At 24.8% G+C, this 144,179-nt stretch overlaps 6 protein-coding genes and 1 long non-coding RNA gene across 7 annotated transcripts; 4 read left to right on the top strand and 3 right to left on the bottom strand.

Annotated features, from left to right (window-relative positions):
• The first annotated feature begins 27,528 nt into the window (after positions 1–27,528).
• On the top strand, positions 27,529–43,736 carry centrocortin (cerebellar degeneration-related protein 2-like). The gene is given in 8 exon segments (XM_015331582.2): positions 27,529–27,687; positions 30,060–30,172; positions 30,415–30,563; positions 32,445–32,628; positions 32,732–32,752; positions 32,754–33,025; positions 34,185–34,335; positions 40,912–43,736. Coding segments are annotated over 8 exon segments (2,532 nt in total). The 5' UTR covers positions 27,529–27,578; the 3' UTR covers positions 42,445–43,736.
• On the bottom strand, positions 43,296–47,281 carry LOC107072022 (uncharacterized). The gene is made up of 6 exons (XM_015331588.2): positions 47,128–47,281; positions 46,301–46,761; positions 45,999–46,222; positions 45,704–45,759; positions 45,189–45,617; positions 43,296–44,899 (listed from the first exon to the last, which is right to left on the bottom strand). The coding sequence occupies exons 1-6, from the start codon at positions 47,199–47,201 to the stop codon at positions 44,821–44,823; spliced, it is 1,323 nt and encodes a 440-aa protein (XP_015187074.1). The 5' UTR covers positions 47,202–47,281; the 3' UTR covers positions 43,296–44,820.
• Positions 47,282–47,795: 514 nt separating this feature from the next.
• On the top strand, positions 47,796–49,025 carry Snapin (SNAP associated protein). The gene is made up of 4 exons (XM_015331591.2): positions 47,796–48,015; positions 48,135–48,241; positions 48,326–48,520; positions 48,697–49,025. Exons 3-4 carry the CDS (start codon positions 48,339–48,341, stop codon positions 49,004–49,006), a joined length of 492 nt encoding a protein of 163 aa, XP_015187077.1. The 5' UTR covers positions 47,796–48,015; positions 48,135–48,241; positions 48,326–48,338; the 3' UTR covers positions 49,007–49,025.
• A 102-nt stretch (positions 49,026–49,127) lies between these two features.
• Positions 49,128–49,838, top strand: HemK2 (HemK methyltransferase 2). The gene has a single exon (XM_015331589.2). The coding sequence runs from the start codon at positions 49,128–49,130 to the stop codon at positions 49,821–49,823; it is 696 nt and encodes a 231-aa protein (XP_015187075.2). The 3' UTR covers positions 49,824–49,838.
• Positions 49,839–49,942: 104 nt separating this feature from the next.
• On the bottom strand, positions 49,943–142,900 carry LOC107072021 (uncharacterized). Its single transcript, XM_015331586.2, has 10 exons — positions 142,886–142,900; positions 54,689–54,834; positions 54,355–54,459; positions 53,211–53,745; positions 52,545–52,951; positions 52,336–52,475; positions 52,110–52,268; positions 51,739–52,008; positions 51,250–51,501; positions 49,943–50,675 (listed from the first exon to the last, which is right to left on the bottom strand). The coding sequence occupies exons 2-10, from the start codon at positions 54,807–54,809 to the stop codon at positions 50,325–50,327; spliced, it is 2,340 nt and encodes a 779-aa protein (XP_015187072.2). The 5' UTR covers positions 54,810–54,834; positions 142,886–142,900; the 3' UTR covers positions 49,943–50,324.
• Positions 81,685–90,500, top strand: LOC149032584 (uncharacterized). Its single transcript, XR_016176567.1, has 2 exons — positions 81,685–81,941; positions 90,009–90,500. It is a non-coding gene; the product is annotated as an uncharacterized LOC149032584 (long non-coding RNA).
• LOC107072024 (frequenin-2) lies at positions 91,070–143,001 on the bottom strand. The gene is made up of 8 exons (XM_015331590.2): positions 142,886–143,001; positions 135,933–137,301; positions 97,872–97,896; positions 97,422–97,470; positions 97,258–97,347; positions 96,550–96,628; positions 95,000–95,088; positions 91,070–93,366 (listed from the first exon to the last, which is right to left on the bottom strand). Exons 2-8 carry the CDS (start codon positions 135,994–135,996, stop codon positions 93,199–93,201), a joined length of 564 nt encoding a protein of 187 aa, XP_015187076.1. The 5' UTR covers positions 135,997–137,301; positions 142,886–143,001; the 3' UTR covers positions 91,070–93,198.
• Positions 143,002–144,179: the final 1,178 nt, after the last annotated feature.

Genomic DNA, 144,179 nt, shown 5'->3' with positions numbered 1-144,179 from the left:
CGATTTTAATCAAATTTTCATCGAAGTTAATATCAGTAGTTTCAGTATTTCATATTTAAATAATAATTAAAATAGAATAAATAATTATATTATTAATAATTCAATTAAAATATACTAATGTTAAAAACACAACAACATAGTTCAAACACACTACGATTATCTTACATTATTTTATGTATTATTTAATTTTGTTTGTTTGTTTTTTCTTTATTATTATTAGAAATGAGAACGTGGTAGAGACACCATACACACGTGTATATTACATACATCTTTGATTTGAGTTTTGATAAAGATTTATGTAAAGATAACGGGTTAACGCTTCATCGAAGGTGAATATATTCGATGTTTAATCGATAAGTTTTCATAGTTGTCATTAATCGTTACAATCGAGATGTTAGAAACATGTGTTTTATTCAGTAAATAGGATATATTTATAACCCCCTTCCCCCTCCTCATATGTATAGATATATATTAACGTGTTGATTAGTATAGTCATAGTATGAAGATAAGGAAGCTGGAAAACGATAGATCATCATTTCACGGTTATCTACACACGTACGTTTAGAATTTCTAATAGCACACGATTCGCCATTCTCTTTCCTTATACTATCATGAAAAATAATAATGATAATAAAAAAATTGAAAAACAACATCAAAGAAATAAATTATACACAAGATAGATAGATAGATATATAGATAGATAGATAGGTAGATTGATACCTTAAACATCTGTTGATAAATTCCATAAATGTTTGGGGTTATTATGATAATGAAAAATGTTCAATACTTAGTTTTTAAATAATTTATTTTTATAATCTGATTAAAATCAAATTGAAATATATTTTTGAAAAATTATAAAATCAACCACATTGAACCATCTGTAATTAAATTCCATAAATGTTTTAATTATGATAATGAATTTCTTTTTAAATGGACAATTATAATAATAAAATGTTAAACATTTATTTGGAAATAATTCTTTTTTATAATCTTGTTAAAATCAAATTGAAATATATTTTTGAAAATATTATAAAATCAACCACATTGAACCATCTGTAATTAAATTCCATAAATGTTTTAATTACGATAATGAATTTCTTTTTAAATGGGCAATTATAATAATAAAATGTTAAACATTTGTTTTGAAATAATTCTTTTTTATAATCTTATTAAAATCTAATTGAAATATATTTTTGAAAATATTATAAAATCAACCATATTGAACCATCTGTAATTAAATTCCATAAATGTTTTAATTATGATAATGAATTTCTTTTTAAATGGGCAATTATAATAATAAAATGTTAAATATTTGTTTTGAAATAATTCTTTTTTATAATCTTATTAAAATCTAATTGAAATATATTTTTGAAAATATTATAAAATCAATCACATTGAACCATCTGTAATTAAATTCCATAAATGTTTTAATTATGATAATGAATTTCTTTTTAAATGGACAATTATAATAATAAAATGTTAAATATTTATTTTGAAATAATTCTTTTTTATAATCTTATTAAAATCAAATTGAAATATATTTTTTAAAATATTATAAAATCAACCACATTGAACCATCTGTAATTAAATTCCATAAATGTTTTAATTATGATAATGAATTTCTTTTTAAATGGGCAATTATAATAATCAAATGTTAAACATTTATTTTGAAATAATTCTTTTTTATAATCTTATTAAAATCAAACTTAACTATAATTTTGAAAATATTATAAAATCAACCACATTGAACCATCTGTAATTAAATTCCATAAATGTTTTAATTATGATAATGAATTTCTTTTTAAATGGACAATTATAATAATCAAATGTTAAACATTTGTTTTGAAATAATTCTTGTTTATAATCTTATTAAAATCAAATTGAAATATATTTTTGAAAATATTATAAAATCAACCACATTGAACCATCTGTAATTAAATTCCATAAATGTTTTAATTATGATAATGAATTTCTTTTTAAATGGACAATTATAATAATAAAATGTTAAACATTTATTTTGAAATAATTCCTTTTTATAATCTTATTAAAATCTAATTGAAATATATTTTTGAAAATATTATAAAATCAACCACATTGAACCATCTGTAATTAAATTCCATAAATGTTTTAATTATGACAATTAATTTCTTTTTAAATGGGTAATTATGATAATAAAATAAAATGGTACAAATGTATTTTTTAAATGATTCATTTTATTAATTATAATTATCTACATAATTGTAATTTATACTTATATATATTTTTGAAAAATTATAAAATCAACTACTTTAACCATCTGTATAATTAAATTTCATTAAATGTTTAGGGTAATTATAATAATAAAATGTTCCAAACTTACTTTTTAAATAATTCATTTATTAAAATCTTATTATAAAATCTCATTTGAAATATAATTTGTAAATATTATAATATAAAATCAACCACACACATTGAACCATCTGTAGAAAAATCCCATAAATGTTAAGAATAATTCTGACAATAAAAAAAAAAATAAAAAAAAAAAAAAATGACAAAACGTTATCTTTTAAACAATTTATTTAATTAATTATAATCAACATATAATTGTAATAATAATTTCAAAAATCATTCAATCAAAAATTACAAAAATCAATTGTTTTACAAATATTTGATTTTTAACTTAATTCAAATCGTAATTATAAATGTTCGTTAGTAAATTCTTGTTTTTTTTTTTTTTTTTTTATATGGGGGAAGGAAGGAAGGAGTTGAAAAAGAAAGTAAGACAATATAATACCCTTTGAAGGTAATCGAAGAAAAGAAAAGAAAAGAAAAAAAAAAATTACAGTCTTTAAACGTCGGATATGAGAAAGCAAAATGTATAGGAGGTGGATTCTTCTCGATACTTTCACAGTTTCGAGAGGTCGATTGTTGTTCGTTTCAAAAGATTCACGAGATAAAAAGAAACGTGACTGTTTTAGGTGAAACAACAAGAAGAAGAAGACGAAGAAGAAGAAGACTTTGTTAAATCGTTTTATGGAACGTTTTATTATTACTTGTTTTTTTATTTCATAGAAAAATGTTTCTTATTATACTTTATACACCTGTATACTTTGATCTCTCTGTCCAGGTGTGTGTGTGTTCCTTTTGAAGTGATAACTTCTTTAGAATGGGTGTGATTTGAAAAAATGTAACGGAGCGGTAGGCGGCAATGTAACGGAGCGGTAGGCGGTGGTGTAACAGAGCAAATGGCGTCTATAAAACGGCCAAGATATTAAATAAAAAGAGGAAAAAAAATAAGACAAACATGTAGGATTGAGCTTGCGAGTGAATTTAATTCAAAATTCAATGAAATATAAATAAAAAATATCATGTGGGCAGATGACACGTGTTCGAAGTGAAACCTTCGATAAACTAAGTTTAGAGAGAAAGAGACGACTGCAGAATATCAGGAGTAGGATAATTGTTGGGTTTATTTGTTATAATATTATTATTATATTATTGTTATCATATTCAAAAATTATTAGAAGTTTTATTGAAAAAACAAATATAAATAGATAACATATGACACAGCAAACAAGTTCTCAATTCAAAGAAATGAGACGAGTTGCTTCTAGTAACTAAAAAATGCATGGTAACTAAACACCTCTATAGTAAGGGTTTTTTCCGAAAACTAGTGAGGTTTTTTTCCGAAAAGTAGTGAGGTTTGGTGTGTGCGTGTGTGAGAGTAAATGTGTGTTTCTTCTTGCTATTCGCCAAGCTAGCAATAAGATAGACGAGTGAGAGATTGCTATCTATGATTCTACTTATTATAGCGTTTTCTTCGATGAAACGATGAAACGATGAAACGATGAAACGATGAAACGATGAAATCAAAGGCGATCGTATATCGATTTGGTCTCTGATATTATTATGTCTTTGTATCTTTTCTATCTTTTCTATCTTTTTTTTTTTTGTTTTGTAAAAGAACGTAAAGGGGTAACGTGCTCGTTAGTGCAAATGTATCGGCACGACAGGAAAACTTTATTTAATGGAACCATACTTGGTTTATAATAAATTAACTAAATTAACTTTACTTATGTACTGTTCAGGATATATTTTTTGTTCTTTTTAAAAATAGATATTCAATAGAATAGAATAGAAAATAGTAATTTTTTAAATAAAATTGAACTTCTAATTTTCATATATATATATATATATATATATATATATATATATATATATATAATGTAATACATGCATATAATGTTTTTTTTTTGTGTAATTTTCTTTTTACATTTAATTTTTATTGGTAACCAAAATAAAATATATATATATATTATATTTTTATATTATATTTTATATTATATAATCTACCTATAGAAGAGATATATTTTGATAATATAAATTTATAATAGATTATAATAAATTATAATCTACCTATAGAAAGTATATTTTTTATAATCTAACTATTTGTATAATAATAGAAGTTATAATTAATATATGTAAAACATATCCATTTATATAATATTTTCTTTTTATATTTTATTTGTATTGGTAACCAAAATAAAATATTTATATATATATATATATATATATATATATATATATATATATATATATATATATATTAGAATTATTAAACGGAAGGGAAATAGGAAGTTATCAAAGTACGGAAGCACATATCGAGAATCTTACCGATCTTACTACCGTTAAACTGGGGTTAACCGAGGCGAATTCGATCGTTCGTTTTGTTCGTTCTGTTCGTTCATTCGTTCGTTCGTTCGTTCGTTGGTCGTCTTTGTCAGATAAAAAGAAAAAATCTTTGCCGGTTTGTTCAAAGCAACAACACAACATAGCATAACACAACACACAACACGTTCGTTCGTTCGTTCGTTCGTAGTACTTTTCATCTATTCCTTGTCTAGTTTGAAACTAGTAGTAAATGCAGAACGGTCAACGAGTACGATTATACCTGTCTAACGGTACACAGAGTGGTGCACATATAACGCCGATCTATACTTAACCATAACCGACCAAACCAAAGAAATAGAAACAAAAAAAAGGTTCATGAGAAAAAGGAAGAGGGTTAAGACTAGTTTGATGGGAATTGAAAGAAAAGAGAGGAAAAAGGGGAAGGTTAACAGATAGAAAGAGAAACCATATCGGTAATATTCTAAACCAGTGTCAATTCAACTTCAAAGAAAGTTCAAAATGCATATATATATTTATGTATTTATACAGTCCGATACATACGTCTTTAAGAAAACGAATTACTTTATATCGAACTAACAGAGATAATCATGACTCTTTGTTAATAAACAAAATAATATTGCGATTATAAATTGAGATATAAACTATCCTATCTTTCAAGTTGGATAAAATTGCACACAGTGTGCAAAATTTGATTAAAATCGGTTCTGTAGTTTAGGAGTCCATTGCGGACAAACAACGTGACACGTAATTTATATAAATTGAGATATAAACTATCCTATCTTTCAAGTTGGATAAAATTGCACACAATGTGTAAAATTTGATTAAAATCGGTTCAGTAGTTTAGGAGTCCATTGCGGACAAACAACGTGACACGTAATTTATATAAATTGAGATATAAACTATCCTATCTTTCAAGTTGGATAAAATTGCACACAGTGTGCAAAATTTGATTAAAATCGGTTCAGTAGTTTAGGAGTCCATTGCGGACAAACAACGTGACAGGTAATTTATATATATATATATATATTAAGAAGATAAAATATTTCATTGAAATGTTTCTTCATATTTTTAATAAAAAAATTGTAAATGAATTTCTTTCATAGTTTAAATCAAATATTTTCTAAAGATGCATAGGTATACATTTATATAAAATAATTTATTGAAATGTTTCTTTGTATTTTTAGTGCAAAATTTACATGAATTTGTTTTCATAATTTTGATCGAATTGAAATTTATTATAACTTGTTTTTTATTTATTTGTTATTTGTTTGTTTTTTTTTTTTTTATTTAAATTATTGCATGATACGTCAGTTTTAAAATATACTCAAGTATTAATTGTTTATCGTGTCCACCAAATAATAATAATAATAATAAATTATATAAAAGCTTTGTATCGTAGGAAAATTGGACAAGTAAAAAATTTCGAAAAATCTAAAAATCCTGTTGAGTTTGATTGACAGGATTTGATTATTTTTTTTTTTTAAATTTAATTATTATTATTTTTCTTTGATCAATTCGTTGATGTTCACAAACGTCTTTGTTTCTGTATGATTGTACGCATAATATGTTATAATATTATTATTATAATAATAATAATTTGTGATTGCATAATGAAAAATCGACGAGTTATGCATGCGTTACGATATATGATTATCGTGTGCAATGCGCATTTCCGTTGATGCGTATGAGATAATAATTACGTGAATAGATTTGATAAAGTTTTATAGTATTATTCATTGTTCAGTTATCATTTAAATGATGAATGTATATAAAATAGAGGAAACAAAAAAATATGTACAATTATTTCTGATCGGTTCTCTTTTGTTAGAAAAGTCATTGAACCTAAAATTAAATTAAAAATTTTTTAAATCATTTAATTTAAATAAAAAAAAAAAATAGATAAATGATACAATTACAATAAACAAAAATTGTAATTGTATGCAAACTCAATTCAATTTATTTTCATTTTATTTTCATTTTTTTATTTCATTTTCCATTTCATTTTATTTTCATTTAGTTTTCATTTAATTTTCATTTTATTTTCATTTTCCATATCATTTTTAAATATTTTACAAAATTGTTAAGAATATTTGCTCGTATTTTTAAATAGGTTTAATCTGAGACTAAAAGTAAATAAAATAAAATAAAATAAAAATAATAAATGTAACCCTTATTTTTTTTTTTTTTTTTTTTTAATAAAATACACGTGGGTGTAAAATTTATTTACTCTCATTTTACAATAAGTTTAGTTTGAGTGTAAAAATAAATAAAATATTATATATCAAATAAAATAAAAATAATACGAATGTAAAACCCTTTGTATTTTTCTAATAAAATACACGTGAATTCAAAAATTATTTAACTTATTTTTAAATGGGTGTTTAGTCCGTTGTGAGACTAAAAAGAAATAAAATAAAATAAAATAAAATAAAACTAACAAATGTATTATTATTATTTTTTTTTTTTTTTTTTTTTTAAATAAAATACACGTGGGTGTGAAATTTATGTACTGTCATTTTAAAATAAGTTTAATTTGAGTCTAAAAATAAATAAAATAAAATAAAAATAATATGAATATAACCCCTTTTTTTTTTTTTGTTACATTATTTGTAGTAAAATAGACGTGTGGGTGCGAAAGTTTCCGTGTGAACCTTCGTAAAATGAGCTCGCGTGTTAGGCACGTTTATATGCAGTATACATGCAGTATTATCATGCTCATAACGCATTCCTCTCGTTCGCTAACCGGCGCATTGCCCTGCCACACGATTCCTTGTTCACTTGGGTGTGGTGTTGTTCTTGACTTGTGTTGTCTTGTTGCTTCTTCGACGTGTATATCCGCATACAGATGCGTGACAATGTGCGTGTCATATATAGTCAACTTAGTCAACTCAATTTCAATCCTTTTTTTTCTTATCTTTTTTTATTTATTTTATTTTATTTTTTTTTTATTATTTTTTGATCCTCTTTTTAAATGACACACACATACATATATATATACATACACAAATCCTATCATCGTTTAATTTCAACGAAATTCATTTCGTTTTGTTCTAAAACGAAAATATTTTTGTTCTTTTTATTTTTTTCGTTTTCTCCTTTAAACAACCCACACACACGCACACACACACACATACATACACACAGATTTTTGTTATTATTTGTATTTCTTTTATTTTATTAATTTTATTTTTTTTTATTTTTTATTTTCCCTCATTTTTTCAAATGACTACTTTTTGAAATGACTTTTTTCAGAACTATTCAAAACTACTATTCAAAATTACTATTCAAAATTACTATTATAAATTAGGATTAGAGGGGGGAGTAGAATGGAATATAAAAAAAGGTTTAGAAGAAATATTGTATTTAAAATTAAAAAATAGTTGAAACAATTTAACAGGTGTTATACATTGTTTTCTTGTTCTATGAGATACACTTTGTTCCTTTGTTAACCACACCTATCTTTCTATTTCTTATTTTATCTTTCATTTACATCAAGATTGTTAAACCTTCACCAAAGTTCACTTTTGACGTAGCAGATTATCTATCCTACTTATACTTATACTACTACTACTACTAATAATAATAATAATAATAATAATAAGGATAAGACTAATCTGATTTTTTGTAAAGATTTGCATCTTTCATAAACTGTGTGACGTGTGCTTTGAATACGAAAATAGTTTGCAATCTTGAGAATATATACACTTGCATTATAGTGTTTAGAATTTCTATTACTTTAAGTTAAACTAAGTTAAGAATACTTGACCCCGATGTAAACGTTAAAATGTTTATTTAACATAGTATCGACAATTTTCACGAACTATCACTACTTCGCATGACGATCATTAGGTTAACAACTTGATACAACCTGAATAGATATTAGTATCGGATATTGAGAACTTCAAGTATATGTTTATTTATTTAGAAAATTGTCTAATGTTGTACACGTACACATGTACACATACGTAACACATACGCATACATATATATTTATTATAAAGAATTTTGTTATTCAATGTTTTATCGGATCTAACGTCAAATCAATTGACGAACGCGTGAATTGCAAAATAATTTTTTATCTACAATAATTAATTGTATTATCTTTAAAAGTGTATTTTTTTAAATTAATTTTTATAATATTGTTAATTAAAATAATTAATTTGGGAATTTTTTTTTTTTAATGTTTTAAAATGTTTTCATAGTAGTAGATAAAATTATTTTAAAATTAGTTAAATAGTATAAAACTAATTAATTAGTTTTAAAAAAATGTATACTAAATTATTACATAAATAATTTGTTACACGTTTTTTCAATAATTTTCTAAATTTATTAAGTTTGCTAAATCTAATTTTTCTTTAATTCTTCTTATGTTAGAAATATGAAGATTGGACGACTATAGTCGTCATTTGCGGCAACGTGTTAAAATTATTATTATTTGTTGTTTGTTTTTTTTTGTTTATTAGAAAAATTGTTCTCTTTTTTATGTTTTAGTATTAGGCATGTGTAGATAAAATATAATCACGTAATAAGGATTACTTAGGATTCTGATTGAACGAATCTTTTGAAGAATTTTACGTAACGGTTCACTGAAAAGACGTTTTTCATTCATGGCACGATGTTGTTGTAGGTGGAAATTATCGTTGAAAGATCAAAGTGAAAGAAATTACTCGTCCGTATGGCTCACACGTTCCCTGCTCGAGACATTAGTTCTCACGTTTCTAATACTATAATATAATACTCCAAAAGTATAACAGAGGTTCTCGTAACACATACATGTACTCTCGTATCTTTTAACATATTGTTCAATCATATATATATATATATACTTTTTTTAAACTCAACTAAATTTATTAATGCCAATTACAAATATAAATTTAATTTAACGCGTACCACCGGTGGCCCGCAGTAGACTGTCCCATCGGGCGGCGTGTACCACCAGTGGCCCGCACTAGATTGTCCCATCGGGCGGCTCGTACCACCGGTGGCCCGCACTAGATTGTCCCATCGGGCGGCGCGTACCACCGGTGGCCCGCACTAGATTGTCCCATCGGGCGGCGCGTACCACCGGTGGCCCGCACTAGATTGTCCCATCGGGCGGCGCGTACCACCGGTGGTCCACCTTGCGTTCAGGTTTTTGAACAAGCAAAAATCACGCGCCGCCAGATGAAGCGCATCTTAGATTCGAATGCCGTCCCACAGCGCAGACACTGAAAATCGGCGCCGGCGTCAACGTGTTAATTTAACGTCACGAGTTATTATCCCACATTTATTAAATTATCCAATTAATTAATTCATCAAAATGCAATGAAAAATAATAAATTATTTTTTAATATAATCTTTTACGAGACTCTTTTTAAAATGGGGAATGTGGAATGCGGAATGCGGGATTTGATATGCAGATTGTGGTGCGGTGCATTGCGGTGCTGTTTTTGTTTGTGTACATTAAAGCAAAGTATCCATTCATTTTGTAGTTATCATAATCAACTCATGAGTTGCAATTACAATCATATGCAACTCAAGTTTCATTCTCTCGATACTTAATTTTGTTGAAGTTTTCACTTCTAACACGTATAATCTGCACTTATGTTGTTTTTTTTATTTTTTTGGTTTTTTCTTTTTTTTTTTTTGCATATTAGATGATTGAGAACTGAATCGTAATTTTAGTTCGTGTATTTTCTTCAAGGACGCAACAAGAGCATGATATCCAAAGTACGATGCCCTCTCTTCTTCCTTTACCGGAAGGGACATCCGGTAATTCGCGATTCGAAAAGCAGCAGAGTTTGCGAACGACCTAATTAAAATACATCGTAAAGACTATTATTATTAATTCATGGGAATTCTTACTTTTTATTTCAACTGATCACATAAGTATTTTTATTTTGATTAAAATCATTCTTATTCGTATGATTCTTTAGGCGAGAAATTTTCAAATTAAATCAAATCAAATCAAATGAAATGAAGAAATGAAAGAAGAATCTTATTGCATTGTTTTTCGATCACACATAATAATACATTGTTTTATTTTAACTACGTGCACATTTTAACAAATAAAGTATATACTTTCAAATACCATACAGTATACGTACTTCTTTCTTGTAACGGTAATTGTTTCTTTTTTTTTTATTTCAGATTTTTCTTTTCTTTTTTTTTTTTTTAACTTAGTTTCATTTTATTTCCATTTAAACGTGTGTAGTTCGATACCATAAAAGTTAGTCATTTTAATTAATTATTATGACTACTATTGTCATTTAATAATGTCAATTATTATGTTCATTAGGGTGGGTCAAAAAAATGACTTTCTTTTTTTTTTTTTACAAGTGCCACGGAAAAATGGGTTGCTAGAAACCTTAAACAAATTCTCACCAAATATGAGCTCTTCATTTTAATAGGAAAAGATCCTCCGCATCACAGTTTTTTATTTATTTTTTTTTTTTTTTTTTTTCAGTCTAATAGATTAAAATTCATACCTCATTATTGATTGATTGTACAGAAAAATGTTGTAAATGAATTTTGTAGGAAATTTAATGCTCTACAAAAAAGGTATCTTATATTTTTTTCGTAAACCTAACCATTTGAATGATATTGAAGATTTAAGTTTGATTATTTTACGACAAATTTGATTTTTGTTTATGAATTTTACAACTTTTTTTTCCAGTCTAATAGTTTAAAATTCATACCTCATTATTTATTGATTGTACAGAAAAATGTTGTAGACGAATTTTGTAGGAAATTTAATGCTCTACAAAAATGGTATCTTATATTTTTTTCGTAAACCTAACCATTTGAATGATATTGAAGATTTAAGTTTGATTATTTTACGACAAATTTCATTGTTGTTTATGAATTTTATAACTCAACAATAAATGATTATTCAAAAGTGCACAATACAAATTTTTGTAGGAAATTAATTGCTCTATAAAAATGGTGTCTTATGTTTTGGCGATTAAATTAAACGTTCAAAAGATATTCATCATCAAACTTTCATGTGTATTCATTTTTATCTCTGAAAAATAAGTCAATTTTTTTGACCCACCCTAATATATATATACTTTATATATTAATATTTTTATTTATTAGAGAATTAAAAAGAACCAAATTATTTATTATACACTTTAATAAATGATATAAGAATAATAATAATAATATATTAGACTAATGGAAAATATATTTTGTAGAATATAAAATAGAAAAAAAAAAAAAAAACAGAGAACAGTTATGGGTATATATGGTATTTATATACATAGGTGTGACCCTAACGGTTTATGTTAACATATTAAAATGACATAGAGAAAGAGAAAGATTGGAAAGGTGTTGTTATTCTTATCTTTCGATTTCACTATATGTATACGGGAAGTTAATTAGCCATTTCTTGTTGCACATCTGTCTGATTTGTTTTTTCTTTTTCTTTTTTTTTTCAATAGATTTCATACTTTTTCCATGCTTGACAAATAATATTTATTTTATTCAGTAAATGTTAAATTAATATTTATATATATATATAGAATTTTATCTTACGATTTTATTTATGATTTTCTTTTTTTACGAGTTTCTTTTCTTTTTCTGATCTGAGTGCGTTTAAATCTCCACACTTTTTTTTCTATACCAGCATTGAAGTCTCCTCTTAGAATCAAATATTTCTCATTTAATTCTTTTATCAATTCTTTTATAAATTGTTTAATTAATAATTCGTGGATAATTAATAAAAATAATATATATATAAACTATATTTCTCTCTCATTAATTATAATATAATATATAAATATTTTATATTATATAATATATTTATAATTTATATATATGTAATTATTATATAAATTAAATTTAAAAAAAAAAATATATATATATATAAATTAATTAAATTTTTATAAATTTATTTATTTTTTTATTACTAATAAATTAAATAAATAAATATATAATTAATAATAATAATAACAATAATAATTAATGTATGCAATAAATAATAAATATATAAGAAATAGTATATAATAACATATACAATTAATATATATATATATAGATATACATATATTGTTTATAAAATTAAGATTAACAAATAATTTTCAATTTAATGAAGCCATTGAGGGGTGGGTGGAGGGGGGTGTACTAATGAAATAGAATTGTGTCAAAGTTTACATTAGTTTAAAGTTAGACTTTATTCATGTGGTTGAGTCTGATTCTTCCAAGCTGAAATTTAAGTAGCGGGAGGAATGAGGGGGTAAGAGGTGGAGGAGGAGGAGGAGGAGGAGGAGGAGAGGGCTGGAAAGTGTTGTGGTTAAAAACCAAGCGGCGGATAAACTCTCGCCGATAGAATTTCCTTCTTGAATCCTTTAAGATGATGATGATGATGATAATGATGATGATGGTGATGGTGAACACAACTAACCTTCCCTCCCTAAATCCCCCTATCCCGTCTTTTCCATTCAGCCGCCCTAAGGTTATCTCGTAACTTCCGTTTCTTGCTTAGGAATTACACCGCTTGTCTCGGAAGTTGATCAACGTGGTCAGGTTCAAGCTTAACTTACAATTAAAACACTCATAAGTACCATTACTAATAATAAATATTATTATTATTATTATTGTTAGATATTCATGTTGTAATTCAACGAATTGTTATCATTCTATCCTTTTATTTTTTGTTATTGTTTTGTTTTCTTTTTTATTTGTTTGTTTACATTCTCTTCCACGTGCTGCTTCGGTTTACATTATATTATTATTATTTATTTGGTGTATATTTTATTTATTTTATTATTATTGTCTTTTTTGGTTGTAAATTAGATTTATTTATTTTATATATATATACAAAATTGTTTTAAATTAATTTTTGTATTATAGGAAAATTATTTTACCATAGAGGGAGAGAGAGTTTATGTGTTTAGATTTTATTTAACACACAAATAAAATATTTATTATAATTTGTATAAATAAATCATCATAGTATTTTATTAATTAATTATATTAAATAATATAAAATAAATACGTTGAAGGGGGATGAAATATTTATACGTTTGTGTTATTTGTATTTGTTTTTATTTAAAAAAAAAAATAAATAAATAAGTAAATTAGTGAAGGGAAAAAATAATTGGGATAAATTTCGTGTACGTGATCCTACACACTTCGTTAAGTTACAAAAGATCGTTTGAATTTATCTTATGTTAGGTCGAATTCATGTGTAGGTGTATTCTCTCTCTCTCTCTCTCTCTCTCTCTCTCTCTCTCTCTCTCTCTCTCTCTCTCTCTCTGTCTGTCTCTTTCTCTCGTTAGATTTCGAAATACTTTTATATCAAATCTCACGGTATATGATGTAATAAATCAATGTGACGGAAATGCGAGTACACACAGTACTTTACTCCCTTAGACTACTCAACGAGACTTTTAGTGAGTCACACGTTGTATGTTAAATAAAAATTATTGAATAGTGTATGCGTGTGTGTATGTGTGTGTGTGTAGGTAGACATTGCAAACCACCCGCCTTCATTAAATCCAATGCAATATTTTATGTGTTTTAAAAAAAAAACATGTCAACTTCAAAAAAGGTGCATAAATTAATAAACAAAATAAAATAAATTGATTTATACGTAAACACCATAATATATTGTTATTTTCGAAAAAATAGAATATCAAAGATTATGATAATAAATTTTGATGAAATATTTCGTAAGAGTAAACATTGTTTTTATTTAAGGGGACCTTCTACTCTGAGCACCTAAAAAAAGGCTATTTTCGCGAATTTTTTCCAAGAAAACTATAAAAGATATCGATCTAAAAGTTGTTGGGTTTGTTAAATTGAGTCTTAAACTATATAAATGAATTTTTATTTTTTCATTTTAATTAATTTTTTATTGCAAAAACAGTAGTATAAAAAAACACCTTAAAACTTTAGTGCTTTGGTAGCTCCATCAGAACTTGAGAATGGCTTACCTGAAACATACAAGTAAAATGGTTTTATATTCTGTATGACTTCAGCTACAAAGTGTTATTATATATATATTTATTATCGGCCCATTAATAAAATTTATTATCGGCCCATTAATAAAATTTATTATCGGCACATTACCGGCATTTATTATCGGCCCATTACCGGCATTTATTATCGGCCCATTACCGGCATTTATTATCGGCCCATTACCGGCATTTATTACTGGCCCATTACCGGCATTTATTATCGGCCCATTACCGGCATTTATTACTGGCCCATTACCGGCATTTATTACTGGCCCATTACCGGCATTTATTACTGGCCCATTACCGGCATTTATTATCGGCCCATTACCGGCATTTATTATCGGCCCATTACCGGCATTTATTACTGGCCCATTACCGGCATTTATTACTGGCCCATTACCGGCATTTATTACTGGCCCATTACCGGCAGTTATTACTGGCCCATTACCGGCATTTATTACTGGCCCATTACCGGCATTTATTACTGGCCCATTACCGGCATTTATTACTGGCCCATTACCGGCATTTATTACTGGCCCATTACCGGCATTTATTACTGGCCCATTACCGGCATTTATTACTGGCCCATTACCGGCATTTATTACTGGCCCATTACCGGCATTTATTACTGGCCCATTACCGGCATTTATTACTGGCCCATTACCGGCATTTATTATCGGCCCATTACCGGCATTTATTACTGGCCCATTACCGGCATTTATTACTGGCCCATTACCGGCATTTATTACTGGCCCATTACCGGCATTTATTATCGGCCCATTACCGGCATTTATTACTGGCCCATTACCGGCATTTATTACTGGCCCATTACCGGCATTTATTACTGGCCCATTACCGGCATTTATTACTGGCCCATTACCGGCATTTATTACTGGCCCATTACCGGCATTTATTACTGGCCCATTACCGGCATTTATTACTGGCCCATTACCGGCATTTATTACTGGCCCATTACCGGCATTTATTATCGGCCCATTACCGACATTTATTACTGGCCCATTACCGGCATTTATTACTGGCCCATTACCGGCATTTATTATCGGCCCATTACCGGCATTTATTACTGGCCCATTACCGGCATTTATTACTGGCCCATTACCGGCATTTATTACTGGCCCATTACCGGCATTTATTACTGGCCCATTACCGGCATTTATTACTGGCCCATTACCGGCATTTATTACTGGCCCATTACCGGCATTTATTATCGGCCCATTACCGGCTTTTATTATCGGCCCATTACCGGCATTTATTACTGGCCCATTACCGGCATTTATTACTGGCCCATTACCGGCAGTTATTATCGGCCCATTACCGGCAGTTATTATCGGCCCATTACCGGCTTTTATTATCGGCCCATTACCGGCAGTTATTATCGGCCCATTACCGGCAGTTATTATCGGCCTATTAATGGTAGTTGATCATTGGCCGATTAATGGGCCCAGCAATGGGCCACGTTTTATTCAAATTATTAGGCTATTAACATCATCATAATTTAATAATCTATATATCATCATCTTCAGACAGTTATATATTTCTCTATGTCTGATCCCCCGAAAAATATACCTGACAATACGAAGGATTATACAGATTACAATAAAAAAAACTGCTTGAATAAACAATGAAAGAGAAAGGGATTGAACAAGATAAGAGTCGTCCGTGCGCGCCGAACGCTCAGGAAAGCGGTCCGAGGTAGTTACGTTCAGGCACCAAAAATGTAGTTAGAGACATCGGATCTTTTTGAAATTTTAACACAATATTTCTACATATATATACATTCAAATAATGTAAAAAAAAAAAAAAAATTTTTTTAAATTGCAGAGTAGAAGGTCCCCTTAATACTTTGTAGAAAAAAGTTGATTGCAATATTTTAGGTGTTACAAAAAATATTATTCTGAAAAAAGTATCAAATTATTAATAATTAAAAAATTGATTTATGTTACACACACCTTAGTATTTTCTTATTTACAAAAAAATATATTATAGAATATCAAAGATTATGATAATAAATATTTTCATAAATATTTCATAACTTAATTTTCGAAAGAAAACAAAACAAAAAATACAATGCAATATTTTAGGTGTTTAAAAAGATGTATCAACTTCAAATAAGTGCTAAATTATTAATAAATATAAAATTGATTTATGGTACAAACACCTTAGTATTTTCTTATTTACAAAAAAAAAAAAAATAGAATATCAAAGATTATGATAATAAATTTGAAGTAAATATTTCGTAACTTGCTTTTAGGGAAAAAAATCCAATGCAATACTTTAGGTTTTTAAAAAGATGTGTCAACTTCAAATAAGTGCTAAATGATTAATAAATATAAAATTAATTTATACATAAACACCATAGTGTATATTATATTCTTATTTACGAAGAATATTAGGGTATGTACTTTAAAGATTATGGCAATCAATTTATGGCAATAGAGTCATAAATAACGGTAGAGAAGGAGATAACTGTCCGCGCATTCTTCATTCTTTTTCTTTTTACTTTATGTTTGTTGTCATTGTCTAACATCTGCAAAATCAGGTGGGAAAAACAACCTTCTATATACATCTATATATATATATCTTTATGGTAGGATTGTAACATACAAGCATATTATTATATTACCGATAGTGGTCGTTACCCACGGCTAAACTTCGTCGATATGCATCCTCGACGACGAAATATTTTTCTAAGGTCATTCTCCTATGCATTAGACCGATTAGAATATCTGTAATTGTACACACATACACACACACACACATACAATTACAATGAAAATTAACAAAAAGTATCTCAATTTAATCGAATACTATTAATTATTATTTATTTATTTTGTTATTCATTCTATCGATGTATAAATTTGTTGTTCATTTCATTTCATTTGTTTTTATTATTTCTATCATAAAATTTCAAAATTATGTGTAACAATTATTTATTTATTTATTATTTTTTACATAACTTGAAATAAACGGATATTTTATAATATTGAATGATGAAAGTTGATTTGTAATTCAGTCATTCGTTTTGACTTCATCGTAAGGAGGCATATGAGAGATAGAGAGAGAGAGAAAGAGAGAGAGAGAGAGCAAAATTCCTCGAAATCGAAAGACTTCGTGATCGATTTAACAAATGACCGATCAATCGATCGATCGTTGATCAAGTATTGACTCGTAGTAAAAGGAATTTCTTTGAGGAAGTCTTTTATAAAGACGAGTAGCTTCTTTGCGTGTCTCGTTTAACTGAAATTCAATCGTGAATTATCTCTATTGATCACTTTCTAAGGAAATTTATTTTATTTCTTCAACATCAATAAATACACAAATACATACACACATGTGTAAGTGAATGTGTAACATCATATATGTGAGTAACTGAAGAGTATGTGAATTTTGTGTACAGTGTGTGTACAGTGTGTGTACATGTGTTGATTATAAATATAACATAAATGCAATATCATTTGTCTAATAAAATATCAATTAAATAATTGAGTATATAAAATTTCGTGTGTGTGTGTGTGTGTGTGTTACATTTAATAATTATTAAATTATATATTAATTAAATTATATATTAATATAAATTTGATTATATACATTCCCATTTCTATAACCATAAATTTAACCTAAATTAATCCCATGCACTAACATACTTTAATTACAGTCTCATATAAGGTGCACTAATACTAATACATACACTGACACACACTTTGACTACACTCTCATATAAGATGCACTAAAACACACACATATACTGAGACACACAATTTGATTACACTCTCATCTAACGTGCACTAAACATACATAAACTGAGACACACACTTTGATTACACTCTCATATAAGGTGCACTAATACTAATACATACACTGAGCACACATTTTGATTACACTCTCATCTAACGTGCACTAAAACACACATAAACTGAGACACACACTTTGATTACACTCTCATCTAACGTGCACTAAACATACATAAACTGAGACACACACTTTGATTACACTCTCATATACCTTAAACTAAAATACACACATACACATACAAATACATAAACATACACAATAATAAAAGATTTGTAAAAAGGATTAACTAACATGCAATTGCAATTGGAATAAAATAAACGTTCTAAGTATAAAATAAGCAACATTAAATAATAATAACAATAATAGTAGTAATAATAATAATAATAAATGTATAAACCAAAAGAGAAAGAGAGAGAGAGGAATAGATAAAAAGGATAGTTTTGATAAAGATGCAATAATTCCTTTTGAAAACGTCCACTTAAACATCGTTTCTATCCCCTTTCCTCACTCCACCCCATCCCCCATATTATTTTCACGGTGCAGTTATTCAGCACAATGGTGGAACTCTTAGAAAAGGACTCCTCCTTCTTCTTCTTCTTCTTCTTCTTTTTTTTCTTACACCCTCCTCCAATCCCCTCCTGTTTTCCTTTTTATCCTTCACCTTCTAATCATCATTCACCACCTCCTTCACCATCTTCTTCATCTTCTCATTCACCTCCTCCTCATTCAACTCCTTCAGAAAGATACAAAGCTGTAATTACACAACCCTCTCCTACTTTCCCCCCCCTACCCCCCTCCCCCCTCCCCATCCTCCTCCTCCTCCTCCTCCTCCTCAGCCTATGGAATACGTCATTCCATTCGTTTTCATTGCATGCATGCATGCATGCTCGTTTCTTCTTCTCTTTTTAAATTAACATGTGTGAGATATTATACCATAAGGATTGTAAGTTCCTTCATAATGATCTATAGATTGAAGGACAATGATTAGTAATTTTTTTTTATTTTTTTTTATTTATGTCAGACAGAAGTAGACATCATTTTAACGAGGAGTAGTAGTTGTAGGATAATTGACTACTTTTGTCTTTCATTTTGCATAATTTCTTTCTTACTTTCGACGTGTTCACAATGATCCATCATCACATCCCATCATCAATCGTTGGAATGATTATTGTTTTTTATTTTTTATTTTTTTTATTTTATTGTTGTTGTTGTTGGTTTTTTTATTTTTTTTTTTTTTTTTATTTTAAAATATATGAAGAAGAAGATGCTGATGATGATGTATGATTTTAATGAGGTGTAATTTTTGGAACTTTGTTTAACAGTTATTTATTTATTTTTTTTTAATCAGTTCACAATGATTTATCATTAATTATAGAATGATCATTTTATTTTATTTTGTTGTTGTTTTTATTATTTTTTTTATTTTAAAATATAAGAAGAAGATGATGTATGATTTTAATGAGAAGTAATTTTTGGAACTTTGTTTAGTATTTATTTATTCATTTATTTTTTTAATTAATTCACAATGATCTATCATCAATTATAGAATGATCATTTTCTTTTATGTTGTTGTTGTTGTTGTTATTTTTATTTTTGTTATTTTTATTTATATTTATTTATTTATTTCAAATATAGGATGATGAAGATACATGATTTTAATGAGGTGTAATTTTTGGAATTTCATTTAGTATTTGTTTACTTATTTTTTAAATCAATTCACAATGATCTATCATCAATTATAGAATGATCATTTTCTTTTATGTTGTTGTTGTTGTTATTTTTATTTTTGTTATTTTTATTTATATTTATTTATTTATTTATTTCAAACATAGGATGATGAAGATACATGATTTTAATGAGGTATAATTTTTGGAACTTCATTTAGTATTTGTTTACTTATTTTTTAAATCAATTCACAATGATCCATCACATCAGTCGTAGGAAAAATCATTTTCTATTTTATCGTTGTTGTTGTTTTTATTTTTTTATTTAATTATTTGAAATATTAGATGATGAAGATGTATGATTTTAATGAGGAATAATATTTGAAACATTTTTCTAGCATTTATTTGCTTATTTTGAATTATTATTTTCTTAAACGTCATTTAATTTATTAATTGTTCGTGATCTATCGATCCAATGATGATAATAATTTTTTTTTATATTTTCATGGGAAAAATTAGAAATAAAAAATATACAATTTCAATGAGGTGTAATCAATTTGTTCATTGTATCATTTATTTGATTTTTAATTAATTATTTTTCTATATCTCATTTAAAGTATTGTTTTTCAAGTATTATTCATTATGGATCCATGGATCAAAGTATTTTACAATTTTCATTACTCTTTGTATTTTAATTTTTAATTCAAACAAAATTAGAAATCATTTTTAACAAGAACCAGTCAAACCTAAATCTTTCATTTTCATATTTTTAATAATTACTGTTCATGATTATTCATAGATTTCAAAATAATGATTCATTATTTTTTCATTATTTTCTGATTTTCATTCAAGTATTATAAAATAAGACATAAACAATACAAAATCAAACTTAAATCTTTCATTATCAACTTTGAATAATAATTACTGTTTCAATTCCCATGAATTTAACTTTATTGTTCATAACTATTCATAGATTTCAAAATAATGATTCATTATTTTTTCATTATTTTCTGATTTTCATTTAAGTATTATAAAATAAGACATAAACAATACAAAATCAAATTTAAATCTTTCATTATCAACTTTGAATAATAATTACTGTTTCAATTCCCATGAATTTAACTTAACTATTCATGATTATTCATAAATGATAAAATAAGAAATAATTTAAAGTAGAATCAATAGAAAACTTAATTTGAAATTGTTGAATAACCCCCCCCCCCGTTTTGTGATTCAACCATAATACACACAATACTGTGTTGATAAAATAGAAGAATCGTAATCTCTCACGGTGTTTGTTAACTTTCTCTTGAGAATGCAAGTTGATACTCCATAAAATGTTATTAATCTTTTATCGATCGTAATAAAAAGAAAGAAAGAAAGAAAGAAAGAAAGAAAGAAAGAAAGGTGCATTGTTAGGATGGTGTGGATTCAATGTGGTTTTAACAGGTGAATGTGTATCCGATTTGACCTTTTCATGGGGATCACGAGAAGTGCACCGTTCAAAGTATTGTACGGTGTGAAAAACAACTTACATTAGAAAATAAAATCAAACGATCAGGAACTAATCTTGCTCGTTCTAAATTCGTCCATTATTTCCATATCACTTTTTAAAACCTTTAACTTTAAATACATATATATATATATATAAATGTGCATGTGTATGTGTATGTATATCTTGAACAAGTTGAAAAGATAAATAGGGGTGATAAATATATTATATTGATAGGAAAAGATAAAATAAGATAATGCAAATGGGTTAAATGTATAGTATCATGGTATAATAAGTGGATAATAGAACAATTTAGCTGTAAATCATACTGATTTTATTTCCTGTTTGAATGAGAACTAAATAATAACAGATAAAATTGTTATCAATGATATTGATAATGTATTGATGTATATATATATATATATAAATATTTTTTTTAATTTTATATATAAAAGAAAAATTGATATCTCGTGTAATTATAATTTGCAACAATTTTATTTTTATATATTTTACATTAAAAAAAAAAAAAAAAAAACATTGAAATCTCGAATATTATAATTTGCAATAAATTTATTTTTTTACATATTTTATATATTTATTATTTTTATTTTTATATATTTTATATATTTATTATTTGTATTTTTATTTTTACATATTTTATATATTTTATATATTTATTCTTTTTATTTTTATATATTTTATATATTTATTATTTGTATTTTTATTTTTACATATTTTATATATTTATTATTTTTGTTTTTATTTTTATATATTTTATATACTATATATAGTATATTTATTATATGTATTTTTATTTTTACATATTTTATATATTTATTATTTTTGTTTTTATTTTTATATATTTTATATACTATATATAGTATATTTATTATATGTAGTACTATATATAAAATATTTATTATATATTTACTATATATAGTATATTTTATTTCTATATATTTTATATACTATATGTAGTATATTTATTATATGTAATACTATATATAGTATATTTTATGTACTATATATTTTATATACTATATAGTATGTGTGTGTGTGTGTGTGTATTAATTTTATATATTAATTATTTTTATTTTTTTTATACATTTTATATATTATGTTATTTATGTATATAAAACTGATTTTTTTCTTTTATCTTTTTGTAAATTTAGACCTAAACCATTTTAATAATTATGGATACATTTAGATATTCAAAAATAGAATTATATTATTATATATTACATTAATAATACATTAAACGTAAAAGTTCATTTGCAATTACGTTATCTAACTCTCCTATCAAGATAACTGTATATTCTTGATTATCTTAGAAGAAACGTGAGTTAAAAAATGGAAGTTTCGTATGTAAACCCCATATCTGTGTCATTGTAAAACGGATGTAATCTTGCATAACATTAAACACGCACATCTTTCAATCTTCTTTTCTTTTCTTTTTATTCTATTATCACGAAAGAACCTAAATTACCTGGTTTTCAATCAAATCCACAACGAGAAAAACATAAATCTATATTTAAATGTATAACAAAAGTATAAACAAAAAATCTATGATTGTGAGCACAAATTATTATTTTTATTAATTAATTATTAATATTGTAATATTAAATTAATTATATTTATATAAAATTAAATTAATTATTACATATTCTTATTATGTTAATTAATTATTATATAAATAACCAAACTAAGTAAAAAAAATCTTAAGTATATTATAATAAAATAATTATCTTATTTATGAATTATGATAATTACGTAAATTAATTATAATTAATCGAACTATAAATAAAAATTTCAAAATATTATAATAATATAATTATCTTATTTATAAATTATGATATTTACGTAAATTAATTATAATTAATCAAACTATATATTAAAATCTTAAGAATAATCTAATAAAATAATTATCTTATTTATAAATTATGTTACATACTTAAATTAATTATTATTAATCAAATCACACATAAAAATCATACAATAATATAATAATATTAGTTATTTTATTTATAAATTATGTTAAATACTTAAATTCTTTATTATTAATCGAATTACATATAAAAATCATTTAATAGTATAATAATATTAGATATTTTATTTATTAATTATGTTAAATACTTAAATTAATTATTATTAATCAAATCACACATAAAAATCATACAATAATATAATGATATTAGTCATCTTATTTATAAATTATGTTAAATACTGAAATTAATTATTAATAATCGAATTACATAGAAAAATCATACAAGAATTTAATAATATTAGTCATTTTATTTATAAATTATGTTAAATACTTAAATTAATTATTATTAATCAAATCACACATAAAAATCATACAATAGTATAATAATATTAGATAGTTTATTTATAAATTATGTTAAATACTTAAATTAATTATTATTAATCAAATCACACATAAAAATCATACAATAGTATAATAATATTACATATTTTATTTATAAATTATGTTAAATACTTAAATTCTTTATTATTAATCGAATTACATATAAAAATCATTTAATAGTATAATAATATTAGATATTTTATTTATAAATTATGTTAAATACTTAAATTAATTATTATTAATCGAATTACATATAAAAATCATTTAATAGTATAATAATATTAGATATTTTATTTATAAATTATGTTAAATACTTAAATTAATTATTATTAATCGAATTACATATAAAAATCATACAATAGTATAATAATATTAGATATTTTATTTATAAATTATGTTAAATACTTAAATTAATTATTATTAATCAAATCACACATAAAAATCATACAATAATATAAAGATATTAGTCATCTTATTTATAAATTATGTTAAATACTGAAATTAATTATTAATAATCGAATTACACAGAAATATCATACAAGAATTTAATAATATTAGTCATTTTATTTATAAATTATGATAATTAATTAATCGATTAATAAAATGAATCGATTATTACAATAATCGTATTACAAATGATCGAAAATATTTGCAAAAATTATCAAAAAATAATTCTCACGATACAAGTAACGATACAGGTGAGATACAGGTAACGATACTCCAACTCCTCCTCCTCTTCCTCCTTCTTTTACATAGGTGCAAATTAACAAAAAAAAAAAAAAAAAAGAAAAAAAAAAGGTTTTACTTTGAGGTTGGTTTGTGATTGAATCTAAAGAGAAAGTCGAAAAATAGGATAAAGCGGGTAAAACGGAACCAGGAATGGAAAGTAAAAGCGGAAGACCACGATCGTGGCTTAAAAAGACACACACATACATTGTTTTCAATTGCCACCATGTGACACACAAACACACACACACATATACATATCATATACGAGTCTCCATACAACGTTTAATTGTTTCACTGATTCGCGTGTTAATTCTAATTAATTTAATTGTTTTTTTGTTTTTTTTTTTATAAACAATAAGATATTACTTTCATAATTTTATTGTTTGAATAATTGTTCCAAAATTGATGTGCACTTGTAACATAAAATACGTGTTAATTTATTCTCATGGGTTTTTCATATTTTTGTTGTTGTTCATATGTAGTTATATGTGTGTGCTTGTGTGTACAGATGTGTGTATATAAAAACTGATATATTTTGGAAGGATAATAATTTATTTAAAAAAAAAAAACTAGGATCTGTTACGTTCATTTACTTGATCATTAATCATATGAAAAAAAAAACACACACACACCAAAAAAAAAAGGAAGATAATAAAAACACCATAAAACACTATTATCTTTTACTTGCAACTTGAACACACACGTAATTACGTGTGAAGATGATGGAATTTAACACGGTGGGAATTTTTTTGAGAAAAAGAAACAAAATGAAGGAACATCGATTAAAAGTGGGCCAGTTTCCCCTTACCTCAACCCCTGTCCCCATAAGTATGATCACATAATAGATTGAAACAACTCACGATTATAATTAAGATAATGAGGAGAATAAGAAGATGATGAAGAAGAGAATAAAAAAAGGGGAAATATATAAAGTTCTCATCTAAATTTGAAACAATAAGATGATTATTAAGAGATGTGTTTAAAAAATTTACTATTCATAAAATTTCATTCACCAAACACAGACAGACAGACAGACAGACAGACGGAGACAGGCAGACAGACTCACACGATTATGATTAAAAAAACAAATTATTACAAATTATTATCGAAATTATTTTTATCAGAACTCGACACCCCCACTCTACCCCACTCTGAGATATGTAAAACTGCAATTACCCTGAAAGAAATTTACGATGGAAAACGATACAAAAACCAAAAAAAAAAGAAAGAAGAAATCGATAAAAATTGGGACCACTTTCCTCATATCAAAAATACCGAAATACAACATCATGAACTATATACTTTAAGTTGAAGATGAAAATGACGATGAAGATGAGGATGAGGATAAGGATGAGGATGAGGAAGAAGAAGAGGAAGAAGATAAACAAGAACAAAAAAAGAAACCAATAAAAAATGGTACAACTTCCTCATACAACAAAAAATACCAAAAAACAACTTCACGAACTATATACTTTAAGTTGCAGATGAAAATGAAGATGAAGATGAAGATGAAGATGAAGATGAAGATGAAGATGAAGATGAAGATGAGAATGAGGAAGAAGAAGAAGAGGAAGAAGATAAGCAAGAAGAAAAAACTAAAAAGAAGTTATAACGAAGCGAGAGTGCCCTAGAGCATGCAGTTTGCAACGAAGGAACTGCAATGTGAGGTGGGAGCAGAAATGTTGGGTGGGGATGGGAGGAGAGAGGGGAACCTTTCCCCCCTGGGGAAGGGTTCATCGTCGGCACGAGGAAGAGGAAAAGGTTTAAGAAGAAGAAGCAGAAGCAGAAGAAGACGAGGAAGAAGAAGAAGAAGAAGGAATACCTAAAAGAGTGGTGGGGGGTGGGGGAAAGGGAAAAGAAGCATAAAGTAGGGGGAAAGGGAACACAAGGAAGGAGTATAAGTATAGTAAGTTAAAAAGAGAGAAGAAGGTTCTTAAGTATAGTGGGTTATGTGTGCAGGACAGGGCAGGGGAGTAGGGAAAGGGGGTGGTCGGCAGGAGCCAGAAAAGAAGATCAGAGAGGAGGGGATGAGGGAGGAATGGGGAGAGGGGGAAAGGGGGAAGAGGGGAGGGAATTGAAAGAAGAGATAGGTAGGATTAGAGGTGCGTGAACGGGGAACGTTTCTCAGTCGTACAAGATACTCGCTTACCTGACGGATTCACAGAAGATCGGGTGCCTTCGTTGGAACCGGTCGTGTTTCTGACGTTGCTCTGTTGCTCAGAGTTGCTTTTCGTTTCTTTTACTGTTGGTTGATTGGTTGGTTGCTGTTACTACTGCAGTTTTGCAGTTACAGTTTGCAGTTGTACATTGCAGTTGTAGTTTACAGTTTTGTAGTTTGGCAGTTTTGCAGTTTTTGCTGTTGCTACTTGTCAGTGGTCGATAACCTGAACGGAAGGACGCTCACGCGAAACACGCATTTACACACACATGCATTTATACATACACACGCATAAGTGATTTTTTTTTTTTCTAGTATTTATATTTTGTCATTTTCTTTTTTTTTTTGTATTTTATTTTATTGCTGAATTTGAAAGAGAAAACATGTTGAATTTTGATTATCACTTTAGTGAATTTTTGATCAGAGTATTAGAAAAATATAAAAATTTGTTTATTGTTATTCAGTTATTGGGTTAATTGTTTATTATTTTATTAATTTATTATTCGACGATATTTCTGTTACGAGAAAGGATTTTATAGTTTTGATCAGTGATTTGAAATTGTGATACCAAGGATTTGTTAATTGTGTGATTTGTTAATTGTATTTTTTGTTGTTGTTGGTGTTCTTCTTGTTTTTTTTTTTTTTTTTTTTTTTTAATTTTATGGGAAAAAAGGAATAATAATAATAATAATAAAAAGACAAGAGTGATTAAATAAAAAGTAGTTTAAATATCAGTGTTATTAACATGAACGGCGGACCCAATGTGGATGTTGTTTGGGATCCCCAAACTCAAATGAATTCTTTGGATTGTTGGGATTATTCCATAGAATTGGCCTGTCTTCAAGGACCCCAAGGTATACTTTCCCAAAAAAAAAACAAAAAAAAAAAAAAACAATTAAAAGATGAAAACAATTTTATGGGATTTTTCTCTTTAAAATTTTGTGAATGAAAATGGGATAAATAATTTTGAAATAAAAGAAACTATAATAATAACAGAAAGAGAGAGAAGATGAAAATTTGTGTTACGTTGGTTCCTTCTTCTTTTTCTTTATTTTATTTTTTTTTTTTTGCATTGCTTCTTATTCGTGCAAAGGAGAAAGAGAATGAGTGAGTTAGTGAGTGAGTTAGTGAGTGAAAGAGAGAGGGAAAATCTTGTGAGCTTGTTAACGAGGGAACGATGTCAATGCTCGTACAGACGAGAAAGGGCTTCGTTCAGTTAAAAAGGGATTATGAAATTCTTAGACATGTCAAACAAATGTTTCTCTATTTTTTTTATTTTTTTTTCTAACTCTTAATTTTTCATTTTTTATCGTCTCTTAATATTTGTTGTTGTTTTTTTTTTCGAAATTTCATTAGAAAATCGTTGTTTATTATTTTATATTATTTTTGGTTATAATTATTTATTTTTTTTTATAATTTTTAAAATTGGTTTCTTGCATTTAAATTTAAACCAGTACGAAGTAGACTATGGTTCTGATTCCATTCTCATATATTCGAATATTAATTATTTAATTTATTCAAATTTATGTGCGATTTTCTATTCTTAATTGTTAAATATAATTTAATTAATATTATCAATAACATTGATGTTAAATCTAATCTAATAAAATAATCTAATAAATAATCTAATAAATTATTTTATCTATTATTAGGGGTGCCCTGCCACGCGTAACTGTGGCTCACAATCAATCCGATACACACGTTTTTAAGTCAACGAATTACCTTATATCGAACTAATAGAGATAATCATGACACTTTGTTAATAAACAAATAATATTACGATTATAAATTGAGATATATCCTATCTTTCAAGTTGGATAAAACTGCACACAGTGTGCAAAATTTGATTAAAATCGATTCAGTAGTTTAGGAGTCCATTGCGGACAAACAACGTGACACATAATTTATATAGATTAATATAAACTATCTTATCTTTCAAGTTGAATAAAACTGCACACAGTGTGCAAAATTTAATTAAAATCGGTTCAGTAGTTTAGGAGTCCATTGCGGACAAACAACGTGACACATAATTTATATAGATTAATATAAACTATCTTATCTTTCAAGTTGGATAAAACTGCACACATTGTGCAAAATTTGATTAAAATCGATTCAGTAGTTTAGGAGTCCATTGCGGACAAACAACATGACACGTAATTTATATTTTTTTTAGATGTAAAGTAATATATTTTTGTATGTTTTATTTAATATACACTTATATATAATTATTCCTTTTATCATTATGATTATAATCAATTTTTGATTAAATGTACATTTCGTGTGAACGATCTTTGTATTGATTATCATCAAATCGATTAGAATACCAAAATAGTTTTGATAACGATCAAACATGATCGTTCAAAAATAATATTTTCATTTCAGTAGCAAATAATTATACACACGTATAGAAAATTATTTTTCTTTTTTTCAATGGGATCATTAATTCAATAAGAAGAAAATGAAAATGAAAAAAAAAAAAAAAGAACTAGGATACACTTTGAACTTGATAATAATTAAATGAAACATAATACTTGAGACTTCATTTTACGATGCATATATGCACGTCATATGCAATTCTATTTCCCTCGCAAGGTCATTGTTTAATACATCCCATCTATTTTTAATGAATACAAATTATATTTAACTTAAGTATAATGATAAGTATTTTAAAATATGCATATACTTTGTTCGAATAAATTCGTCAAAATATATATTTTCCCAAGCTTACGTTATTTACATTTATATGTAATATGTATAATAAAGATGTAAATGCACAAGTGTAATTGTTATTATTAAAAATATTCTCAAGAAAAAAAAAACAGGATGTAACTATCTTTAATGAGATGTAAAGGGAAATAATTTAGTATAAAAATTGTTTGTTTATTAGTTGCATATTAACATATTTATATATAGAATATTATAATATTAATAATTAATATTTTATATTATATATATATATGTGTGTGTGTTATATATGTTAATATATAAATAAAATATATAAAATAAAAAATATAATATATAAATATATATATTAGTTTATAAATCAATTTATAAAATTAAATTAAAATTAAATTAAATTACAAAAAAAATTAAATTATAAAATATAAAAAATATATATTATAGATATATATATAAATGTCGATGATTTACGTTAAATAAATATTAAATTAATAACAAACAAAATTATATATATATATATATATACATATTGAAATATTTGTTACAGATCTTCAGTTAGCAGCGGAACTTGGCAAAACTTTGTTAGAACGAAACAAAGAACTCGAAAATATTATTAAAATTCATCAATCAACGATCGAGGAACAAGCACAAGAAATAGAAGTAAGTTTTATTCTATAAAAAAAAAAAAAACATAAAAAATAATAATTAAATAAACTTTAATTGTTTATTTATTTATCTTTTCTCATCTACTTCTTTTCATTTTTTTTTTTTTTTACTAACAATAAGCATCGTTTTGTATCTTTAAGATTAAATTAATGATCGTAATAATTATTGAATTATTTGATGCAATTTATTCTAATTTATTCTAATTTATTCTAATTAATTATTATTATTATCCGTAGTATATGAAGAAGCAAACTGCCGCATTGAGGGAAGTCAATGATTCGCGTCTTAAGATTTATGAACAATTAGAAGTCAGTATACAAGATTTGGAGCGTGCCAATCATCGTTTGGTCGTCGAGAATACTGGCGATAAAAAGCTTATAAAAAAGTACGTTTATTTTTTTATATTTACCATTCTTTCAAATTACTTCCCTTCCCACCCACCCCCTAACTCTCCCTCTCCCACTCCCTTCCCCATTAATTAAAAATACAAAATAATTTATCATCATATTATTATTCATTCAATTAACACGTGTTTGTTGAATATACATATATAATATTTTTATTATTAATATTATTATTATTATTATAATAGGGTGAGTTTGAAAGTTGTCAACTTTAATAATCAACTTTTAATTTATTAGAAATATAAAAATTAATTGGGTAAATAACAAAATTGTTTTTACAATACGTTGAAGTACAAATTTTTCAATCCACCCTATTTACCATTCTTTCAAATTACTTAATTAATTAAAAATATAAATAATTTATCATCTTATTATTATTCATTCAATTAACACGTGTTTGAATATACATATACAATATTTTTATTAATTATATTATTATTATTATAATAGGATGAGTTTACAAGTTGTCAACTTTAATAATCAACTTTTAATTTATTTGAAATATAAAAATTAAATTATGGTAAACAACAAAATTGTTTTTACAATACGTTGAAGTACAAATTTTTCAATCCACCCTATTTACCATTCTTTCAAATTACTTAATTAATTAAAAATATAAATAATTTATCATCTTATTATTATTCATTCAATTAACACGTGTTTGAATATACATATACAATATTTTTATTAATTATATTATTATTATTATAATAGGGTGAGTTTGAAAGTTGTCAACTTTAATAATCAACTTTTAATTTATTAGAAATATAAAAATTAATTTGGTAAACAACAAAATTGTTTTTACAATACGTTGAAGTACAAATTTTTCAATCCACCCTATTTACCATTCTTTCAAATTACTTAATTAATTAAAAATATAAATAATTTATCATCTTATTATTATTCATTCAATTAACACGTGTTTGAATATACATATATAATATTTTTATAATTTATATTATTATTATTATAATAGGGTGAGTTTGAAAGTTGTCAACTTTAATAATAAACTTTAAATTTATTAGAAATATAAAAATTAATTGGGTAAATAACAAAATTGTTTTTACAATACGTTGAAGTACAAATTTGTCAATGCACCCTATTTACAATTCTTTCAAATTACTTAATTAATTAAAAATATAAATAATTTATCATCTTATTATTATTCATTCAATTAACACGTGTTTGTTGAATATACATATATAATATTTTTATTATTAATATTATTATTATTATTATAATAGGGTGAGTTTGAAAGTTGTCAACTTTAATAATCAACTTTTAATTTATTAGAAATATAAAAATTAATTTGGTAAATAACAAAATTGTTTTTACAATACGTTGAAGTACAAATTTACGTATTATATTATTGTAGTATTGTATTTTATTTGAATAATTTTTATAATTGCAATATTTTTGGTATTTTAAATATTTTTATGAAAAAAAAAAGTTAGAAATTTGTATAATTATGAAAATATATTTGACAAATTTTTATAATAATTTATCGCTATATTTTATTTATACAAAATTAATATACATATCTATTATATTTAAATATACATTATTATATTAACAATAGTAAAGCAATACTTATTATTTTATATAAATATTAAATATATCATTTATTATAATTGTAATATTATTTATTATATAAATATTATATCAAGATTTATTTTATTCCACTTGAAAAAAAAAGAAATATATATATATATTATTTAATATTACAATTTTAATAATTACTGTCAAATATTTCTAACCATTTTTTAACTCAGAAAGTCTATTATATATTTAAATAATATTATATACACTCGAATTCATATATAAATTGGTAATAATATTATTTGTTAATTATATTTATACAGTCAATGCTTAACTATCGAAAATCTCGAGACAAGGTGTGAGGAACTTCAAAAGAAAATCGACGATCTTACATCACAGAGAGAAGTTTTGCTACGTCAGCAAACAAATAATTTAAATCCTGATGTCGTTCAAACACAATCAGTTTCTTGGAAAGCATCGGTAACGCCTGGTGGCAGCATAAAACAGGTAAATAAATAAATAAATAAATAAATGATGAAAGTTATTCAAATATTTCTTAATCAATTTTTCGTTTTTGTTTGTTTTTTTTGTTTTTTATAAATAAATGTAGTGCGCTGCCCCAAGTTCACCAAAAAGTTTTTCAAGAAACCATCAACGATACTAACTCGCAACAACCATTAACGTTAAACTCAAATGAGGAAGAATTGACGGATTTATTAATTCAATTACAAGAAGCACGTAGTCAAAGAGTTAGAGAACAAAAGAAGGTTAATGAACTTGGTCAACAATTGACTACTTTGTTACAAGAAAATAGTTCTTTGGAAGAACAATTAACATTTTGGCGTAGTAAAGCACAGGACGTGAAAAATTTACAAGATGAAATTAATACCCTCGAGGAAGTTAGGTAAGATTTTATTTTATTTATTTAATTACACAAATACTTGTGTGTGTGTGTGTGTGTGTGTGTGTCATTTAAATAATAGTAATAATTTATTTTCAAAAACTGAAATCAATAATTGTTCCCATAATTATGAAATTGATTTAATTGTAAGTCATATTGTTTAAATAATTTTATTTGAACACTAAATGAATTCTACTGGGATCTCTGACAGAGGCGTGGCGTTGCAAAATTCCACCCATCTACTGTAATTTTGAATTTAGCCACCAGATAGCGTATTCAAGTGCTACAGATCCCACCACGTGGTTTAGCAATTCAACCTATCTATTCTAATTTTGAATTTAGCCACCAGATAGTGTATTCAAGTGCTAGAGATCCCACCACGTGGTTCAGCAATTCGACCTATCTATTCTAATTTTGAATTTAGCCACCAGATAGCGTATTCAAGTGCTAGACACTTAATTTAATTTTAACTTAGACCACTTTCTATAATTATGGGCACAATTTAATAATACAAATATTTATTTATGTATTTTATAATTAAGATGAAATTAATACCTTTAAAAAAGTAAGGTTTGAATTTATTTATTTATTTATTTATTTTTTTTTTTTAACTAAATGGGTGCATTTAAATAGTATTAATATAATTTGTTTTATTCTAAAACCCATAATTATGTTTTTTTATATGTAAAGATTATTATTTTTTAAATTACAACAATAATAAATGAATTCTATATATAATATTGAAAAAAGAAATATTATATTAAATTAATTTAATTGAAAATAATGTGAGTGTGTAAAATAACTGATAGATCAATTTATTTTGTTATTAATTTTAACTTACAATTAGACCAATCAATTTCCATAATTATGAGTACAATTGAATACTAAAAATATTTATTTAAATAATTTCTAATTTATCCTGTACCATTTTTATTTTTTTTTAATTTTAACTTACAAAACCCACTTGCCATAATTTATGAGCACAATTAATATAATATAAAAATATTTATTTAAATATTTTATAATTAATCATACACACATACATTCTTTGCGCATAATGCATAATCTTATGAAACAATATAAAAATTGTAAAAAAAAAAATATAATTTTAAAAATCAAAAAATCAAATTGAATATAAAATAAAATTGAATGAAATTTGAAGACGGGGCCAATTATGTGGACGTTGTCTACGTGGAATGGATACAAGAAATCATGATGAATTATCCGTATTGGATGGAGAAGAATATGATGACATTAGTATCGCAGGTTCGTTAATTAACGAACAACAACCTGATCCTGAACCAACTGTACAGGTAAAAAAAAAAAAAAAAAAAAAAAACATTAACATAGTATTACGTTATAGTTACTTTGCAAGAAGCCTTTCGTTTTCGCTCCGTGTAAGCATGAAATGCATTTTACTCATTTATTATAATTTTAAGGTGTTGCTGTTGGCTGCTCTACTCCATATACACACATAAAACACACATATATATAATTTATGTATACTTCCCTTTTTATTTTTTTTTTCTTTTATATCGTTACATAAATCTCATTCTCGTTTCTAACGTTGAATTTCCGTTCTAATCAGAAAATCAAAAAGGAAACTAAACTATACGCGTAATATATTACAAAGTATATATACATACATATGTAAATGTATTTTGTATGTTTTTTTTTTTTAATTTTTATTTTTAAAAAAAGATGAATATTTACTTCCTTGTTCGTGGAGATTTATTATTATTATTATTATTATTAATCTTTGGTTGTTATGTTTGATAGGATATAATAATAAACTCGTCGTGTTGTATGTAATTTCATTGCAATTTCTTTATTCAGGTTTTATATTTATTAATTTATTTATTTTTTGGCTTGCAATTTCTAATTTAGGTTCTATATTTATTTTTATAATATATATATTTATTATATTAAATATAATAAAAATTATATTATATAATATTTATTTATTAGGTTTTATATTTATATTTAGATTTTATATTTATTAATTTATTTATTTATTTTTTTTTTTAGCAATTTCTAATTTAGGTTCTATATTTATTTTTATAATATATATTATAATATAATATTTAATATATATTATATTAAATATATATTAAAAATTATATTATATAATTTAAATATTTATATGTTAAAAATATTATTTAAAATATATTATATTATAATATTAAATATATATATATTATAATATAATATATTTTATATAATATTTATTTATTAGGTTTTATATTTATATTTAGATTTTATATTTATTAATTTATTTATTTATTTTTTTTAGCAATTTCTAATTTAGGTTCTATATTTATTTTTATAATATTTATTATATATATTATATTTTAAATATATTAAAAATTATATTATATAATTTATATATATATATATATATACATATTGAAAATATTATTTAAAATATATTTTATAATATATTATATTATTAATATATTAAATTATATATAATAATATATTATATATTATATTATATAATAATATATTATATATATTATTATAATATATTATTATAATAAATAATATTAAATATATATATTTAATATTAATTATAATAATATTTAATATATAATTATATATTCCCCGTGAGGGAGGCGGGGAAGAATACCCCCCTCAGTAATCCCTGCTTGTCGTAAAAGGCGACTAAAAGGGTAACATAATATATAAATAATATAATATATATATATATATATATATATATATATATATATATATATTAGGTTTTATATTTTTAATTTTAGATTTTATATTTATTAATTAATTAATTTTATTTTGTTTAACATTCAAACTTAAACTAAATACAAAAAAAAATGATTTTATATATAATCATCGACGAGTTTAATTTTATATTGCAAAAATTTAAATAATCAATTCATCGTCTTATGTATTTACTCAATCAATTTATTTATTGTTAATTTTTATAATTTTTTTTAATTTTTTTTTTTTTATAGATTTGTCAGATTCATATATTTTTTTAAATCTCCCGTTTTGTCTTTTTTTTGGATTTGTTCTTAAATGATCGTCGTATGTAATATCTATTGATTGATATTTAAATGAAGTAATTATTCACATTTTGATTATTTTGCTTTAGGAAACTATACCAAGAATGTTAACGAAATGCAGCGCGAAAAAAGAACGTAAAGAATTTGTTTGCCTGTTGTGGAGGATTTTCACTCATATATGGGACGCACCGTCACTGATGCATATCGTACACGACACGATAACATACATCAAAGACGAATGCGTGATACCGTTGCTACTGAAACCATTTACGATACCGATATTTATATTAAGACAATTATTGCCTTTGTATATTCGGAAAAGAATTTTTTAGTCATATATATATATACATATATATATATATATATATATATATTAATTTCCTAGGTTTTTTTCTTTTTTTTTTTTTTTTGATACGTTTCGGGAATATTTTGTTAAAATCAAAGAGTTGAATTTTAATCGAATTTTTAGAATTTATTTTTTTTTTTTTTAGATTTTTCTTTTTGGTTTGACGAATTAGTTTTTTTTTTCTCTCTTTTTTTTTTTCTTCTTCTTGGTTTTTGGTTTTATTTTATTCATTGTTTTATTATTATATTCATTGTTTTATAAACAATTTAAGGGTGATAGATCAAAGTTAACGAAAATTATTTTAATTTAGAATTTTGTTTGTTTGTTTAATTAGAGGTGTATTTCAATTTTGAAGAAACAAAACAAAACTCTCGACACACGTGTTTCTCTTGGAAAATTTTGCAAAAAGTTATTTAAATTATTTATAATTTAATTATTTAAAAACGTATTTGAATTTTGAAGAAACAAAACAAAACTCTCGACACACGTGTTTCTCTTAGAAAATTTAGCAAAAAGTTATTTGAATTATTTATAATTTAATTATTTACAAACGTATTTGAATTTTGAAGAAACGAAACAAAACTCTCGACACACGTGTTTCTCTTAGAAAATTTTGCAAAAAGTTATGTAAATTATTTATAATTTAATTATTTAAAAACGTATTTGAATTTTGAAGAAACAAAACAAAACTCTCGACACACGTGTTTCTCTTGGAAAATTTTGCAAAAAGTTATTTAAATTATTTATAATTTAATTATTTAAAAACGTATTTCAATTTTGAAGAAACAAAACAAAACTTACGACACACGTGTTTTTCTTGGAAAATTTTGCAAAAAGTTATTTAAATTATTTATAATTTAATTATTTAAAAGGGTATTTCAATTTTGAAGAAACAAAACAAAACTCTCGACACACGTGTTTCTCTTGGAAAATTTAGCAAAAAGTTATGTAAATTATTTAAAATATTTACAATTTAATTATTTGAAAAATTGAACGTCTCTCTTGTGTCATTTAAATCAATATTACTATTAATTTATTTATTAAATTTAAACATTGAATATTAAATAACAATTTATTTGAATGACAATGTAAACGAGACAAAAATTGATTAATTGTAAAACTACGATTAATTCATTATTTAAAAATTAATTTTTGTCAAAGTGTCTTTACGTGTCTTGTTCAAGGACATTTTTACAAGACAATTTTAAAACGCAGTACTACGAAAAAAAAAAAAAAAAAAAAAGAATTAAAAATTTCAATCCAGGATAATCCTACCTGGACGTGTTTCCGGTCATTTTAATAACTTAGGATGAAACATAATACAGAAAATCAAGGAACTATAATCGAGTTTAGTATTTTTTTTCTTCGTTTAATTCTTTCGTAATCTCTTTTCTAATATTTTTTTTTCTTTTTTTTTTTTTTAATATAAAAAATGATTTTTATTTGACAAAAAAAAAAAAAAAAGAAAAGAATACTTGCAATAAGAACAAAAATTAATTCATAGAAATTCGTAATGAATATTTTCACGTTCATCGTCGTTCATATTGAATTCAATTAACACACGTTGTAATTCAATCATTGATAGTAAATGCATCTGAGAGAGAGAGAGAGAGAAGAGAGAGAGAGAAGAGAGAGAGAGAAGAGAGAGAGAGAGAGAAGAAGCTTTTAAAATTTTTAATTGAATTGCTATTTTTACGACTTTGCATCAACGTTTCATCTTGTGCTTATCTTTGTTTTTTGTTTTATTTTGTTTTTTAGTCATTGTTTTTTTTTTTTTTTTAAATTAATTGCTATGTAGTGGCATGCCTGTGTTTTATGCTTACAAAGAAAATTATACGTTTAATTTATTTATTAATTTTTTGTTTAATTTTAATTTTACTTTCAATTGTAACGTTCATTTCTTTTTTTTTTTTTTTTTTTTTTTTTATTTGTCTTCTTTTATCTTCAGGAAATAATGGCCACGAATTTTAATAATTAAATCATTTATAATATACATAGAGAATTTTAAACAATTTATAAAATATATTTAATTTAAATATAAAATAATAAATTCTGAAGAATAACATATATATATATATATATTTTTTTTTTTATTTAATTAAATAATTAAAAAGTAATGAAAGAGATTACGTAAAAATTTATGAAGAAAAATATTCTTATTAAACTGTTTTCATTTTACGTTTTATAATTGTTCTTTTTTTTTTCGTGGTACAAATTTTTAATCGAATTATCGATTGCAAACATTTGTTAATTTATTTCTTTTTATTTATATATATATATATATTTTTTTTTATTTAATTTAAACACTATCGTTACTTATGCCAAAGCGTAAATATTTGTTTTCAAAAATGAATATTTAAGATTATTTTTGATAATTAACATTCGGTTAAATGATATAATTATAATAATTAATTAATATCATAAATAATAATTAAGATTTTTATTATATAACGGTAATATAAAGTGACAAATTTAATTGACATACACATAATTACAAAGACACAAACACGTACACGTATTTGTATATACATATATATATATATATAGAAATTTGTATTTTTGTAAATAATTTATAAATCAATTTCCATTGAATTGAAATTGGATATCGTGGAGAGAGAGAGAGAGAGGGAGAGAGAGAGAGAGAGAGAGAGAGAAAAGAAAGATTTTTATAAAAAAAAAAAAAAACTAATACATATAAATATATATATATATATACGTATAAGTAAATAATTTATTGTGTAAATAATATTTATATTGATTGCGTTGCAAGAGATTATTTTTTTTAACGAAGAGGGGAATTTTAAATTCTTTATGTTTGCTTTTATTTCAAATTAATTTTTCTAATTCTTTGTTTTTGTCTTTTGTTTTTTATTTTCTTTTCTTTTTATTAACACACATATAATTATTTATAAATTATTATTTCCAAAGAGAATGAAAAGACTGCTATGCATCTGATAATATTAAATATTAACCAAATAAGTTTTAATTTATTAAGTTTCAAATATGAATTATTTCAAACTATTATTATTATTATTATTATTATTATTATTAATTAATTTAATTAATATTTTTATGATTTTAATTAATATTTAATTAATTTTAACACGCGTGCACAAGAAATTATTTTTAAAAAAACACACACACACAAAAGATTTTTAATTATTTGGGGATTTTACGTTTAGATTTAAACGTTGCTTTTTAAATTAGGATTTAAAAAAAAATATATATATATATTTAATTTGTTATAAGCGCTTTTTCTTTAGTAATTTTGTTTAGTAAATTGATTTCTTTAGCATGATATTTAAATGTAAAAAGTAATTTTGATTGGTACGCCTGTCTAGTCGACTTCGTGTGTGGTTTTTAAGAAAGAAAGATAGAAAGAACAAAAAAAAAAAAAATTAGATAGATAGTAAACAAACAAAAACATATCTTGTACAATGTATGAGTGCCAGATTTATATGATCTTAAATAAAATATATATTTTTGGAAAAGATGCATATTGTATTTTTTTAATATCCTATAAATCTGGCCGGTATCCTAAGCCTTTCCAATTCTCGTTCATTTCCGTTGATAATTTTTATTATTCATTTGTTTTTTAACTAAACAATAAAAACAATTAACACATTAAATTAATTCAATATTGGAAAACAAATTAAAAAAAAAAAAAAAAAAAACAAAAAAAAATATTTAATTATTTTTTTTTTTTTTATATACATATAAATATTTTTATATATATATATTTTTTTAATATTTTTATATTTTAAAATATAATTTTTAAATATATTTTAAATTATATTTTAATATTTTATTTATTAAATATTATTAAATACTACATTTATTATTATATTTATTAAATATATTTTTAAATATAAATTTTAATATTTTAAATATAGTTTTTTTTTTTTTAAGTATATTTTAAATATAAATTTTAATATTATTTTTAATTTTAATTTAATTATTATTATTAAATTATTTTTAAATATATTTTAAATATAAATTTTAATATCTTAAATATAGTTTTTTTAAATGTATTTTAAATATAGTTTTTTTTTTTTAATATATTTTAAATATAATAAATATATTTTAAGTATATTTTAAAAAAAATAATTACATATTTTTACAAATATTTAATTGTTATAAATTACAAATTTTTAATTCAATAATGAATATTTGTCAATACAATATAAATCATAAATAGTACATAATATATATAAAAATAAAAAAATAAAAAAAAAAGGAATAATCAACGAGAGGAATATAAATAACAATAATATTAAAAATATTCTACTTTATATTCTCTTTTATTTTTTTATATATAAAACACAAAAAAAAAAGTAACACTTCTTCATTTATTACTCCCAAACTGTTATTTAATATTCATAATTATTTTGTAATATTTATTTCATATTTTTTTCTCTCCTTTTTTTTTTTTTTGTTAATTCTTATCATATTTATTTTTATTTTTTAAATCATCTCACGCGTACATACGAAGAAAAAAAAACCCCATTTTGTTTCCGCAGGAGACATGCGACAAGAAGACAGAGGTGATGAACGAGGCGGTGGTGGTGGTAAACAACAGCAACAGCAACAACAACAACCCTTACAGAGAATTGGTGGAAAAGTATCAAGCATTGTTAGAAGTCCAGAGATTATCAGCACCACGTAGGAAGAACAGTCTACCACCACCAATGATGGGAGGTGGTGTCATGTCATTGCAAGAAGAACTGGAGATGTCTGGTGAATACAATTGTTTCCAAAATCCATCAGTTGTCGATGACAACGACTTACAACAGCAAGAAGTTGTTGAAATGAAATCATCATTGATCGGTAACAGCAACAACACCATCAACAACGGTATTAGCAATGGTAGTATTGTTGGTAGTAGTACTAGTAATGGTGGTAACACTAACAGTAGTAATGGTAAACCTGGAAAGGGTGATAACAATAATAAAAAAACATTTTCCGCAACACCAACAGACTTTTCCGAAGCCGAAACTTCGTCGTCAGGTTTTGCAGATGAAACTAGTAACAAAGCAACTCAAACTGATGGTAGACCAGGTTCATTTCTATGTTCAATTGCTGACGGGGAGGATTGCAAATTTAGCATTTACGATGACAACAGTCCATTTGAAAGTAGATTTAGAAAGACACCTGAATACAGGCAAATATTTAGCGAGATATTTGGTGTATTGAAACGTGCAGCTGAAGCTAAGGATGAAGGTGAAAAGTTACCCTTGTTGGATGATCAAACTAATAACACCAGCAGCAGCAATAACGGTAGTAACAACGTTGGTAACAATGGTCAAATTATTTACAACGTTAATAAAGATAATCTTAATGATAGTATAATAAGTATTGGACAGGATGATCAACCTAGTGAAACAACGGACGATAATCAAAGTGTCATGTCATCTGTCATTTCTTCCGTAGTATCAGAACCACCTTACAAAATGCAACAAACACCATTGTCATCGAAAGAATCAACTTTGAAAAAAGAAACACCTAAAAATGATCATTCGCAAACAGATATTGTTAAGGTTAACGATAAAGTATCATTAGAAACAACTAGACACGCAACTAAACTCGATTACATCAGCGTTAACGTCCATGTTAAAAAGAGCAGATCATCGTCAGCTAAGAAAAATGCTGCTAGAAAATTAACATTTAACAATCATGAACGTCCTACAACACCAAACGTAGTGTCAACGACCAATCCAACATTCGTACAAACCAAATCAAACAGCGGTGGTAGAAGAAGGTTCAGAGCACTGAAACCAGCTGAACAGGATGGTGGTACTACTAATGTTTGGAATAATACATCAACTTATAATCATCATTCGAAAACGCGAGAATCACCAAATCCAATTAGGAAATCTCAAATTTTCGTTAATCGTAATATTACTGAACAACATAGTCATCATTCCTATGAATATAGCGAATATAAACCTAGTACAGCATCAGAAGAGGTTGCTAAATTGAAACGTCTCGAATTATCTTACGCTGAAGTTCTTAGAATGCCAAACAAGTCCAAAGGGAATCATCATAGAAGTTAAATAAATTATTATTATTATTATTATTATTATTATTATTATTATTATTATTATTATAATCTTTCGCCAAACACACAAACACACAAAAAGTAAATTAAATAATATAATTAATTAATTAAGAGAAAATAATGGTTTAAAGAAGTGATTTAAAAAAAGTGACATTTCTTTTTCCATATATTATATAATAATAATAATAATAATATTAATAATAATAATAATAATAATAATAATAATAATAAACCAAGTGAGATTATGTTCAAAGGTTCATTAAGTTTAGATATAATTAAATGGAGCGTATTCAAAGAGAATTTTAATTTATTTTCCACATTGTGTAATGGTAACAGTATTGAAAGAAAAGAAAAAACAAACAAACAAACAAAACTCTCTTTTTTAATAATTATTATATTATATTATATTAAATATAGGTACCATTTTGTAAATATATATATTTCGATTGAGATTAAGTAATATAATATATAGTTCTGTCCAATTTAGATTTAAACAAGAAAAAATATAAGAAAACACAAGCGGTTTGTATTAATTTTAAGTATATTTTGTATTTATATTGCCTAATTTTTTTTGTAAAGGTTTCGTATTTTTTTGTTTGGAAAGTTCTCACCAAAATCTCCCCTGCCGACATTAACGCACACATACATGGACTTACAGAATACACACACACACATACACACAAGAGTTACACTTTTGAAATAATTTATTAATGAACTTTTGTTGGTGGGGGATGAAAACGTGGTGTGAAATGAAAAGGAAGATGAAATTTTTTTTTACGCTCGAATTATTATTATTATTATTTCTAATGAAATTAATTAATTAACAAAAACAATCCTGTGTCTTTAAAAAAAAAAAAAAAAAAAAACACAATGCAGAAGTGCTAAAAAAATTACTAACGTGCCATTCGTAACATCAAATTGTATAATCGTAAAAATTATTAAACAAACAAATAGACACATACACACATATATATATATATATACAATAATATTTCGACGATAAAGTTTATAGATGTGTGAGGATTAGATTATCTTCGAGATAATCTTTTCGTGCATGAAAGAAAAAAGAGAGAGAGAGAGAGAGAGAGAGAGAGACTTGCATGTATAAGTGCGGTATGTTTAGCTTTTATATTCAAATAATTCAATAATTAATAAACGGTCTACGATATTATGATCTTCATCAATAATAATAATAATAACATTCACAGTCATCAACGTCATCATCGTCCATCGTCTTGTAATAGAATCTAATAAATTCTTTCTCTGTGCAATTCAATTATACTCTAATTGTCACTGTATTTATTTTTTTGTACAAGAACACCACCAACCCCATTTTGTTATTTTTTTTTTGTAAGAGATTATGATATTAATTTGCTATCAAAAAAAAAAAATAATAATAATAATGAAAGCATTATTTATTTTTTATTTAAATTAAAATTAAAAAAAAAAGAAACATTAAGTGTGAAATATTAGGGGGACCAAAAAGTAAGGTCGTTAATACGCGTGTCAAATTATGTCTACGATATTATTAATTTGATATATCAGATAGAAAATGATTTTTGATAACGTGATTAATTAATTTAATTATTGATTAATATAATAAAAAATTTGTTTGAATTTTGAGGTTAAAAAGGTGACATTACTTTTTGGTCCACTTAATATAAAATAAAATGGCCAACCACACAACACAACAACAACGAACAACGAACAACGATAATAATAAAAAGAAGATCAGATAAGATTGTACGTACAATACATATGTTTTTATTTAATTAATTCTTTTTGTTTAGTTTTTTTTTCTTTTCTCTTTTTTTTTCTTGTTTTTTATTATACAATTAAATAGCGCATAATAACTAATATAATATAATATATATTTTGTCTTTCCAAACAAATACCATTTCAAATTTTTAATACACAATTTTATAAGAAATTAATGATCATTGGACTACAATTTAATGATAATTATGAATTTATAAAATAATGAAATATTCTGAATTGATTTGAGTCAAAAACCATGATTTATGATTCTTTTTTTTTTTTTTTTGATTCACCATGTCTATAAGAAAATTCCAATCAACAACGTATGATTCATTTTGAAATTTCTATTTTTGTTCCTATTATTATTATTATTATTATTAATATTATTAATATTATTAATATTATTATTTTTCTTTTCCTTGGATTGATTCTTTACTTTTTTTTTTTTTTGTAATTTTCATTTCTTTCCTTTTTTCCATTTTTTTTTTTTTTTTTTTTACTAATTATTATGCTATTATGCTTCATAGCATATTCATTGAAATTGTTTTAAAATGAATTTATTTTTATTTTTATTTCCATGATTTAAGATATATCCTTCTTCTGTTCAATTTAATTAGGAATCGTCGAATAACGCACGATGAACGGCTCCTAAACTTGGTTGAACATAACTTGAACTAACACTTCGTCTCGAACTGTAAAACACAACAAAAACAATATGGCGATAATAAAGTATTTTCCTTTTTCTTTCTTATTATTATTAGGTGGACAGGAAAGTAATGTCACCTTTTTAATCTCAAAATTCAAACGAATCAACAACCGTAACGATAAAACTCATCAATCAGTTTTTTCTTTTTTTTATTTAAAACATTAGAAATAATTTGACATGCGTAGTAACATTACTTTTAAGTCCTCTTAATATTAATATTGATTTGTATTATTATTTTATTATCCAATTACAAATAATTACAAATAAAAACTTACTCCGACAATGATCTGACAGCTGGACCAGTTGGATTATTTTTCGGTCTTGGATTGACAAGTAGACATTTCATTGGATGACCATCCAATTGTCTATTGTGATAAGTTTCTACAGCTTTGGTAGCATCCTTTAATGTTTTGTAAATGACTTCGGCAGTACCTGGACGTACCAATCTAGAAACAAGTAATTCCCCGACATCCTCAAACAATTCTTTAATATCCTCTTGTGTCACATTAGCTTGCAAGTTGGATACTACGATTCTATATCCAGTTGATTGGCTTGGTGAATTGGAACCAGTTTTGGGACGTGACAAATGATCCATAGTTTTGGATTTACTTGGCATTGAATCAAGACGCGACTTTATTCCAACATCTCTTTGACATCTTGAATCGTAATATTTCGTATTCATAAAATCTTCAGATATTATAGTCCTAAAATAATAAAATGATCAATGTGAAACATTTAAACAAGAAAATTATGAAAGACACACGCACACAACACATTTTATAATAATTACCTTGATTTTGTACCAAAGGACCAATCTTCCTTGTAAGGAGGAGATACAGTTTTACCCTATAATAATAACAAAAATATTCAATTATTATTTTACAAATGTACAGAAGGGATATTTTAACCTTTTCAATTCGAACGCCGTATATATCCGGCATCCGTGCAATGACTTGTACGTACGAGCGCCGTATATATCCGGCATCTGTGACAACATTTCAGCGGACTGGACTACCGAAGTGAAAGGATTAAATATATGTTTGAATTATAGATTCATTTATAAAGATTATTTTAGATTAACTTACCATAAATGGACGTGACATAATTTTGTATTCTCTCATTCTTTCTCTTTCTCTATCGATATCAGATTTACGTGATGGTACAATCCTAGTTACACTGTTACCAGCTGGTTTAACCCACGTATATGGAGATGAAGGTTTAATATTGAACACTGGAGGTGGTGGTGGTGGTGTTGGAGCATAATCGTTGTTGACAGTTCTTCTCAATGGCATAATATCTACAGCATAATCTATAAATTAATAAATAATATATAAACACATATGATTAAGAATTATTATAAACTTGTTAATGAATTAGTTAATAATACCATCACTATAATCCATGGGCATTTCTCCAGGATAATGAGATTCGGATAACGAAGGAGTCCTATAACCTATTGGTCTTGATGGTGATGGCATGTAATTATTTGGTGGCATTACATGTGGCATCATTGGTGGAATTTTATTAGTTGACAATGAAAGTCTTCCATTTCTACCAGTTTTCCTCGATATTCCAGATACTTGAGTTTCTATCCTTTTTAACTGTGATGCTCTTAGTTTGTCTAATTTTAATCTTGCATCACTTTGTTTAGCAATTTCAGCTAATTTGTCTCTAGCATCGGTAAGCTTTTCACGATTCTTTTGTATTATCTTAAATCGTGCATCTGTTAACGTATGTCCTCCTCCTCCACCACCACCATTTCCACCAGCACCACCTCCACCACGACCTCCTCCTCCTCCTCTTATGGAACCGTTTGCTCTAGCTCCTCTGTTGAAGCCTCTACGAGCTCTGTAATGAATTATTTTCATTAACATTAGGTTTTGTTTTTTCAAATTTAAATTGATTGATCAAACTTAAAATGAAACATTTTGATTAACATGATATCTGTCATATTTAATAAATAATGTGAACAAAATAATTGTTTATTTAATTCTGAAATAAACATAGCATTTGTATTAATCATCTAAATGTTTAAGATATGTCATAATCAATTAGAATTTTTAATATGATATATTACTGATGGTACAGACAGGAAAACGATTTTTTTCTCATTCAAAGATATCATTAATCATTATTTAAGGTTAGAAAGTTAATTGATTATTAATACAATAGAAAAACTGAAGTTTAATTAATGATTTTGGATGAATTTATTACCCAGTACGATTTCTCATGCCTGATGGTTTAGTTTTTTTAATTATGTCATCTAAACTTAAGCCCATGTCAGCCATACCGCAACAACTGCACTGTACAGATTCAATTTAATCATTAAGCCTACAATTTTATTGATGCGTATCCTCCTTGCGCATTTTCAACAGAAATTTATTCAACAAGGTTAAGCGTCCTTTATGAAATTCCAAAAATTTCCACTAGGTGATCAAACGCTAATTTACTATTGGTCGGAATATAGTTTGATAATTTTTTCTCTTTTGTAGTTACAAAATCTGCCACCAGATGTCAAGTGCTTTTAAAGGAGTGTAACTATCGGGTATCTTAATAACTACAAATAATATAAACGAGTTAAACTTAACAAATATATATTTATTATATAACATATATAACGTGACTTTTCCATAGAGATATTGTGTAAGTGGAAATGTTTTTGCATAAATATAGCAGCAAAAAACGAAAGGTTGATGTTGTCTCTCTCTAACTCATGCGGTACCGGCGCATGCGCATTAGCTTGTGCTTACGTACACGTATGTATACGATACTAGCTCCCCTTACCTGACTAGCAGACTAATGCGCATGCGCCGCTCAGCGCAAGTTAGAGAGAGAGACAACATCAACCTCCCATGTTCTATCTCATTTTATTTCGCCGACAGGTTTTATGATGGCTTGTCTGCTCTATGTGTAGTATCTCTATGATACAACGTGGTATCTAGCCGACAAGTGAAGTAGAAATTTTGTACAGTCGTGCCAATCATATTTTTCTTAAGTTGGCAGAACTTGCTATGTTGGAAGAACGCGTCACCAGAGTCACTAAGTGTGAAGTCTGCCACAGGAGCAGAGAAAATCGTTAAATTATCTCATACTCATTTAAAAGTAATTTTTATTAAAATGTTCCTATCATTAGTATAATTATTAATATTAATATTATATTAGATAATAAAAATTGATAAATTATTCATGTTTCTTAATGTTTAATATATGCGCGTTTGTAGTTACCAAATCTGCCACCAAATATCTCCAATGGCTGGCAAGTCATCTAAAGGAGCAGAAGAATTAAACTTTGATTAAAATTTTCTTCTATGAAATATTAATATCATTGGTATAATAATTATTAATAATATTATATTAGATAATAAAAATTATTGATAAAAATTTAAATAATTTATTATTTATACATTTTCAGTAAAAATAAAGTTATGTCAACAGAGGAATCAACGCCCCCAGCTATGGACATAGATACGACCAGCGATAATACTTCGATAGATGACAAAATTGAAGACTTTTGTGAAAATCCGACTCGAGACGCACTAACGGAAGGTTTAATGAGTTTATTAAAACCTACGGTTGATCAACTGGACGAAAGAATTCGTGCTACTAGGTATTATTAATTTGATTTATAATTAATATATATATATATTTTTTAATTTTTATAACCTATAAAAATTTTTGGTTAAACACTTGAAATAATATTTTAGGATAATTTGTTATAAGAGTAAAAAATATTATCTATTAACTTATCTATTATCTTAAGAGTAATATTTAACTCTTTTGTAGAATCTGCCAAATAGAATTGAAGCAACGTATTGAATCATTGTCAGACGTATTAAATAAAATTAACGAAGCACTTCAATGTCCATTCGAGACTGATTCTTACGTTAAGAAGTTAATTAATGCTAAACAAAAGATAACCGTAGTAAGTAACATTTTGCAAGTTACACAAGAACGAATAAATAAGCTTCATCAAGCTGTAGAAAAAAATACCTCAAAGAGGAAAGCTTTATTGGATCATAGTTCAATATATAGTAGTAGTAGTAGTAGTACAACTCATGTGGTGGAAGAGAAAGAAGTGGGAACGGAAAATTAAACATATTCTACTCACATAGTTTTTTTATCATATTTTTTTCTTTTTTTTTTTATTTATTCGTGTTAATAAGTAATAATTTGTATATTATAAATTTGTAAGTGTAATTTCTTTGAATTTAACAATGGGACCGAACAATATTGAAACTACCGATGATGATACCACAGATATGCAAATGGTCATATATAACATTACCTATGAAGAACGTAATCATATTTATGAACCTCGGGAAGATACTTTTACTTTGATAAATACTTTAGAACAAGACTTAAAAAGAATCAGATTAATGAATGTAGGCATGATTTTAGAAATTGGTAGTGGTAGCGGTGTTGTTATTGCTACATTAGCTAAACAATTAAAGAAAGATAACATTCCATGTTATTACTTAGCTACTGATATAAATCCAGAAGCGTGTAAATTTACGGAAAAAACTGGTCGTAGTAATGCTGTTGATATTAATGTTGTGCAAATGGATTTATTGAATAATATACGTTACAATGAAATGTTTGATATTATTATTTTCAATCCACCATATGTAGTAACCCCTACCGAAGAAACTACATCTTCAGAATTAATTTATAGAACATGGGCTGGAGGACAAAATGGTAGAGAAGTTATGGAAAAAGCATTTCCATACATTCCTAGATTATTATCAAATATTGGAGTATTTTATTTACTTGTTATCAAAGACAATAATCCAAATTATATCATAGAATCTTTCAGACATTTAGGTATGACTGGTACCATTGTTAAAAAACGAAAAATTATGGGTGAACGTTTGTATGTAATACGTTTTACCAAAGATTCAAATGTTCAATAATAATTTATATATATATATTTATAATTATAAACAAATATTTCTTTTTAACACGTTAGAAAAAATGTTATAAATATTTCTTTATAATTATTATTATTATTATTATTTATCTTATGTTAATCTAAGATCTAATTTTTTATTTTATTGTATTATTATTTTTAGATAATAATTATCATAAAGAAACATTCGTTTATACTTAAAAATTATAATACAATTTACTATGTTTATTATTAGAATATTTATTGGGTATATGCATAGATTTAATCATAAGTTACCATATAAAATGGCGTTGAGTCATTTGTGATATGTATGGCTGTTCTAATATATGCTTCTTGTCACGAATAACAACACTAATTTAATGACGTTAGTCAAATCTCTTGCTCTTGTCTTGAATTATAAATTAATACAAAATGTGAACAAAAATTTAATTGATGCTTTTTAATGATCTAATCATTAAAATCATATCATATAATCATTTGCATAATGATATTTCAAAATTTTTAACTACGTATCAATTGATTTCGACCTATAAATTCTTTGTAATTTAATGTGCAATGTTGCTGCACTAACGGTCATTAAAATAAGTGTACCTAACATAAGAGAAAATGCAGCATAAAAGCCATTATTACTCATACAAATGTTCTCCTCCTCTTTCGTAACTTCTTTTGCAAATGGTGCTGATGATAAATCAATATTATTATCCAATATTTGATTACTAACCGCACTCAAATCGTCAAGCATAATCACTTTAAAACCACGTCCAACTCTAACTGGATCTGTTAATAAAGGTGCCATTGACATATTTGAAGGTGCATAAGTTGTTACCGAACGACGCCTTCTGCCCGGTTCAATTTGCTACAAAAAGAAAAAAACACAAAATATTAATGTATGAAATGTATGTGTGTTGTGTAGTTAAAATTAGGATAAACATATATCAATAAAAGATATTGTTTGTCATATTATTAGGTGGACTGAAAAGTAATGACGCCCTTTTAACATTAAAATTCAAACAAACTTTAATGGCCGCACGTGCACGCAGTCAAACGTCGTCAGGGGCCCGGTAATATTTTTCATAAATTAATTTGAAAAAAAAACTTTATTGTCATTCACACAAAAAATTAACATAAAATAAAAAACAACAGATTTAATTTTATATATAAAATTATGAATAAAATAATGGCTAATCTTCCTGCTAGGAAAACAGACATGTTGTGTGAGCGGCCATTAAAGTGTTAATTAATTACGTTATCAACAATCTTTTTCTATCTGTTATGCAAAATTTTTTAATTATCTTAACGATAAAAATCATCAATCGATTTTTTAATTTAAAATATAAATAATTTGACATGCGTAGTACTTTTCGGTCCCCCTAATAAAACAATTTTAATGTTTTTATTAATTGTATATTAAATGTCATTTTGATACGTACTTGATTTGATTCCGGACAAGCTTGACAATCCGTTTTACAAAGTTCAACGTTACATTCGATGAATAAATCCATCACGTCGGGAAATTTAAAAGCTTGGAAAAATGCGTAGGCTATAATCGAGGCACCTGTGTTACCAGTGTCATTTGTTTTTTGAAATGCACCAAATAATTTTGGTTTTAGTATACAACCACGTTCATCAGTTAGTTGTAAGACATTCGTTGAACTTTCGTCACGTGCTACGCAATCGCGTACCTAAAAAAACACACACACATCATAATATATTAAATAATTAAAATAAAAACATTAAAATTGTTTTATGTATCTGCGAAACACTTCATTAATAATTTATATATAAATTATTATTGATGATATATTATTTGTGCTATCTATTGGGCAATGTATTAAAACCATATTTAACAATTTTGATTATTAATTTTAGAAAATTAAGATTAAAAATAATATACATTATTATAAATGTAAAAAATTCACCTGAAGATCGAAAGCTGGATCACCTTCCAATGTTACAACCAACGTCATAGTTTCTCCAATTTTGACCAAACCATCAGCTATAGGAGCAAACGGACCTTTACCAATTTGTATATCTAATTTGGCAACAGCAGTATCACCACTGAACGTAACGATTTCCTGATTGAGCATGTCCACGGATAAATTTACCGAAAGAGCCTTATTGATGTTACCTTCCCAAAGGCAACGTACTCTTCTCACAGTATCCCAAACTTCTTGTATACCTGGCTCGTTCTGTAAAGATTTCATTTTGAATGTCTGATAATGGAAGAATGAATATATTCATCACTATTTAAACTATTATCAATATTATTTAAGATAATAAGAAAACAAACCTGCAAGACCAAGACATTTTCAAGATATGCTTGTCCAGCTTCACCCTCGAAATCATTGATGAATTGAGTACCACAAGAATCTAAGCTAACTGTGAAAGAGTATTCGGTTTTTCCGGAATTTTGTTCGACGTATCTACAATCAGGATTCATGAAGAAACCCTGGAAGAGAAAACAAACAAATCATCAAAAACAGATCATTCATTTCATCGTTATTTAATAAACGTACCTTGGAATAAATGACGCCATCGAAAGCACGATTAAATTCAATATTAATCGTCATCATGGTCTTTCCACATTCAACCGATATATTATGAATATGCGGTGGATGTTTGAGGTCATCGTCAGCCTCGGTGCCCATCGTTACGCCTGCACAATTGCGAAAGATAAACAAAATGATGAAAATTGTTAAGAAAAATCAAAAGAAGAATCTCTTACCAGTACCACCACTAGTCGACCCATCTATATTGGATGTTGGATTTGGTGTGGAATAAGTGTACCCAGAAGTACCACCAACGGTACCTGTTGTACCTATTGTGCCTGGTGTTGGGAAACTTGGTCTAGGGGATGGTTGAGAAGCATAACCACCTTGAGAACTGTAAATATTACCAGCACCAGTACCAGTCGATGAGAATCCAGGTCTTTGAGTAGTGTATCCATAAGGTGTTGTCAATCCTGAAGAAGAGGGGTATCCACCCGATGGAGAACCACTTGGAGTACTCGAAGGAAATGCACTGGTTTTAGGTGGTAAATAAGTGGTCGAAAAACCACCAGGTTGAGAAGGATAACCACCAACTGGTTGTGATACTTTGGGTGGCAATGGTGTAGACGTTGGTCTTGGTGTGCTGTTAAAACAAAAGAAAGAAGAAAATTACAAAACATTTGTCTTGTAAGTCTTACATCAGACACAAGAGAATAATTGCATTGTCGATTTAACTCTGAATATCTATTAATACTCTTTCAGAGTCAGTTTACGCAACACTTTGGTTATATTTTCTTCATTCGTATCGCGTGCACCAGGACAATAAAACTTAGAAGAGATAAAATAAGCAAGGTATTGCTCAAGTTTATTAAAAACAATGATTTTCTTGATCTATATAATACCTTGGATTGCTTGATGGAAATCCAGTATACTGTGGTGGTAAATAGGTCGACGAGTATGCTGTTGATGGTGTTGAAGAAGGAAAAGTTCCAGGTCTTGCACTCGTAGAACTAGGATAATTAGAACTGGAACCACCAGTTGTACTTCCAAAAGGAGGGAAAGTTGAGGATCCTGGACCATAGGACGGTTGTGGTCGTGGATTAAATGTGGGAGAACTGCCATAACTGTTTTGTGGTATGTAAGTGGATGATGGACGTAAACTGCTTGGTGAGCCATAAAGTGTATTAGGAGTTGATAAACTATGTGAAGAAGTGTCACTCTCAGAAGATACAGAAAATGAAGAAGGTTCATTAGATGGCGTGTATAGGGATGATGGTCCTTGATAAGGATAATTGGTCACTTCGTTTTGACTCAATGAAAAAGATGATTGTTGTTGTTGTACGTGGTTGTTGGTTGACGGTTGGAAAGGTCGAGGCTTTTCCGGAGGTCTTTGTGTACTATATGGTGGCAGGTACCCATTGTCCGATTGTTGACGAACTGAAAAAACGAGAAGGAAACTCATCGAGAACTAAAATACTTTATTTTATTATTACTTCGATAGTATATACATTGGATTGTCTGAAATTGTACTAATTTAAAAAAAATAAAAAAATAAAATAAAATAAAGAATAATGCAATGAAATATAAACGAAAGGAAACATTATAGTTGAATCAACATAATCGTTGATTTGGATGTTCCATCGTCTTTGTAGAGAGCACCGATTAGTCATGTAGATCGGCACGATGAAATCATTTTCACTAAGATCCAATAATAATATTATTCAATGTTAATTAATACCAAGCAATCGATCATTTCATTTTTTTTTATAATATGTGCATATGTGTACGTGTGTTGAAATGCTTGCGTGCGTTTTTGTACGTGATATTATGAAAATGTGAAATGTATATAAAATAATATGACAAATATATATATATATATATCTACATTGATAGATAAAGAATAGATATAAAAGTGATGTGGATGTGAGAGTGTAGATGAAATAAGTTAGAAAGATAGAAATAGGTAGGAGGCATAAATGATGATGTGTGAAATTTAGAGAACTCGAACCGAAACTTTTCCTCTCGTTCATCGAAAGGAGAACCTACTTTTACGTGCGCCCTGTCGGTAGATCCCTTGAATCCACTCTAGGATATTTTGTGCCATCACATCTGCAGCCGACGTTGGTGCGGCTCGCTGGACTCTCGACCGTGCTAATGGATTTCAAAGGAATTGTTTTTGTTGGTCAACTTGATTTCTTATTTCTCACACAATTTTCTCCTTCATTTTTTATTTGATTTGATTTTGATTTTGATTTTTTCTTTTGTCGGTTTATGGATTTTATTTATTTATTTTTATTTTTTTTTTATTTTTTTTTTATTGAATGTCATGAGACACTTGAGTGAACTCTCAAAATAGAGTTCCTCCTGTTAACTTTCTTACCAGCATCGTCGACGTCGTCCGAGGTTCTCACGAACAGGGCATGTCCTATGTATTCTTGACCCATCGTTGTTCCTAGAACACCTACGACGAGAATAATCGTCGTCGTACTACTCCACCACATCTCGTTGTGTTTTCCCTGTTTATATCTAAAAAAAAAAAAAAAAAAGAAAAAAAATTAGAAAAGAAAATGATTCAATGTATTTTCAATTGAATTTTATTATTCTTCTTCTTCTTCTGCAAATTGAATTATTCAATTGAATATAATTGAATTATTCAATATGAAGAATAATTCAATTCAATTCAATTCAATTTGATGATAGAATATAATTGAATGATTTAATATGCAAATTAATTCACACAATTGAAAATACATTGAATAATTTTGTTTGTCTTTATATTCTAAAGATAAATTTCTTATTAGATAATTTATCTATTATTGTGATCTATAAAATGTTATTAAACACGTTCCCTGCCAAAGCCAATTTTGTCCAACTTGTCGTACAGGCCATTTGATTTTCAGCACATTTAATGAATATGTCTACGTGTACCATTTATGATACACATGGCCTGATGGTACCATAAATGTTACACGTAGACATGGAACGTGTTAATTAATCACATATCGTATAGATCAAGATTATTCATTTAATTAGACAATTAATAGTTTGATATAATCCTTAGGACAATTATGTTTTTCTTTTTTTTTGTATTTTAATATAACACATTTTAATGTTTTATTAATTACAAATTAATTATAAATTTCAATAAGAATATATTTTTCTTATTTTGGCTTTTTTCTTTTACGAATATATATATATATATATATATATATAAAACATTTATTTTGTATCTATTATTATAATTATGTAATAATAAATATGTGTGTTTGTAATCTGACGAATTTGATTTACTTTTTTATTTTAATTTTTTTTTTTATAGGTTCAATTGATTTTCATAAATGAATGATTCGTATGTAAATTGAATGACACATACAGACAGATAAGTTTGTAAATGAAAATTAATATTTGATCTACTTTCTGTAAATTGATATTAGGTGCTAATTGTAAAATTAATTAGAAAACTTGTTGATTTAATAGTCTCTTCAATATTTTTTAAGTCTCATTTATTGAATAATAATAATAATAATAATATTATTAACAACCAATCACGTAAGGAGCTAATAATCGATACGATAATAATTGATTAGTATTGGTTTCACTTATACATAAACAAAGGATCATCAATTGGAAATGTGAAATGCAAATCTGTATAATCCTTTAATGAGAGCATGCCTAATTGACGTTTCAATATTTCGTGAGGGTTCATTTAACATTAACACTTCAACCTTATTAACAATTTTAAGTTTATTTAGATCATTTGTATATATTATATGAACTAAATAATATAATTGAATATATTAATTGAATAAATTAATTGACTATATTAATATCTAAATTGAATATAAGAATAATAGTTTATATTTTGTAGTTTGTTTTAAATAATAAAAGAATAGAATAATATTTTATAATTAACAATTGTAAATTAAAATAAGGTAAAAAGTGACTCTACATTGAATGTAAAATTGTTGCCCATATTTTGTTTTAAATAATTAAAGAATAGAATAATATTTTATATTTTACAATTGTAAAATCATATATTAAGTGATGTAAATTTGAATATAAAAATAATAGTTTTATATTTTGTAGTTTGTTTTAAATAATAAAAGAATAATATTTTATGTTTTACAATTTTAAATTAATATTAGGTACAAAATGACTGACTCTACATTGAATGTAGAATTGTTGCTTATATTTTGTAGTTTATTTTAAATCATAAATAATAAAATAATATTTTTTATATTTTACAATTGTAAAATCACATATTAAATAATCTAAATTTGAATATAAATAATAGTTTATATTTTGAGCTTTGTTTTAAATAATAAAAGAATAATATTTTATATTTTACAATTTTAAATTAAAATTAAGTAAAAAGTGATTCTACATTAAATGTAGAATTGTTGTTCCATGTTTTGTACTTTGTTTGAAATAATAAATAATAGAATAATATTTTATAATTTACAATTGTCAATTAAAATTAGGTAAAGAATGATTCTACATTGAATTGTTGCTCATATTTTGTATTTTAATATTGTAAAATAAAATTAGGTAAAGAATGATTTTACATTGAATGTAGAATTGTTGTTCCATGTTTTGTACTTTGTTTGAAATAATAAATAATAGAATAATATTTTATAATTTACAATTGTTAATTAAAATTAGGTAAAAAATGATTCTACATTGAATTGTTGCTCATATTTTGTATTTTACAATTGTCAAATAAAATTAGGTAAATAATTATTTTACATTAAACGTAGAATTGTTGTTCCATGTTTTGTACTTTGTTTGAAATAATAAATAATAGAATAATATTTTATAATTTACAATTGTAAATTAAAATTAGGTAAAGAATAATTCTACATTGAATTGTTTCCCATATTTTGTATTTTACAATTGTAAAATAAAATTAGGTAAAGAATGATTTTACATTGAATGTAGAATTGTTGTTCCATGTTTTGTACTTTGTTTGAAATAATAAATAATAGAATAATATTTTATAATTTACAATTGTCAATTAAAATTAGGTAAAGAATGATTCTACATTGAATTGTTGCTCATATTTTGTATTTTACAATTGTAAAATAAAATTAGGTATAGAATTATTTTACATTGAATGTAGAATTGTCCATATTTTGTAGTTTATTTTAAATAATAAATAATAGAATAATATTTTATAATTTACAACTGTCAATTAAAATTAGGTAAAGAATGATTCTACATTGAATTGTTGCTCATATTTTGTATTTTACAATAGTAAAATAAAATTAGGTAAAGAATGATTTTACATTAAATGTAGAATTGTCGTCCATATTCTGAACTTTGTTTTAAATAATAGAATAATATTTTATAATTTACAATTGTAAATTAAAATTAGGTAAAGAATAATTCTACATAGAATTGTTTCCCATATTTTGTATTTTACAATTGTTAATTAAAATGAGTTAAAGAATGATTCTACATTCAATGTATAATTGTTGCTCATATTTTATAATTTACAATTATAAATTAAAATTACGTAGTAAAAAATGATTCTACATAGAATAGTTGTCCATATTTTATACTTTGTTTTAAATAATAATAAAATAATATTTTATAATTATAAATTAAAATAAAGTAAATAATGAGATTTAACATCGAATAGAATTGTTTTACAATGAAAATTTAATATCGATCATTTGTGGTATACTTTAACGTCAATTAGGTCATGTTACACAGAAAACTATCAATCTTTAATGATCCTAAATTAATTAACTTTGTTTCTATTCAAGCATTTAATTAAATTTAATTGCTTTATTAACTCGTAATATATTTTCATAGTTTATTAAATAAATATAATATTATTAAAAATGTTTCAATGAAATTATTAACGAGTTAATTAAATGAAACTCATTTTTAAGAGACACACACACACACACTTCTTACTAAATTATAAACAAACAAAAAAAAATATGAAATAAATGTTGAAGATTTAGGACAAATGATTTTCAAGGACCCTGAGGGTAAGACAACCAACAACACAACAATCGTGACTTTTACAAAGTTCGAAAGTAGAAAGCTACAGTTATGAAATCTTAGCTTAGGATCCTTCTCAAGGTTGACGTCAGCATTTCAATTCAACACAAGAAGAAAGGTAAAGAATCAATTTACTTATACACGAAATAATTTCTTCTCAATCTTCAAAAATACTTTTAATCAAAATTAAAAAAAAAAAAAAAAAAGGAATCAAATTGTAGAGAAAAATATATTCGATTATGTGAGAGAGAGAGAGAGAGAGAGAGAGAGAGAGAGAGAGAGAAAATTAAACGAGGTGTTACTTTGAAAGAGAATCAAGTTAGGATAACCTGTTTTTAATGAGCATCTATCTTGCGAACGAATAAGAGACGAGAATGAACATGAAAATGATGATAATGATGATGATGATGATGATGATGATGATGATGGTAATGATGATGATGATGTGAAATAAAGAGAAAGAGTAGTAGAACTGTAATAAAAATGAGATTGTAAGATTTTATACTTCAAAAGGTGTACTTTGATCTCGAAAGACGAATTGTATGTTAGCAAATTTAGCAAAGTTACATTTTGCATGATAATTCGTTGCAAGGATTTATTTCGTAATCATTTTAAATGAAAATTATGGGGATGATGTGATGGGTTTGTGCAAGTTTATGAAATTATAAATGTTATTTTCAAAGTTTATATTCAAATACAAAATGTTCTCAAATTTATTCAAACGTTTCAACTCTCTAATAATTCTTATATTATACAATATTATAATAATATTTTTTAATTTAATTAATTATATTTGTTATATATTTTTATATTATAAAATATAAAATTATTATTTTATTATATATATATATATATAGAATTGTTATATATTATATTTAACAATTATTACTTACAACTTTATATTTTTATATATATATTTATTTTTATTATTTAAATTATACTTTATAATTTTAATATTATATAAAAATTATAAAATATAATTTTTATTTTATATAAAAATTATTATATAATAAAAATAAAATTTATATATAAAATAAAATATGTATAATAACATGTAATAATTATATATAATAAATAAAAATATATAATATAAAGAATAGAATATATATATATATTATAATAAATACCCCCATATAAATATATAGTATAACACATATGGGGGTATATATTATAACACAGATAAATAATAGTAAAATTTGTTTAAACGTTTGAATTTATATATAACACTATACTTGATATATATATAATATATAACCCAATATATATATATTAAAACACATATGGGGGTATAGGAGTATATATTATAATACAGATAAATAATAGTAAAATTTATTTAAACACTTGAAGTTATATACTTGCACTATATATTTGTTATATATAATATATACCACCATATATATATATATATTATAACACATATGGGGATATATATTATACTATAAGATACATAATGCACGTTTTCTTTTTTATTTTTTGTATGAGTTGCATCTTTAATATAGTTTCATGATTACTGATGGTGAATATCAAATGATTTGAAACGAGCTTTTACGTATCTCTCGAAATACCTGTTAAATGATTATTATCACCCACCAAGCAAGAGAATTCACGGTAATAATTCGCTTAAATGTTCGTTTGGAACATTCTTCGCAATTGTTACGTAGAAACGTGACTCGTAATTTTTGCGGTTTACCCGACCTGAAACATTTTTTTTAATGAATCACAAGGTGGAGAATAATAATCTTAGTTATTGCATTAGTAGTTTTCCATTTTTTCTTTTTCCTTTTTTTTCCTTTTTTTTTTTATGTGGATTTGCATAGTCAATTTTTATTTTTATATTATTTTAATTTTTTTTATAGTTGAAAATTTAATTTTAATTTTATTAAAATTGATTTCAATGTGTTATTTATCTAATTAATTATATTTAAATTTATCTTATATATTTTATATTATATATTATATAATATTAAATATTATAAAATTTATAAGATTCTTTATTAAAATGAAATTTGTTTATAACTTTCTACATAATTTAGTCAATTTTATTATATAATATTATATAACTAAACCAAATTCTACAAATATTAATTAAATTAATTATAATTTAAAAGAATTATCTTCTAAATAGTGATCAATTTGTTATAAAAATTATAATAATAAATATAACTGCATGAATTTGGCTTTCACATTTTGATAAAATTAAATAACAAAACAATATTTTTAAATAAAAATATTTAAAGAATTATTTTCTAAATTTCAATTAATTAAAAAAAAAAAACACCTTTAAAATAATCATTGAAACAAAAAAAAATTAATAACTGCATGAATTTGGCTTGCACATTTTGATAAAATTAAATAACAAAACAATATTTTTAAATACAAATATTTAAAGAATTATTTTCTAAATTTCAATTAATTATAAAAAAAAGAACCTTTAAAATAATTATTGAAACAAAATATACAAATTTTCTAATTATTCTATTGAAATAAAAAATATTAATTAAACTCATCTTACTTTTATAACACAAATTGTTATTAATTCTGTACCTTCGTACCATTGTATTTCGTTATCGATGAATTATCTATGGAATGTACCATGATAAAAAAGAAAAAAGAAGAATAAGAAGAAGAAGAAGAAAAAAGTAATGATGGGGCAATAAGAGTTCGATAAGTCGATAAGAAAAAGAATCGAATAAGAGGAATCGTGCTCGTGTAAGGTGAAAGGTGAAAGTATCTTCAGACGTAGTCTCCAAAGGGAAAAGATTTTCTGTTCATGGTAAAACTTGTAACTTGCAAAAGTGTGCACAAATCGTAGACGTATCACATGCTGGAGACATCCGAGATGTTCTCGTAACAGAAAATAGAAATAGAAATAGAAATAGAGAAAGAGAAAGAGTAAGAGTTTAAATTCAAATAGGGAAGAAAAGATAATAAGAAGATACAACTACTGGATCAGATTCATTCATCAATTCTAAAACTACTTTAGTAGCTTTCTAATTTAATCTTAATTCCATTCTAGTTACTTCCAAGAGATCATCCAATTTCATTTGAAATATTTTCCTTTTTAAGGACATCACTTTTGAATAAGATTGTATACAATACAATTAAAGTTATTTTAATTAGTTTAACAAATCTTACTTAATTTACATTTAACTTGTTACATTGTCACTAATTGTAATTACTTTTGTCGAGTTAAATTAAGTCATTTGTTAATTAATTCGTTTATTATGTTCAAAATGTTTCTTGATTATTAATTGTTTCCCTTTTTTATTTATAGTTTTTTTCATTAACAATTTTTATGATTTTGTGTTACTTATAAAATATTGCATAACAATATTTGTAATAATATGTAATGCATGTATCTTTCTTTATAATATAATAAAATTTATATATAAAAAATTAATTTAAAAATTAAAATAAAAATTAAGAAACTATAATTAAAAAAAAAATTATAATAAAAATTATTAAAAAAAATATATATATATATAAAAATAAATATTTAATTTAATATTATATTTATATATTTAATTTATATATTATATAATAATTTATATATTTAATTATATATTAATTCATAAATTAATTTATATTAGGGATAAAAAAATATAAATATTTCTAATAATTTTGTATTAATTAATTAAATATTGTAACAATATTTGTATAATATATAATACATATATTTTTCTTTATAATATAATAAAATTTGTATATATAAAAAATTAATTTAAAAATTAAAATATAAAAATTTATGATAAAAATTATGTTAAATATTAAAAAATTATATTTTTTAAATATTTATATATTTATTAGGGAAAAAAATATAATTATATTTATATGTATTTTAATAATTATAATTATATATTTTAATTATTTTGTTCCTTTCATATTTTACAAGAGTGTTAATAAAATATATAACATATAACTTTCTTTACAATATAACATTTATATATATAAAATTAAAAAAAAATTACATACTTATAAATTAAATATATTGTTCATTTTTAATTTTATTAATATAAAATTAAAATGAAACCATTATGATATTAAATTATTAATTTAATATATATATATATAGATAAATATTTTGTAGAATTTCAAGGATGGATCCAAATGAAGAAAATTAGAAACAAAAAATAGGTTAAATTTGATTGTATTTAATAAAAAAAAAAAAAAAAAAAAACGAATGATCGATTCGTATAAGAAGTCGTTGGTTTGTTAGCAAAGAAACGTTTCCCGCGAATGAAATTAATGGTAGCACGTTAATTAAGTTGAACCGGGTGTTAATTAGCGAAACGATAGAACTAGTGCGATAGAAAGAGAACGAAATACTGCTAAAGTGTTGAGTGAGGGGTGGGGGTACAGGAAGAGAAGTGGGGGAGGAGTGAACGGTGAAGAGTGGGGATAAAGAGAGCAAGGAACGCCAATTGGTTGTTTTAATGTTAGGATTTTACGAAATAAGTGTTTTTAAGAGTATCCAAGCGATATCTCGTAACTGTGAGTTGAAAATAAAAAGGAAAAGAAAAGAAAGAAAAAAAAATAGTCGAGGGAATCGTATCGAGGGACTTTTCAACAGCAATATGGCTTGTAATTATCGTGCGAAATCTTCTTGAGGACTTGATGCGTCCTAACGCGCGAATTTTCTGCGGTTAATTTCGTGCTATTTCCAAACGATTAAGCAACAACGCACTTGAGAATATTTCTTCCCCCAGTTATTGCGACTTTTTCTTACTTTCTTTTATTCCTTTTTTTATTTTCTTTTTTTTTCTTTTGTTTTAATTTAGGGGAGGGTTAGGAAAAATTTGCTTCGTTTTAAAGGGAAAATTTAAAAGATGGGTTTTAATTTTAATTCAAGCAGAAATAATTAAATTTATATTATACTTAAAATTTATATTTCATTATTATTAATATTTATTTATATTCTATTGTTTTGTTTGTTTGTATTTTTTTTTTTTTTTTTTTAATCATTTTAATGGCTTAAATATTAATATATTAATACACATTGTATAAATGAGATGTTTTTCTCTTATAATATTTTCTATATTATGATATTTGTTCATCAATTATTTCCAGAATATAACCTCGAGATATTAACTTTCCATTTTCTTATATAATTAATAGTATTTCTATGTGTACCCATAATAAGTTCGAATAGATGAATCTTTAAATGATTATTAATATAAATAATTAATTTATTATGAATTATTAAAAAGAAAATTTGTTTGAAATATAAAAATATTCACACAAAAATAATTACTTTACATGACATTTCTAAATTGAAATTAATTATTATTATTTTTAATCAACATTAGTTTAAACTAATAAAATACAATTTTTTAAATAAACATTTTATATATTTATTTATATATATTTCTTTTTAAATGAATAAAATATAAAATGTGAATATAAATTTGAGTTTGAATGGTTCATATAAATTTTCCCTTTTTAACGATTGTAAACATAATTAGTTTGAATTCAATGAAAATAATGTGAATGAGTAAGAGGGAAAGAGAGGGAAAGAGAGAGAGAGAGAGAGAGAGAAATAAGATGACAAGATTTGTAGATTTCATTTGAAGAATAATAATCTAATGTAAAGTCTTCTTGTAGAAAAGACGACGATTTGAAATGTACCATCTTGGAAGGCACGCGCTCATTATGAAACCACGCTCGTAATTCTGATAATAAAAGAGGCTCGTAGGCTTACTCGTTATTAAAATTCTTCTAAAACGAAACCATACGACAAACTTAACAAAGAAATTAAATATAATATTTAATAAATGACAAATAAATGATCACAACAAAAGAGAACATTAAAAAAAAAAGGTAGCAATAAACAACATTTTTTAATTTAAAAAATTAACAAAAAAATATAAAAATGTAGATTTGATTAAAGTAATTTTTGTGTGTGTATTGTTTTGATAATTTTAAAGGCATAAAATTTGTGATGAACTTTAAAAAAGAATATAAAATAAAATAGAAATATAATCGTGAATTTTTATTTTTAAATTTGATTTGAAAATAAATAAAATGGAAAGTGTTACTTGAGGAAGTTTACTGTTTAATATTTCCAATATTGCAGTATTTGTTTATTAATTATTTCTATAAATATTAGAAACGTTTCAATGTTATAAAAAAAATTGAGGAACTTCAAAAAACAATGCTACATAAAATAAAAATATCATAATCGTGAATTTATATTTTAATATTTGATTTAAAAAATAAATAATGTAATGGAAAGTGTTAGTTAAGAAAGTTAATTTTTTCAATATTGCAGCATTTGTTTATTAATTATTTCTATAAATATTAGAAACGTTTGAATGTTACAAAAAAATTTGAGGAACTTCAAAAAACAATGCTTCATAAAATAAAAATATCATAATCCTGAATTTTCATTTTAATATTTGATTTAAAAAATAAATAATAAAATGAAAAGTGTTACTTAAAGAAATTTGCTGTTTAATGTTTCCAATATTGCAGCATTTGTTTATTAATTATTTCTATAAATATTAGAAATGTTTTAATGTTATAAAAAAATTTGAGGAACCTCAAAAAACAAGGCTACATAAAATAAAAATATCATAATCGTAAATTTTCATTTTAATATTTGATTTAAAAAATAAATAATAAAATGAAAAGTGTTACTTAAAGAAATTTGCTGTTTAATGTTTCCAATATTGCAGCATTTGTTTATTAATTATTTCTATCATTGTTAGAAACGTTTGAATGTTATAAAAAAATTTGAGGAACTTCAAAAAACAATGCTACATAAAATAAAAATATCATAATCGTGAATTTTCATTTTAATATTTGATTTAAAAAATAAATAATAAAATGAAAAGTGTTACTTAAAGAAATTTGCTGTTTAATGTTTCCAATATTGCAGCATTTGTTTATTAATTATTTCTATAAATATTAGAAACGTTTCAATGTTATAAAAAAAATTGAGGAACTTTAAAAAACAATGCTACATAAAATAAAAATATCATAATCGTAAATATTCATTTTAATATTTGATTTAAAAAATAAATTCTAAAATACGAAAAATGTTACTTAAGAAATTTGCTGTTTAATGTTTCCAATATTGCAGCATTTGTTTATTAATTATTTCTATAAACATTAGAAACGTTTCAATGTTATAAAAAAATTTGAGGAACTTCAAAAAACAATGCTACATAAAATAAAAATATCATAATCGTAAATATTCATTTTAATATTTGATTTAAAAAATAAATTCTAAAATACGAAAAATGTTACTTAAGAAATTTGCTGTTGAATATTTCCAATGTTAACAGCATTTATTTAATAATTATTTCTATCATTATTAGAAACATTTGAATGTTATAAAAAAAAAATTGAACACAAATTCTTTTTGATATTTGATTTAAAATTATATAATAAAATGGAAAGTGTTAGGAAGTTCATTGTTAATGGAAATAATCGATGAGTAGTTCGTGATATTACAGAATGATTGTTGATCGTGAACGTTTCGAATTAGGTATAGTATAGTATAGTTAGTGTCTACCTATCTTAAGAGTGCTCTTTGATCTCTCTCTTTCTCTCTCTCTCTTTCTCTCTCTCTCTCTCTCTCTCTCTTTTTGTCTCTCTCTGAGAAAACTGTTACGTTCGATAGGTCTGGGTCACGAGGACATTGATTTCCTTTTGCGCTGACACACAAGAACACTAAGAAAGATTCATTGCTTTACAAAAACTGAAAGAACATATATACATATATAAAAGTATATAAATATACATACTTATATATATATATATATATAGATGGTTTAGAACATAGATGTGATTTCTATCCTGAAAAGGTAAAATACCTAATAAGTAAACTGATTAACTTGAAGTATCAACTTTATCGTTAAATTTCATCAAACGTTTGTCGCGATCTATCGAATAAATTAATGACAAAAAAAAAAATTCAATGTGGAAAGTTCAAATGGAGTTAGTTAGGACACTTTCAAAATAAATGTCTCATATATATATATATATTTTTTGGTTGTTTTTTGTAAACATTGAATTCTATTCGAAACGATTTACTAGTAGGTGAAACTGAAATCTCGATATTATCCTCTTAGTTTCACTTCTTCATTTTCTTTTATTTACTTTTATTTATTTTTTTTTTTTAATTGTATATCGATACTTTTAGTATCGATATTCTGTAATATGTGATACAATTCGTCTATTTCTTTTTTGTACAGAATTTGTTTATTTTGTGTATTTCATCATTCGTGGTTCAATTGTGTAGTTCGATTAATATTAAATTTTGTTATTTTATGAAAATAATTTATTTATTCGATTGTTAGTAAGAAAATGAATTTTAATTGTAAAAATAAAATTTAATTATAATTAATTTTTATATTTTTAAGAATTATTATTTTTATACAATTTCTTATTTTGTGTATTTCATTCGCTGTTTTTATTGTGTAGTTTAATTAATATTAAACTAATATTTATTTTGTTATTTTGTAAAAATAATTTATTTATTCGATTGTTAGTAAGAAAGTGAATTTTAATTGTAAAAACAAAATTTAATTATATATTAATTTTTATATTTTTAAGAATTATTCTTTTTATACAATTTCTTATTTTGTGTATTTCATTCGCTGTTTTTATTGTGTAGTTCAATTAATATTAAACAAATATTTATTTTGTTATTTTATGAAAATAATTTATTTATTCGATTGTAGTAAGAAAATGAATTTTAATTTTAAAAACAAAATTTAATTATAATTAATTTTTATATTTTTAAGAATTATTATTTTTACACAATTTTTTTTATATTGTGTATTTTGTGCATTTGCAGTTTTTATTGTGTAGTACAATTAATTTGAATTAATTTTATATTTCGTAGAAATATTTTTCAATCTTATTTTACATATTCAACATTATTTTACATTATATAATATACAGATATATATATATTTCATATAAGATTTTCAGAATCTTCTTTTTGTGTTTCAATCTGTCTGTTTTGTGTTCAATCATTTTTTGTTAGTTTGAATTATTATTTTGAAGTATCATAAACTTGTAATTTATTATTATATTAGTGTACTAATGTAAGATGTTTAAATAGTTTCGTTATTAGTTTCGAAATTGTGTGTGTGTGTGTGTGTTGGTATTATTAAAAAACATTTATTATATACACTGACTTTCAATGTTTCTGTTAATGCAGAACCTAAATACGACAAAACTCATGTTAATACTCGTTTCTAAATGCCAACTATCGATTCATGCGAAATAGGTATGCTATTTTGAAACTCTTCTTTTAAATAGCATAAATGTGTATGTGTATGTGTATGTGTATGTTTCTTTTTAACTATTTATCTTTTATTATTCTTCCCGATTTTTCTTTTTATTTTTATTTAATTTTTTTTTTTTTTTTAGTACATCTTCATGTTGAAAGATAGTTAATTTATTCTTAAATGATGTTAAAACAAATGTTTGTGTAATAATTATGAAATAATGACATCTTTTATTAGTCATGTGTATGTACTATTTATTATATATATATATATATATATATACATGGTATAATTATATGAAATAATTTATTATATTTATTATTGATTGATTTATTTATTTTTATTTTGTATTTTCTATTTAAACACTTAAAAAAAATTGAAACACAATAGGAAGATATTGAAAACCTTTACTGAAATATCTGTTGTTATAACGTAAAATGATTTTGAATAATTATATAAAATAGTTTATTATATTTATTATTTATTTATTTATTTATTTTGTATTTTCTATATGAACAACCCCCAAAAAATTATATTTAACAAATCGGAACATAATAAGAAGATTTTGAAAACCTTATTTGAAATATCTGTTGTTATAACGTAAAATGATTTTGAATAATTATATAAAATAGTTTATTATATTTATTATTATTTATTTATTTATTTATTTATTTATTTATTTTGTATGTTCTATATGAACAACCCCTAAAAAATTATATTTGACAAATCGGAACACAATAAGAAGATTTTGAAAACCTTATTTGAAATAGCTGTTGTTATAACGTAATATAATTTTGAATAATTATATAAAATAGTTTATTATATTTATTATTATTTATTTATCTATTTATTTATTTATTTATTTTGTATTTTCTATTTAAACACTCAAAAAAATTGAAACACAATAAGATTGTGTAATTTAACCTTTGTTTACCATACTTCCTGGAGTAACACGCTTACCACACCCGGGTCCTTTGAACCCGGACGAGAAAAATTGTTATAAAAAAAAAACTATTGCATAGATTTACTTCAGCATACTTTTGAGACTTCTTGAATACTTACTTAAAAAGACTATATAGGTTTTATAGCTTTAAATTAAATTTAAATATGTTTAAAAAAATTACTTAAACATGATGTACAATTGAGAAAAATGACTGAAGTTGCAGAAAAGGTGTGGGTCCTTTGGACCCGGGTGTAGCACTAAGCAAAGGTTAAATTAAATTTATTTGTTTATTTTTCTATTTTTAATTGAAAATATATATTTTTTGTATCATTTCTAATAGTTAGTAACAAATGATTCTATTAATTTTCAATTTAAAGTTATCGTATCGAAAATCTCGAATAGTATATAGAATAGGAAATACTCCACGATTAAACTTGTGTTTCTGAATTTAACTTTAGGAACAGTTTCAATGGTAGTTAAATTACTGGACTTTCTACGATAAAGATTAAAATTGAATTTTCTAGAAATACATTTTGTATTTTGTATTTTTTGTTGTTCTAGATAAATTCTGTCAATAAGTTTTGATTATATATTTATTTTTTATTATATGTGTCAAAATTCTAATTTACAACAAGATAAAGTTTATCATAGATTCACATGAGTGAACTATGTTTAAGTAGAACAATTCTATTTACAATAAGTTTAATAATTATTATTTAATCATTATTTGTTTTATATAAACTTATTTTTCTTTTTATTTATAATAAATTATTTCCCCCCCCCTACTAATTTCATTTATGTATATAAAATAATATATTAAGTAATTATTTAATAAATGTTGTTCAATTTGTAGTAATATAATAAATTATTATATATATTATTTATATTATATTAATTTACATTAAATACATATATATATGTAAAATAATATATATATATATATATATATATATATATATAATAAATAATTGTATAATATCATATATATTGTAATATAATAAATAGTACATAAATTCATTCTTTTCTATAATAATAATAATAATAATAATAATAATATATGTCAAAATTAAATAGTAAAATAGTGCAACATTTTATAGAATTTTTTTTTTTACTATATATATATATATATATATATATATATATATATATATATATTTACTCTGTACTGTATATATATTTATAAAAATAAAATAATATAGAAAATAATTAAAAAAAAAAAAAAACAAAGAAGAACATGGAATATAATAAATAAAAAAAAAAAATAATTTAACAAATAAAATATATTAGAAAAAAATTACAAAAAAAAAAAAAGAAATAATATATATATAAGTGTAAAAATAGTAGTACAACACACGTATCAATATCTAATATCTCGCAACACATGTATTTCATAAGAACTTGTTCATCGTTAAATGAAACTAGGTACACCATTTTCTTTTTCTTTCTATTTTTCTATTTTTCTTTTTTTTTTTTCTTTTTTTTTACGAAATCCAACTCACGTCTTGTTCATCGTTTAACAAAAGAAAGAAAATAATATATTTTACAGTAAACCGTGTTGGTACTGTTCTTCTACGTGTAATAAAAGAAGTAGCATATATATATATATATATATATATATATATATAGAGATATATAAAATACGTTAGGTGAATCTTTTGTCTTTGTCTCTGGCAAAGTACATACATACAATATTTATGTTCCTCATGAATACATACATCACGAATCGTAAATTCTATCATTTTTATTTATTTACAAATTTCACAATAACGAAATTGAAGAAGAAGAAGAAAAAGAAGAATATAAAAGAAGAAAAAGAAGAAGAAGAAGAAGACGAAAAAATATCTGATAATTTACAACGATTTCAATCGTTTATTCGTCATGTTATAAAATATTTCATGAAACACGTCACAAATTTACCAAATTTTTGTTTTATACTGTTATATATATATATACGATATATAATTGCATACAATTTTTTATACTTTTCATGAATATATACAGTGTGAATCTTAAATGTTTCATTATTTTAATTTTAAATTTGACTTTAAAAAAATTCAAAATTGTAAATAATAAGAAGAACACATAATTTGTTTTTGTTATGAAAGTATGTTTTTGTTGAATTTGTTTTGTTATTATATTAAAGTATTGTATTTAATTATATATCTTACGAACATATAATAAAAGGAAAATAAAATAGAAAATATATAAGAATAATAATAATAATAATACTATTATAGGTTATTAACTATGAAATGTCTGATTACTTGGATTATTTTCATCTCGAAATCAGACATTTCATATTTAATGACCTAATAATAATGAAAATATAATATCAAATTTAAATGAAAGTTAATCTAATAAAAATATAAAAGAAATACAATATTATTATAATATTAATATGTTTCAAAAAAAAATCCAATTGAAATATAATCCAAAAAAAAGAAATAAAATAGAATACTCTACAAAATAATAATATTAATAATTAAAATATCAAATCAAATTCGCGAATAAGAGTTAATATATAAATAAAAATTAAATAAAAATATTAAAGAAATACTATATTATTATATTATTATGTTTTATTAAAAATCAAATTGAAATATAATCCAAAAAATATATATATATATATAAAATAGAATATACAACAAAATAATAATATTAATAATTAAAATAGAATATCAAATTCGAATGAAAATGAATATAAAAATCTAATAAGAATTTAATCAAAATTCTAATAAAAAAAATATAAAAAGAAAAAAAACACTATAATAATAATACATAATATATTTTTTATTAACATATAATTAAAAACAATATTATTAATATTATTATTATTTTATCAAGAATCAAATTGTAATATAATTAAAAAAAAAATATATATATATATGAAAAATATAACAAAACAATATTATTAATTATTATTAATATTCTTATGTTTCATTAAAAAAATCGAATCAAATTATGAAATTAATAAAAATAATAATAATAATAATAATAATATAGAAAACGATAGTGAAATTTATTCTACATGAATACTCTTGTTTATCATTTTATACGAGATTCATAATTCATATACACATATACACATTAAACGTATGGTGTATGATGTACTCACTTTCTTCAAGACGTGACTAAACGAACGATCATCATCATCATCGTCTCTTCTCCTTCTTCTTTTTCTTTTTTTTTCCCCTTTTCTTTCTTTTTTTATGGTTTCTCTCACTCTCGCTTGATCACGTTTACACACAACGTTAACACAAAGTAAGTAAAGATATAATATACACATACATATATACATCATGTTTTTTTTTTACTTCAGAAGCCATTTCTTCTAAAAAAAAAAAAAAAAAAAAAAAAAACCATTTCTGTGGTTTGAGTTCAACGTACTTAACATTGAATGATTGACCAAACATAATTTAAATTTTACTAACAAAAAAGATAAGTAATTTATACGAGTGTAACACTTTTTCTTTTTTTTTTTTTTTCTTTTGACGAATTCGTTTCTTGCGGTTATTATGAATTAAATGGCATGAAAAAACTTATTAGTTACTTTTTTTTTTTTGTATAAAAAAGAAAAAGAAAAACATGTATCTTTGATGGTTGGCTTTTTTTTTTATTACCTGAATGCATAAGAGATTTGTGAAAGAGATAAATTCTAAGTAACTTTATGTGGGTCAAACTTAGTCAATGGGAGAAAGTGAATGAATTTTAATTTTTCACGATTCAATTTAACCCTTTAATTTATATAATTAATTAATTAATTAATTGTATTAATGTATTTTATTATGTTTTATGTGATTAATTATTTAATACAATTATATATGTTTTTGTTTTTTTTTTTTTTGATAAAAATGAAATATTTTCTATCAGAAGTCAAATTTTTTGTGTAGAAATGTCAGAATTTATGAAAGGTAAGAAAATATGAATTTATATTTATGTTACGAAATTTAATTGCAGAAAAAAAGCACTCCCAAAAAATTAGCACAAAATGTGAATTAAATTTTAAATAAAAATAAAAATAAATTTATATATTAAATGTAATATAAATAAATTTCAATTTTATTTTTAAATTAAATATAATTCATTTATTAATATTATATTTTTATATCAACTTATAAATGCAATATAATTCATATATTATAATTTTATATATTTTAAATTTAATTTTTATATTAAATATAATAAATTTTGCTAGTTATATTTTGAAAATATAAATTTATACATTTATATTTATATTTATATTTATATATATTATATTTTTTATTTTATATTAAATTTAAATTAATATTTATATTTATAATATAATAAAATTAATATATTTATTTTATTTTTCTTTTAGTTGAACTTTCAAAACTGCATTAACATTTTATTAATTAAATATTAGTTTAATATTTTATTTATTATTTAAATATCAATAGGTAATAAAATATTTAAAATAGATTAATTCATGAATTCATAGATGAAATCATTGAATATTTATGATAATCTTTTTTTCAAACTGAATTTAGAAATTCAAAAACATCCTAAGAGACACACAGAAAATAAACCTAACGTGTAATAGTAAATGAAATATTTTCACCAATTGGAAACTTGTGCTCACCTGTCAGTGAAATCCAATAGAAGAGAAAGAAAGAAGATGATGATGATGATGAAGAAGAAGAAGAATAAGAAGAATAAGAAGAAAAATAATCTCTTTTGTGTGTGTGTGTGTCCAGTGAGATAAAATAGTCTCGTGTTGATCTTCCCTCGCGATTCCAACGAACCAACGAAAGATTCACGTTGAACCGCACGTTAGCTTATGAGAAAGGTGAGAGCGAATACCTGGGAGCATCTTCATTGAAGCTTTATATAGGTATTGTGCCCCCTTACCTTAGCTAGGTTGTAGAAAGAACGTGCCATCACCGACAGTACCCGCCGGTACATAATTTTATCATCAGCGAGAGTGAAAAAATAAAACTAAAAAATAACAGAAAGAAAGAAAGAAACAAAAAATATATATATAGAGATCTTCTTCTGATGAAATTGCGTTAGGACTCTTAGGTATATTAACAACAACAACAACAATAACAATAACTATTACTAAAATAATTCTCGTGATCATATACTTTACAATTTTTTTATTCAGGTCGGATTTAAAATAACTATCACGATTATGGTTTTTTTATTTTTTATGCAATTGTGTTATATTACAGATTTAATTTTATTAATAGATTTTGTTTTTTTATTAGGGGAATTATTAGATATATTTATTTATTATTTTTCTGTAACGTGTCTTGTAACGTTAATATTGCATGAGTGTATTGTTTAAATTGTAATTATTGTAGAATATTTTTATATACTGTAACACTTATATTACATGTCTCTGTATTTTTGTTTTAAGTTGTAATTATTGTAGAATAATTCTATAGGTAGTAGTAACTATACTGTAACACTTATATTACATGATTTTCATTTTTGTATTTTTGTGGTAGAGAAGGTACAACTGTAATAAACTAATCTTGTGATTATATTCTTTATATTTCTAGGTCAGACTCAAAATAACTATCACGATTATGGTTTTCTATGAAATAATATTAGAAATTTATTTATTAATAGATTAATATAAGAATTATTATTTCTTTTATTAACCCTGATGCAACCTTTTATACAATGTCTCGTAATTTTAAGTGTTGATTATTATAATACAATTATTTTTATAATAATATTACCCTAAATATATTACATAATTTAGTTGTCGTTTTGGTACCTAAAATAGTTTTGTTTGTAATTGTATTATAATTTAATATTATTAATTATTATATTTATTAACCTTTTATATATAACACTTTGTAACTTTAAAAGTCACATAAATTTTAACATTAATTTATATTTTAATAATTTTTCTTAATTTTTATAAGCTTAGAAATAATTATGTTATTTTATTCGGGATTATAGTTTTTTTTATAATTATAATTACATTAATAATAATAATACATTATATAATAAATATAAAAACATAAATTTATATTTTAATAATTTTTCGTAATTTTTATTAAGCTTAAGAATTATAATATTGTTGAGATTATAGTTTTTTTATAATTATAAATAAATTATATTTAATAATTGTATTAATATTATATTAATTATAATTATAAATATAATATTATATTAATAATATTTTATTTATATTAAAATATAAAAAATATTTTTATTTTTTTGCGACTGACAGGATTCGAACCCACGATACCACGGATACGAATCGGAGACTCTAACACCGTGCCACAGATCATTAATAATTCATTAGATAATAAATATAATGACATAAATTAATATTTCAATAATTTTTCTTAATTTTATAAACTTAAAATTAATTATATACTATTCACATTATTGTTTTTCCTATAATCACAAATATTATTATAATAAACGTGAATATATGTTTGATGTAATTATTGTGTTTTAATTTGATGTATGTCAATAATAATTTATCAATAATATAACAATTATAATTTTGATTATTATTGATATTAATTTGATGTAATGATATGATGAAAAATATCATAATCTTAATAAGATGGTATATTATACAATGAGTGTCTTGTTATGTCATTTGTAATGATTATGTTGTTACATGGTGTTTCTTTAAAAGGTTCGATAGTATCGTAAAGTCTAATAGTAAGCTTTTCTTGACCTTATTTGGGATCAATAAGTCACACGTGAGTTTAGACAAATTTAACAATTAAGTAAGGACGCAACACACATGAAAATTACTTTCTCGATTACTCGAATTATCTCTATATATGGTCTGTCCATAAATGGTTAACCCAAATTCAATAATAATTCACTGATCGAACCTTTACAGATCTTTTTTTAAATGAAAAACTATGATATTTGAGAGTAATAAGATAAAATATTATTATTCAATGGTAAGAGAGTAATTTCTTGTTATTTTCTCATTAAAGGCAAGTTTTACTATATATCGATCGTTCATCGTTATGCATTAACTATAGTTAAATCGACTTATCTCGTTTGGCAGATCTCACAAGTACTGCAAACACTAGTCGCACAAACTTCGTAGTCTAATCCTCTTGAGATTGTTATCTTCTTCGAACAGGTACGAATAATTCACGTTGAATTATTCACTTATACAAATTAATATTTCTATATGTGTGTACAAATGATTAAATAGATATATAATGCATACACAGTGTCCCTAAATGAGTCTAACAATAATCATCATTATTTTTTTGTTTAATATGCTCCGCAACGCGTTGCTGTGGCTCACAATCAGTCCGATACACACACGTCTTTAAGTCAATTGCAATTATAAATTGAGATATAAACTATCCTATCTTTCAAGTTGGATGAAACTGTACACTGTGTGTAAAATTTGATTAAAATCGGTTCATTAGTTTAGGAATCCATTGCGGACAAACAATGTGACACTTAATTTATATATATTAAGATGATAAAATTGTTTAGAATTGTGTTGACTTTTTATACAACATATAAGTGCGTTTTTTAATAATTTTTGTTATCTTCCCCCCTTCTTCTTCATTTCCTGTATATATAGGTATATACAAAGTCTTGAACAATTTAATATTAATATTATCATTTTATAAAACAAAGGGTTTACGTTTAAATTATTATAATATAATTACAAAATGTTTTATTTAGCAAATATTAAATATACAGTGTCCATTTAATGATTGTATAATATTTTACATTATTATATTTTATTAATAATAATTTTGTTTGTTTGTTTGTTAAATATTACCACAATAATTATTTTATAAAAGAAAGATTTTTAACATATCAGTTCATTGAACAATGTAAAATTATAAATTATTATTTAAAATATTTTCTTTGAAAAAGATTAAATATACAGTGTCCATAAATGATTACTATGATAATAAATATCTTAATAAAATATCTTATAATATTAATTGTAATAAATTGAAAATAAGTTTGAATTTTTTTTTGACACAGTTTCGATTCAGATACAATTTGCATAATTTTCTTCATAAAATTTCTATAAAATTTTTTTTTTTTTGTTAAGAAAACAATTGGATCATTTTTCTTATGTCAACTGACACATTTCGACATTTTTATTATTATTATTATTATTATTATTATTATTATAATTATTTTTGTCATACACGTTTCCGTACAAGGATACGTTTGCATGACTGAATGAACGAATGACTAAAAATAAAAAGAATAAAAAGAATAAAAAAGGATTTCTTTTGATGTGATCGATAGGGTAAGTTAAAAGTGTATGCGTGAGAAAGAATTAGGATAGACTTGGCGAAATAAACGACCTTTAAACGAATGTGTGCGAGCATGAAGACGATAGAAGTGAAAGTTTCACTATGTAATCCACGATTCAATGCGTTATTCGATGTGCTTCCATTTTTTTTTTCTTTTTTATCTAAACATTCTTTTAATATTTTCCAAAAAAAAAAAATTGGTACAATATATTTTTCACGAATTTTGAGAAATTATTTATTATTTAATTTACAAATTAATAAAAAAAAATAACATAAAATAAAATAAAATGATAAACATAATATACAAGTAATAATCTTATTTTATATTTTTTTTTTATTACATTCTATTTTTTTTTTTACATAAATTTATTGGATAAATTTTTAAAAATATAAAAACTATTTTTTGTTTTTGTTTTGTTTTGTCAATTTTACGTACTACATATTTTTACTTATCTTTAAATAAAATTTATATATATATTATTTTTATTGAATTAGTAATTTTAATAGATTAATAATTAAATTAATAACTAAATTAATTTTAACAGAAAATTAAATTTTTATATTTAATTCTTACCATAATTTCAATTAAATTGTTTCCAAATTATATTATTAACAATCTTACGAATTATATATCAGATTTTATTAAAATAAAAAAATAATAAAAAAACAAACTATATTATGTTGTCAAGTATGAAATGGGGCAAAAAATGCACATAATTGAATTCGATATGCCCCATTTCATACTTGACAATCTAATAAAAATATATTGTTAAAATATTTCAACGAATTTATACAAAAAAAAAAAGAGAAATATGATATATTAAAAAAAAAAAAAAAAAAAGAAGTAATAAGAATTGAAAGGATATAAAAGGGTTAAATTCTAGCTCACTGGCCTTTCTATATAAATTACCTGTACTTTACTATAATTCTCTGTGCTACCTGTGTCAAGTATATTCAACTTTAGTAAATAACGTAGTACTCGTTAAAATCGTTCATAATTACGCTATGATGAAAGAAACATAAAACTTTATCCACACTCACACACAAAGAAACACACGCATACTTAAACGCACAAGTGAATAATCGCTAAAAAAAAAAAAATTCAAAAAATTCAAAAAAAAAAAAACGACATGTGCTACTCGACAAAATTATCTCAAAAAATGTGTCCACTCCTAACCAAAAAAAATAAAAAATAAAAATAAAAAATAAAAGAAGGAATAAAAAAAAATTAAAAAGTTGGAGACAATTTTTTTTTAATTTTTTTTATTTTTTTTTTTTTTACAACTGGGTACTTTTTTCAAACTGTTCTTTCAACCCAACATTTTATTACACACCTCATCCATAATTTTAAATACAAAATTGTATAAAAGATGATTATATATACAGAAAATATAAGATACCTGCATTAATAATATATATATGTATAATTAACCTTTTTGCGCATGAATATTTGCACCGAGGCATTTGGTATAGAAGAAGAAAAAAAAAATGCAATGTTGCATAAAAGAAGTAAAAGAAGGTAGGTCGCGGTCAGTTCAAGGTAAAAGATCATTTCCATTTGATCCATTTACGAAATTTTTTATACCTTCAAAACATTTGAATTCCATTTATCTATCATCTCTCTTTGATATTATTTTTTTTTTTTTTATTTACAGATTTTACGTATCATTTGAAATCTTTTCATTATGAAACATTCATTAATCCTTGTAACATAGAAAAATAAAATGCACTTAATCTAAAAATTATTTCACTTTCATAGATGAATAAAGTCGTTTTCATGTCTTCATATTTTTATTTTTTTATTTTTATTCAATGTATAGATATGAACTTTAATTGATTATTTAAGAAAAAGATTGTATCTTAATAAATAATTTATTAATCATTCAAATTGATAATTAGCATAATTTACTGAATAATAATTAAATGATGCATATTTAATTAGTAAATAATAATTAAATTATCACTCACGCATTATGGATAGGAATTAAATTAATATCATAATTAATTAATAAATTATGCATAATAATAATTGGTAGTAACAAAATGGATACCAATAAATATTCTTGTTAAATGTATTATAAATCAAAAGAGTAAATATTATAAATAAAAATGAAAATGAAAAAATTGATCTTTCTAAATTTTTCTCAACACTTGTCATATCTATGTTTTTCTTATCCTAGTTTATTTTCATGACTTCTAGGACACCCAGTAAACACACACGTATGTATATTTCTATGTTTACAAGTATATATATATACATGACGTGTCGCTCATTGGTTTCTCGTAACAAATAATACAAATAACACATAAATATATGTATACATTTATACAATAGATACTTGTGTGTTTGTGTGTAGATGCTTTACGACCTTACTCTCACGACACAAAAGGCCGCTGTCACTTTCCCCAAGACGTTTTTTTAAATTTTATTTTTTACAATAAATGATCCTACTACTATGAATCGAATACTGCGACGAATTCTCCTACGCTTATTAGTAAAAAAAAAATATCTGTGGGATGGGCCAACTGGTTGTGAAATGAAATATCAAAAAATAAAAGATCATCGAATAACAGAAGAAAATGAGCATAATCGATGTATATTATTTATCTGAGAATTGAATTGATTTCGTAATTATTTATTTATAATTATTTTGAAAAAATCAGATTTTCTAATTGGTTCTAAATATTATAATATATATATATGTGTTTCAAAAATGTTACATTTTTAATCTTTAGAAAGACAATTTATGTGTACTATAAATTTATTATTACTATAAATAGTATTTTTTTTTTCGGAACAAACCTCACTACTTTTCGGAAAAAACCTCACTACTTTTTGGAAAAAACCTCACTACTTTTCGGAAAAAACCTCACTACTTATCGGAAAAAACCTCACTACTTTTCGGAAATACTATACGTACTTATCTTATTTAATGTACCCTACGGACTTTTCGGAATTACCCTTTGGGTTTTTTTCAAAAACGTTTTTAACTCATAATGTAATATTAATTTTTCAATAAAATAGAAACATTTTTAAATAGAAAAGAAATGACACGTTTGGTAAAAAAAAAAAACATACCACGCACCTTCTTTGTTTATGTCGACCGTCGGTTCGTTTGGACCTTATACTTTTGTACGTGCATACCTACGTGCTTAACTCTGTTTATTCTTCTTCCCTTCTATCACTCCTACTTAGAAATATTTCGAGTATCGAAATAATATGTGTCCACGCTTCGTAGTATGCAGTCGCACACAAACACTCACATATACAACCAGGAGCGATAACTACGAAGCATAGCATAAACAGGTGACCGAGAATAGGAAAAACTGTATAGCTATATTCCGTCTCATTCACTCACAGTCTAAATCCTATGTTTGTCTCTTTTTCTCTCATTATTTAGTATGGCAGTCGTTTCATAGCTTCGTTACATAGGTCCGTTTCCGTTTATTTACTTTTCAGATCACTCCCATTCTAAAGAAGTTTTCACTTCAAAAAAAGACTAATACGACTAATTACCAAGAGAGAAAGGTACATTGGAATTAAACGAAAAGACTGAAGAAGGATTTTCGAGATAAAGAAAGCTACAAACGCCAAAGGCGATTTTTTTTGGTGTTCCCACTTTAAAACTACACAAGGGAAACACGTAATCGTTTGTTTCTGTTTGCCGGCTGTTGCTTGAGTAGCAGCAACAGCAGCAGCAGCAGCAGCAGCTGCATTATGCAAAGGTCTATTCGTTTGCTTAGAATGCAAGAGGAGAATGGAAAATATGTAATTAATCAATAGATAAAGAAAGAACTATGAAAATGATAGAGATACATACACAGTGACTCAATACAAAAATAGTAACATTTGAAATAATTGATTGATTGTATATCAAATAATTTATTAATTTATTTATTTAATGCTTTAACAGATTCCTATTGATAATACATATTTATATCTATATATATATAAATACTAACATTTTAGATAATCTAAAAATCTATTGGTTGTATATCTAAAAATATATTAATAAATTATATACTAATATAAATACTAAAATGTTAGTATATATTTTATATTATATATTAATTTATATAATTAATACTAACAATTAATACTACAATATGTTAATATTTATTACATATATATATATCATAATAACTTATATTGAAATGTTATATTATATTAAAAAATATAATTGATACTTATATTTTGAACTTATTATATTAATACTTATCTTGAACTTATTATATTGAAATGTTGTATTATATTGAACAATATAATTGATACTTATTTTGAATTTGTATTAAAGTGTTATTGAAGTTGTATTGAAGTGTTATTATATTGAACTTATATTTAAAATGTTATATTACATTGAACAATATAATTAAAACTTACTTTGAACTTACTATATTTAAAATGTTATATTATATTGAACAATATAATTGATACTTATATTTTGAACTTATTATATTAATACTTATCTTGAACTTATTATATTGAAATGTTGTATTATATTGAACAATATAATTGATACTTATTTTGAATTTGTATTAAAGTGTTATTGAAGTTATATTGAAGTGTTATTATATTGAACTTATATTTAAAATGTTATATTAAATTGAACAATATAATTAAAACTTACTTTGAACTTACTATATTTAAAATGTTATATTATATTGAACAATATAATTGATACTTATATTTTGAACTTATTATATTAATACTTATCTTGAATTTATTATATTGAAATGTTGTATTGTATTGAACAATATAATTAATAATTATTTTTTAAACTTATTATATTGAACAATATAATTGATACTTATATTCTAAACTTAAATTGAAATATTATATTTAATTGAACTCATATTGAATTGTAATATTTTATTGAACTCAAATCAAATGTAATATTATATTGAATTTATATTGAAATGTTATATTAAACTGAACTATATATAATAATTAAAATACCATAAATGTAAACATTTACTTTCTTATATATACATGTATATATATATATGTACTCTTATTTATATGCTGCTTGTGTGTTTTTAAACCATTCCTGGTTCTCTCTCTCTCTCTCTCTCTCTTGAACAGTAGATTCCTATCCGAACGATAGCAGACACTTCTCAAGAGTCAAATTACTCTCGTTCGTGCTCCTTCAGTGATCGTCTCGATCTCATTGGAGGATGTTGAGAATGGTAAATATTGCGCAAACAACCATTCCATGTTGAACATCTACAACGTGGGTCGTTTAGAAAAGGAGTAAAGTTGTTCTTCCAACTGATAGAAAGTCTTCTCACTTACTTTCTTCAAATTTAATACCTTTTTATAACGTAACCCATAAACTTACGAAACATTTTTTTTTTAACACTGATACGATTACAAATCATTTATCATGATTTGTCACTTGTTCTCTTTCTATCGAAAAAAAATTTTTTTTTCTTTTACAGAATATTTATATAATAATATTAATTAACTATATCAATTATAAAATGTTAAATAATTATACAAATATTAATTATTCATATTTTTTTTTCTTTTTTTTTTTTTATAAGAGACAAATATTGTGCAAACAGTTTCTTAGTATTTTTTTTTTTTTTTTTTTATTAATCTCAAATTTAATTACTTGTCAAAATTTTATTTGAACGGTGGGGATAAAGGGGATTCATAAAAAGAGAGAAGTGTGTGTGTGTGTGTGTATGTGCAATATTTGCTTTTAAGATAAAAAAAAAAAAAAAAGAAAAAAAAATACGCTTTCACCAAGGCACACGTGTTGTAAGTATGTATGGAATAATTTGAATGTTCATATGTGTGTTGGAACGTTGCAATTATTCGAGTTCGTCCACATCGTAAAAAGGAAAAACTTCTTCTATGGTAATTGATCGGCCATGTTTAACCTCATTTAAAATACATACCATTTTAATATTATATTTATTATTGTCTATTTAATAGGTTTTTTTTTTTTTTTTTTTAAAAGAATTACAGTTAAATGTTACAAATAATTGTTGAAATTATTTACAATGAGGGTGGTAGGGGTATAAAAGAAGGGATGCAATGTACAGTACATTGTATATTAAATTTCCCAAGAGATGTGAGGTTAAGTTTTTTCTTCTTTTTTTTTTTTTAATAGTGTATACGTAACAATTTTCTTTAAAGTAATCTCTTTTTTATCTCTTGTTAAATTTAACATCAAATTTCTTCTGAAAATGTTAAAAGTAAAATGATAGTAAAGATATAATAGCTGAGTTTATCTCTCTGTTTTATTTTTTACTTCATTTTTTTTCTCTCTTTTTTTAAGGTTATGAAACGTTGAAGTCTCTGTAGTTTTCAAGATTAAAAAAAAAAAACAATTGAGAAGATGTAATTATTAGTTTTAATATCGTATACAGTGGTGGTTCTTTATAATATTTGTATAATATAAGAAATTTAAATTAATATTGCAAAATTTGTATTAAAATATTATAATTTATATTTGTGTATTTTATAATATATAAGATATAATATAAAAATGTAATATAAAATTCTTCATATTATATAAAATAATATAATCAATTATTTTTACATGACAATATAGAAAATATAATAAAAATATATAATATACTATAATTAATTATTTTTATATATTATATATCTACAATATAATTTATTATTATATAATTAAAATTAAACTTATTATTTTAGTATCATTAATAAAATTAAAAAAATACATATATTTAAATACTTTTATTAATAAATCCAAATAATTTGTTATTACTAAAAAAATAAATATAAGAATAATTATTAACTTTCTTGAACACACCCAAAAGAAAAACCCAAACATTCTAATCACAGATGATTATATAAAATTAATAAATTAGATTAATAATAATAATAATAATTACGAGATAATATAAAAACGTAGTGGTTGGGTCTTTTTGGGGACTGGGGAGGGAGGGGGGTTGTAAGAAAAATGTAATAGTCAGTTTGAAATGTGCTTGAAATTATTTTTATTAATATTCATCACACGTATACACACAACGCATATCGCATTTGTTGTGTGTTACGAATGTCGTCATTTTATATTTATCATCATCATCATCATCATCATCATCGTCATCATCATCATCATTTAGAAAAAACGCATGGGACCATACAAAATAACAATGCGCTTAGATTTTCGTGTGTAACCGAGCAACGGTTTTTGAGATCGCTCGATATTATATTTTGCAAAAGATTTTCTCAAAAGCGATTTTATCATATTTCAAATCGTTTTCAAAAAAAAAAAAAAAAAAAAGACCAAATTTGCAAAATATCGATCGATCATCGTCAACAAACTACGAAACAACAATATCCCTCTAAAAACGTAATCTTGCCATTCTTTTTTCTTCATTTTTTTTTTTTGTTTTTTATCGCAGGTTATGTATTTTTTTTTTCTTTTTCTTAATCGTTTATTTTTATTTCTCTCTCTCTCTCTCTCTCTCTCTCTCTCAATTTCCAATTAAATGTAATCTTCCTATCAGGTGACAAACGAATCAAAACAACTTTTATTATTTTTATTTATTAATCAATTATTAATCAATTATTTATTATTTATTAATTATTTTTCCTTTTGTTTTTTTTTTTTAATTCGTTCATCACCGCATAATAACCTCAAATGTTCGTTCGTTCGTTCGTTCGTTCATCTTCAACCTTTTTTTTTTCATCGTCACCATTTTTTTTGTTTGTTTCATCTTCACACTTTTTTCATCGTCACCATTTTTTTTTTTATTTCTTTTTAATTTTTTTATTTTTTTTGTTAATTATTGTGTATTATTCATTCGTTCATAAAACGTTCATCCTCAACGTGGTTTTTTCTTCTCAATTAACAATTTGACCTTAAATCCATGTGACTGCATCTTCGTATTTAGTGATTGTTAATAATTATCACAGAAAGTTCGTAAAATAAAGATTTTGACGTGTATTGTTGTTGTTAGTATCGTTATTATTATTATTATTATTATTAATATTAATATTATTATTATTTAAATGTTGTTCAGTGTACTGAACACGCGAATCCAACGCGCGTGTGATTTTTTTTTATCTCTCTCTTCATTTTTTTTTTTAATTTTTTTTTTTTTTTATTTTATTTTTTCTATCTGTGCGTAATAAGTGTAAGTATATTATTTGTGTATATATGTGTAAAATAATGTATGATTGTATGAAGGTATTTTGCATTTTTACCATTCATACGATATTTTTTCATTACAAATGTTTCTTGATATATGTTAATGTATAAGTGTGTATTTGTGTGTGTGTGTGTTTGTGTGTAAGTATTGATTTTATATTCATGTATAATATGTATGTATATATGTATTAGTGTGACGTGTTAATTTATGTTAAATTACATGCTTTTAGTTAGACGGAAAAATATCGCAGGCTGCTGTAAATATAGTAACGGTATTATAGCAAATAGTAGTAGTAGTAGTAGTAGTAGTAGTAATAGTAATAGTAATAGTAACAGTAATAGTAATAGTAGTAGTAATAGTAATAGTAGTAGCAGTAATAGTAATAGTATACATACTAATAGTAAATGTTAATAATAGCGCGGTACAAGTAGCAGTAAATATAACTGTATTTTATTATTTAAAGTTTTAGTTAATAAGTTTTTTTCTTATTCTTTTTTTTTTGTTACTTTTTTTTATATATTTTTTTTTTAATTTTTTTGTTTGTTCACCTTCTCAAAGATATCGCAGAGCTTAAAAGTAGAAGATTTTTTTTTTCAGTGTGTGTGTGTGTGTGTGTTTGTGTATGCGTGTGATTAGTTTACTACAATAGAATACATTTTCTTTTTATTTTTATTTTATTTTGTGTGTGTGTGTGTTTTTCATCGTCAAAGGACCAGGGAGAGAAGGATGAGAAGAAGAGGGTGGATCACAGCTAGGATCTTTGTGATTTTTTTTTTTTTTTTTTAATGATGGTACAAGACAAAGAAGAATTTAAGGTTAGGTTAGGTTAGGTTGGGGGGGGGGGGAGCGGGGAGGGGCAGGGAGGAGGGTGGAGTTGAAAGTACAGAAAATGTTTTGAGATGAAAATTATATTCGCAGTTGAACAGAATAATTGTTGGTTTTTATTTTGATTTTATATTCACGATCGAGTTAGAAATGATTTTCTTTGTTTTGTTGTTTTGTTGTTTTGTAAAACAAAAAAGAGAGAGAGAGAGAGAGAGAGAGAAAGAAGAAAGACACAGAGAGAGAGAGAGAGAGAGAGAGAGATTTACATATAATGCAAAAAGTTAAGGAAAAGTCAAGAGATAGTGATGGTGGTGAATAAAAGAGAAATGAAATGAAAGAGGACATAAAGAAAAAGTTTTGTGAGTTCAGAAAAGGGTGACTCATGCTAGAGATAAAAAATAAATAATCCATGAAGAAGAAACACAAAAAGTCGTTTATCTTAGGTATAACTACGTCTCTTTCAAAAGAAAAAAAAAAAAAGATATGTAAAAAAATATTATCTAATTTTTAATCAAAAATTCATATTTATAATATTAAATATACCCATGTGTCCCGGAAGGGAATCATTATTTTAAATAAAAAAAAAGAAAAAAAAATATTAAATATACGTATATATTAAAAGATAATTAATTATAATTTAATAATATATTAAATTTATTTATTAAATTTAATAATATATTAAAAATAAAATAAATTAATATAAATATCACATTTATTCAAAAGATTTTAGTATTAACTGTGTATTTATATATAATAAATTAAATAATATATGATAAATATATATATATATATATATATATATATAATATAAAATAATTAAAATATAGTAAATATATAATAAAATATAATTAAAAAAAAATATATAAAATATATTAAAAAATAATTATGTGATATAAAATAAATTAAAAATAGAATTTAAATATATTATATTAATATTATTTAATAGATATAGTATATTATACAAATATATATAGTAAAATATATATAAATATATAATATAAAATATATAACTAAATAAATAAATACATAAATTTATATAATATAAAATATAGAATTTTTATTAATTAATAAAATATATAATATGAAATAAATTTATGTAATATATAATATATAATTAAATAAATATATAATATAATATAAAATTGAATTTTTATTAAATAATAAAATATATAATATAAAATTGAATTTTTATTAAATAATAAAATTAATAATATAAAATAGAATTTAAAAAATATATTTTTCATAAATAAAAAAAAATTTATAATATAAAAGATATTTTAGTATATATACTAAATATATATTTTGTATAATATATAATAGTTAATCTAAATATATATAAATGATATTTTATATGAATAAATATAAAAAATAAATATCATAAATATCAACAATTGTACTATTTGAAAAAATATTAATAATAAAATAAATAAAATATTTTAATTATAATTTGAAATGAAGATAAACCGAATGGTAAAGTTATCTATCTTCATTTTTTTATCTTTGTGAGATAAGCTTGATTTGAGATAAACAAAATACGAAAGAGCTTGAAATTGTTTAATACCTTAGAAACGAAGCAACTTTCATTTACGAAATTCGTTTTCCTACGATGTTTTCATTAAAAGATAAACTTTTACCTTTTTTAGAGATAACAACTGGAAAAATCGATTCTACTACCTTTTTGAGAATATCAAAGGGTTTAAATCAAATGAATGAAAACGAGAGAAAACTATCTAAAACTAAAAACAAAAGATAAACTTAAAAAAAATAAAACAAAAATAAAAAAATAAGATAATAATAATGAGATAATAAGAAGAATAGTTGTAAATAAAATTGTAAATAAAATTGTAAATAAAATAAAATAAAATTGTAAATAAAATTATTACAAATTTTAAGATGCTTAAAAAATATATATGTATAATTTAATTTTTATAATAATTTTACTTATATTATATTAATAATATAATTATAAAATTATTATAATAATTATTATATATATATATAATATAATAATTTCTTATATTAATAAAAATTATATTTAAAAAAAAATAATTATAAATGTTGTAGATACTTAAAAAAATAATATAATAATCTTGTATACTAATAAAAATAATATTATAAATTTTTCACATATTTAAAAAATAATATAATACTTTTTATTATAGTAATAAAAATAATATTATTAATTTTCCAAATATTTAAACAAGTAATATAATAATCTTTCATACTAATAAAAATTATATTATTAATTTTCCAAATATTTAAAAAAGTAATATAATAATTTTTTATACTAATAATATATTTGTAATTATATATATAAAATGATTTTATATAAATTTTCCAAATATTTAAAAAAAAATAATATAATAATTTTTTTATACTAATAAAAATTATTATAAATTTAACAAACATTTTTAAAAAGTAGTACAATAATTTTTTATATTAATCAAAATAAATATAAATTTTCGAGCTCTTTTAAACAAAATAATATAATCATTTTTTCTATATATATATATATATATATATATATATTTTAAAAATGATAAATCATTTGACATAGCTTTTAAATACTAAACACGAACATTTTCGGGGTTATAGTAGAGTAGTACTTTAAAATTATGTCACTCAGGGGTAGTGTTAGGTTTTTCCGATAATCGAACGATAGTACTTTACTTTTTCACCCTTTTTACTCACTAATACGAACCATGCTGGTATATACCCACCCATATATATATATATATAGTATATATATTTAACAATAGATAAATAACGATAAGAGCTGGACCGTATTGCATTTGGTGATATAGGAAATTGCATTGGTATTAGTGAATATGTGTTCGTACAAGTTCGTCGATAAACTCGACATTCAGAGATATCCAATTACGGATAGGGTGGATAAAATTATAACCCTGTACTCTTGAATATCTCACGTTTTAAATCGATTTCAAATTTTATCTTATAATACGAGACATTTTCTCATTACTTTTTTTTTTTTAACGTTTACAAATACATCTACAGATAGATTAGATAGAATAGATCAAGATTAATAGATAAATAGACTTAAAAACTATTCATTTATATTAACTCGTTTGAAAATATAGACTGTTTTTTTTTTTTTAATTTATTTAATATTTTATTTATTTATTTTTTTTTGTTTTAAAGAAATATCAAGTTTAAGAATTAATTGTTTTATGAATGAATTAGATTAAAAGTTTTGTAGAAAGATAAAACATGACGTGCAACAGCAAATAGTATTTATGAGAGTATTTTTATAGATAGTTAATAATAATAATAATAATAATAATAATAATATTGATAATGATAGAGTGATAATGATGATGATGATGATAAGTGTCAAGAACTCAGTGCACTTTTGTACGAGTTGAAAATTCTAAAAATTCTAATTTTACATTTTAGGTTTGAAAAACAAATGTTAATAAAAAAATATGATCAATGTTGTTCATGGCATTCGATGTTATTATTATTATTATTATTATTATTATTATTATTATTATTATTATTATTATTATTATTATTATTATTATTATTATTTTATTATTAGTATTATTAATATTAATATTATTATTTTAAATAGTATTTGATTTAAGAAAGAATTTATTTAAAATATTTATATTTAAATATGCAAACACAAATATTATAGAATTAAAATATTAATTTTCCTTTTCAGATATAAATTATTATTATTATTATTATATTATTAGTATTATTAATATTAATATTATTATTTTAAATATTATTTCATTGAAGAAAGAATTTATTTAAAATATTTATATTTAAATATGCAAACACACATAAATATTTCAGAAATAAAATATTAATTGTTCTTTTAACATATAAAAAAAGGGATTATTATTATTAATAAAATAATAATAATAATAATAAATATAATATTAAAAAATATATTATTAGAATTATTTCAGAAAGTATATTTAAGAATTTGTAGAAACTGTATTTAATTTTTAGATTACAATTACATATGCAAACACAAATATTTCAGACATAAGACAATGTTTTTATTTTTTACACATTAAAAAACAATAATAATAATAATAATAATAATAATAATAATAAGTATAATATTTAAAATATATATTATTAAAATTATTTCAGAAGTTAAATCCTGTCTCAAATTTTTAAAATATTAAAAAAACAAGATGGTGCACTGAGTTGACAAGAAAAAGAAAAAGAAATTAATTATTAAATAAACATTACACGTTTGTGTAAACAAAAATGGGATGCCACATGCCACTGGAAGATAAGAATGACATTTTGTTTCAGAACTCACCACCACCATCAACCAACGAATCATCTCCAACCACCAACCACCACCATCACTGACGACGACGATTCTTTTCGTGACATTTAAGAAAAACAAAAATATACTGCAAAATAACCATAAGCAAACACATCCTATTCACCCTTAGTGGATATAAATACGTACATAAAAAAAAAAAAAAAAAAAAAAATGAAAAAGAAAGGAAAAGAAGAAGAGGAAGGAGGAAGAGGAAGAAGAGGAAAAAAATATGAAAACCAAAAGAAACGAGAGAAAGAAAGAAAAAAACGTTGTGTCAGGGTTTGCGTCAGGATGGCAATTCACGTTCTTCAAAAATTCAACAACTTTCTCTATGAACGTTTTCTTCCTTACCTTTTACACCCCTTCTACCCTCTCTTTCCATATCTTTAACCATTTTTCTTCCCCTTTTATTACCCAAGAAAACGTACGAATTTTAAAATCAAAAAAAAAAAAGAAAAAGAAAGAAAAAATAGAAAGGAAAAAAGAAAGAAGCAAAGATAAAAATAAAAAAAAAAAAAAAAATGGGGGAAAATAAAGAAGAAAATTTCCTTTAAACACCACCCCTCTTCCTTTACCTACCACCCCCCCCCTTATCAGTAAATCTTTTAAAATTGTTTTTTTCTTTTCTTATCACCTTTTCAAACTACCCCTTCTTCACTCTCCCACTTCTCTTTCAATTCGCCTATTTTTCCTCCCCCCTTTTCTTTTTTCTCTTTCTCTCTTTTTATTTCTACTTCTGTCTCTCTCGGTTTTTTTTTTCTTCTTTTTTTTATTTTCTTTCCAGTAAAAAAAGAAAACGCACGTTACATTAGGTAGGACTGGTCACATATTCCAAGAAATGTTGAAAACGTTATAACCGATAAAGACGAGGGATCGATGAGAAGGCACGGTGGGTTTGCCTCCCTTCTTTACCACCCCCTTAACTCCTCCACCCCCTTTTTATCATCCACAACCTCCTCCTCCTCCTCCTATTTTCCACCGTTCCAGTCTTCTGACTTACCAACCACCCACATTCGCAGAAACTAATCCTCCCTTACATTCGCGATATTTTCTTTCAACCCTCTGCCAAGCCTTCTTCCACTTCATCCCCTCCCTTTTTCTTCACCCTTCTTTTTTTCTATAATTTTTGGTTTTTTTTTGGTTGTTTTTTTGTTTTCATTCATTTTTATTTTTTTTATTAATTTTTTTGTTCCTTCCTCTGAATTCTTCTTCTTTTCTAAATTTTGTTTTTTTTTGCTTGCATTGGGGGTTGTTTTATTTTTTATTTTTTTTTTCATTCCTTGTTCTTCTTCATCTTCTTCTTCTTTTTTTTATTTGTTATTTCTTTTTCTTTCCATTCATTTTTATTTGTAATTTTATTTTTTTTCCCCTTGGTTCATCTTCTTCGTCTTCTTCTATTTCATTTCTTACTTTTTTTTCTCTTTCATCCCTTTGTATTTTTTAATTTTTTTTTTCCTTCTTCTTCTTCGTCTTCTTCTTCTATTTCATTTCTTATTTTTTTTTCTCTTTCATCCCTTTTTTTATTTTTTCTTCGTTTTCTTCATCTTCTTCTTCTTCTTCTTCTCATTTCGTACTTTAACGCATTTTCATTTGATAAGCTGCTTCGCTCGGCATGTTCGCACGATTAAACGAAGGAAGAAAAGCGGTTTAACTACCCCTAACTCCTACTTTCTCATCTTCACCCTTTTTTCACACCCTTTTTCTCATTCCATTCGTCGATGGTGATAATTCGAACTATCGTATCCAACGTTTCTTCGTTCAATCGTACGAAGAAAAAAGGACAAAAGAGAAAAAAACACTTTCTTTTATAATAAATAGATTTTGTTTATAAGACCATCATTTGACATATTGAAATTAATTTAAATAAATAAAATTGTTATTAACAATTCAATACAACAAACCAACCCCTAACGCAACGAATTTTCTTCTCATCTTTTTGTTTTGAAAACAAATTTTTGTTCAACTTTCTTTATAATTTGAATAAGTTCTGTTTATGAAATATCATTTGACATTTTTAAATTAATTTAGACAAATAAAATTGTTATTAACAATTCAATACAACAAACCAACCCCTCAAGCAACAAATATTCTCTTCAACTTTGTTTTGTAGACAAATTTTTGTTCAACTTTCTTTATAATTTGAATAGATTTTGTTTATAAAACCATCATTTGACATTTTTAAATTAATGAAGACAAATAAAATTGTTATTAATAATTCAATACAACAAACCAACCCCTCAAGCAACAAATATTCTCTTCATTTTTATTTTTTGGGCAAATTTTTGTTTAATTTTTATTCAATTTTTGTTAGAATTCGATTCTATTATCTGAGTTGCATGTTTTTCTTTTTATTATTAATCATTTTTATTATTTTGTCTTTTTTAATACACACTCTGACTCTTTGTTTTTTTTTATTTTTAACTTTTCTACACTTTATGAGACATCATTGTAATTTTTAAAAATCGTAATATCAATCGTATTCTGATTTTTTATTAAGAAATGTAATAAACAAAGTCAAAAGATTAGCAAAAATTATTTATAACACAAAACTGGATGATTAATCTGTGGATAAATATCTTTTAGTCATTGTATTATATCATTTTTTTTTGTATTCTCTTCATTTTTATCATCTTCTTTATCCTTTATCTTCATTTTCGTTATTATTCTACCCTCCACCACCCCATTGAATTCATCATGCGAATTATTCTTTGCCATTTTCTTTTTCATTCCAACGTGTTTTCGTTTAATTCGTTTATTGTTTCTTTTTATTCCCATTTTTTCTTCCTCTATTTTTCATTTTAGTTATCTTTTACACCATGCTGATAACCAAACGTGACACACATACACCTATATTTATATCTTTTTTTTTCACCCCTATTCTTCAGGTTTTTGTTTCCTTTTTGTCCCATTCTTTTTTTTATTTTTTTTCTTTTTTTTTGTTTTCTTTCATAACGTTATTTATTACTCCTACGTTTGTTCACGTTCCATTCTTTTTCCATGGGATTTAGATAAATCAAAACGACGAAGTAATCATTCCAACCCCCACCAACCACCCCCCAATCTACCCTCTCTTTCTTTCCATCTCCCAACGAAGAGGAGTTGGAAGAATCTTCGAAGAAATGTTCCTTTTCTCTCGTCTGTCCTTTTCTGATAATAAGTTTTAGCTGTATATGGTTACTCGCCACCCAATGATAAAGCTTGAACGATCCTTGGATCCGCTTTGCTACCCTCTCGAAATTCTTCAAGGGTAAGCTTATTGTCATGATTCTTGTCCATTTGATCGAAGATTTTGTCGACCCTTTTTTGAGGCGTGTTCTCATCCTCGGCTTGTGGTTGTTGTCCCTAAAAAAAAAGACAAAAGAAAAAGGAATACAAAACGCACCATTTTTTTCTATACTTTAATGCATTTCTTATTTATTATTTAAAAAATAACAATTAAACATTCAGTTTTTTGTGTGTTGATCTTTAAAGTTTTAGTATTGTTATGTATATGTAAGAAGAAAATGAAAAATATTTGAAATTAGTTAAATTAACTCTGTGTAGTCGAGTGGCGCTGATACGGCGCCCAAATGATTTAAGTGGCGTCTGGCTGATTTCAAGTCTTTTGTTACTTTATTTGCTTATTATTTTTATATTTTATTTAGTGTTCTTAAAGATAATGTATAATAATAAAAATACAATGTAGGAAATATTAAACACGTTAAATAATAAATTACCACACTTTAAATAAACGTATCTAAAGTTTCTAATTAAATTATCAAAGTAATTAAAATGTATTATATTTAAAATCAAATTTTTGATAATAGATTTTAATTTGTATTATGAACAATTTTGTTCTTTTTTCTTTTATTTTTCGATTAAGGTAAAAATAGATTGAAACGAACCAATTAAAAATGACAATTGAAAGGTAAAAATAAAAAAAAAAGGGAAAGAAAAAGAAGAAGTTAAAATAAAATCCACGTATGCATTGACGTGGCCCATTGTGTCGTTCGTGGCAACGTAGTCCCCCTCCCCCCTCCGTTTCCCCTCTTTTAACGCAAAAGTTACGTCGGCATGCAAACTCGGCCATGATCCGCATTTTAGTTTTTAAAGGGAATGGTATGAAGTTGGAAGTAATCGTTGAAATTATATTATCGCATAAATCGTGAAAGCCTATAATTATGTCGATAGCGTTGTAACGTTAACAGAGAGGAGAAGAGTGGGGCGGGAGGGGGGGGGGTTAGGTTGCAATATTCGACGTAATACAAATTTTATTTCTTCGTTTGATTTTAATTTTTGTTTTTGTTTCATTTCATTTCATTTCATTTTATTTCCTTACCCTGATACTTTCTCTCTTTATTTAATTCGATTTGTTTATTTTTATTATGTTGATAGTTCTGTAAAGTTGATGGTGGGAGAAGAGAGGAGGAAAGTTGCAAGATTTGACGAAATACAAATTTTATTTCTTCGTTTGATTTATTTTTTGTTTCATTTCATTTTCTCTCGCGACACTTTCTCTCTTTATCTAATTCTATTTGTTTATTTTTATTATGGTGATAGTATTGTAATGTTGAAATAAAGAAAATGTTTTGTAAGGTAAAAATTATAAAAATATTTTAATAATTGAACAAATGAAATATATTTTAATATGTATATATATAATTAAAATTAGTAGGGGCGCCGTATCAGCGCCGCTCGAGTTGCCATTTAAAAATCTGACGCCACTCTAGTGCAAAAGATTAATATACTATATTACATATATATATATATATATATATATATATATTGTAGTAAAAAAAAGTTAGAATGATTACTATTGGCTATAAGAGTACTGTTAGAAAAACAAGAAATATATTCTGATATAAAAAAACGTAATAAAACGTTTTATCTCCCTTTTCAACCACACAGAAGTATATAATCCTTTATTCTTTTCTTTTTTACGTATGTGAGGGTGTGTGCAAAAGAACATTCGTTCTGCTTTGAGCTAGGTACTCACCACCATTTGATATATGGCGTCAACGATATCATACATTTCTTCTCTTGTGATAAAACCGTCGTCGTCAACGTCGTACAATCGGAAGGCCCCTGTAAGACAAGTATCAAAATCGTGACAATATTTTAAAATATATCTGACATATGTATCGTTATACGTCATGTATAATATGTAAAAGAAACACATACGCGTGAGAATTTGAATTTATTTCTATTTTATTTGAATATATGTTTTTATTTAGAAAGTAAGTTCATTTTTTATTATAATAAATCAAATTATATATATTATATATTTATTCTATAATATTATTATATTTATATATTTATTTATTATAATATTAAGATATTATATCTTATATATAATATTATATATTTGATATAATAATATATAATATATTTAATACAATATTATATCATAATATATAATATTATATTTAATAATTATATTAATTATAAATATTATAATAATATATTTAATAATTATATAATATTATAATTAATATAGTTGTATTAATATTATTATTAAATATAATATTATAATATAATATCATATTTAAAAAATATATAATATAAATATTATATTTAATATTTATTTAATGATATAAAATTTTTTTTTGTAATTTTTTGCGCGACTGGCAGGGATTCGAACCCACGATACCGCGGTTATGAATCAGAGATGTTAACACCGTGCCACAGACCACTAATATATTAATTATTATATTAGGTCATTAAATATGAAATGTTTGATTTCAAGATGAAAATAATCCGAGTAATCAGACATTTCATAGTTAATAACCTAATATTTGATAATTTTATACTATTATAATTGAAAAACAAATATTAATACATATTATAAATTTTGTTAAATAAATTATTATATTTATGAATTATATAATATTATTTTTCTACTAATATATTTATATATTTATAATATTATTAGATTAATAGTAGTATTAGTAATTAAATGTAATGTTATTGTTGTTAAATATAATATTTTTATTTACAATTTCTTACAAATTAATTTTTTATCAAATATTTAATACCATTTATTATATAAATAAATTATAAGAACAATGTTGAATATTTTTATTATTATTGTAAACTTAAAAAAAAAAAAAGTTATTACACAACCCTTATTAAATTAAATCTAATTATCTGTATCATAAACTTCAAAGATAATAAAAAAGAAGAAAGGAAACTTTGTAAGACTTTGAACACATAAAATAAAAATATAATTGACGAATCTAATAAAATGAAAAAAGTTTGTGAGTGAGAGAGAGGAGAGAGGAGAGAGAGAGAGAGAGAGAGAAAAAAAAGAAAACAAAAAAGTATGAAAAATTACAAGTTCCTCTCATAGAGGGTTAAAATCCCCTTATAAGAGTTTCTCAGAGAAATAGTAGAAAAATCTTTTCTCTTATATTTTCACAAAGATAAAGTTTATCTCCTTGAGAAAAAGGATTCAACTGTTCCTCCAACTACCATCCTAAAAACCTAACTCATCCTCTCTCTCTCTCACATCCCTCAGTTTTTCTTAGCAACTCGTTAGTTACTTACAGTGTAGCTTCTCGTCCAATTTGCCTCGTGACGTAACAGAAAGTGCTCTTATGAATTCTTCAAATTCTATCGTACCATCCTGCAAAAAAAAAAAAAGAAGAAAAAAAAGAAAAATAAATAGAAACAAAAAAATCATACTTAATACAATAAGAATGAGACAGGTGTCTACAGTTTATTGGATCTTATTTTTATTTTATTTTATTTTATTAATCATCCGTTCATAGCAATCGAATCTTAAAAATATTATTCGTATAATCAAAATTGAATTATTTTATTTTTATTTTTATTTTATTTTATTTTTTGGTAATCAAATCTCGAAAATAATATTCGTAGAATCAAAACTGAATTATTTTATTTTTTACTTTATTTTATGTTTTTATTCTATTTTATTTTTTGTAATTTATTCATTTATAGTAATCGAATTTCGAAAATAATATTCGTAGAATCAAACTTGAATTATTTTATTTTTATTTTTATTTTTTATTTTTTTTGTTAATCAAATCTCGAAAATAATATTAGTATAATCACAAAATTAAAATCATAATTTTAATTTTGTAATTAATCAACAACAAAATTGTATTCTGTTATTTTTCTAATGTAAATTTATAAGTTTTCTAACCTAACATAATAAAAATAAAAATCTAATGCAAGTTATGTATATATATGGGAGACTGGAAGTCAACCCTTATTTAATTTGGTGACACTCACGCTATTCTCATCGAACACCCTGAAGACTAGGGATGCAAACTTGGATGGGTCACCTTGGGGAAAGAACTGCTTGTAGATTTTAATAAAACCCTGAAATATTAGCAAGTTAAATAATTATTACAATTATATTATTTTATTAGAAAATATTAACAATTGTCTCTTACCTCTTCTGTTAATAAACCGTCTGGACAATCCTTGAGAAAACCTTTGTGCCTGAGAACAAATTTTAATTAAAATAAAAATAAATAAAAAATAAATTTGATAATATTTTTATGAGATTAGAAAAATGTAATCTTATCAAAATCTTTTTACAATAATAATAATAATTAATATTAGCAAAAATATATTTTGTTTATAAAGATTATAACAAATAAAAAAAAAATGAACTCATTTTTAAATAATTGTTTCGAATGAATTCATTCAAAAGTTCGAACGTCAAACAAAGAAATAATTTATATAAAAATTGTTATAAATATTACAACAAAAAATCAAAATTTCTTTACAAGTATAATAAATTAAATTAAAATTCAATTTAGTTTTTATCAAAAAAAAAAACAAAAAATAATAACAATTATCCATATCTGTGTGTGCATGTATGTGTTGGTTAAACTTACCACTGTCGAATTTCCTTTTCAGTAACTGAAACAAAAGATAAGAAAGAAGGAATGAAAAATGGTGATTAAATTCTATGGTGAAAGAAAAATTGGAAAAAAGATAAAGAAAGAAAGAAAGAAAGAAAGAAAGAAAGAAAGAAAGTAGTTGGAATAAAAGAATTATCAGTAGTAACCGGAACACAGTCCTTTGCGTATCAAGTACTCTGATTTATCGAACTAACGGATTTTCACTATAAATTCAACGTGACAGGGGTGGGTGGGTGATGGTGGTGGTGGTGGTGGTGGTCCTGGAAATCCGGAAATTCAAGAGAATACCGATTCAAATAAACGAGAGACAAATCCCTTATTGCATCGATACGAAAGCTTCGTTTTGTATTTACCTACGTCGTATAAACAAAGTATAAATTAATGGATTTAATAGAATACTCGTTAATTTTATCCAAATCAATTGAGTGTGTGTTCGTGTGTGTATTTATCTTTACCATTCTTATAAAAATATATATTGAAAGAGAATAAATATTTAAAAAAAGAAAATACATACATTAATATAATGATATAACATGGATTATATTATTGGGTTATTCGAAAAGTAATTTCATTTTTCTTTTTTTCAAAATGAAGACAATTTTCGCTTCGAGATTAAAACCTAGGACTTTTTCAAATGAGCATAAACAGTTGAATTTGATAAATTTAACCTCTCATCTATCTCATGTCTTTCTATTAGTCGGTTTGCATTAACCAATGCCATTATTGTGTCAGGAAAAAATGAAATTACTTTACGAACAACCCAGTATAATATAATACTATGATATTACTCTATAGTATATTATATTATTTATATAAGGTTATGTGTTGTATGCAAATTGAAATAATTGAATTGTACAATAGAGCCATCTATTGAAAACTTTCAGTACGTAGAGACTTAGATATAACCTAAAATTAATATTAACAATATTATATACATTATGTTATAATATAATACTATGATATTACTCTATAGTATATTATATTATTTATATAAGGTTATGTGTTGTATGCAAATTGAAATAATTGAATTGTACAATAGAGCCATCTATTGAAAACTTTCAGTATCTAGAAACTTAGATAACCTAAAATTAAATATATAATACTATATATTGTATATTTAAATATGGAAAGCAAAGGTAAGGAGTATCATCTCATATGGGAGTAAATTTGAAAAAGTGTCAAACGTATGCTATAAACAACAGTTCAAAAACCTTCCAGAATGGCGCTAGTGTAGACACTTGGTATAGTATGAATGTAGCAATTGTAAACGAATTGAAGTATGCCGAGTTATGTAATAATGTAGTAAATATAACCTTAAAGAATTATTATGAGAAAACAATGTGTAGCTAGAGTGATTTTATTTCGTCAACTGTGAATAGTACGTTTATTGATTTTTTATCATTTAAATTTTATGAAAAAGTATGTGAATAACAAAAAACAGTTATGGGTACAATTAGTGTTGTGAAATTTGTGTTCCTTGTTTATTTCTCAATCCTACTCTAATAATATTTGGCTCTTTAAAATTTACCCTGATGCTAGTGGCGCCACCCTAATTTAATGCATTTCGACGGACACTTTTCATATATACAGATGATTCTTCTTACCTCTACCCTCCATACTTCATTGCAAACTTCATTGCATACTTCATTGCATACTTCATTGGAAACTTCATTGGAAAATCAACAAATGTGACGCTGAATTTTTCTATATAAAGATAAAAAAAATAATAGGAAAGATCTGTTGAAATGAAAATTACTACCTTCGAATAGAATTTCTAGATAAATGTAAATAACTAGATATAAATAAATACATAGAGATTGAGAGATGGATAGAATAAAGGAAAAAGGGAGAAATATAGAGTTAATCATTCGAACTCTACCCATTTACTTTCCACAAGAGGGTTGTGAACGAAACGAGCCCTTGGCAGAACCACTCCTTTTCAGTTCAATGGAATAGTTATGTTGCGTTGGAAAAGTCACCGCAATGCAGTCCACATACATACACATGCACACAACAATTCATCGATAAATTCAATTCGTTTTCGATGACCAGTAACTTCCTATCCCTATCTATCCGTTTCCACCCCCCTTCTCACCCCTTTTTCACTCGTTTTCTCTCTTCATGGATATTGTCGAGAAAGAAGACAATCGATAAATGTGGTTTTAGTTATCTCTATATGTACATATGTATATATATATATGTAAAATGAGGATGATTGAGAGTAAGAGAACGAAATAAAGAAATAAATAAATAAAAAGAGATAATAAAAGCAAAATATAAACGCAGTTGCAGCAGTTGCAACTTGCACAGTAAAGGTACGTTCTTTTAATTTTATTTTTAACAATAAAAGGATAGGTACTTCAAACTAATGCATTAAATCTAACATTCTAACCTAAAAAAATTTAAAAAAATTAAAATAAAATAAAAAGGGGTCACTTTAAGAAGATTGTTTTTATTTTTTGTTTTAGTTACTATCCTTTGGTCATTCTTTAATCAAGGTTGTTATTAAATTACGTTATCATAAAAAGGATGTATAAAAAGGGATAATTATAAAAATATAAACGTGCGGTAATTGTAACAGTTGCAATAAAATGGCGGCAGTAGTAGTTACAGCCAAAAGTTTCTTTCAATTTGATTTTTAACAATAAAAAAGGGCATTTCAAAGTAATGCAATTAAGTTAACATTTTAACGTAGAAAAATGAAAAAATAATATAAAAAGGTTATCAAGGTTATTATTAAATTAGGTTATCCCAAATAATGTAACCTCAAAACTTTGTACAGAAAAAAGAAAAGAACTAAAAAACAAGTTATAAATAAATAAATAAATAACAAGAGATAATTACAAAAATATAAACGCTTATTATAATTATAAAAATTAATAACGAATATTATAAAAAAAATAAAAATAATAAAAAATAATTTTAAAATAGTTTACAGCAATTGCAGCAGTCATAACAGCAGTAAGCTTCTTTCATTTTCTTTTTTAATTTGTAACAACAAAAGGATACTTCAAACTAATGCATTAAAAATCTTACATTTCAACTTAGAATAATTAAAAAAAAAGAAATAAAATAAATGTGAAAATAAAAAGGGGGTTACTTTTAAGAAGATTGTATTTGTTTTCTTTTCTTTTTTTTGCTTTGGTATCCTTTGGTCATTCTCTCATCAGGATCGTTATTAAATTATGTTATCCCAAAGAATGCAATCTCAAAGTTTCCTTCATAAAAAAGTTTTCGTTGAAAACTTTTTTCCTCCACTGAGGGATGGTCCAACCCTTACAAAAAAAAAAAACTCACCACCTATCTCAACTTTTATTTCTACCAAGTGTGTGTGTGCGTTGGAGACACGTTGTATTTGTCGTTTCGTTTCAAATGTTGATTTAGAAGTGTTGACTTCTTCTTTTTCTTTTTCTTTTTTTTTGTTTCTTCAAGTGAAAAGGGTGGGGACAAAAAAAATAGGAGAATGTAGGGAGAAAAAAAGAGAGAAAAAAAAGAAAGAAGAAAAATTCGAGCTCGTTAGTTTTGACCGTGGAAAATACGTTTGCAAAAAAATCAATAAATCTGAACGTTGTTGGAGTGGCCCCAATTCCTTAAGCGCGTGTTGTCCGATTCAATGTCAACTTTTAATCACGATTGACGATAAATTTTCTCTAAGAATTTTCGTACAACTATCACGCAACTAAAAACGTGACCAACAGAAACAAAAAAATTGCTTCAGAATTCAACAGAGAGAATTTTTTCCTTTTGTTTGTTGTCTGTAATCAGTAATTAATCAATAAAATGAATATTGTATAATTCAAATGTTTTACACAATTTACAATAAATTATTTCTACACAATATTTATTATTAATGTAGGAGAGTTTTAAGTGTAGCAGATGTAGACAAAAAAGAAACTAGTATTCAGTCCTTTCTGTATATCTTATTTTATTGAAAAGGAAAAGTCTATTCAGAGACTAAAAGAAAAGATCAGGTAGACCATAAAACCATAAACGAACCTTAAGGATTATCAGGATATATTGGTGCAATAAAAAAACCATGTGTGCAGTGTCGGGACCCTATGAAGAATTTCAGATAACTGTGTAAACATATGGGATACCATAAAAAGGATAACATTCCGATGTGCTAGATTAAGTTTCTGTATACATAGTTCCCACTACCGAAAACCATAGGCTGTACCTGTCAGTGGACTATGGGGTGGATCCTTATGCTATTGGTCAATAAGATTCGTAAGCTCCTTCCCTCTCAAAAGGGGTGTAGGTCATTTCTGATGTAAAAGACGTGGAAAGAAATGAGAAGGAAGCAGTTTCAGTCGTAGAAGTAGAGCAGTAGTCACAGTAGTCATGGTTGTAGCTGTAGTTAGACATCAGTTGTAACAGTCGCAGTTGTATCAGTTGTAAGAATACAGTCATAGCTCATCTAAGTTGTAACCGTAACATTGTGAAACTAATATTATACTTTTTCTAATACTTGTTTTAAATAAATCTTATTAGTAGGATTAAACTGGGTGTATGTTCATCACGCACCTCTCACCCTAAATAAAATTTACTTACATTAATTAATGAAAATACTGATCAAATAAATCAAACAATTCCTATAAATCAATCTTTTCAATCCCTTTGTGAATGTAAAGTTCCTAGAAATTAGGGTAGACTTTAATTAGACATAGAAACATATTACAATTTTCAAGTTACTTATACTACTTAAAGAATATCACATTTGTAACTTGCTATATTTCACATACATACATACATACATACATACATGCAAATACACATTTATATTCATATATTTAAGTACATATACATAAGTAGTTATACATATGTACTTAAATATCCATGTAGCATAGTATCGAAGTCATGTAACAACGCTTGGAATTCAAGAATCTTTGCATACCAATGTGAATGTTAAGTAAAGAAGATTCCTTACATTTGGAAGCTTATGTTAGTTTTGCTCGTTTAACTGGAAATTAAACGAAAGTTTCTAGTTAAATAAATCCCATGAAAAAAAGAAGAACAGAAATAATCTTCAAAAATAAGAAAGCAAAAAAAAAGAAACATATTTTAAAATATTATTTGTTTAATATTTCATCAAACGATTAATTTATACAGAAATTTCTATTCGACCAATCTCACAATGATTGACACACATTTCACGTAGCTTGTAACAAAAGACATTAATTTAAAAATGGAAGGTAATTTATAACAAAATATAGAAATATTATTATATTATAATATTACAATATAATATATTATTTATTAAATATAAATAATGAATATATATATAAACAAACATATGTAATATAAATTATATTTAATTTTAAAGTGAAAGAGGTAGCTTCAAAAAAATAGAAATTGTATTTAAATTAAAAATGAAAGGTAGGTAATTTAAAACAAAATATAAATATAATTAAATTAAATATAATATTACAATATAAAATATTATTTAATAAATATAAATAATGAATATATATATAAACAAACATATGTAATATAAATTATATTTAATTTAAAAATGAAAGGGGTAGCTTCAAAAAAATAGAAATTGTATTTAATTTAAAAATGGAAGGTAATTTAAAACAAAATATAATTATAATTAAATTAAATATAATATTACAATATAAAATATTATTTAATAAATATAAATAATGAATATATATATAAACAAACATATGTAATATAAATTATATTTAATTTTAAAGTGAAAGAGGTAGCTTCAAAAAAATAGAAATTGTATTTAATTTAAAAATTGAAGGTAATTTAAAACCAAATATAAATATAATTAAATTATAATATTACAATATATATATATATAAATAATGAATATATATGTATATATAATATGAATTATATTTAATATTACAATGAAAGAGGTAACTTCAAAAAAATCTAGAAATTGTATTTAAATTAAAAATGGAAGGTAATTTTAAAACAAAATATTTATGGATGCAACTAATAAGATTTATTTAATGATAATAAAATTTATCGACTCACCCAGCATGATACACACATATATATATATATATGTGTTCTTATACTTATGTAATATATATTCGTATTCTGTCAGCACTTCATTTATGTAGGTACGCTTTGGTATATCCTACTGCATGCATTCTGATGCGCTTTAAAGCTAACCCCCTGTTGTGTGTACGTGTGCAAGGACTCGGTCGAGGACGTTCTCGTAATTTCTTCTCTCCTTTCCCCATTTTCCTAACATTCTATATATCCTTCTCTTTCTCTCTAACAACCTTATTCTCTTCTATATTTTGTCCTAACTATTAATACATTTATTTCTATACAATTGTTAGCAATTAAAAATTTTGTTAGGAATTATTATTTTAAGTCCATGTTCTTCTTCTTCTTCTTCTTCTTCTTCTTCTTCTTTTTCGGATATTTCATTTAGAATTTTATTATTGTTTGGATTTATTTTAATGAATTGAAATATATCGAAATAATTTAATTGTAATACAGCGTCATCTATTGAAAGAACCTTACGGAACCTAGATAATCTCTTAATAAAAATCTTTAAATTAGTAATAAAAAATAATAATAATAATAATAAAACAAAAAAAAAACAATCGCGATAAAAATTGTGCTATGTGCTAAGTTGTAAAAAAAATCACGTGAAATCAAATTAATTTTATTCAAAATAAGTTGAGTAATTTTGGAATTATTAATGGACAAACATATTGTGACACTGAATTTTTATATAGAGAATTTTATTAATTAATTAATTAATATATAAAATTAAATTGTATATTGAATTTAATTAATTAATTAATTATTTTTGTTTCATCGGTTTCACGTTCTTCCGTTTAACGATTTTCAAATCACCCAGCTGATTCTAAAGAAGTTTTCACTTCAAAAAATGAGTTTATTAGTTATTACGCGCCATATTATTTTAAACTAAATAAATTCAATATAATTGTCACGATATTTTCAAAAAATGAATCGTTAGATAATGTTTGTTATTTCAATATTGCATAGAATTCATACAGTGTTCAAACAGAAATCTTTAAATATCTCGAAACACGAGATACATGACTTAGATCACTTTTATAATTATATAGGCACAAATGACACACACATTTGTACATTGAAAAATAATAAATGACATACATCTGTACAATTAAACAAAATAAATGATATACATTTGTAACAGATGTAAATTAAGAATAAAAATAGTTAATGATGATGCACGTAAATATTTGTAAATGTTCTATTAGAATTTTTTTCTTAATTATCATCTGTACTCTCTTAAAAGATATACACAAATTGCAATAATAACATTTGCTATAATTATTGCCAAAGCTAAGTTCGGTCTCGTTTTTCTCATAGAAACGATCCTAACGGCAATTAAGTCTCTTTGGCGTCGAACCAATTACGGTTGCCCTCTTGAGAATGTTCCGGCACGAAATAGAAAGAGACACAGAGAAATAGAAATAGAAATAGACAGAAAGAGAGAGAGAGAGAGAGAGAGAGAAAGAGAGAGAGAGAAAGAGATAGACACATTTCTAGCTTACGTATACAATCTAAGTGTGTTCGTGAGAGAGCAGAGTTTTGCGGTCAGCACGAAACTTTCCTGTCACGGAAATTGTCCGTTAAAAGGGACCTACGAAACCTTATCTCTCATTCTCACAAATATACACACACACACACATGTGTATATATATATACAGACAATCAGACTTTGAGCTTGCGATAATAATTAGTCCTATTACCGAAAGCTAAAAGTATAGGATACTTTTGACTAACTTTTATCTAAATTTAGTTTGTTTCTCATTTTTACTCATTTTTTGTTGTTGTTGTTATTGATTTATTTATTTTATTTGATTTGATTTTATTTCATCCTACAAGTAGTTCATTTTAATTTAATTTATTTGTATTTTTATTTTATTTTACTAACCTCATTTGGTTATTTATTTTATTTATTTTTTGTTTGATTGTAATTATTTTATTTTTATATTTTATTTTATATTATCTTTAATTTATTTTATTTTATTTTATTTTATTTTACTTATTATTTTCATTTATTTTTGTTTATTCTTTATTTTATTTTAATTTATTGTGATTTATTTTATTTCATTTTATTTCATCTTAGTGTAGTTTATTTGAATTTAATTTATTTTATTTTTATTTTATTTTATTTTACTAACTTTAGTTGTTTATCTATTTTATTTATTTTTTTGTTTGTTTGATATAATTATTCTATTTTATTTTATTTTTATTTATTCTTTATTTTCATTTATTTTAGTTTACTCTTTATTTTATATTATTTTATTTTATTTTATTTGAATTTACATATTTATATTCATTTATATTTGTTTATTCTTTATTTTCATTTATTTTACTTTATTCTTTATTTTATATTATTTTACTTTATTTTATTTGTCTACTATTCTTTCTGATAAAAAAAAAATAGAAAAGAGAGAAAGTTTATATATAAAGTTTTGAAAAAGAATAAAATGGAATCATCAAGTTTGTTATTTAGTTATCTGAATGGTTATATAAAAGAAAACAAAACTTACATTTTTATCTATTCTTCAGATAGTTCTTCACTATCTTCTTCTTCTTCTTCTTCTTTTTCTTCTTCTTCTTCGTCTTCTTCTTTTTCTTCTTCTTATTTTTATTTTTATTCTTATTCTTTCACTTAGAAATTGTTTTTACAAACAAAATTTAGTTTATCCTAATAAAAGTGCTATGCAACGTGCTACTCTAAAAGACAAGTATTATATACTAGATATAGATATAATCTTTATGTATTTTATGTTTTTATGTATATACGTATGTGTGTACGTGTATGCGTTTGTATAATATAACCCAAAACACATTTGCATGGTTATAGGAATATTTTATACCTCGATAAAGAAACTTCTTTCAGAATGAGATGATCGGTTTTCATTTTGTGCTTCTTTACTCGAAACCAACCCCTAACCCCTTTCTTATCTTTTTCTAAATGTTCTTCTATATTCTATTATGGTTTTTTTTTGTTTTTATTTCATTTTTTTTTTTTTTTTTTTTTTTATATCAGAGATTGCGTATCTTTCTTTTTAAATGTATACATTCTGAGGTTTATTATTTTCTTGCTTTCTTTTTGCTTTATCTTCATCTTCATCTTCTTCTTTTCATTTACATTTAAGTATGTATTCTTATATACAGATATATATATATATATATATCTGTATAAATATGTAGATGGGTTCGGTAATAAATAAAAGTTTTTTTTTTATAGTGGGTGGAACAATTCCAACTAGTTTTATCTCACGAATATAAGATATTATCATATAATACTATTTTCCAGCTGTCTTGTGTGTTATCTTCATTACTTATCTTCTCTTATATGGAATGAATATCATTCTAATATATGAATTATGTGATATATTGTAAACGAAAAACTAGTAATATAGTTTCTTTTCTTTATATTTGATTTTCTATTTAAATACTTTATCGATCTTAGTGAAAGGAAACTCCACTCATAAATGAAGAGGAATATTCTGAAGGGTAATAAATTATCAAACAAAACTTAAGTCAACGAATTACCTTATACCACCGTCTGTTAAAATCTTATCGAACTAACAGAGTTAATCATGACTCTTTGTTAATAAACAAATAATTCGTAATTATAAATTGAGATATAAACTATCCTATCTTTCAAGTTGGATAAAATTGCACAAAGTGTGCAAAATTTTATTCAAATTGGTTCAGTAGTTTAGAAATTCATTGCAAACAAACAACGTGACACGTAATTTATATATATATATTAATATAAACTATCCTATCTTTCAAGTTACATGAAACTGCATACAGTGTGAAAAATTTTATTCAAATCGGTTTAGTAGTTTAGGAATTCATTGCAAACAAACAACGTGACACGTAATTTATATATATATTAAGAAGATATTGTAATTTATTTTTAAGGATACAAAAAGGGTTGTACATATAAAATTGAAAAATAATGTCAATTTATTTATCAAATGTCAAAATCATAACTGAATAAGAGATAAGATGATTTTCATTCATATTTCATATCTTTTTTTTTTTTAATTTTTTGTATTTTACATCCCCTACCCCTCCTCTTTCTTTATTATCTCATTTATATGCTTTGCAATATACAATGTCTTCCGTGAGAATCAGTTTTACTTTTTACTTTTGAAAATCATACATTTCTTAGGATATAAGTCATATTTTTCATACAACATAACCTGCAAAACCGTTTCCTTGTCATCTTATACGAGATTGAATATTTCTTTGAAGATATTTCTATTAGAAAGATAACGCCTACATACTTATACTCACACACACACACACATATATAATATTTAATAATATATATCATATATACATGAAGGATGTTGAAAGTGAATTATATTTTCCATTACTTTCAAAAATGGACCAATAAGAATATCTTTTGCATAATAATAGGTTCTTCGGAAAATATCTTCTTTTTTTTCTTTTTTAAATAATAAAATAAAAAAAAAAAAAAGATAATTTATCTTCCAATTCAAACTTCATAACATTTCACAAATGAATTATTTGTTGAATTTAAATTTTATTTTATTTTTTATGTAAATGTAATTAAAAAAAAACACACACACACACACAATGAAAAATTAGAAAAATATAATTAAACAATTAAATTAACTCATTAAAATTATTTGAAACAAAGAAAAAAAAATCGATAGAAAATTAGTGTTGGTGAAAATTAGTCTTAAAAAAAAAAAAAAATGGTTGCACACGTGGTTCAAAGTCGAAGCCATTAATTTAGGGGTTAGAAACGTTTTTAACATGTTGATCGCGTTCTCGATGAAAATTAGTCGATTTATTGGCACCATTTTTATCATTTTTAAAAGGTTTTCTTCTCCTGCCAAGTAAAAGATACGCTCGTTTGCTCGAAACCACTTAAAAAAAAAAAAAAAAAAAAGAAAAAAGAAAAAAGAAGAGGATCATCGAACTCATGACAGGAAAGATGAAACGAGTTGCAAGAAAAGAAAAGTTTGATGAAGTTTAACGAGAAAGAACTTATCGACCTTTCTTCTTTCTTTTTTTTTTTTATTTTTATTTTTTTATTTCCTCTCTTCTTTTATTTATACAACCATACAATCAAAATAGTCACTAATAATTAATAAAAAAAAAAAGATAAATAATAATTCTTTCATATTCCACATTTTTATTACTAGTTTTTCTAAATGAATGATTCAAAAATTCACAATTTGTTTTTTTATGAATTAATTATTAATATTTTCAATTATAAAATTATAGGGTTTATTATAGTTATTAAAAAAAAAAAATTAATTGTAAAAAAGATAAACGATAAAAATTGGATATAAATGTGAATTAGCGTGAATAATTTTAATTAAAAAAAAAAAAAGAGCAAAATATGTCGCGTGTCTGATAAGTTTCTGTTTATACTACTTATCGGTAAACAAAATCACTAAACCTAGGGAACTTTAATCTACTAGATAATGATTTTGACTTTAGATATATCAACGATACAAATCACTCACCAACGTGTAATTACTTAAACAAGCATATTAGTTATTTACATGATTTTAGCATTTAATGTATTAGTTATTTACATGTTTTTAATTATCTTTCAGTGATATACATAAAAGTTAGAGATTTTATCGAATGTAGGAACGAATATAATATTTTGGGATAATTTCTAACCTCGCAAGTTGTAGAAGCTTGCGATATATAATATGATATAATCGATTTATTCTCGTCTGAAACTAAAAGGAGATATGAAAAGTTGTTTGAAAGATGCGTCAGCTTCTTCTCTTCATTTTCTTACAAAGTGTATGATATATGACTTCATTATAGTTTCATCTTTTTATATTTTAGGTTAGGTTTAAGGTCTCAACTTTATTCAAAACGATCAATAATAATTTGAATTTCTTTTTTTCTATCTTTATAAATATGTGCCAGTTAGTAAAAGACAGTTGTAAAAGAATTATTTGTAGGATTTATTTTAGGTGGTGCCCCGCCACGCGTTGCTGTGGCTCACAATCAGTCCGATATACACGTCTTTAAGGGGACCTTCTACTCTGCAATTTAAAAAATTTTTTTTTTTTTTTTACATTATTTGAATGTATATATATGTAGAAATATTGTGTTAAAATTTCAAAAAGATCCGATGTCTCTAACTACATTTTTGGTGCCTGAACGTAACTACCTCGGACCGCTTTCCTGAGCGTTCGGCGCGCACGGACGACTCTTATCTTGTTCAAACCCTTTCTCTTTCATTGTTTATTCAAGCAGTTTTTTTTATTGTAATCTGTATAATCCTTCGTATTGTCAGGAATATTTTTCGGGGGATCAGACATAGAGAAATATATAACTGTTTGAAGATGATGATATATAGATTATTAAATTATGATGATGTTAATGGGATAATAATTTGAATAATACGTGGCCCATTGCTGGGCCCATTAATCGGCCAATGATAACTACCATTAATGGGCCGATAATAACTGCCGGTAATGGGCCGATAATAAATGCCGGTAATGGGCCGATAATAAATGCCGGTAATGGGCCGATAATAAATGCCGGTAATGGGCCGATAATAAATGCCGGTAATGGGCCGATAATAAATGCCGGTAATGGGCCGATAATAAATGCCGGTAATGGGCCGATAATAAATGCCGGTAATGGGCCGATAATAAATGCCGGTAATGGGCCGATAATAAATGCCGGTAATGGGCCGATAATAAATGCCGGTAATGGGCCGATAATAAATGCCGGTAATGGGCCGATAATAAATGCCGGTAATGGGCCGATACAAAATTTTATTAATGGGCCGATAATAAATTTTATTAATGGGCCGATACTAAATTTTATTAATGGGCCGATACTAAATTTTATTAATGGGCCGATACTAAATTTTATTAATGGGCCGATACTAAATTTTATTAATGGGCCGATACTAAATTTTATTAATGGGCCGATACTAAATTTTATTAATGGGCCGATACTAAATTTTATTAATGGGCCGATACTAAATTTTATTAATGGGCCGATAATAAATTTTATTAATGGGCCGATACTAAATTTTATTAATGGGCCGATACTAAATTTTATTAATGGGCCGATACTAAATTTTATTAATGGGCCGATACTAAATTTTATTAATGGGCCGATAATAAATTTTATTAATGGGCCGATAATAAATTTTATTAATGGGCCGATACTAAATTTTATTAATGGGCCGATACTAAATTTTATTAATGGGCCGATAATAAATTTTATTAATGGGCCGATAATAAATTTTATTAATCGGCCGATAATAAATGCCATTAATGGGCCGATAATAAATGCCATTAATTCCCCTAACTTGAACAAAAAAAATAAATAAATAAAAGAATAACTCCAGCCCAACTTTTCACCTTTACCAACCCCTACCCCAACTTCTTCTTCATATTCTTCTTCTGCCCCTTCCTTTTCCGCGTTGTGTTTACACTTTCCTTATTATTTTCATTTCAATTCTCATTCTAATATCTTCGACAAGGAAACATTTTTATTTCATAAAAAGAAAAAGAAATGAGAAATGTTTAATTGATTATTGAAGTTGAATTTTATAAAATAACAGATTCCCATGTTCTCAACCCTTTTCAAAGTTTGTTTGCATTTTAATTTATTTTCAATTCAATTTGTTCGTACGCTTTCGACGGAGACTGTATCTTTCCTTACAAATAGAAAGGTATCATAATATCTCACGATTCATAAAAAAAAAAAAAGATAATAATAATTACCATACGTGTTCCATCGACTGGTGTAAGTACCTCAAAACTAAGGCACTGAAGCAAAAATACAAGCATCCTCCGGCACTTTCTAAAGATGTACAGAAAGTGCTAAAGCCTATTTATGAGGATCTGACTAAGACAGAACTGCTGGAAAGATGTTTAGGTGGACCTACGCAGAATAATAATGAAAGCTTTAATAACTGCGTATGGAACATGGCACCTAAAAACCTGTTTAACGGCAAAAAAGTTGTTGAAATTGCGTGCAAAGTTTCAGCATGTATCTTTAACGAAGGATTTCAAACAGTGATGAAGATAATGGAAACGATGGGCATGAAACTTGGGCCAGGAGCGATCGACTTTGCTAAAAGACGCGACGACCGACGTATCGAATCTGCGAACCGTCGAAGCTCTGAGTGCTCAAAAGATGCCAGATCAAAGTGGAAGAAGGCAAGACTGGAAGAAATTGAAGAATATGAACAAGAAGAAGGTCTATTGTACGGTCCAGGTATCGCAGATTAAGTTTAGGTAAGAATTTTTAACGATTTTGAGTAGAAAAAAACTTTAAACGCGTTTATCTCGAAACTATGTTTTGAAATACTAGCTCCATCGTATCTCACGAACCAGTAAACCGATTCTTATAAAATTTAATCCACATATTCTACACATGAGCTGTAACAAAGTGACGGAGAGTTTTTTCTTATATTTTAATTTTTACTATTTATTTTTAGTCAAAAACAATAAAAAAAAAGGTCAAATTTACGTTTTTTTTGTAATTTGTCCACCATTTTTTTATTTATTGATAAAATTTTTATATAAAACTGTCACTTTGTAGCTGAAGTCATACAGAATATAAAACCATTTTACTTGTATGTTTCAGGTAAGCCATTCTCAAGTTCTGATGGAGCTACCAAAGCACTAAAGTTTTAAGGTGTTTTTTTATACTACTGTTTTTGCAATAAAAAATTAATTAAAATGAAAAAATAAAAATTCATTTATATAGTTTAAGACTCAATTTAACAAACCCAACAACTTTTAGATCGATATCTTTTATAGTTTTCTTGGAAAAAATTCGCGAAAATAGCCTTTTTTTTTAGGTGCTCAGAGTAGAAGGTCCCCTTAAGTCAATTGCAATTATAAATTGAGATATGAACTATTCTATCTTTCAAGTTGAATGAAACTGCACACTGTGTGTAAAATTTGATTAAAATCGGTTCAGTAGTTTAGGAGTCCATTGCGAACAAATAACGTGACACGTAATTTATATATATATATATTAAGAAGAAGATGTGTGTGTGTCATTTATATGTGAAATAAATCTGAAATAATATAAATCATTTTGAGATATTGAATGAAATCTTAAATAAGACAAAAATAATTTGATTATAAAATAAATCTAAACTTAGAAGTAATTTTCGTCTTACTTTTCGTTTCTAACCTAAAATCCACTGTCATAATAGCCAGCATACATAAATATATGTAAACAAGAATTAATCAATTAATGAATCTTTAAATTAAGATGAAAATTTGTGATTTATATACTTCAAAAACGTGTCTTCTTTTCTAAAGAAAACATTCATGTTCTGTAACATAACCTCTTAAAGTACTCTGTTATCTTGATGGAAAGAATACTCTTGTCACGAATTACCGGACATTTTACCGGGAACAGTTAAGAAAAAAAAAAAAAAAAAAAAAAAAAAGAAAAAAAAAAACTAGAATAAGAGCTCTTTAACGAGCAAGTTATTTTACTCGACGAACGAGAAGATAAAATAACATCGTAATTTCTTAAATCTTTATTTAACTGACAGTTAAACTTCAATCTTGAAGATAACTTATGTTAAAACTTGACAGATTTTCTTATGTGACTTTTATTTTTGTTTTATTTCTTTTTTACAGTTTTATTATTATACATTAGTTTCTTCATTACGTTTTGAAAATATTTAACATTGAAATCTTTCTAGATCTCATATTTTTTTGTTTAATTTGAAATTAAGAAATTAATACAGTATAATATAATATAATATATTTTATATAAACTACAACACACACATATATAAACAACTGTATATTTTGTATAAACTTTAAGATATTAATTAATTTATTAAATTATTCAAATAAATATTGAATTTAAAATTATAATAAAATAAAAAAAATTATATAAAATAAAAATAAATAATTAATAATTAGTTATATTAATACATATATACATATATGCTTCAATATTAATATATATATTAATAAATATAAATATAAAATATAAAATTAATTTATATGCAAATATATATATATATATAGGATGCATACATTTATATTAACAAATAATTTGTCAGTGAAAGAAGACACACACTACTCTAAGCAATATACAAACTGAACACACACTTTGATTTATTCATTATGGTTTAACACTATACATGAAACTCGAATGTACTTGGAAGAGTTGCTTATAGACACGAAATGTGCTGAGAACCACGAAAGGTTTGTAACACCTATGTATAAGTACCTATGTCTCTATTTATATATATACTTATACATATACGATCGTAACCACCAACCAAGTACTTTATAGTGTCTCATAAATTTCCTTTGGTCGAACAAAGGACATTTCTAGTGTGTGAAAATATCTACTAACACGTACACATACTCCTACCCATTCTTCATTCATTCATTCATTCATTTACTCACTCACTCACTCACACTTACACTCACATTTATTCTATTTGCTGTGTTACACTTACATTATAAGCATCCATCTTCTAGTTGCATTCTAACTCTAATTCTATTACGAGGCGAGAAATGTCAGAATTACAGGGCCACAGTTACCAGTGTTAACTTCATGAGCGTGATAATAATTCGTTAGTAACTCATGGAATTTAATGCAACTACAATTTCACCATTTTGATATTCCTACCAGATTGTTTTATTACTGGACATCTTCAGCATTTTTCGTTCATATAATATAGAATGATTCAAATTTATCCTTTAAAAGATCTCTTATTGTTATTATCATTTCTTTTTTAACATGTTGAACATCGGTGACTGACATTTGATTTTCCGTTTAGGCCGTGTCTGTCACAAATGACTGACAGGTTCCACTATTTTTCAATACTAAGTAACGCCTGTGGCCTGACGGGGACTTCCTTGAAAATGAGCGTGGCGCTCAACGTGTTCAACTTCAGAAAATAATCAATTTAAGCAATGTTATTAAATTACTCAGCTCACAATTGCTGTCTGGGAGCTTCAAAATTAGGATATACAGGACAATCATCCTACTAGTAGTCCTTTATACACATGTCTTTCAAAATCGTGCACGTAACTGCATACATATTGAAGTGGTAGATTCGAAATATTACAATGATGTATAAAATGCATTAGAGTATTCAAATAATTGTTAATTAATCAAAAGAAATGTGTATTGTTGTTTAAAAACACCGAGTATATGATCGGAGTACCGTTTTTCTCGAAATTCACCTTCAGACTGGCAATGAAAGTTCTTTTATTTAATGTTGTTTATATGTCTTTTCGAATTTTGCGCATGTGTACAACTGTAATAATATTCTTAATTAATATAATTTAAGATTAAAACGTTCAGGTTTTAACTTTTTTTGCATTCTAACCTATTAATTTTATCGCTCATGCGCAGTGATGACTAAGAGTGTTAAATTATGCTGTAATATAAGAAAAGTGTAGTAGAATATTAAAATAATTGTTAATTAATCGAAAGAAATGTGTATTGTTGTTTAAAAACACCGAGTATATGATCGGAGTAACGTTTTTCTCGAAATTCACCTTCAGACTGGCAATGAAAGTTCTTTTTATTTAATGTTGTTTATATGTCTTTTCGAATTTTGCGCATGTGTACAACTGTAATAATATTCTTAATTAATAGAATTTAAGACTATAGCATTCACATTTTAGTATTTTGTGCATTCTAACCTATTAATTTTATCGCTCATGCGCAATGATGACTAAGAGTGTTAAATTATGCTGTAATATAAGAAAAGTGTAGTAGAATATTAAAATAATTGTTAATTAATCGAAAGAAATGTGTATTGTTGTTTAAAAACACCGAGTATATGATCGGAGTACCGTTTTCCTCGAAATTCACCTTCAGACTGGCAATGAAAGTTCTTTTATTTAATGTTGTTTATATGTCTTTTCGAATTTTGCGCATGTGTACAACTGTAATAATATTCTTAATTAATATAATTTAAGACTATAGCATTCACATTTTAGTATTTTGTGCATTCTAACCTATTAATTTTATCGCTCAGGCGCAATGATGACTAAGAGTGTTAAATTATGCTGTAATATAAGAAAAATGTAGTAGAATATTAAAATAATTGTTAATTAATCGAAAGAAATGTGTAGTGTTGTTTAAAAACACCGAGTATATGATCGGAGTAACGTTTTTCTCGAAATTCACCTTCAGACTGGCAATGAAAGTTCTTTTATTTAATGTTGTTTATATGTCTTTTCGAATTTTGCGCATGTGTACAACTGTAATAATATTCTTAATTAATATAATTTAAGACTATAGCATTCACATTTTAGTATTTTGTGCATTCTAACCTATTAATTTTATCGCTCAGGCGCAATGATGACTAAGAGTGTTAAATTATGCTGTAATATAAGAAAAGTGTAGTAGAATATTAAAATAATTGTTAATTAATCGAAAGAAATGTGTATTGTTGTTTAAAAACACCGAGTATATGATCGGAGTACCGTTTTCCTCGAAATTCACCTTCAGACTGGCAATGAAAGTTCTTTTATTTAATGTTGTTTATATGTCTTTTCGAATTTTGCGCATGTGTACAACTGTAATAATATTCTTAATTAATATAATTTAAGACTATAGCATTCACATTTTAGTATTTTGTGCATTCTAACCTATTAATTTTATCGCTCAGGCGCAATGATGACTAAGAGTGTTAAATTATGCTGTAATATAAGAAAAATGTAGTAGAATATTAAAATAATTGTTAATTAATCGAAAGAAATGTGTAGTGTTGTTTAAAAACACCGAGTATATGATCGGAGTAACGTTTTTCTCGAAATTCACCTTCAGACTGGCAATGAAAGTTCTTTTATTTAATGTTGTTTATATGTCTTTTCGAATTTTGCGCATGTGTACAACTGTAATAATATTCTTAATTAATAGAATTTAAGACTATAGCATTCACATTTTAGTATTTTGTGCATTCTAACCTATTAATTTTATCGCTCATGCGCAATGATGACTAAGAGTGTTAAATTATGCTGTAATATAAGAAAAGTGTAGTAGAATATTAAAATAATTGTTAATTAATCGAAAGAAATGTGTATTGTTGTTTAAAAACACCGAGTATAAGATCGGAGTACCGTTTTTCTCGAAATTCACCTTCAGACTGGCAATGAAAGTTCTTTTATTTAATGTTGTTTATATGTCTTTTCGAATTTTGCGCATGTGTACAACTGTAATAATATTCTTAATTAATATAATTTAAGATTAAAACGTTCAGGTTTTAACATTTTTTGCATTCTAACCTATTAACTTTATCGCTCATGCGCAATGATGACTGCGCATGATGCTCATGACGCAGTGAGAAGGGTTAAATTTGATTTGTATAATAAAATTATATTAAATCAACGTTCAATAGATGGCACTGTATTGCAATTTAATTATTTCACACATTTTTCAGAGTTACATATGACATAACCTAACCTTGCTTTTTATATTTTTTCGAGTATTATTATTTTATGTATTCCATTGCAATTGTATAATAATAATATAATAAAAAAAAAAAGAAATGGATCCTGAGAACAGTGTTGGAAACAAGTTGTAGTCTCAAATCGAGTTAATGAAGTATGTAATCAATAATTATGAATTTTGAACAGGGTTGGTTGGTTTTGAGGATGTTCTTTCGATGATGATCGACATGACCACGACGTAATTGTATTTTATTTGCAAAGTATAGAAGGGGACTGATGTGTTAAAGCACTTTCTAGATTGGTTACACAGAAATCGATCGAAATTCATTATACAGAATGAAATTTGAAATTTGAATACTATGATAATGCAATGATATTAAATTCATGTGAAACTTACAACTGTAAAAACTAAGTTTTATTTACATTTAAACATTTGATATTATTTTTTGTTAACAAAAGATTTTTATATTTATTAATTACCATAAAAAACACATAAGTATTAACGATTAAAGTTATTAATTCTCATTTGAATAATCGTAACAAGTAGGTAGTGTACAAAAATGAGATGATCAACTTGATTTCGACTACTTTTTGTATTTCGTTTTTTTTTTTTTTAATTCTTTTTGTAATCGTATAATCCAATAATCCGGATAAAAGAAATGACATCGGCAGGGTCTATCTACCTAAAGCAAAGCTATAAGTCGATAAATCCAATCGGAAATGACGGAAACGCCGAAAGTCCGATTACTCCAGTCAATTAGGAGCAATTAAGCTGCTCTTCGAGCGATAAATTGCGTCGACTTTGCTTCTGAACTAAATGTAACTTTATATACTCTATCTATCTATATATCTACATATATATATATTTATGTATATAAGTGCATAAATACAAGGTGTTCCATTTATTTCGAAAAATTCAAACAACTTTCCAAATATTCAATTCGTTTATTTATCAATTTATTTATTACTTATATATATGTTTGCGTTTGTGTTTTTATATAGTCAATCTACATAGAAATATTTTATATATAATCAATCTATATATAAATATTTATGTATATAGGTGTATATAAGTGCATAAATATAAAGTGTTCCATTTATTTCGAAAAAAAATTGAAACAACTTTTGAAATATTTAATTTATTTATTAATTATTATCTGTTTTATTTATTTATTTTTTAATTTATATATATATATATATATTTGTTAATTTAATTTATTTAATAATTTATTTAATTTGTTTTATTAATTTACTATTTATCTATAGATATATGTATTGGTGATAAAATTTATCTAAAAAATTATAAAATTATATAATAAAAATATATATATTATCTTAATTTATATAAATTACGTGTCACGTTGTTTGTCCGCAATGGATTCCTAAACAACTGAACCGATTTTAATCAAATTTTGCACACTGTGTGCAATTTCATCTAACTTGAAAGATAGGATAGTTTATATCTCAATTTATAATTGCAATTGACTTAAAGACGTGTGTATCGGACTGATTGTGAGCCACAGCAACGCGTGACGAGGCACCCCTAGTTATTATATATATATTTATGCAAATACTGAGTAAAATTTTGAAGTTAAAATATTCGAATATACAGAAAATAAAATATTGATAAAAAAGAAATAAAGAAAAGAATGGAAAGTATTTGATTTAAAATGAAACATTTTTTAAGTTTTTTATTTGAAATATTTTCACGTACGTAATATTCTACTTTCCAAGAATATTTCTTTTAAAATGAGACACCCGGTACGTGTAGTATATATATAAGTATATAGGACATCTGGGAGATACAAAATATTCCGAAGACACATTAGTTCACTTCCGGATCAAATTGGAATACCTTCGGATATTGCATTTCAACCTTTGAAATAATTGTTAACAAGATCGTCCTTAAATCTTCTTTCATTTTCACACTGATTTTTTCTTTTTTTTAAATATTATCAATCTTATCAACAAATAAAAATTTTGTAAAATTATATTATTATAATTGATTGAAATAATTTTACGAAATATCGGGGATAATTTTGATTTTATTCTATACAATGTCTTCTTTATTTTATTTTATAATCTATGTGTTGAAAAGTTTTGAATCTATAACCTAAAAACTAACATTTAATTGAAAATCAAAAATTAGGATTTTGTGTGTGTGTTTTATTTTTATTTTTTGTGTAGGTATATATATAATTGTAAAAATATTTATATTTATTTAAGATTAATTTTAATTAAATATATGATGCTATTTTTTTTTATTTTATAATCTGTGGTTGGAAAGTTTTGAATCTATAACCTAAAAACTAACATTTAATTGAAAATCAAAAATTAGGATTTTGTGTGTGTGTATTTTTTTTTTATTTTTAGTATATATATATAGAATTGCAAGAATATTTATATTTATATTTATTTATATTTAATTAATTAAATATATTTTTATAAGTAATTAAAATAATTTTGCAAAATATCGAATAATTTAAATTGTATTCTATGTAATTCTATTTTTTTTTTTATTTTATAATCTATGATTGAAAAGTTTTGAACCTAACCTAACTTGAAAACTAACATTTAAGAATTTTTCTTTTTTCTAATTATAAAATTAATATATTTAGATTTGTTGTTTTATATAAAAATAATAAATCCAAAAAAATAAAATTACATCGTAGAATTTGTTGGATTTATTTTTCGAATCACATTTTTGTATCTTTTGATTTTTGTCTTCCATTTTTTTTTCTTTCTTTTATATTTAACCCTCGTGAGAAAATCATTTCTTTTGAAAAAAAAAAATTATATTAGTTTAATTCTGAATAAAAAAGTGAAGAAAAAAAAAAGTAAAAGCAAAATGGTGAAAAAAGAAAGAAAAAAAAAAAAAAACAGAAAAAGCACGGTAAGTTGGAAAATAGCTCGAAGCGTGTGTCATGTGTCTCCGATGAATTGCAATGTACATATTTTTCTTCCACTTCTTTTTCTCTCTCTCTCTCTCTCTTTTTTCCTTCTTTCTGAGACATTTTTACTGAAAGAAAAAAAGAAAAAAGGAAAACCTAACCTCACACTCAATAAGTTATTAATCGATTTAAGAACCAGAAGTACTTGCATTATCATCTTACTTTGCATAAAAATGATCTCATAACTTTTCAACACATAAATTAGTAATCAATAATTTAATTATTAGTTTCCAAAGTATGACTTAATCATAATATATAGGTTATGACCCTTAGGGCAAGTTTTCTTATTTCGTTATATTGCTACTTAAATTCTCATTTTAACTTTGTTATTAATTCATTTACTTATACAATTAGTTTTGCGGAGTTTAATATTGAATCTTGATTATTGATTAGAACTTTAATTATTGTCAAATAATATTATACTTTATCATTCAATTCGAATTTTATTAATTAATTAATTGAAGTTAAATTCAGTTGAAATTATATTTTGTTTTAGACTGTATATAATATAATTGTACAAATATTTATATTTATATTTTATTTAAAAAAATTAATTTAATTAAATATTGTATATGATGCCATGTTTTTTTTTTTTAATTTTATATTCTATGGTTGAAAAGTTTTGAACCTATAACCTAAAAACTAAACATTTCATTGAAAATCAAAAATTAGGATTTTGTGTGTGTGTTTTATTTTTATTTTTTGTGTAGGTATATATATATATAATTGTAAAAATATTTATATTTATTTAAGATTAATTAAATTAAATATATGATGCTATTGTTTTAAATTTTATATTCTATGGTTGAAAAGTTTTGAACCTATAACCTAAAAACTAAACATTTCATTGAAAATCAAAAATAAGGATTTTGTGTGTGTTTTATTTTTGTGTGTATATATATAATTGTAAAAATATTTATATTTATTTAAAATTAATTTAATTAAATATATGATGCTATTTTTTTTTTAATTTTATATTCTATGGTTGAAAAGTTTTGAACCTAACCTAGAAACTAACATTTAATTACAAAGCAAAAATTAGTTTTTTAGGTTCTTTTTTTTTTATTTTTGTGTATATATAAAATTGTAAGAATATTTATATTTATATTTATTTATATTTATTTATATTTATTTAATTAAATATATTTTTATAGTTGATTAATATAATTTCGCAAAATATCGAATAATTTAAATTTTATTCTATGTAATTCTATTTTTATTTTTTTATTTTATAATCTATGGTTGGAAAATTGTAAACCTAACCTAAACTAGAAACTAGCATTTAACCTTTGCTTACCACCCTTCCTGGAGTAACACTCTTACCACACCCGGGTCCTTTGGACCCGGACGAGAAAAAATTGTTATAAAAAAAAAACTATTGCATAGATTTACTTCAATATTTTTTTGAGACTTCTTGAATACTCACTTAAAAAGACTATATAGGTTTTATAACTTTAAATTAAATTTAAATATGTTTAAAAAATTACCCAAACTTGATGAAGAACAATTGAGAAAAATGACTGAAGTTGCAAACAAAAGGTCTGGGTCCTTTGGATCCAGTGTGGTAAGCAAAGGATAATTGAAAATTTTCTGAAATGTTTTATGCAATTGTATTTTATTCTTAAACAGTGAAATTTTCGTCAGTGAATTTTACTTCAAATATTATTTTATTATCTCAATAACAAATTTTTCTATGAAATAAAATGAAATCAAAATGTAGAACGATGAAAATAAATATTTTACAATCTCGTAGCAGGAATTTCATTATTTGAATAACTAAAATTGTCGAAATTTTTTTTTCTTTTTTTTTTTTGAAATTTAAACAAATGTACATATCAAATATATCAAAGAAAAGAAGCAAAAAAAAATATATGAAATATTGTGATCTTCAATAAACTCCGAAACACTGTTTTATGTATCCATCAGAAACCTTCTCTCAGCACAGGGTTTTAAATCAAAAACCCTTTTCTAAAATGTCAAATTCAGATGGAACTATATTCCAAATTATTTGCATAGTAGGACATATGTACATACATATACATACGCATATATATCTGTATATACGTGTGTATGTAATATTTGTGGTATGTATCAATGTCTGTTTCAACAGGAAGTACGATATTGATATGATAAGGCAATAGTCTGTTTGGATAATAGCTTGTTCAAATGACAGAACACTTTGATAATGGATATGATTGAGAGATTGTACAATTGTACTTGTATATTTTTATATATATATATATATATATATATATATATTAATATATTATTAATAATACAAAAGTTTCATTGATTGCATGTATGAAAAGTTAGGTTAGAAAATGATTGTTCAAATGGTAATACACTTTGACAAATGGATATGATTGAGAGATTGTACAATTGTACTTGTATATTTCATGAACAAAAACTTTCATTAAACTATATATAGTACATATTAATATATTAATATATTATTAATAATACAAAAGTTTCATTGATTGCATGTATGAAAAGTTAGGTTAGAAAATGATTGTTCAAATGGTAATACACTTTGATAGTAGATACGATTGAGAAATTATACAATTGTACTTGTATATTTCATGAACAAAAACTTTCATTAAACTATATATAGTACATATTAATATATTAATATATTATTAATAATACAAAAGTTTCATTGATTGCATGTATGAAAAGTTAGGTTAGAAAATGATTGTTCAAATGGTAATACACTTTGATAGTAGATACGATTGAGAAATTATACAATTGTACTTGTATATTTCATGAACAAAAACTTTCATTAAACTATATATAGTACATATTAATATATTAATATATAATTAATAATACAAAAGTTTCATTGATTGCATGTATAAAAAGTTAGGTTAGAAAATGATTGTTCAAATGGTAATACACTTTGATAAATGGATATGATTGAGAGATTGTACAATATTGTATATTATTAATAAAAATAATTTACGAATAAATAGAATACTGTATAATTTAAAAAAAAAATAAAATGGTGTCTTATCAATTTAACAAAAATGTCTTCCTGTTCATAATAAGAACAAAAATGGAATTGTGTAGAATTGAAACAAAACAAAATTAGTGTTCCATATATCAATTTGTTTCTAACTATTATTACAGATAAATAAATAAATATAAATTTTTATCTAAATATTACATTATATTATTTGTGTGTTTAACATAACCTATTTTATACATTTAATTTGTAATTATTTGTGTGTGTGTGTTATATTTGAAGTTTTGATTTATTTCTTAATGAATTTCACACGATTACATTTGAAAATTAATAGTTAATGGTGTTTATTCAGAAAAATGTTAGGTGTTTTTAAAGAAACTCGAAATAGGATCGATAATGATGCAATTGCAAGTACCACCAGCTTGTCTAGGATATTATACACGTGCAGTTTTAGTGTGGCTGAACAATTACCGGTCAGGTTGCCTCGACGACCCTTCATATTCCAACTTGTGAGAGCACTTGCTCGTCTGTAAAACGATGTAAATCCCTCTTTCTCTCTCTCTCTCTCTCTTTCTCTCTCTCTTTCTCTCTTTCTATCATCATGTTTTTCACCGTTTTACAGAAACTAACTTGAAACACTTTTATTACACTTTTTATCAATCAATTTTTTGTTCACTCCCCTAACCCCATCTTTTTTTTCTTATTTCTTTTTTTGTATACCACGCTGGATTACATTTTTTTATTTCGTGTCAACTCATTCCTTCAATTCCTTCTTTTTCAGTTTTGTTTTGTTTTGTTTTATTTTATTTTAATTATTAGATTTTACACAAATGACATTTTATTTCAATTTATTTAGATTTCAATTCCAAAATGAATACTTTATAATATTTTATGTTAAATATACATTTATTATAATCATCTTAATATATATTACGTGTCACGTTGTTTGTCCGCAATGAACTCCTAAACTACTGAACCGATTTTAATCAAATTTTACACACAGTGTGCAGTTTCATCCAACTTGAAAGATAGGATAATTTATATCTCAATTTATAATTGCAATTGACTTAAAGACGTGTGTATCGGACTGATTGTGAGCTACAGCAACGCATGGCAAGGCACCCCTAGTTTAATATATAAAATAAAATTCTAAGTAGAGGTGTTTATCAAGTATCAAGAATCATTTCTATTTTAAAGTAATATCTTTACGATAGAGATCATATATTTGACGATAATACATACTCGATTTTATGAGATCATATATAATACATTGATGACGACAATACCTTTCCTACTATTTGAGAATATCGATCAAACGACCTCTCTCTTACAGACATACTAGTTTTATTATCGTCGATGATATTAACAGAAGGAAGATTCGTGTTCAACTTTATCAACCAAACATACAACATTTTCTATTATCTTTCTTTTTCTTTTTTTCTTTGTTTTTTTTTTATAGATAAATTCAATCCAAAAGTTCATTCTCTCAACAAACGAATTCGACTATATTCGACATAGTATTTTATATCGAGAACAATTTTTCTTTGGACATTAAATTTGTACGAAACAAAAATAGAAAAAAAATTACAGAAATAAGAAAGGAAAAGAATTAAAAAAAAAATAAATAAAATAAGTGGTTTTTTTTTTTTTTTTAAAGTAAACATTAAATTGTTTCTTTATAATTTTGACAAAGTGATACATACAATCATAAAGTTTTAAAAAAAAAACTTGAGACATTAATGAATAATTTCGATGAAATAGAACTTAAATTAAATACTTTTTTTTTTAATTACTTTATTGAGTAATTAGATAATAATATAACTGTTTATTAATTACAATATAAATGTATTATTATATAATTATTAATTAATATTTAATGTAATTACTAATAAAAAAAATTTTATTAATTGAAATAAACAATATATTAAATGATTAATATTTGATTTATAATTAAATAATAAAATAAAATAAAATAATTTCGATAAATTTACAAATAATTTAATTAATTATTGATTACATATTTAATAAAATATTTTATATCGAGTATTATTTTTTTTTATTGAGACATTAAATTCTTACACAAAATAAATCGCAATAAATATTTTCAGAAAAAATAAAATTGGTTCCTTTTTTTTAAATTCTGACCAACAAATAATTCAACAAATAAAATTCTTTTTTTTTTTTCAAACACGTTTTAATAATTCAATAAATAATTTCATAATATCTAGGCAAAAAAAGAGAGAATTTCAATTCGACATATATTATTATATAATATTTTATATCTTCGCGAACAATTTTATTCAGATTATTAAATTCTTATGCAAAAATATGAAAAGAGAAAGAGAGAAAGAGAGAGAGATAAAAGAAAAAGAAAAGAAAGAAAATATGATTTTGTATAAAAAAAATTCATAAAAATTAAAATAATCTCTTTAAAATTGTGACCAAGTAATAATAAAACCATGGGACGTTTACTTAACATGTCAAAAGGAGCAAAAAATACTGCTTGGCGGTGAGAGGGTGAGGGTGAAAGGGGGAAGAGAGGAGGAGAGGGGAGATAGGGGGGAGGGATGATAGTAGTAGGTGTATGTGTAACGTTAAACGCTCGTTAGTGCTGAGAAATTCATATTTCTTTTGATATACGAGTTCTTTCAGAAATGCTCGTGCATTCTAAATAAATTATGACAAGAGAGATATTATAGAGAGAAAGAAAGAAAGAGAGAGAGAGAAGAGTTAACATGAGAGGAAACAAGAGAGAAGAAGAGAGAGAGAGGAAGGGGAGAATGAGAGGAAAATTGTGGGAGGACTGGTAGATAAAAAAAAAAAAAAAAAAACGTGTGAGAGACGTACTCTCCCAAAAAAAAAAAAAAAAAAAACAAAGAATGAAAAGTAATAAAATGAGAATGAGAAGAAGTAAAAGAGCAATAAAGATAGACAAAGATGGAGGAACAAGTGTAATAAAAAATGAAAAGATGTGAGCATGTTGAGTAATAGAAATAGAAATAGAAAAAATAAAAAGACAGTGAACAAATGTAATAGAGTGAAGAAACAGACGGGAAAATAACGGGTGAACATTCAGTGGTAGAATAAGAATGATAAATTAAGGAAATATACAGAAATTAGAAAGAGAAAGGATGATGGTAAAAAAGAACTAGCAATAGAAATAATAGATGGAGAAAAAAATTGGATTTTTCTATTAAAAATTACTAAATTAAAAAAAGAGTAAATTATAGAAGGACGTATAATAAAAATAGAAATAAAACTAAATTAAAAAATCCCCCTCAAAAAAAAAAATAAATAAATAGAACAAAAAAAAAATATTGAAACTTTTAAAAAACCATTTTAAAAAAATTCGATAAAACAAAAAAACAAAAAACCCTGTCCAATTTTTGTATTTGGATCAAATGCACATTTCTCACCCCCCTATATTTACCCTTGTTGTCACTTTTCTTTTGATCTATGACTTTTAGGATACCACCCGTTAGACATTAAATATACTATACATATATATATATATATATACATACATGTGTACATATGTACATAAAAGTACATAAGTTCAGCAATGTGTTCGTTTTAGTTTAGCTATCGTTTCTGCTTAACACAAAGAACAAAATCGTACGATATATGAAATATATATACACACATGCACATACACATAAACATGCACACACATTTATATGCGAAACGATGGCAAAGTTTGTGATGGTGAGAGGGTGAAGTGAAGTGAGGTGAAGTGAGGTGAGGTGAGAGGATGAGACTGAGGAAAAAGGACGATCGATGATGTCTGTGCTTTTCCACTCTTTGGTCACGCACCAACGTATGCATACATTGATAAAAATTCAGTTGGTTCTCTTTGTATACGTAAAACCACCCCTTCGACAATTACTATACCTAGTCGTCTACCTTCCTCAACCAGTTTTTTTTTTTACACCCCCTCTGTGTTTCCTTCCCCCCCCCCGCGATTTTCCCCCTTTCTAATCCCGTTGTCCTCCTCTACCTTTCGTTTTACCCCTGCTACTACTTTTTCTCCTCTTTTTTCCAACCCACCTGCTTCGACAACCACCCTTCAACTTCATCCCCATTCTCTACCTTTTCTTTTTTTTTTTTTTTTTCCTATCGTTTTACCGATTCCTCATACTCCTCAGGAATCGTTCCAATTTATTTTCATATATGTATTATATATGTATTATATATACAGAGGTTATGTATATATATACAGTTTTGTACGAGATTTGCTATGAAATTTTTTTGCGTTAACCAAAATGACAGAATTTTAGACTCGTGGGAACAACGAGTATTTATTGGTTTATTTTTCTTTATTTATTTATTTATTTTTTTTTTTTTTTGGAGTTTTTTTCACATGTTTTTTTGTTAGCATTATTTTTTGTGCACGAGTTAAAGAAGGGGTGTGTTTGTATGTGTATATGTAGTTTTCTTGAGGTATCTTTGTTTCCTTCTTTTTAGGGATTTATTTTTTTATTATAGTAGAATTTATTTATTTATTTATTATTACAGTAATTAAATAATTAATTTAATATTCTATATACTATATTATTATTCTGTATTAAAAAACAATCTATATTATTTTATTTAGTATTATTAGTACTTACGTATTAACGCCAGGGCAGCAAAATTTCGCTAATGCGCCAAACTACACTTTAAATTGTTGCAACAAATCATACAATAAAAAACTTTATTTAAAATCAAAACACATTCAAAATTCAAAACATTTTATTTATAAAAAGTAGTCAATCGGATTTCGGTGGCAAATGTGGGCCGATATAGAACTTAACATAGATTCAAAACAGTGTCTATTTTCTTTCACCTGATGCTGTCGCCACAACCCTGACAAAACCCTGACAAAACCCTAACGAAACTCTGATGCAAACCCTGACGCAAACCCTTGCTGTGTGCACACAACAAGGTTGTTGTGTGCGAACAACAAGATTGTCTTGTGCGAACAACAAGATTGTTGTGTTCGAACAACAAGATTGCTCTTTATTGGAGCATTAGCGCAATTTTTGCTGCGGTAGCATTAATAAGTAAGTACCCTATTTTCTTTCACCTGATGCAGTCGCCATAACCCTGACGCAACCCTGACGAAGCCCAGACGAAACTCTGACGCAAACCCTTGCTGTGTGCAGACAACAAAGTTGTTGTGTGCGAATAACAAGATTGTTCTGTGCGAACCACAAGATTGCTCTTTATTGGCGCATTAGTGCAATTTTAGCTGCGGTGGCGTTAATACATAAGTACCCTATTTTCTTTCACCTGATGCTGTCGCCATAACCCTGATGAAACCCTGACGAAACCCTGACGAAACTCTGAAGAAACTCTAACAGTTGCTGTGTGCAAACAACAAGATTGTTGTGTTCGAACAACAAGATTGCTCTTTATTGGCGCATTAGTGCAATTTTAGCTGCGGTGGCGTTAATACATAAGTACCCTATTTTCTTTCACCTGATGCTGTCGCCATAACCCTGATGAAACCCTGACGAAACCCTGACGAAACTCTGAAGAAACCCTAACAGTTGCTGTGTGCAAACAACAAGATTGTTGTGTTCGAACAACAAGATTGCTCTTTATTGGCGCATTAGCGCAATTTTAGCTGCGGTGACGTTAATACATAAGTACCCAATTTTCTTTCACCTAATGCTGTCGCCATAACCCTGACGAAACCCTGACGAAACCCTGACGAAACCCTAACGATTGCTGTGTGCAAACAACAAGATTGTTGTGTGCGAACAACAAGATTGCTTTTTATTGGCGCATCAGCGCAATTTTTGCTGCGGTGGCATTAATACGTAAATATCATATTATTTATTATAATAATTCTAATTTATTATAATTCTATATATTATATATAATCCTATATTAAATTCTATTATATAGTAAATTAATTAACTAAATTATTAAAAAATAAAAAAAGATACACTCTGACATTAAGTTTCCAATAAAAACCTATCAATTCTTTTATTATTCTAATTTTTATTTTATTTTTTTTTTTTATAATAAAAAGGTATTATATTTTATTAATATACTTAATATAATATAATAATATTTATATTTAATTTTATTAAATTAAATAAACTAAATGATAGTAAATTAATTACCTAAAATAATTAAAAAACAAAAACAGACCCAATGACTCTAATAAAAATCTATCAACTCCTTTATTATTGTAATTTTTTTTTTTTTTTAATGAAATGGTAGACATTAATTAGAACAAAAAAAATATTACAAACTAAAACACAATGTGAAAAAAAAAACACAACAAAGATAACAGTGTAAATCAGAATTGTGTTTATTGTAAAAACCTTTCAACCCTTTTACACCTTTTCCTTTATCATTTAATTTACGATTATGTTTTTTTTTTATTTCGTACCCCTTGTATATACGAACAGATAGAAATAGAAAGATAGAAAAAAAAAATAAATAAATAAAAGGGTGTCAACTTCTACCATTTCCCAACGAGAAAGAGAACATTTCTTTCATTTTCTTTACCCCCATGTTTTTGACACACACCAGTCAACCTTTGTCTTCCCTCATATTTTTTTTTCTTATCGTTGTGTCTTTCTTTCCTACCTCCCCCCCCCCCATGACTCTCATCGTTTTTTTTTCTTTTTTTTTTTTTTTAGTTTCCTCACTCACTCGGTAGGCTGTTTTTGATAACAGGGGAAAAGAAGTAAACTTTTTCTTTTTCTCTTTTTTCTATAACTGATAACAGGACCACCCATGTATCCTATTGTCCTGTTATATTGTATGAAAAGGCGTGTCCTATTTCACTGCGTGTGATGGAAAAAGGAAAGGAAAATGGGATCGACAGACAGACAGACAAACAGACAGACAGACGACAGTGAGTGCTAGTAATGGTTGTAGTTGTGATGGTGATGATGGTGGTGAATAAAACGAGCCTTTTCTAGTTTCATTCTACCTATGACACTTCCGTCTTTTTATTGACAAAAAGGATTGGACACAAAATAACAAAACAAAACAAAAAAATGTTCTTCTATGAAATGTCTACTTTCATTTCTCTGATTCATTTAACTTTATGGTTCATAACCATAAAGTTAAATGAATGGTTGTTGAATGTATGTTGAATTGATGTTGTAATGGATGTTGAAATGTATGGTTATGGTTATTAACAATCATATTGTAAATTAATTTATATTTATATATTATAGTATTATATAATAATTTTGATTTGAATAATAGAGAAATATTGAAATTTTTGAAATAAAATATTTTTCTTTGTAAAAAGGGCTTTCCCTTTTAGTCGCCTTTTACGACAAGCAGGGATTACTGCGGTTTATTCTTATACCCCCAAGACCGCAGGGGGTAAATTAAATATTTAAATTAAATTATATTATAATCATTATTTAATTAATATATAATTTATTTAAAATTATATATAAACAATGTTAAATTATTATATAATAATAATTTGTAATAATTTATATTTTATATTAAATATAAAAAATAATATAATTGAATATAATTACAGATAGAAAATATAAATAAAAAAAATATAAAATCAATATAAATAATGTAATATAATAATTTATAATATTATGTAATAATTATAAATTATATAATAAATATTAATATAATTTATTGTAATAATTAAATATTTAAATTTTAGTAATTCAATATTTAAATTATATTATGTTAATTATTTAATTATTATGATTTATTTACAATTATATATGCGAAAAATTAATATTAAAATTAATATAAAAAATAGTTAATATAATGTAATTTAAATTATTTATATAATTCTTTTTTAAATATTTATTTTAAACGAGACATATATGATTCAAATCATTTTCATAATTGTGGCGATTAAAATTATAATTATTTAAAATTTCTTTAAAATGTTATAAAATAAAAATGAAGTTAAATACTGGCTAAAATAAAAAGTGAAAATATTTTATACTCCACCACCACACCTCAACACCACCACCACCACCACTTCTACTATTACTACCACCAGCAACACTACTACTACTACTATCAAGTTTCAATTGTTTAAACATTTAATCCAGTTCATGCTATCGTTAATACCCTTTTGTAACATTTCCCTTTTGCAAAATCCCTCTGTTCCAAGTTTATCTTCGAAGCGTATTATCAGAAATTGAGGAATTTTCGAGAACTTCAGTCGAGTATGATGATAGGGGCTATTTCATTTTCAAATACAGTGTGTTACAAAAGTTAGCATTTCTAAACAAATTTTCTATGTAATTTAATAACAGTGTTCAAGAAAAAATTTCAAATATTTCATTAAAGTAATTCAAGTTTGAAATATTCTCTTTAAAATGATTTATATTTTTCTTTTCTTTTTTTTTTCTTTTTTTTTCAATGAAATAATTCAAGTTCGGAATATTCTCTTTAAAATGATTTGTTTTTATGTTTGTTTTGCAATGAAATAATTCAAGAATTTTATCAGAAAGATTGTAAAACATAAAAAAAAATAAAAACAATTTAAAATTGAAATGAAATAAAAATAGGAAAACAACTATTATCACGTAAAACATTTCTTCAATCGATCATTTTAATAAAAACGAACTACTTTTTCCCTTATTCCATATTTCTAAAAAAAAAAAAAAAAAACAGGAAAAAAAAGGGAGGGTGCTTATATCGGTAGACATTGTGGGTATACGCGAACAAACGAAGTGAACTACCCTACCTGCGGAAGTACCTGGATAGACGATAAATATGGTTCTTGCATGTAAACCAACAGAGAGAGAAAAAAAAAGAATGAAAAGAAAGGTAGAAAAAAAAAACACAAGGAAAAAAAAAGAAAACAGGGGTAGAATAATCGTTTCAGGATAAAACAGTCCATTCGTAATCGATCGATCTAAATTGTTAAACGTTGTTAAACAAGAATAATCGGATGCGATAAAAATAGGGCGGTGTACCTTAAACAAAAATTAAAAAAAAAAAAAACTAAGGAGAATAATTAAAAAAAAAATTAAAAAAAATAAAAAATAAAAATGAACAAAAAAAAAAGAGAAAATACCAATACACGTATAAAATAAATACATGCTATGTAAATTATTATCAGTTTGATTTAAATAAACAAAATAGAAAAAAAAATAATAAAAACTCAACAGACATATAAAATCAACACATGTTATATGTGTTATTATTAATTTTGATTTTAAAATAAAATAATAAACAAAGAAAATATAAAAGCAATGCACATATAAAAAAACATGTGTGTAAATCACACGTGTTAGAAGTGAAACCTTCAAAAAATTAGGTTTCGAGAGATTGAGACGAATGCACAGTTTCAAAAGTAAGATAATTGTAGGATTTATTTGTTATAATATTATTATTATTATATTGTTAACAATTTCTTTTCTTATTTAGTATCTTGGCCGTTTCATAGATCCCTACCGCTCCGTTACATCGCCGCCTACCGCTCCGTTACATCGCCGCCTACCGCTCCGTTACATTTTTTCAAATCACACCCATTCTAAAGAAGTTTTCACTTCAATAAACACATGTTATATATGTTATTATTAATTTTGATTTTAAAATACAAAAAAAAAACAAAAAAAAATAAATAAATATAAAACCGACACACATATAAAATAAACACCGACTATATAAATTATTATCTATTTGATTTTAAAATAAAAAAAAATTAAAAAAATATATTTTATTCTATCTCTCTCTCTTTAATTATCCTATTTCTCTCAATATTGTTTAAAGTTAACAAATAAAAATCCAAAATACAAATATTAAATTTCCACCTTTGAATTCAAATAAAATCTGTGCGAAAATAAAATCTCTTGCGAACAAATGAAAAATGAAAAATAAGAAATAAACACACACACACATACAAAAAATAAAACAAAACTTAATAAGAAAATAAAAAAAAAACATAAAAATAAAATTGTAAAGGTGTGTATAATAAAATGAATAATAAATCGGTGTAGGTGAATTTGTATGAAATGAAATGATAGTAGGATCATTAAAATCCTTCGTTACGATGGGTCGGATAAGAATCGCCATTGGTGTAAAAGGATGAGGATGAAGAGGAGGAGGAGGAGGAGGAGGAGGAGGATGAAGAGGAGAAGGGTGTTTAACCCAAGTGTTAAATGATACTGGATTACATGGATCGTTAAAGGGGATAACTAAACGCATTGTTTTGGCTAATGACTCCATGCTTCTTGGCTACATTCATCGAGTGTAAACATTTCAAGAAAATGTATATATCCTTGACGTACAATAACCACCATTTTCTCTGTTCGTTACACATTAACATTCTCTCCTTTTATACTAACCCATCTTGGGTGACATACCCTAAAGGCTTTTCATTTGAATCAACCATAAAAGTAGAAACTAAACGTTGCTATTTAGAATATTTGTACTAAACTGAAAATTTGTACAAATGTTGTACAATGTTTGTGTTACATTATTGTTGTAATTATTAATTAATTAAAATAAAAGAAAAATATTATATTATACGTAGATTGGAACTTAAATAATGGCAACTATTTATTCACAACCGATACAAAAGAGTTGCATGTTTGCACCTGTTACTGTCCTTTAAAGTAGTCACCAGTGTTGTGTAGAACCCGTTAGCAGAACCTGTTCTGTTGATGGTGCAAATGATACGGTCTACTGCCATGTCAAATCTCTGAAACAATTCTGAAGCGAATGCCACGATGGATTCCGCATGAATTGACGGAAATGCAAAAATGGATGCGTTACGACGCTGCTCAGACGCACTTGGAGCTCAATGAGCGCAAAGGAGAAGAAAGGAACGCTTTCTTACGCCGTATCTTAACACTGGATGAGACATGGCAGTACCCATACAAAGAATTATAATCGGCCCATCATTGGGCCATGCATGGCAGCCGATGATAGGATACCATGATTGGGCCATGCATGGCGGCCGATGATAGGATACCATGATTGGGCCTAGCATGGCTGATGGATGGCCCAAATGATAACGCCAGGCCAAGCCTGACAAACCAATCATTGACCAAACATCTGCCGGTCATCAAACCAATCCTCAGCCGATCATCAAACCAATCCTCAGCCGATCATCAAACCAATCCTCAGCCGATCATCAAACCAATTATTGAATTAGCCAATTATTGAATTAATCATCGGTCAATCATCAAACCAATCTATAGACAGCTCCATTCACACCATCAACAGAACAGGCTCTGCTGACGTTATACTACGCCTTCCACATGGTTGGCAATGGGTTCTACACAACACTGGTGACTACTTTAAAGGACAGTAACAGGTGCAAACATGTAACTCTTTTGTATCGATTGTGAATAAATAGTTGCCATTATTTAAGTTCCAACCTACGTATGTATTCCCAAAAAAATTGTATACTATACACTACAAATAATGTATAATGTGTATACTATATACTATGTATACTATGTGTATTATATAGTATAGTATAATATTTAAATATATAGAGTATTCTATGTACTATTGTTTTTTAATTTACTGTTAATAAATTATAAATAATTAATATACAAAAATAATTAAAAATTGTAAGGGATATTTGATATTTGAAATTTGTTCAAATTAAGGATCATTCACACCGAATAACTTGATAATGATTTGTCTTACTTTTCATGAATGAAAATGAGACTTTTAAATAAAAGAAAAGAATTGTTCATAGATGAAAAAGGAAACCACATGTTCCTTGAGAGGTTTGATTCAATTTGATTTACATTTTCGCATAGTATTATTATTTATACTTTATCGAGTAGAAACGTGGTAAACGACGGATGCATGAGACGCATACAAAGGGAACAATATGAAAGTGGAACATTTCTAAAGTTGGTCTTCTCTACCACACGATCATAAAACAAAATGAGAGAGAATGAGATTGCTAGAAAGAAAAAAATAATAATAATAATAATAATAATAATGTGAAAACGAATAAAAAGGGTGTTTCATAAAATTGCAAAAATGTTAGTGGATATAAACTGTCTGCAACATTTTTATGTTTTCCTAGATTCCTCATTTTCTGTTTACAGAAATAGACAGAAAATTAAACAAATTTTCATTTAAAACAAATATTATTTTATTATTATTATTACTTATGGTTAGACAATCTTATTTTTTGTTGGTCTATCTTATTTTTCTATTTTATATATTAATTTTTAATTAAAATTAAAAAATATAAATTTCTTTGTCTGTAATTTTGTATAAAATAATTTCAAAGTGTTTGATAATGAAGTACCTAACTATAATAATTATTTAATGAATTTCTTTTTTTTTTTTTTTCAAATTGTTCTGCTAGAAAAAAATGAAATGTGTAACTTTTTTATTTCTTTCTCTATCTTTTTATTTTTCTAATTATTATTATAATTATTATTATTAATTAGATAGATAATCTTCATTTTGTTGGTTCTATCTTACTTTTTCTATTTTGTATATTAATTTTTAATATAATATTGAAAATATTTCTTTATCCATATAATTTTGATCTAAAATAAAAAAAATTTCAATTTAAAAGTTTAATATTGAAGTACCACCTATAATAATAATTAATAATTTTTCTTTTAGAAATTATTTTTCTCAGATAAGTTAATTATATTTTTCATTTCTTTATCTACCCATTCCTCTTTTCCAACCGTTGAATTTTTTTTTTTTTTATTTGTAATATAACTTTAATCATTATAATTATTATTATTATTATAAAAATTGTACTTACAATAAGTATCGGTGGTAAGTCGTTCGATAGTTTCCTGCTTGAGTTTGCTATTTTTCTTGCCCATTTTTGTTAACAACCAACGTCGTTTTTTTTTTTAATATTATTTTTTTCCCCTTTCCTTTCCTTCCCTCTTCTTCTTCTTCTTCTTCCTTCTTTCTTCTTTTACTTCAACGAGGTAAACTTTTCTTCTTCTTTCTCGACGAATATATCGAAATAAAAACAGCCCTCAGTAAAATATGTTTTCTCTTTTCACGAATAGAAATAAATAACTCTCACCGTTCAACGTGCATCGTTTTTATACTTTGTATCTTACTCGAATTCAATAAGATTAAAGTAAGAAAGAGAAAGAAAGAGAAAGAGAAAGAGAGAGAGAGAGAGATGTATATATGTATTCGAAAAAATCGTTTCGTAAAAAAGATTTACTTTTATCCTTTCAAAAGGATTTCCTGTTTTTTTTTATTTTTCTCTCTCTCACTTCTATCTTCAATTTCTTGTATTTTTTTTTTTTTTATTTTATATTTTTAGTCTTTTTTTTTTTAGTTCTTTTTTATTTTTCTTTCTCTCACTTCTATCTTCAATTTCTTGTTTTTTGATTGTTTTTGTCTTTTTAATTTTTATTTTTATTTTCTAAAAACACTTCTTCCCGACCTTTTTTTCACTCCATTTATTTTGTTCATAGGATTGATATTATTACACTTTCAATCGTACAAAAGAAAAGAAAAAAAAAAAACCAAATTTCACATCATATTATTTAACAAATAAACGAAAAATTAGTTGAACATTAACAATAACAACGTTAATAACAACAACAGTAACAACAACAACAGCAACAACAACAACAATAACAACACTTTCTTACAATTTCAATTGTTATTTTGAATATTTTTTTGTCTTCTTCTTCTTCTTCTTCTTCTTCTTCTTTTTACTCCCTTAGTTTGTATTTTGTATTTAATTTGATTTAAAAAAGAAATATGAAAAATGAAGAAATAGAAGAAAAAACAACCTTTTCTTCACTAATCCTTTTGATCCTTGGAAAAATTAACGAGAAAAGTTTCTTATTTTATTTTGTATTTTGTATTTTTCAAATGGAATTCAATTGGAAATATTTTTTAGAGATAAAACATTTTCTTTTTTTTTTTAGTTCACCGTTGTTGAAATGAGATCATCATCAGAATCATCATCAGAATCATCATCATCAGAATCATATTTTGTGTAAGTAAAGTAAATTGTTAGAAATGAAAAAGATAAAAAAAAGTAAACGGGGGTAGGGAAAAACTTGACGTTGTAATTTCACGTTGTTGCAATTTCACGTTGTAAAGATGTTACACTTCTTTCCAACCGATTCCCGAGAGACGTCTGAAGAAGTTTGCTGTAAAGCCAGAGTTTCAAATCCACCATTTTAGTTTTCTTATACTTTTTATGCTTTAGAAGAAATAATCTCGTTCTAGGTTCTTCGATCCTCATCGAATGCTCGCTATGTTCGATTTCGACGACTCGATTACCTTCGACAATTTTCTCTCTCTCTCTCTCTCTCTCTTATTTTTTTTTATTTTTTTCTTTCTTATTCTTTCATTCAGGTCCCATAAGTGATCATGAAAAACAATCATACGAAAGAATTCACTTTGGAAAAAACTGAACAAACTTGTTCTATCTGAAGATATCAATTATTTTTCTTTCTCTTTTTATTGTTTTCTTATTTTTTTTTTTTTTTTTTTTTTTTTCAATCAAAACAGAAAAAAAGAAATAAACTATGATTATAAAAAATAATTCAATGAAAATAATTTAATAAATTAAATGAATTGAAAATTCATCATTCATTCATTTTACAGTATTTTTTTCTTTTTAATTTTTTTTTTTTTTTTTGATCAAATAAAATAATCGAATAAAAAAGAAATTATTTTTTTTTGTCAAAATTATACAAATTTGTTTATTGTTCTTTGATTATTATTTTTTTTTATTTATTTGAATCAAAGAAAACAACTTGAAGAAAGAATTTCGTTATTTTAATTCAATTTAATTTAATTGTGAAATCAATTAATATTTTTTTTGTTCTTTTTTTTTTTTGCACAACAACTGCACAAATTCAAAATATCATCGTTCAGGTTTTTTATTTTTGTAATTTTATTTTTTTACTAGTATCAGAAAAAATCAATCATTGTATCCTTTTTTCAAAACTGTACAAGAATTTGTTTATTGTTTTTTTAAATTTTCTTTTTATTTATTGGAATTAGATAAAACAAATCTTATGAATGAATGAATTTTCTTTTTGTTTAAACTCTACACAAATTTGTTGTTTCTTGTTCTTTGATTTTATTTTATTTTTTTTTTTTTTTTTTTTTTTTTTTAACTGTACACAAATTTGTTGTACGTTCAATTTTGTTTGTTTATTTATTATTATAACTAATAAATTATTGAAGTATGTTTCACAAAAGACAAATACAAAATACAAAAATTCAGAAAATGGAGAGAAGAAATGAGAAAATAAAAGATGGTGAAAAGACTTAGAATTCAGTAAGATGTTTGAAGGGAAACGTAATTAAAAATTGTTTTTTAATATGATTTTTTCATTGCCCTCCTTTTAATGAGGACGTTCAAGGACTCTTTGGTAGGAAGATAATTGCTTCTTGTCACCCTGTTCTATATATATATATATATATATATATATATATATATATATATATATATATATAACAACACGATTGATTCTATAACTTCCTAGATTAAATAACTATCATTATATTTTATTTATAACTATGAAATATTTAACTGAAATTAATATTTAAACTTAACATTTAAATTACATTTTCATCTTTCTAATACTATGAAAAAAAAAAACAAAAGAAAAACACAAAAAAGCTATGAAATATTTATCTATAATTAATTTTTGAACTTAAACATTTGAATGAAATTCATTTCTAATTTTATGAAAAATAAAAACTATGAAAATAAATGAAATAAAATTATGAAATATTTATTCCCATTCATTTTAAACTAAATATTTGAATTAAATTCATTTTTCTATGCTATAAATCAAATAAAATTATATAATATTTAACACCATTAATTTTAAACTAAACATTTGAATTAAATTCATTGCTAATTTTATGAAAAACAAAAACTATGAAAATAAATCAAATAAAATAATGAAATATTTATCCATATTAATTTTGAACTTAACATTTGAATTAAATTCATTTTTCTATGCTATAAATAAAAAAACAAATCTATGAAATATTTATTTCTATTAATTTTTGAACTAAACATTACAATTAAATCCATTCCTAATTTTATGAAAAACAAAAACTATGAAAATAAATCAAATAAAATAATGAAATATTTATCCACATTAATTTTAAACTTAACATTTGAATTAAATTCATTTTTCTATGCTATAAATAAAAAAACAAATCTATGAAATATTTATTTCTATTAATTTTCAACTAAACATTTGAATTCAATTCATTCTTCTTCCATGCTACGAAAAAATCAAAACTATTAAATTAAATCAAATAAAATTAGAAAATATTCATCCTCAATTATTGTAAACTAAACATTTAAATTAAATTCATTTCTAATGTTATGAAAAACAAAAACTATAAAAATAAATCGAATAAAATTATGAAATATTTATCCACATTAATTTTGAACTTAACATTTGAATTAAATTCATTTGTCTATGCTACGAAAATTCAAAACTATGAAAATAAATCAAATAAAATAATGAAATATTTATCCACATTAATTTTAAACTTAACATTTGAATTAAATTCATTTTTCTATGCTATAAATAAAATAAAAAATCTATGAAATATTTCTTTCTATTAATTTTCAACTAAACATTTGAATTCAATTCATTCTTCTTCCATGCTACGAAAAATCAAAACTATTAAATTAAATCAAATAAAATTAGAAAATATTCATCCTCAATTATTGTAAACTAAACATTTGAATTAAATTCATTTCTACTACATAAAAAAAAAAAAAAACAAACAAACAATAAGATCAATTTCATTTCTCAAATAATATTAATAATATTAATAACAATTATATATACACGAACAATATACAATAATTAAATTTCCAATGAACATTACTACTAGATTCAACTAAATATTTGAACTATGATAATTGATAAAGACATTAATTAATGATATTTCAATCACCAGAATAGAAACATAGATGAAAAAACAAAGAATGATAAAAAAAAGAAAATAAAAACAAACTACGAATCCAAAAAAATAATAATAATAATAATAATAATAATAATAATACAGGAAAATCCTTTCAGATAGACAAAGCAACAACAAAAAAAAAAAAAAAGAAAAAAATCGCAGCAAAATCGCAAAGTTTTCCGCAAAAAGATAAATGGGGTGAGAAGAGAGAGAGAGAGAGAGAGAGAGAGAGAGGAGGGTGTCTCTCCCTTATCTTCGGTGAAGCAGGATTCACTTCCGGTCGAGGTCGTGCTGCACCCTTGACCTCGATCTTCCTCTCTCTCTCTCTCTCTCTCTCTTTCTCTCTCACACACACACACGACACGACACGACACGACACGATACGAAACGAGCAGGTGCGCGTGCTCGTGCAGTGCGCTTTCGTTTACAAAAAAGAAACATCTAACAAACAAACAAACAAACAAAAAAGAAACAAAATAAAAGGATGAATGAAAGAAAAAAAAACAAAAAATACGAGAAAGAGAAAAATAGAGAGAGCAGGATGGATGTGTTATTAGAAAATTTTGGAATGTTTTCAGTCGGAATAAAATGCCAGAGAGAGAGAGAGAAAGAGAGAAAGAGAGAGAGAGAGTTTTCTTAGTAGTGAATTGTGAAAACAATTGAAAAGAATAGAAAAGGCTAAACCTAGCTTTTTCTAGTTTAGAAACGAATGCATTTCCTATTCATATCTGACGATGCGTACTTATTTCAAACAAATAGAAAAATAGTCGAGAACAGAAAAAAAAGCAAAGTTGAACAATTTATTGTTTATTGGAGGAATTGGGGGGGGGGGGATAAGAACTAAATGATTGCAAATTTTGTTTTACATCTAATTCAATTTTTTGATTGAAATGATTAGAAATTTGATGAACGTTGCATTATGACACTGTTCGATTGATTTTGACCGATGACAAAAGATCATTAATAAAAATGGACAGTACTTAATTGAATACACTTACACAATTAGATTTTTATATAAGTAAATATAGCATAAATGCATATTTATATGCTATATTAGTATATTATATATTATACTGTATTAACATATAGTATAACTATTATAGTGTAGTATAATAGCTATTATACTATATTATATTTATACTATATTATACTATTATATTATATAATCATTATGCTATAATATAATAATTATTATACTAATAGTATTATAATTAAAAATTATTATACTATTAAAATATTATAGTATTAGTATAATAATATAAATATCAATTTTTATAAATATAATATAATATAATATAAATAATAATAAAATAGTAATACTAATAGTATAACTATAATTATTATACTATAATAATATAATATAATAGTTATAGTATATATAGTATATATATATAGTACATATATATAGTATAACTATTATAACTGTTATACTTTATAACATATAGTATAATATATCAAAAATTTAGAATTAATAATTCTCATTGAAACTGTTCGCAATCATTTAATTGCAAACCCAATAGAAACAGAAACAAACCAATATTATCAACGAGAGATATTTCAATTACGAATAAAATCAAATACATAAATGTATACATGTACATGTATATGAATGGGGATGAAAAAAAAATGCGGGAGGTTTGAAATGAACAAATTCAATCAGACTTGGAATGAGAAACTTTTTCAAATCGACGCAACTGGTTATCGACGCCGTTTAACCATCTTTTGCTTGCGCGTGTGTATTGCACGCCTATAGGATATAGGATTTATTTATATAGATGTGTATATGTGTATACGTTAAAGGTCCCCATTCATAAACTAAAGCAGAAAGCGTGAGAATGAGAGAAAGAGAAAGAGAGACAGAGAGAGAGATATTGACAAAACCGCGGGTGGTAGCAGCAGCACTCGACGAGTATCATGTGGGTGGACCAACGTTCCACTTAAGTTCCGTCGTCAACGAGAGAACAACTCTCGTTAAAGGGATTCAAGGATAGAACCTCAGCGCAAACCAAATGAAAATCAGATCAACTAGGAACACAATAAAAACCCTAGCAGAAAATACATAATAAATAATAAAAGAAAGAAAGGAAGTTAAAAGGAATGAATGAATGATTGAATGAATGAACTATACAAAGAAGAAGAAGAAATAAAATATCAAAATAAGCGCATGTTTTAGTTTAATAATTAATAATTAATCTAAAAACAATGAATGAATAATTAATGATGAATAAAATAAATAAGTGTGTTAGTATATACTATGAGTTTTAAAATCGCAATGCGGAAAGAGGAAGCTGTTACTACTTGACTTGACTATCGGACTGCGTCTCGAGTCGATAGAGGTGGTCCAGGAATTTTCGGTATTGGCTACTCTCTCTTTCTACCCCCTCTCTTCGTATAATCCTCTCTCTCTCTCTCTCTTTATCCTTTTCTCTTTAAAACAGTCCCCTTTTTTACTCCTGTATATTAACGAAAACCAATCCATAAATAAAAACAAAAATACAAAAATAAAATAACATGATACTTGCTTAAACATAAAAAAAAAATAAAAAATGATTACATAAATATAATAAAAAAAAAAAAAAAATCCTTCTCCTTCTCGAGTCGTCGAAAAATAGCGAGATTTCATTCATGAGACAGATTATCAGCTTCTAACAAGCGAAAAGGGTTGATTGGTTGATTTTCGATGATCGATTGATCGATTGACTTTGATTGATCGCGATCGGTTGGTTGTTAATTGGTTGATTATTTAAAGATAACTAGCTAGTTATCCTTTTTATTTCTTACCGAGATTGACGAGAAAAGTACTTTGGTAAAGCGCGAACCAGTGACGTCATAGCTTCGCGGCGCCTGGCGTCAGACTGGCTCGACTGTGACATACGTGCTGGTGCGTAGGGTTGCTCGTGCGCAGGCGCACAAGACTCGCTTTTCCTACCGAAGAACGCGGCGGCTCGTACTCTTCCCCCACTCCTCGAGTATGTACCCCCACCACTCATTCTAGTCTTCTACTCTTCGTGGAAGAGTAAAAGAAGGGTGGGGGAGAAAATTATACCCTACCAACCCCGTTTTATACTCTCACCCTCTTCCCTTCCCACCCCATTCTATCCCCTATTCCTCCTACGGTATTTTACTAGTTTCTTTTTTTTTCTTCTTCTTCTTTTCTACATTATACTATTGTCCTTTTTACATTTTATTCCTATTTTTCGTGATCCTGTGATCCTTCGTTTCTTGTGTGCCTTTTTCTTTCTTTACTTAAAATATTTTTTTTCTTTTTTTTTTTTTTTATATATTTTTCTCTTCTCTCTTTTTCTGACTTTCTTTTATTTTATACAGTTTCTTACAATTTCATACAATTTCTATCTCTCTCTCTCTCTCTCCACAAATAGTATTTCTGTTTATTTTTTTGTCTCCTTTTTTCTTATCTATCCGTCTGTCAGTGTTTTTTTTTTTTATTTCCCTTGCCCCCTTTTTCTTATCTCAGCACGTGACTGTATATTTTTTTTTCTTCTTTTTTTTTTTTATTATCTCGAAAAAGTGAGACAAACCGATTTTACCAAACATCAAGCAGAAAGGTAATTTAAACCCTTCTTTTGAAATAAACGTTTCCCACTAACTCGCTAATCTCAATTACCCCATTGACAGAGAACGGTTATTTCTCAGGATCCTCCCCCTATCAACCCCGTCCCAACCCCCACTTACGATAAACTCAACACGAAAGCAGTTTCTTCTTCTCTCATTTTATTTTTCGTCCTCTTATTTTATTGATACTAAACTGTAATAGATGAACTTAATTGAAAATAGATAATGAAAGTACGATTAAAGGTGTGTACAAAGATGAAGATGAAGAAGAAGAAGAAGAAGAAGAGGGATTGATGAAAGTAGTAAACAAATACTCGACTTTGTAGCTCAATCATTCAACTTTTATAGAACGTAAAGACGACGGATTTGCAATGAGATCATTTTCAACTAATTTGTGTTATTTTACAGTAGTTTCAAACTTATTTACCATTAGAAAAACAATGTGTTTTATCAACTAAAACATAGAAATATAAACACATCTTTGATTGTATGCATTGTACAA

This window comes from Polistes dominula, unplaced genomic scaffold (genome assembly GCF_049000335.1).
Source record: "Polistes dominula isolate Pdom_NZ unplaced genomic scaffold, Pdom_raw_medaka contig_74, whole genome shotgun sequence".
Lineage (NCBI taxonomy): Eukaryota > Metazoa > Arthropoda > Insecta > Hymenoptera > Vespidae > Polistes > Polistes dominula.
The sequence above is the reverse complement of the archived record's forward strand: the minus strand, read 5'-3'. Positions and strand labels throughout refer to the sequence as shown.

What these genes read in the sequence shown, in the direction of transcription:
- LOC107072022 (XM_015331588.2), bottom strand. Translation starts at nt 47,201, where the DNA reads ATGGCTGACATGGGCTTAAGTTTAGATGACATAATTAAAAAAACTAAA. An exon ending in TCCTTTGGTACAAAATCAAG is followed by an intron (nt 45,618 to 45,703) that starts GTAATTATTATA and finishes TTATTATTTTAG; the next exon opens with GACTATAATATCTGAAGATT. An exon ending in GCTGTCAGATCATTGTCGGA is followed by an intron (nt 44,900 to 45,188) that starts GTAAGTTTTTAT and finishes TGTGTTTTACAG; the next exon opens with TTCGAGACGAAGTGTTAGTT.
- Snapin (XM_015331591.2), top strand. Translation starts at nt 48,339, where the DNA reads ATGTCAACAGAGGAATCAACGCCCCCAGCTATGGACATAGATACGACC. An exon ending in GAAAGAATTCGTGCTACTAG is followed by an intron (nt 48,521 to 48,696) that starts GTATTATTAATT and finishes ACTCTTTTGTAG; the next exon opens with AATCTGCCAAATAGAATTGA.
- HemK2 (XM_015331589.2), top strand. Translation starts at nt 49,128, where the DNA reads ATGGGACCGAACAATATTGAAACTACCGATGATGATACCACAGATATG.
- LOC107072021 (XM_015331586.2), bottom strand. Translation starts at nt 54,809, where the DNA reads ATGTGGTGGAGTAGTACGACGACGATTATTCTCGTCGTAGGTGTTCTA. An exon ending in TTTCCATCAAGCAATCCAAG is followed by an intron (nt 52,952 to 53,210) that starts GTATTATATAGA and finishes TTGTTTTAACAG; the next exon opens with CACACCAAGACCAACGTCTA. An exon ending in ATGGCGTCATTTATTCCAAG is followed by an intron (nt 52,269 to 52,335) that starts GTACGTTTATTA and finishes TTTCTCTTCCAG; the next exon opens with GGTTTCTTCATGAATCCTGA.
- LOC107072024 (XM_015331590.2), bottom strand. Translation starts at nt 135,996, where the DNA reads ATGGGCAAGAAAAATAGCAAACTCAAGCAGGAAACTATCGAACGACTT. An exon ending in GAAAAGGAAATTCGACAGTG is followed by an intron (nt 97,471 to 97,871) that starts GTAAGTTTAACC and finishes ATTTGTTCTCAG; the next exon opens with GCACAAAGGTTTTCTCAAGG. An exon ending in ACGGTTTATTAACAGAAGAG is followed by an intron (nt 97,348 to 97,421) that starts GTAAGAGACAAT and finishes CTAATATTTCAG; the next exon opens with GGTTTTATTAAAATCTACAA.